Raw genomic sequence first — 144,179 nt, forward strand, 5'->3', positions numbered from 1 at the left:
CTGCTGCCGCACCCACCACCACACCCGCCGCCGTATCCGCTGCATCCGCCCCAGGTAAGTGCTGTCCCGGGGGGCTCTGCACGGAGGGCGGGGGGGTAGGAGGCCGTTCCGCCACGGATTCCGGGGGGCCGAATGTCAGTGCATTCAGCCTCACTGGAATCCGTGGCGGAATTCTCCACCATCACTAGCATTTTCATAATTGCATTTCCCCTAGAGATGTACGAAAGTCACTTACCTTTCGTGGATTATGTTGATGGGGGGGGAGGCGTTCCATCCCTCCCCCCAGAATCCTGGACGGGGGGGGAGGCAATCCGTTCCTCCCCCCTGGAATCCTCCAATGGCCGGCTGTCCTCCACAGCAGGTCCGCAGAGCAGCCGGCCAGGCTCGGTCAGGCCAGAGCTGTCCGCAACCGGATTTCCAGCCGTGGAGGGCTCTGGGGGAAAAAAAAAAGCACGTACGCAAATGGTGGTGGCTATGGCTGCTGCCATTTGCATTCCTTATTTTTGCCATCTTAATCTACGTAAATATTTACGTAGACTAAGACGGCGAAAATAAGGGGAACGCAAATAGCGTAGCGGATTCTATTTGCGTTCCCCTTATTTTCGCCGTCTTAGCCTACGTAATTATTTATGTAGACTAAGATGGCCCAAAATAAGGAACGCAAAAACTTATGTAGCCTACCACATCTCCGTTAAAAAAAAAACAAAAAAACTGCAAATGGTGGCGGCGGCAGGTGGTCGGAAGACCAGCCACTGCAGCCGCCGCTGCCGCCTCTGGAGCCGCTGCCGCCCGGAAGATCTGCCCCAGGTAAGTCTCGTCCTGGGGGGGATCCACGGAGAGGCGGGGGGGGTGGCAGGCCATTCCGCCACAGATTTTGGGGGGCTGAATGCACTGGCATTCGGCTTCACCGAGATCCGTGGCAGAATTCTCTGCCATCCCTGATTTCCCTCCAAAAAAAATGGCAATTGTGCAGCTCAAGAAAGGGGCCTGGGTGAGTGTGGGCGGCTTGCTAAGCAGTGTGTGGGGGTGTCAAGTGGGGGCAGGGGCTCAGGGGTGTGGGCAGGGGGGTTTCGCCAGATTCCCAGATAGAATCAGGGCCCCACACCTTCTCTAAGTCTCATGCACTGCCATATTTTGATGGGATGCCTGGCAACTCTGGGAACATATCCTTATAATCTTATAATCTTGCCCTGTCATGTTTTGCTTCCTTCTGCTTTGCTAATTTGCTCCTGCTTAATAAAACCTTTAGCCTTTGCCCATTAATGGGTTTATTACATTCTGTACCCTAAAAAGAACCATTACCACTTGGCAACCCCCCATCCCATTTCTCCCAAACACCAATCATTTGTGGTTTGCTGGCTATTGCGTAGTTTCTCCCCTGCCCCCATTCTGAAAGATGGAGTTGCCTCTTCTAATGCTTAGCTACCGGCAGTGAGAGCTTTCAGCTACACTATGCTGGAGGAGTTTTTTTGCATTTTTGACCCCACCCCTTTTGCCTTCAGCCACACCCACCACTGGAATGCAACCATGAGAGCAAGGCTGCAGGGAGAGGGGGATGGAAATGAAAGGGCCGATTGCCTGCAGGAAGGAAACCTTGCAGGCTATGTGACTCCGTTCGCCTATGTTCCTTAGACTAGGGATGCTGGAGAAATCCAACTCTGACTCAAATGAGGCCAGATTCCAAAGAATCTGACCTCCAGAGTCCACGGCGGACCAGCCCACTTACCTCTGGGTCTGGAGGAGTTCCCGCAGGGTGGCTCTCCAGCTTCCTAAAAAATGTGCTATGCGGGAAAGTTACAGCCATAAATGCCATATTGTATGCCATTTGCAGCTGGAAAGCACTTACTTTGACCTATTGCAAGAGCAAGTGCTTTACGGCTGCAAATGTTGTAAAATATGCCATTTACGGCTGTAATTTTCCTGTGATAGGCTAATGGCAGCTGCCATTGTTGTATCACATTTTATAGAAAGGCAGAGAGCCACCCTGCCAACTCCGGTGGATGTGGCAGGGCTCCAGAGGACTCCGTGGGGCCCCAAGCAGCCCAAATTGCCCTAGAGTGGACACACACACCCCAGACTGGACAGTGGGGGATTCGTACATCCCTACCTTGGAGCTGGGAACTTCTGCATGTAGAACAAATGCTCTGCTTCTGAACTCCTGCCCCAGAGGAGCTGAGGAGCTGCCCCATGTATACCAGTCAGAGGTACTTTGTGTCAGACCCCTGCTGCAGGACTCCTCAGAGGAGGAGGAGCTAGCGCTCCCAGAGATAAACAGCATTTATGAGCAGCCCATGTCCGAAAACCAGGATTAGCCTGTAACCTCAGGGAAGATGGACATGGGTCTATCCCCACAAGAGGTGGAGTGACCCCCTAGTCCTGCGAGTATTGGCATCACAAGAGGCAGGACAACAGGGGCCTGAAGAGAAGGAATACTTGGTTGCAAGGGAGGGCTACCCATGAGTAAATGGCTTCTCTTGAGTAGGGCTCTCCTCATGAGGCGGACTTCTTCCAGAAGCTTCTGCCTTGCTGCAGCTCAGTCTCAGTAGGGGCTGTTGAGTAGGGATGGATAGACTTACCCAAGTCTACCTCACATGTTGCTTGCCAGACCCTTGCCAGCTGCCCGCCCCTGCTCACTGCATGCAGCCAGCTGCGGAGCAGTCTGCAGGCGAGTGATGCCCAGCTGCCTGATCCCTCAGTGAGCCACCATTTCACATAAAAAATGGTGGTTTGTTCTTTTATGTAAAGGGCCTTTTATGCAAATGGAGGCCCTAAAGCGGCCATTTACTCACACTTACAGGCTGAAATGGTCCATTTATACCTGTAATCCTGCACAAATGACTGTTTTACATCTACGTGAAAGGCCCTTTATGTAAAAGAAAGAGCTGCCATTTTGACACAAAAAAGACTGACTGCTGCGGTTGCTCAACTCGGCGTTGGGCAAGTATGATGGTCTGTAGACTGAAGTCCAGGAGGGTGAGTGTGTGTGTGTGTAGGGTCCACTGGACTCCACCCCCTCTCAGATTCCCATGACATCCCTACTCTTGAGGGTCCAACTTATAAGCCTCCAGTTTAGGACTGCTACCTCAGCTCCAACTATCTTGTAACATGCTTCCCTTGACCCTGCTATTCCGAGGACTGATATCTCATGTGGCTTACTCCTGGACCCCTGGAAGTAACTAGGGATGTATGAATGTTCCGCCACGGATCTCGGGGAGGCCGAATGCCAGCACATTCGGCCCCCCAAAATTGGTGGCGGAACGGCCCGCCACCCCCCTGCCACCCCCCCAGGATGGGACTTACCTTGGGCAGATCTTCCTGGAGGCGGCGGCTCCGGCGGCGGTTTGGTAGGCGGTAGACGCTACGCTATTTGCGTTCCCCTTATTTTCGCCATCTTAGTCTACATAAATGTTTACGTAGACTAAGATGTGCCAAAATAAGGAACGCAAATGGTGGCGGCCATGGCCGCCGCCATTTGCGTACACGCATTTTTTGTTTTTTGTTTTAAATCAGCCGTGATAGGCTACGTAAACATTTACGTAGCCTATCACAGCTGACTGCAGGGACACAAACGGCGGCGGCTACGGCCGCAGCCATTTGCGTCCCTGCTAGCCAGCGGCCGGATGTCCGGCTGCTGGCGGAGCCGGCCGGCGGCTCCGCAGAATCACTGCGAAGCACAGCTGGCTGGCCAGGATTCCAGGGGGGGAGGAACGGAGTGCCTCCCCCCCCCGGCGAGGATTCCAGGGGGAGGAACGGAGCGCCTCCCCCCCCACCATCAGCATAATCCCCGAAAGGTAAGTGATTTTCGTACATCCCTAGAAGTAACCCTGGACTCCCTTTGACCACACTCATTGCTAAATCTTTATCTAACCCTGCCTTCTGTGAACTTACTGGCTGTGACCTTAGACTGACTTGACTTTGCTAATTGCTGGCTGCTACTGTGTAGCAGAACAGGACTGTGTGGGCTTTGGGGATTTCATCTTGGGACCTTTATTCCCTACCCAATTCCAAGCCCCTGTGAAACTGCTGGGTACAGATCTGAGATATATCATCATCATCAAATTTATATGCCGCTTTTCCATAAAAAGTGCCCAAAGCAGCTAACAAAACAGCAAGGCAACAACAAGAAAGCATACTAATACATCATTACAATAGGACCTCATTACAGTCATAAACTACTCATTTCACTGATACAAACATAATAACATTTCAGATTAATTACAAAACAGGCAGAATCAAACGTTGCAGCACAATAGCAAGTATTGTTTTCCAGTACTGTGTAAAACCAGAGCCCAGTAAACTAAATCTTTCCTATGCAGCAAGGCTTTAATAAACACTATGAACTGCAACAGCTACGCCAGAAAAACAAAGTTCAGAAAATAGCAGCCAGGTTTCTTAAAGCCTGCAGCAGATCTCTCCCATGCTTCACTCTCTCTTGCTGTCGAAGTTCTCAAGGGTCTGACAGAGACAAGGGTGGCGGTGTTCAGCCTCTTCCCCTGTGCTCTGGATATTTCTGCTGCTCCCAGAGGGCCTGCAGTCCTGCAGATATATGCCCAGCCACTCTAAATGAAGCTATAGTCCTACCTACTCCCTCAGCCATCGCTGATAGACACACGGATCCATTTCGCTGTCAACATTCCCTGCTTATTATACACCTGAGCACACACACCTATCACCTAGATCCTGTGCTACCGAGGACATTGCACCTTTCACTGTCCCCTTACCATGCTAGCTCAGCCCACTGGAGTATCTCAGAGTTAATGGATTAACAATGCCAAGCTGGTTTTGGTCAATGGCAATCTAATCCCATTAGACGACAGTTCTTTTGATCTAACTGCACTCTCCCCTTAGGACTGGGGTGTGAGCCGAGTTGCCATTAGACAATCTTAATTCCTTTCCACTCAAGTTTTTTAATGCCCTTACTATTAGCAAGCTGGAACGACACAGGAGTCAGATTTTTATAGCAACATTAAGCAGTTTGTGGCTATCCATCACTCCCAGGCCGAAGTGTGTATTCAGCACCATATACATAGTTAATTAGGAGACTTGAGTGCCAATTAATGGGATGCTGTGGTGTGAGGAAACAGGCATTGTTGGCAAGCATACATCCTGCGGGATGATTGGCAAGATGAGAATTCATCAGACCTGGCATGTATTACGGAGACCTGACTGGCTGAAGCCGCTGTTCCAACTCTTGCAGCCATGTGTGCAGCTGGATTTTCGTATGCACAGCAGCCGAGGGCTGGGGATTGGGGAGGGGGAGTGGCTGTTATCTACCGAGAGTCCTTGGTCTTCACCAGACCCCCTTTCCAGGAGACCAAGGTTGCTGAGTGCATGTACTGGAGGCTGGGCCCGAGGAGCAGTGTGGGGATTCTGCTCGTGTACCGTCCACCCCGCTGCACGACTGACTCCCCGGCCGAGGTGCTTGAGGTGGTCTCTGATGTGCTTGTACAGTCCCCTAACTTATTGGTGTTGGGGGACTTCAACGTACATTCAGAGGCCATCCTCACAGAAGCACCTCAGGATTTCATGGAGACCATGGCTTTCTGGGAGCTGCACCCTATTGCAACTGGCCCCACCCATGTAGCCGGGCATGCGCTAGACCTTGTGTTTGTTTCTGGAGAAGCAAGGAGTGATCTGGAAGTTGGGGTATATCCACCACCCCCTTGTCATGGTCAGATCACTATCTGGTGACGTTGGACTTCTTGGTTCCACAACCCCTCCGCAGGGGTGGAGGACCAATTAAAATGGTCCGCCCCAGGCGTCTTATGGATCCAAATGGATGCCTGAACATGCTTGGGGATTCTCTGGAGCATGCCAGAGGCCACTCGGTCGAGACCCTGGTGGGTGGCTGGAATGCCGCAATCACTGGGGCATTAGATCGGGTGGCTCCGAAACACCCTCTCCCCCTGAACAGGGCTTGGACTGCACCATGGTTCAATCCGCAGTTATGAGCTCTGAAACAGGAGGTGAGACGGCTAGAGCTCTGGTGGCAGACGTCTCGCTCCAAAGACCATCAGACACGGGCTAGAGCTCTATTTTCAGCCTATCACATGGTGGTGAAGGCAGCAAAAAAGGAATATTATGCTGCCTCCATCTAGGGATGGTGGACAAATCTGCCATGGACTCCAATGAGGCCGGATTCTTTAGAATCCGTCCCCCCAGATTCTGTAGCAGAATGGACTACTTCCCCACCCCCCCCCCCGCGAAGTTCTGTCAGGACGGACACTACCTGCCACCGGCCGGGTCCGGGTCCGTCCTCTTCAGTCTGCAGCCGCCCGCTGCCGGGCTGCGGATGCAAATGCAAAGTGGACTGCTTTTGCATCCCTGCTCTTTGCCATGATAGGCTACGTAAATACATAGCCTATCATGAAAAGAGCAGGGACACAAATGGCGTCCGCTATGCTGGATGCCATTTGCCTCCGCAGACTGGCAGCAGGCGGAAGTCCAGCTGCTGACGGGCCCAGCTGGCAGCTCCATGGACTTGCCATGGAGTGGAGCTAGCCAGGGAGGATTCTGGGGGGAGGGACGGATCACCTCCCCCCCCTGCGGACACCCCGAACCGGACTGGTGAGTGGGGTTCATACACCCCTACCTGTATCACATCTGCAGAGTGCTGTCCCAGGAGGCTGTTCCAAGTGGTCCAGAGCCCAGTCGGTCCAGTGGCTCCGGAACCACTGGAGCATTCTAAGGCCTCCTGTGAGGCCCTGGCAAGTCACTTTGCAGATAAAATTGATCAGGTTAGGAGTGTTATTCCATGCGCCATGGATGCAGTTAGTGAGCAAGAGATGGCCTGTGGCGAACCGGTTTTGTGGGATCGGTTCCAGCTTCTTCCTCCTGATGAAGTGGACAAGGTGCTTTCATCTGTAAGGCCGACCACCTGCTTACTTGATCCTTGCCCATCTTGGCTCATTATGGGCTGCAGAGAGAGACTGGGTGAGGGGATCAGGGTGGTGGTGAACGCCTCCCTTGAGGAGGGAGTGATGCCATCAGCCCTCAAGGAGGCAGTGATAAGACCGCTCTTAAAGAAGCACTCTTTGGATCCCCAAGTTCTGAACAGCTTTTGCCCAGTTTTGAATCTGCCATTTTGGGGCAAGGCGATTGAGCGGGTGGTGGCAATGCAGTTGAAGGTGCACTTGGAAGAAGCCGATTATCTAGATCCATTTCAGTCGGGCTTCAGGCTTGGGCATGGGACAGAAACGGCCGTGGTCACTTTGATGGATGATATGAGGGGGGCTCTGGATAGGGGCAAATGCTCCTTCCTTGTTCTCTTGACCTCTCAGCGGCTTTTATACCATTAACCATGGTATTCCCCTGGACTGCCTGGGGGTGTTGGGCATTGGAGACACCGTATTGTGGTGGTTCTGGTCCTTCCTCTCCACTGGGAGAGGAGGTTTCAGACCTATGGCCACTCACTTGTGGGGTGCCACAGCGTTCCATCCTCTCCCCAGTGCTATTTAACTTCTATGTGAAGCTGCTGGGGGCTATCATCAGGAGGTTTGGGGTGCAGTGTCATCAGTATGCTGATGACACGCAGCAGTACCTCTCGTTCAAATCTTCACCAGGGTTGGCCATAGAATCCCTGTCCAAATGTCTGGAGATGGTGAGTGGCTGGATGGGGAGGAATAAGCTGAAGCTGAACCCTGACAAGACCGAGGTACTTGTGGTGGGAGACAAGAGGAGGTTGGGGGATGCTGACCTGGTGTTGAATGGGGTACAGCTACCCTTGAAACACCAGGTTCGCAGTTTGGGGGTCATCTTAGACTCCCAGCTGACCATGGAGGCTCAGGTGTCAGCTGTGAGCCGGACAGCGCTGTACCAACTCCATCTGATACAGCCACTGTGCCCCTACCTTCCTGACCAACTGCTCCCATCGGTAGTACATGCCCTGGTCTCCTCTCGTCTAGACTACTGTAATGCGATCTACGTGGGGTTACCCTTGAAGATGATTCGGAAGCTGCAGCTGGTACAGTGCACGGCGGCTTGCCTGATTAAAGGCAACCGCCGGCGAGATCACATCACTCCAGTGCTGAAGGAGTTGCACTGGTTACCAGTTGTTTTCCAGGCCAAATTCAAGGTGTTGGTTTTGACCTTTAAAACCCTATATGGTTCTCAAGGAGCGCCTCCAGCAACACCAGACAGGCTGCTTAACAAGACCAGCCTTGGATGGCCTTTTCTCTGTCCCATCAGCCAGGACAGCTAGACTGGTGGGGTGAGGGAGAGGGCCTTCTCTGTGGTAGCCCCCACTCTGTGGAACTCCCTCCCTAGGGAACTCCGCCATGCCTCTCTTTAATGAGCTTCCGCCACGCATTAAAAACGTGGTTGTTCAGGCAGGCATTTGGGGTGGGTTAGGGTAATTTTAGAAATAAGATGTTTTTACTATAGAATTTTATTGTTTTAAACTGTTCTATTATACACTCTGTACATCTCCCAGAGTGATTGGATGACCAGCCAGATGGGTGATCAATAAATTTAATAAATACATAAATAAAATTCCTTGTTCAAAATGGTCAGGTGAAGCGATGAATGGTTCTAACATAAGAACATAAGTTAGGCCCTCCAAAGCCCAATCTAATTCAGCTTTATGTTTTACATAGCAGCCAGCCCAATGCTCCTGGGAAACCCTCAAGCAGGACATGACAGCAATAGCCTTTTCCCACTGTTTCCTCCCATGGTGCACCTGTCCTCTTTAGGAGGAACCAACTGGATGACCTTCTTATAATCCATATTAAATATAAATATATATGTATGTAAGCTGGAAGATGGTCCAGAAATGTCACTTACTGCAGAACAGAGCAGTGAGGCTACTTACTGGAACTAGCTATTTCTAACATATTACTCCAGCACTGTGTCAGATGCACTGGATGCCAGTCAGTTTCCAGGCCTGATTCAAAGTGTTGGTGCTGACCTTGAAAGCCCTAAATGGCTTAGGACCTGCCTACCTGGAGGCCTTCCCCCATATTTTCCTGCCCACTTGCTCAGATCAACTTCAGAGGCTCTTCAGTGATTGGCTACAAGAGAAAGAGCCTTCTCTGTGGTGGCCCCCAGTCCACAGAATGCACTTCCCAGGGAGATCAGTTTGATGTCTTCACCATATACATTTATACACCAGGTTAAGACCTTCCTCTTCCAGCAGACATTTAATCTTTAATCTGTCTCTCTGATTATTACTTTTACTCCTGAGTGCTTGATGGTTTAAATATTTGAAATGTTGGTAATGTTTAATATTGTTGGTTTCTATAGTTTTATTTTTAAAATAGTATTGTTGTTTCTGGTTTTTATTCTATGATTGTAAACTCCCTGAGGTCATTTGACAGTAGGGATGTACAGACTGTGTAAAATCCACTCCGTCTGTGTTTCACAGGTTGTCAGGTGCCTTTCGTTCCGTCATCCACCCACAGACGGGTGCAATTTTTTTTTTCATCATGAGGAAAAATACCTAAAGAATTACATAAGTCTTTATGTAAGTATTTACATAATTTACCTCAGTACGTAATATTTAGCGTATTGTCCCCCATTCCAGTCAACATTTCCTCAGCAGAAACTTAGGTATTTCTCTACGGATTTATATGCGTACGTTTCAGAAAGTAAAAACATCATCTGAAAGTCCACGGACTCTGCATGGCCCGAGGGGGGCACTCCGCAGTAGATTCTACAGGTCAGATTCTTAGAAATCTGAGCTCATTTTAATCTGTCTCGAATTTCTCCAACATCCCAATTTGACAGTTGAGAAGTGCATATATGTAACAAATAAATAGGGATGTACGAAAGTGACTTACCTGTTTGCGGATTATGTTTATGGGGGGGGGAGGCGTTCCGTCCCTCCCCCCAGAATCCTGGACAGGGGGGGAGGCGCTCCGTTCCTCCCCCCTGGAATCCTCGAATGGCTGGCTGTGCTCCGCGGCAGCTCCGCGGAGCAGCCGGCCAGGCCCAGCCAGGCCACAGCCATCCGCAGCTGGATTTCTGGCCGCGAAGGGCTCTGGGTAAAAAAAAAACAAATGTGTACGCAAATGGCGGCGGCTACGGCCGCCACCATTTGTGTTCCTTCTTTTTGGCCGTCTTAATCTACGTAAATTTATGTAGCCTATCACGTCTTTTTTTTTTTTACCAAGACTGGAAGTGGCGGCAGCGGCAGCCGGTCGGAAGACCAGCCGCCACAGCCTCCGCCACCGAAGCTGCCGCAGGAGCCGCCGCCGCCCGGAAGATCCGCCCCAGATAAGTCTTGTCCCGGGTGAGATCCGCGGGGGGGTGGCAGGTTGTTCCGCACAGATTTCGGGGGGCCGAATGCCAGTGCATTCGGCCTCACCGAGATCAGTGGCAGAATTCTCTGTCATCCCTACAAATAAATAAATAAACAAATAGGGCTGATTTTCCCATCCAAGTAGTTCATCCCACCTTCACAACCGTCTGGAACACTCTGGCACAGGGTGAGGAATTTGTATTTCTCCTGCTGATGTTGAACCTGATCTCTAATCAGTGCCAGCCAGCGAATGCAAGCAGGAAAACATTTCTCAGGACATTCCCGCAATTTCCCGAACTTGCGTTCCGAAGTGCACATTTGTGCATCTGCACTCTTCAGAAAATGTGCACTTGCTTTTGCATACATGTGCAAATGTGCATTTCCTCCCAAAGTACACATTTCCATGCTTTAGCCTATGGTATGAAATGCACATTTTTAATTGAGCGGGGAGAGATGCTTGCATTTGGGAATGTTAACAAGGTGAAATGAGCTTCCAGGAAGAATTCGGAGAACTTCAAGAAGCAGCAGCAGAAACAGCAACAGGACAAAAGTACAGTGAACAAAAGGCTGTGATTGTTTGCAAAGTGTCCCCCCACCACTGCCTCTGAAGAAAGTAGTTCACTTGTGTCAAATGCTAATTTCAAAGCAAATATAAGGATTATTAAAAACTAGGGGTGTATGGATTCCCCACCGTCTGTTCTGGTGGGGAATCCATGGGGGGGGAGGTGATCCATTCCTCCCCCTCCCGGAATCCTCCAGAGCAGTTCCGCTCCACTCGGATTCCGGGGGGGGACTGGCTTGGGGGCGCTTACCTTCCCTCCTGCCAGCCAGACCCGTTCGCCTCCTCCCTGTCCTTGCCGATCGCCATGTCTTTAAAAAAAAAAGGCGTTCGGGAGGATGTGCCCTTAGACTTAGACTGAAATAGAGTCATGAATCTTGCGTATAAGTCTATGTGTCCATAGGCTTATACATAAGATTCACAGCTTTATTTTGCGTATAAGTCTATGGGCACATCCTCCCAATGGCCATTTTTTTAAGACTTTTTTTTTTAAGGCAATCGGCAGGGACAGAGAGGAGGCAAATGGCTCTGGCTGGAAGAAGCAGCTGAGTGCCACTCTGCCTCTACTCCTCCTGGAGTGGAGGTAAGTGGTCCCAATCCACTGTGGATTCCTGAGGCTGGATTCCAAAGAATCCGGCCTCATTTGAATCCGCAGAGGATTTCTCTGACATCCCTATTAAAAACTGTAGTGAAAAGGCAGCTATTAAATGCTAATACCTTTAATATGTTGAGATAATAAATCATTTTGCCCTATTTACTTTCACTCCCAAAATCTAAAACAGGCTAAAACCTAAGCTATTTGAAATTATGAGGGTCATTAAACTGTTACCAAGGTGGCTTAGTTTTACCAACCTGTCATTAAAAATAATATGACAATTAGAGCAGATATGAAAGGTTGTTTAGGATGCTTGTCCTCATTCACTTCAGGTGAGTATTGTGGAATTAGGGGGGAATTCCTAGTCTATGCCTTCTGTAGTGACTAGTTTGGATGTGGGGAGAAGCCTTCATGAGATCATGTACCCTGATAAAGCAAGGTTCCCAGTCATGCGGCAACATCTACTGGTGTTCAAGTGAATGCAAAAGTGAATGCAAGGAGAAGACTCCTTCAGGAATTCCACCTCAATGTGGGAAGGTCAGAGAATGACCACATGTCCAGGCCAGCACCCCACTTTTAGTACTCACCCGAGCAGGCTGAATTGAGGCTGGCCCAAGATATTTTGCTGCCTGAGGCAAAGGACAAGATGGTGCCTGTCCCATTCCATGTACAAAAGCTGACTAGACCGGCAGATGTATCTGTGTTCAGCATTGTTGATGGGACAACATCCTCCTGAAAAGGATGTATGAGAATGTCATGCAAAGATGTGCCGTTCACAGCCCCAAGCATGGATGTCAGGAGGAATGCAATCCTCGGGAAACATTCACAATTTTCCAAACGTGTGTTCAGGTTTGAAAGTGTGCACCTATGCAAGTATGCTGAGTGCACTTCCCAAAATGTGCACTTGTGCACATCCACAATTGTGCATTTCCCCCCCCCCTAAATCTGCATCTGTGCACTTTAGCCTATGGAGGAAATGTGCATTTTCAATCAGGAAAATTCTTCCTTCTTTTTTTTCAATTGGGAAAAAATGCATACCTTAAAAAATGTGCATTTTTCCCAGTTGAAAATGTACATTTTTTCCCAATCGGAAAAAAAAAAGACACTTATTCTCAGGAAGGTGAATAAGGTGAATTGAGCTTGAAGGAGGGATCTGTAGCTCCTCAATGAGCTTGAACATCAGATATTGGCCCATCCCTAGCACTGGAAGGCAGCAGGCTATCCTAATTGGTGTAAAGCAGACTGCAGGGCACATTGGTCTCTCCGGCAGCATCTTGCTGCTGCATGTCAGCATCTGCCACCTAATGCAACTGCTCCACTCTGCCTAATGGTAGCGCCGGCCCTGGGCTGAATGTTTGCATAGAGCTTGCATATACTCCAAGGTTCCCAAGGTTGGCCAAAGACATTTTCCTGCCTGGGGAAGGACAAAGTACATTAACCAACTGGACTATTGGTTGAATCTGACTTTAAAACTGGTGATGGAAAAGCATCCCTCACCATATTTGAAGCAGTGGGTTAGTTTAGGGGCCCAGAACAGGCTAAGGCCCAGCCCCTTAATGCCTCCAAAGAGGCTGCAGGGGTGTATGCTATATCTTTGTCTAAAGCCAAAGGCCTAGGATGACACTCGCATCAAGCAATTAATCAGAAACAGGAACATCTCTTTTTTATTAAACTATAGGAGGCCTGCAGAGAATTCAGAAGCAACATGATCTGAATAGCTTCCCTAGTAATTTAAGTCATCCCTCCCCCACTACAACCACCACCTCAATTTTAAGGGAGTTTCCTTCCTGTAGTTGGTTTCCTGACTTACCATGCAATGCGAGGAATGATTAAACTTAATAAGGAGGAACAGCTCTCCAGTAACATGATGCTTAAGACAACAGTATTCGTAACCTGGTTGAATTCAAATTTAGCAGAAGTGGACGCAGAGAGAAATGGTTTCTTTCATTTGAGAGAAATAAGTCCTGTGAAAATTTACCTCCATAGTTTTCAAACTTCCCACGGTCAGTGAAGGGGCCTTTTCTGTATTGACTCACCAGCTAAGAGAACCCATATGTCATAGAATCCCAGCACACTGAAGAGCATTCAGAGCCATATTAAGGATGGAAGCTCAGTTCATGCATAGTTAGGGATAGTGCAGACACCCAGTTGGGGCTTGAAGCTGCCTCAGCCCCCAAATGCCAGTCCGTGGCCCCCAGAGGCTGCCCAGTTCGGCACACGCATGAACGCCTACTATGTTGCAGACATTGCTCCCTTAAGGCCCCCATTTGCATAGATGGGATAACTATGGAAAAGAACGAGCAGCCATTTGAGGCAAATGGCACTCGACAAGGGGACGGACACCTGCATGCCGCTGCCAAACACCCTGTGAACTGCCTAGGGATGTACGAAAGGTACTTACCTTTCACGGATTATGTTTATGGTTGGGGGGGAGGCGCTCCATCCCTCCCCCCGGAATCCTCGCTGGGGGGGAGGCGCTCCGTTCCTCCCCCCCCCCCGGAATCTTGGCCGGCCGGCTGTGCTCCGCAGGGATTCTGCGGAGCCGCCGGCCAGCTCCGCCAGCAGCCGGACATCCGGCCGCTGGCTAGCAGGGACACAAATGGCAGCAGCCGTAGCCGCCGACGTTTGCGTCCCTGCAGTCAGCCGTGATAGGCTACGTAAATGTTTACGTAGCCTATCACGGCTGACTAAAAAAAAACATGTGCATACGCAAATGGCGGCGGCCATGGCCGCCGCCATTTGCGTTCCTTATCTTGGCACGTCTTAGTCTACATAAACGTTTACGTAGACTAAGACAGCGAAAATAAGGGGAACACAAATAGCGTAGACGCTACGCTATTTGCGTTCCCCTTATTTTTGCCGTCTTAGTCTTCGTAAATGTTTACGTAGACTAAGACGTGCCAAGATAAGGAATGCAAATAGTGGTGGCCATGGCCGCCGCCATTTGCGTACGCACGTTTGTTTGTTTGTTTTTTAAAAAAGTCAGCCGTGATAGGCTACGTAAACATTTACATAGCCTATCACTTTTTTAAAAAAAAACCTAGCCATGATAGGCTACGTAAATCTTTACGTAGCCTGTCATGTTTTTTTTTTTTAACTGAAAATGGTGGCGGCGGCAGCCGGTCAGAAGACCAGCCGCCGCCACCGCCGAACCGCCACCGGAGCCGCCGCCGGAGCCGCCACCGGAGCCGCCACTGCCAGGAAGATCCACCCAAGGTAAGTCTTGTCCCGGTGGGGGCAGGGGGGCAGACCATTCCACCACCAATTTTGGGGGGCCGAATGCGCTGGGATTCGGCCTCCCTGAGATCCATGGCGGAATTTTCGTACATCCCTAGAACTGCCCAGCAGCTCGCCCCATGCCACTCGCCTGGGTCGGTTAAGTGCTGAGATTACGGCAAGCACTGCATGGGGCAGGCACAGAGTGATCCGTCCATCCCTGATCTCCAGTTTTCTCTCTCTCCCACATACATACACACTATCTTTTGGGTGTGCCTCTGATTATTAGTTCCAGGTCACCAACTGAGACATGTGCAATGGAGAGGAGGGAACAAGAAGCACCCTCAGCCACTTTTCAGTGATAATGTACGCTGAAAAAACACCCCCAAATGGGTCCTGAAAATGAGGCAGAAAAATGGAAGCCTCTCTTGAGGAGGAAGAAAACTTTGGGGAAATTGGAGGACCAATTTCAGCACATCAATAAGTAATGGCATTGCCTAGAATAAAGAGTTAATCTGGATCCTACTTCACCATCTTTTCAGAACCAAGTTATGATGTTTTTATTTACTCAGGCATTTTCATTTATATAGTCCCTCAGCCTGCCTCATAATTTCATTTGCTGCCCTTTATCATTGTGGTTACTGCTTTATTGGATTGTATCAGGGGTTTGTTTGTTTTTGTTTTTTACATCTTATTATATATAATTTGCACCACTGTGGGATGGGATTTGATGAAGGGTCGCTGTAGCATAGAGATGTCTTCAACCACAAAATAAAGCAAATGAAATTAAAAAAATGGTTAGGCATATAATATTCTGTATATTTTTTCTTAGCTCACCATACACTCAGTGAGCAGAGCATGCACAAAAAAGCGTGCTACAAAGGAGAGGCTGAGGAGAGATCAAAGGTGTATAAAATAATGTGTGTATGTGCTTTTAAAATGACTTATATTTTAGGGTGTTTTCCAGTAACTTTCACACTTTTGTATGACTAAATTTGTGTACAATTCTGGAAAGTTAAAAAAAAAAAAACAGGTCCACAAGTAGGGATGTGCGAACCCATCCCCATCCAGGTTCTCTGGGTCCCTGCCCAGCCCTTGCCCCCGCTTGCTGGTCCCTGGACCGCATTAGAGCCCCTCCCGTGCTTGGCGAGCAGCCTGCACTCACCCCAGCAGACTTGTCAAGCTCCACGATTGCCATTTTTTGAAAAATAAAATGGCAGTTGCAAAAATGTGCATAATTGTGTATGTGCGAAAATACACATTTTTGAAAAATGCATATTTTTGCGCATACACAAATATGTGCATGCATAAAAACACATGCACAAAAATGCATGTTGGCAAAATGTGCATTTTCGTGCATATGCAAAGAGGCACATCTTTGCGATCGCCATTTTATTTTTTAAAAAAATGGTGGCTGCAGAGCTTAAGGAGGCCACTGGGATAGCTCCTCGAGTGTGGGCAAGGGGCAAGCAGGGGCAGGGGCTTGGTGAGCAGGGCTTGGGGGTGTTGGCAGGGTGGTTCCTCTGGATTCCCAGATGGAATTGAGTGCCTGCACCATCCCTATCCACAAGTCCACAGAATCCATGTGACTTAGAAATTTCTGATCCGCTGTGGAATCTATGGGTCAGATTCATAGAAATCGGAAGTCAACTGAATCTGTTATGGATTTCTCTGGTGTCCCTATTTCTGTCTTTGCCTAGTCAACAGAGCAGAACCTCTGCTGGTGGTATTCTAGTTCTTCCACCATAAGACTTTTTTTCTGGCCAACTCATGCCTCCAGCTTCAGCAACTGAATTCAGGGATCTGACTTCATGTCTCCCCACATTTCATCTTTTCTCCAAAGCTTGGAAACTTGTTGGAGGTGCATCAGAAACGTCGAACCCTCCAGACGCAACCAGCAACACCAACAAATTCCAGACCAACATTTTTCATACTGTAAAGGTTACATCCTATTCAGTCCCTTGCCCTGTTACCAGCTTTAGAGCGTTAGCAAGAGGAGAAAAAGAGGAAAAATAAATCTTGTGAGTGAGCTGCAGCCTCATTATCTGTGTGGCATTTAAGGGTAATTTATACCCAGCATCTTACCACTTTGCTTAGTGGGAAATTGTGCCATAGGTTCTCCGACTCCCTGCCACTACGGCAACTGTGTCAAAAGTACTGAAATAAATTGATTTAACTTGAGTCCTCTGTGAATTTTTATAGCCCATTTATCAATGTGGGTGAGGCATAATACACACTAAATTACTTATCTATCAAGAAGAACAGGAAGGAGAGTAAAGATTCTAAAATATTTTTAAGGCACAAGCAGTTTGCGTGATGGAATGCTTATCAGATCTTCTCTCAGAATCTTGGGTAAAGATTATAGCCAAATGAATTCAGTCACAAAAAATTCTCCTCTGAATTTTGATGTAGAATATTCTCCAGATATTCACGGAATGCTGACTGAATATTCAACAAATATTCAATGTCTCTACTTACCGGTCAGGATTTTATTTCACTGTTTGACTGTCTACAACTGATACGTGATCAATGGCAAGCAATTGTGTACAGAATGTGATAGTGACATGCAATGGCAGCTAGGATTTGTTGGTAGTTTATGGGTCATATGCAAGGTAGTTAGCATATGATGGAAGACAGCTTTTGGCTTCATTTCTGAACCCTATCAATGAGACTCAAGCACTTGAGCATTGTGATAAGATTTCAGGCTAAAAATTCCAATGCAATTGTTGAATTGAACAATCCATTTAAAATGGGGGGGCAATGTGGACATTTATGATTCATTGTATCAGCAGTAGTACAGGCGCTGCTCAGAAATAGTAACCCTTGCACAGAAAATACTGTGTGAAGAGTCCCCTTCTATCCTTTTGCAGGGGATTGATTCCCACCCGCCGAGCTGCTGCTTCTGCCGAATCGTGGGCAAGTTCCTCACAAACGGTTGCCCACGGCTTGCATTCCAGTTAGTTCAGCTTCCCCACACTTTCTCTGAGAATGTGCAGAGCAGCTTTCCTGAGCTTTTGAAGAAAACAAGCCTGGGAGAACTTCATCCTAGCCCCACCAGCATTCAGGCCTGCAAAGGCAAGAGGTGGTGGTGGGAAACCACAGTCCCGAGGTCTAAATTCATCCCAACAGTGGACCTAATCTGGCCCTCTGGGGTCCACCAGATGGCCATGCCCCCTTCCTCTGGCCCCACCCCCTCCCCCAACTAGCAATTTTGGGGTGGTTTCCTGGCTTTGGTGCAGTTTATTTCCCATTCTAGAAGGTAGAAATGCCTCTCCCCAGGCAGTCATGGCAGTAAGACCTCTAATTAAGAAACAATATGCTCACATTTATTGTACGTTGGCCACACCCCTTTGGCTTTTGGCCCTGCCCACCACTGGAATGTGGCTCTTGATGACTTCCATGCAGCTGCATTCGGCTCTTGGGCTGAAAGAGGTTCCCCACCCCTGCACCCTAGGGTCACCCAGGCCTTCCGTTGCAAGATGGCTTCAGCCTCAGAGACTCCATGTGTCTATTCCAATGAACAGACAAATCCGGGACATACCTGGGACTGACAGCCATCTTGCTCCAAGGAAGTGATGAAACTGGAACTAAGCACCACAGAGGTTACCATACCACACCCATCTTGCGAAAAAAAATAGCATGCCTGCCAAGGGCATGGCCCTTAACAGCTCTAAACTCCTGGCCTTTTGGAGCTGCAAGGAAAGCTCTTAACAAACCATATTGAACTGAAAGGTTTTCTTGTTAATTGGGGAAAAAAATGCTTTCGGATATTGATTCTTTGGGTCAAAATACACGCTATGCAGGAGCTTGACCGCTGGAACCTCTGAAGGGTTTTTCCTTTACAGAAAGGAGCTCCTGGGGTGGGGGCATAGATTCAAAAGGTGGCTGTGGTGAAGGAAAGGAGGACAAACCCTTTGCTACTGACTGCATCCCCAATTCCCCCTCCAAAGCTGTGATTAGCTGCAGAGGGGCAAATAGATGGTCTTTTAAGCTTATACATTTTCCCTCTGTGGCTAATGGCAGATTTGGGGGGGGGGTGCATTGGGGCTTCAGCATGGGGGCAAACCATTACACTCCCATGCCACAGTCCTTATCTGGTCCCCACCCTCATGGTACAATTTGGAAACATCCAGACTTTGGGAAGTCTGGAAGTTTCCAGACTACATGCCAAATACCATATAGCTTGTCCCTTGGTAACAAAACAGTACACCATGCATTTCTTTTTCCTTACCCACAAATACTCCCCCCTCCTCCACCACCCTCTCTCTCTCTCTCTCTCTCTCTCCCCGATAATAAAAGGCCAGATAGATTTTTGGGGGAAAGTTAAAATATAGCATGTAAAGGGTGAATCTCTCCCTGGGCATGGGTGAGCAAGCCAACAGAGCAGCTGTGGACACCACTCCGTCTGACGTCTTGGACAACAGTGAAGTTGTGCCGCAGCCAAAGCGATGCTGGTGCTTTCCTTAATTTGTCCTTCTGTCACCCAATTTCTGGGCAAAGTGAACAATTGTCTTCAAATATTGTCACTACCTCCAACACTCAGGGGGTGTACTAGTTCACATGTCATTGAAGCTGATAGATAGATGATGATGAAAGATGATAGCTAGCTAGCTAGCTAGATACATGATAGATAGATAGATAGATAGATAGATAGATAGATAGATAGATTGATTTAGGGAGAGAGAGAGAGAGAGAGACAGACAGACAGACAGACATAACACTCCAATTCAGCTATGGGATTGTGTTGCAGGACATGGGCAAACAAACGTATTTATTTATTTTTGTTTCTATTCTGCTTTTCCACATAGAGGTGCCCAAAGAGACTCAGGACCCAAGAATAATGATACATACCAAAAGCATCATTATAATAAACAGCTTCTAGAACAGGGATGGGTGAACAAGCCATATTCAAGAATCTCTACTCGAGATTCTAGGGACGGCACGAGTGTTGGGGCTCAAAGCCCAGCAAGAAGGTGCCAGTTCGGATGCCATTTCATGGACCTGGGCTCTTGCCCAACTCATGTGCTGCGTTGGGCAAGAGTGCGGGCACCTGCTCCCTCAGTGTGCCAGCCGCCTATCACCGAGAGGGGAAGAAGGCAGAGCCTCTCCTCCTTCGCCCATCCTTGATACAGCGGCAGCGGCGTAGGACAGGCTGGTCATTTTCCTGAAGTCTCTCACATTAACATAAAATGACCAGCCTGTCCCTCACTGTTGCCTCTGTAGCAAGGATGGGCGAAGGAGGAGACCGAGACATTGCCTTTCCCCCCTCTTGTCCCCATGTTGGCAGGGATGAGGGAAAGGCTGGCCGTTCTCCTTAAGTGTAAGAACCTGATGGAAAACAACCGGCTTGTCCCTTGCTGCTGCTGCTGCAGCAGGTGGAGCAGAGGGAAAAAGGAGCACCTATCCTCTTCTCTCCCCACCACTTGCTGGAGGCCGGGGTGAGAGGCTGGGGGCTGGCTGCCCAGGCCCATCTTCCCCGTGCCAGCCCTTGACAGCCAGAGCGAGGAAGAAGGGTGACAGTGGCACCCCAGCGCTTTCGCCCTGGCCTCCTGTAGAGAAGGCCAAGCCAAGAGGCTGGGGGCTGGCTGCCCATGCCCATCTTCCCCGTGCCAGCCCTTGACAGCCAGAGCGAGGAAGAGGGGTGGCTCGTGCAGCTCATAGGCTGGCAGGGAAGCTCGCCAAGCAGGTCCAGGCCAAGCGAGCTGTGGGGGGCAGTTCATTGAGCTACCCCCAGCCCGGACAGAGATTGGCTCGTCCATCCCTATGAGATTCTCCAAACATCATCTTGCAACTCATCTCGTGCCTGATTCCCATTCACGTTTGTGATCACTGCTTGCTTTGCGCAAATGGGAAACTTGTACAAATCTAGCAGTGAACGAATGGGAGATTAGTGCAAATCTCTCCAAATTTCCTCAGTTTTTCTCCATAATGTGGGGGTGAGTCAGTCTACAGAGGAAATTTGCACAAATTGATCTGAGAACTGGGAATGAGATGTGTGTAAACACAAGTTCAACGATTTGTGAATCTTTTCAGCGGACACATGCTCGCAGTCATGGATTTGGAGCTTTGAATGGGGCACGTCCATATGTTTTGAGAGCAAAAACAACTTTCTCATACATCCCTGATCAATCTCAATACATAATACTGTAGTGATGAGGCAGGGTGAGGCAGCTTCCTCAGGCCTCTGGTTTTGGGTGTCGGGAAATGGCAGCACATTGGTAGTTATTTAAGTTAGTATTGTTGTATTTTGACTAATAGGAAGAAGCAGCGGTGAGTGTGGGATTTTCTGCCTCGAGTGCCAAAATAACTTGACTGGCCTTGGTTACTTTGCACCTTGAGCTTGGCTTCTGGGGGAGGGCATCATTTTGTGCCTCAGACAGCAAAATGTGTTCAGGCCAGCAATAAACCATTGTTCATTTCAATTATAATGACATTTATACTATTTTAGACTCACTAGCATTATAACAGTTTAAACACACTTACAAAATGGAAAACATCAATTATTAAAATGCAAAATCAATTGATATTATTTATCGGCTGCTTAAAAAAAAGCCAGAGTAAGATACGATAACATTCCCCCACCCCAAGGGAGTCTAATATTAATAACATAGTTTCACAAGCAGACAGTTCCTCAAAAGTGCCACATGCAGGAAATAGCAACATGATTTCTTACAACTGCCAGTATGAATCAAATGTATCTCACTTAAGGATAGCCACGCAGCCATATACATACAATCCAAGAGTTTCCAAACATTAAAGCACACTGGGGTGTGGCCTTACAAGACACCAGGCCTCCAATAGACCAAACTGCTTCTCCCACTCTTGCCAGGGGAATCCCAGGTAGCAGGGCCTCCTTCTCCCCTCCCTTTCATTTTCACCCATTTAATCAATGGGGGGAAAGCATGCACTTCTTTCCTTTTTCTAATACTTTTTATTCTACTTTTATCTTTATAAATGAACCAAAGAACACCAACAACATAAACATCATCTACAGTGTCAAACATTACAGTATTCTTAAGAAGACCCCTCAATAATGAAATAAGGGGGGGGGGAAGAGAGGGAGAAAGGAGATAATATAAAAAGGAGAGAGAAGAGCAAAGGGGAAGGAAGCAACAACAACAAAAGGAAGAAAAAATGCAAAACGAGAGGCAAACAAAGCAAAATATAAACAGAAGTTTTACATAACAAACTTAAATTTAAACTACATAAATTTCAAATATCACTTTGCTTAAGGATTATACCAGTCTTACAGGTCAATACAGCATAAATCATCAATTTCAATATCGTGGCTTCAGGCGTATAACAAAGAAGCAAGCTTAGAATTCCTTTCCATTGGCCATATCATGTCTTTTAGCTACTATATAATGATAAAGCTTAAGAACAACCAACGAAAAATATTTACTAATCCTAGTATCATAATATTGATAATATTGATAATAATAATTAAAAAGAAAAGAAATTATAAGGACTAAAAAATAAAAAATAAAACAATCACTAATATATTTTATACTATCTATATTTTAGATAGTACCATTTCTAAATATATAAATGAGTGTGCACATTTCTGTACATCCTCACACGGAAGATTTAAATACAGTATCATATCTATTTTAAGAGAAGAAGGGGGGGAAGGAAAAGGATGAAAGAAAAAGAATGGATATTCATAATCAGCTATCTCTGGCCTTACAGACTAAACATAGCCAAATGACAAAACATGATTGTAAATTCCAGTTCATGGAGCTGGAGCAGAAGTCTCGCATGTTGTTCCGATTAGCCACACCTCCACCATTTCATGATTTTGAAACTTCTTCATCTGACCTTCAGAGAAAATGCAAAACGTAGCAGGATATTTTAAATAATATTGTAGATTCATTTGTTTGGCCAGATTTCTTGCCTTGGTAAATAGCCTTTTTTTTATCTACTACTTCTTTGGTGTAATCTGGAAATAACATAACTCTATCTTGTTTTGATCCCCAAAAAAGATTTCTCCCCTGTCTTGCCAAATGCAGGATATTATTTTTAGTGGAGACTCTTGCAAATTGAACTATAATCGTATAGTCAGTCCCTTTAGCATTTGGCACATGGAATGTATGCTCAATATCAAGTACATAATCAGATGACAAAGGAAGTATCTCATGCAGGAGCTTATCTACAAAAATAAACAAATTTATATCAGTAGAGAAATCTTTGATACCAATAATACTCACATTTGCTCTGCATGTGAAGCCTCCAATTGCAAGATTCTTGCAGAAAAATTATTATGAAAAGCTTTCAAGACAATATCCTGTGCTGCCACTCGATCTTGCAGCTCATTAACCTTTGCCTCCATTTTTTGCCAAGAGTTGTTAATTAAATCCACAGCCCCTTGCAGTGTGGTGATGGAATTTTGGATTAAATCCAGTCTTTTAGCCTCTTAAGATAAATCCAGTCTCTTAGCAGATTGCAAAGACAAAGCTTTTATCAGAGCAAGTAACTCCTCTATATTTTCATCGCTTCTCAAAGCCTTTGCCAAGGGAGGTGTGGGAGGAGTTGATGGCACTTTTCTCCTCCTTGGTGTTGTCATCCTTCTTTTTAAACAAATCTTGTAGGTCCTCGAATATTGCTGGTATTCCTTAGTCCATAAACACTAAAAACTTCATTGGGGCATGTCAGCCCTGATTTACTTCCTAATTAGATAGGAGTTTTCAAAACAACTTTGAGTGGTGATTAAGCTCTGGCAGACTTGCCTCATAGTCCAGCCTCTCTGCTGCATTGCAAAAAGAGCTGTTTTTCCAAGGCTTCATCCAGAATGCTGCTCTTGCTTCTCCCTTTCATTCCAGGGGAAGATAAAAAGGTTTTTCAACCTTTTAAAAGCTGTTTGAGATAGCGTCCCGCAGAGACTCGGCAGAATGTCACCAGGGCGACATTGGCTCTGACCGGAAGTCCCGAAAGCATGCACTTCTGAAAAAAAATGCTCAGAAATGTGCACTTTCCCCAGTCAAAATGTGCCCTGTTTGAACAAGCTGAAATGGTTGGAAAACAAAAATGGGAGCAAGCTGAAATGAGCTTCAAAGAGATTTCCAGATGTGAAGGTTTGAGACCTACAGAGGCAAAGAGAAAAAAGGTCAGGCAGAAAGGGCTGGAATTTTTTGGTTGGGAGAGGGTATCCCTCAGAGGATATCCCTCATTCATTTCCCCAGTTAAGTTTCTGTTTCATTTCCCCAGTTAAGTTTCATTTATTTAAGTTTGAAGCAGTACATCTGGTTTTGAGGGAAGAGGATATATTACCTGTTTGCGGATTATGTTTATGGTGGGGGGGAGGCATTCCGTCCCTCCCCCCGGAATCCTGGACGGGGGGGAGGCGCTCCGTTCCTCCCCCCCAGAATCCTCCGTGGCCTGCTGTGCTCCGCGGCAGCTCCGTGGAGCAGCCAGCCAGACCCAGCCAGGCCAGAGCCGTCTGCAGCCGGATTTCCGGCCGCAGAGGGCTCTGGGGGGGGAACCGCGTATGCAAATGGCGGCGGCTACAGCCGCCGCCATTTGCATTCCTTATTTTTGACATCTTAATCTACGTAAATATTTACGTAGACTAAGACAGCGAAAATAAGGGGAACACAAATAGCATAGCGGACGCTATTTGCGTTCCCCTTATTTTTGCCGTCTTAGTCTACGTAATTATTTTAACAGCCCAAAATAAGGAACGCAAATGGTGGCAGCCATAGCTGCCGCCATTTGCGTACGCCTTTTTTTTTTTTACCCAGACGTTTTAGGCTATGTAAAAACTTACGTAGCCTATCACGTGTGTATATATATAAAAAAACAACCTGCAAATGGCGGCGGCGGCAGCCGGTCAGAAGACCAGCCGCCACAGCTGCCGCTGCCGAAGCCACCGCCGGAGCTGCCACCGCCCGGAAGATCCGCCCCAGGTAAGTCTCGTCCCGGGGGGATCCGCGGGGGGGGCAGGCCATTCCGCCACAGATTTCGGGGGGGCGAATGCACTGGCATTCGGCCTCCCCGAGATCCGTGGCGGAATTCTCTGCCATCCCTAGAGATAGCCAGAGCCTGAAGTGAGAGCAGAGTCTGAAGAGTGAGCAGGAAGAAGCAGCCTAGAAAAGTCTAAGTGCAGCTAGAGTAAAGGGACTTGCATTTTGAGACTTGTATTTGTTTTTAATGCCTTTTGTATAACTCAGCTCTATTGTGTAAATGCCTTTAATTGTGATTTGCTTGCTTTAATTTACCAGTAAACTGTTGTGGTTAAACTCTGTCTCTAGAGTATTAATCACCCTATGCCTACAGCCTAAACCCCATGTTATTGGAAAGGAGAACTTTAATAGAATGAAGGAAGGATTCTTGAGAAGGCAAGAAATCCTTAAGGGTTGCTCAGGGGGTTCAGGTCATAAGGGGAACCTGACACCAGAGAATTTAGGTGAGCTCAAACGTCAGTGGCTCTTCCATCCCTAATACCCACCCTGCCCTGCCAGCTGTGACCAGATATACCAAATTAATCTATAACATAGGCATCACCTCCACAGTTAACTATCTCACCCTCAGTTAGACAGTATAGGGAGAAAGAACATCCCAAGACATTCTGAAGTGAATCTGGGATGAAGGGGGAAATATCCTACTCAGCCCTGTTCAGACCAGCTGATCTTGCACTGCATTGAGGGTGGGATAAGGGCAGGATCCAAGGCAAAAATATTTTCAAGGATATCTATCAAAGCAAAGAGCTATAGCTTTTCACTCACTGCACAGAAGTGCATGAAAGTTGGGAAATGCACAGCCCGTCTGGAGGGAATACCACCTGCCAAATTTCAGATAGTTTGGCGTGCTGCTTTTTGTGCAAGGTGCAGGTGAATTTTTTTTTTTCAAGGAAATCTCTCAAAGCAAAGAGCTATAACTTTTCATAGATTTCACAGAAGTGCATGAAAGCTGGAGAATACACAGCCCCCCCCCCCCCGAGGGCATCCCACCTGCCAAATCTCAGACAGTTTGGCCAAGGGGATTTTGTGCTAGGCATAGATAAACTGTGCTCTTCTCAGAAACTCAAACCAAAGTTCATAAAGGGATGATCAAGTTAGGTGTTGAAACGGTGAGGAGGGGGATGTCTCCATGAGTGATTTACTCCAAGCTGGATGTGTTTGGAGGTCATTAGGGATGCATGACATCATGGCCATCGAGCAGCCACCCCAGAGCTTATTAGGGAAAAAACAGATTTCCTAAGACTGCTTAAAGGCCAATTCTTTTCCTGAAGTAGGGTTCTCCCCAGGATAGTTTCCATGTGCCCCAACTAGGGGTGCACAAAAGTCACTTGCCTGGTCTCGCAGCATGCTTCGCGGTGGGGGGGTGCTTCGCTGCTCCCCCCGAAGTTCAGGCCGAGGGGGGGAGGCTTCCTGCCTTGCCCGACCGAAATTCAGGCCAGGGAGAAGTGCCCCGTCTCCCCAGCCGCCAACTTCAAAAGAAAAAAAAAACAAAAATGCCCCTGTGATAGGCTACGTAACGATTAACATAACCTATCATGGCTAGATCTGCAAAGTCAGCCGTGATAGGCTACGTTAATCGTCACATAGCCTATCACGGGTGACTTTGAAAAAAAAAAAAGCGCGTACGCAAATGGCGGCCCCCATAGGGATCCGCCATTCGCGTTCCTTATTCGGTCCCTGTAGTCTACATAAAGATTTACGTAGACTACGGCGACCAAATAAGGAACGCGAATGGTGGCTCCCTATGGGGGCCGCCATTAGCGTACGCGCTTTTTTTTTTTTTTAAGTCACCCGTGATAGGCTACATGATGATTAACGTAGCCTATCACGGCTGACTTTGCAGATCTAGCCATGATAGGCTACGTTAATCGTCACGTAGCCTATCACGGGGGCGGTTTTTTAAAAAAAAAACTTTGGAGTTCGCGGCCAGGCGAGGCGGGAAGCCTCCTCCCTGGCCTGAATTTCGGCCGGGCGAGGCGGGAAGCCTCCCCCCTGGCCTGAACTTCGTGGGGGGAGCAGCGAAGCGCCTCCCCCCCACTGCGAACAAGCTTCGATGACAGGTAAGTGACTTTCGTCCACCCCTAACAGGGGCGTTTTGTTTTTTTTTACTTTTATTGGAATGGCGGCGGCGGCAGCCGGTCGAAAGACCGGCTGCCACCCCCGCCCCTGACGAAGACCTGACGAACCGCCGCCGGGACCCGCTGCCGGGAGGGACATTCGTGAAAGGTAAGTCCCATCCCGGGGGGGCGGGGGGGTGGATAATTTCTCCCCGAACAACCTTCAGAGGACCGAATGCGTTGACGCTCGCCCCCCCGAAGTTTCGGGGAGAAATTCTCCCCCATCCCTAGCCCCAACCCCGCATCGAGCTGGGGCATGCCAGCCTTGCCCAGGGGTGTGCCTTTGACCATGATCCTGGTCAAGGGGTGTTTCCTGTGTTTTTCTCATCCCTGCAGAAACTAATCAGTGTCTCCTCAGAAGTAACTCCCATTGTGCTCGACGAGGCTTGTCATCTGAATGCCCACATCGGAACGTGCAGAGATCCCCTTCAATTGAAATGGCACAGTTCAAAGCACAAATTCCCTAAATGCTCTGAAGTGAAATCCTTAGGCTCCAATTCTCCATTGTTTGGTTTATTGCCTTAGGAAGGAACTACTTCACACCATCCTTACAGAGATCCTGTGCAGCATTGGGTGAGCAACCAGGCTGGTTTCCCATCCCTGTGTCCCTCCCCAATTTCCCAGCATGAGCATATGAGTGTCTACTGGAAAGTAACTCCCATTGTTCTCAATGAGGCCCCCTCCTGAAATGCAGGTGCATCTGGAGCTTCAGGGGAAAGGAGAAGGGAGGGGCTCTCTTATTGGTTGAGATGATGTTCACTCCAACCCCCACCAGGATGTATGTTCTGTGAAGCAATTTTTACTGGCGTGGTGCACTTTCTAGCAGAGCCCTGCATGGATCCAAGGGCAGCAAAGCTGATTCCTTTTAAAAAAATCTGGTACTCCTCCATTTGCTTCTCCTCCCGTTGTCATGGAAACACCCCTGAGGTCATTATCCCTAAACTCTGCTGTAGGTTTCTTTGAAGTGCAAACAGCACTGCTTTCCTTTACACAGTCCATAACCTCAGGGTCTCTTCGGCTGAATTGCCTGGGAAAACACTGGCTGGTGGGCAGGAAGCAAGCAAAGATGGCAGGTGGGCACATTGACTTGAACAAAGAGCAACGGCAGATGTCTGCTGGACGGACAGAGGCAGGAAGCAGCACAGCAACCCTGCCAGGTGAGTACAACAGCACCTTATAGGGATGTACTGCGTAAAATCCGCTTCATCTGTGTTTCGCGGATTGTCAGGCACCTTTCATTCTGCCATCCGCCCACAGACAGATGCGAATATTTTATTTTTTTCATCAAAAATTAACAAATAATTACGTAAATATTTACGTATTTACATAATTTACCTAAGTACATAACATTTATTATCCCCCATTCCATTTAACGTTTCCTCAGCAGAAACGTACGTACTTTTCTACGGATTTATATGTGTAAGTTTGGGGGATGTAACAGACTCCGCACAGCCTGAGAGGGGGCGCTCTGTAGTAGATTCCACTGGTTGGATTCTTAGAAATCCAAGCTCATTTTAATCTGTCTCAAATTTCTCCAGCATCCCTAGAACCTTGTCAACCTCTGCCCCTGCCAAGACCCCGAAGATGCCTCATATTGAGCTTTCTTGCTTTGCAACACACAGTGTGGTATTATATTATTTCAAGAATAGCTGGTAATATATGACCTGCTTTGCCCACTATTTTTGGAAATGTGGACTGTGTGTAGTCGTTTGACATACACTGTTTGCTTGTCCACACAGCACAAGTGCACACACACACAAACACACACACAAGCAAAAGAAAAGCAAACACTAAACTACAAGCAAAGGTGGGGGTAGGAGTAACTATAATCCTGACAGAAAAGAAAGGGTTATTTATTTAGGGGAAAGAGATCAAAAATAGGAAGGGAAGGAATTAGGGATGTCAGAGAATTTTGCCACGAATCTCGGGGAGGCCGAATGCCAGTGCATTCGGCCCCCCGAAATTGGTGGCAAAATGGTCTGCCACCACCCCACCCTGCCGAAACGGTCTGCCACCCCCCCGACGGGACTTACCTTGGGCGAATCTCCCTGGTGGCAGCGGCTCCGGCGGCGGTTCGGCGGCGGTTCGGCGGAGGTTCAGCGGCAGCTGCGGTGGCTGCGGCGGTTGCTGCGGTGGCCGGTCTTCCGACCGGCTGCCGCCACTGCCATTTCCAAGATTTTTTTTTAAAAAAATGTGATAGGCTACGTAAAGATTTACGTAGCCTATCACGGCTAGATTTTTAAAAAATACCGTGATAGGCTACGTAAATGTTTACGTAGCCTATCACGGCTGAGTGGGGGGGAAAAAAAACCGCATGTACGCAAATGGCGGTGCCCATGGGCGCCGCCATTTGCGTTCCTTATTTTGGCACATCTAGTCTACGTAAACATTTACGTAGACTACGGCGAAAATAAGGGGAACGCAAATAGCATTCCCCTTATTTTCGCCGTAGTCTACGTAAATGTTTACGTAGACTAGACGTGCCAAAATAAGGAACGCAAATGGCGGTACCCATGGGCGCCGCCATTTGCGTACGTGCGGTTGTTGTTTTTTCACTCAGCCATGATAGGCTACGTAAACATTTACGTAGCCTATCGTGGCTGACTGCAGGGACGCAAACAGCGGCAGCTACGGCTGCCGCCATTTGCAGACCCGGCCAGCAGGATTCGCGGTAGGAGGGACAGGGCGCCTCCCCCTCAGCCAGAATTTCAGGGGGGAGGGACGGGATGCCTCCCCCCGGCCAGAATTTCAGGGGGAGGAATGGAGCACCTCCCCCCCACCGCGAATCAAATTTCGTAAAAGGTAAGTGACTTTCGTACATCCCTAGAAGGAATACAAGAATTGAGAATAGTGGATGGAGGGGAGCCATAGTCTACGTATAGTCTACGTACATCCATCTTTCTATGTAGTACATAGTCTACGTACATCCATCTTTCTACAAGGGGAGAAAGATGGATGGGTGGATGGATGGATGGACGGATGGATGGGCAGACAAACAGAGAGACAGACAGAATCAAAGTAAGGGCAAACTAATGGTTGAGAGAGAACTGAAAAGGGGGAGGAAGATAAGTAACTAGAGTGAAATTTTATTTATTTATATTTATTTACTTATTACATTTATATCCCACCTTTATTCCTCTTAAAGAACCCAAGGTGGTGTACATAATCCTCCTCTCAATTTTATCCTCACAACAACAACCCTGTGATGTGGGTTGGGCTGTGGGTCTGTGACTGGCCCAAAGTCACCCAGTGAGCTTCCATGGCCGAGTGGGGACTAGAACCCGGATCTCCTGACTCTCAGTCCAACACTCTAGCCACTACGCCACACTGGCTCTCTCTCAAATTTTCTGGAGTTTTAGATGAACACACAACAAGAATGAATGATAAACCTATTACAGAAGGGTGGGGTGGGGAGACACCAAGCTGTCATAGCACGCACTTTCTTTTGAGCTTTGTTCTACCAAGGGAGAGTGTGGAGGGTTAGTCTCCTCCCTGCTGTCCTTCGGCAGGATGCCAGCTTCTCTGTTCCCGCAGCTTCCTTTGCTGTGCTTGGCAGAGACTTGCACAGTTGCTCTCAGCAGCTGCAGCAGAGGCAGGATGGGACTGGAGCAGAGAGAGAAATGCCACAAAGCTTCTCTCTCATCTCCCACTGCCACTGCCGCCACCATCATCACACTCAATGGCAGCTCATCAGGGCAGTGGGGGGGAGGCTGCTCAATTATCAGGCAGCTTGTGCACCCCAATGGATGTTATTGTGCATCCCCTGGGATGTGTGCACCCCACTTTGGAGACCACAGCTCTAGCGTCTAGTCCTCTCTCTCCAGTAACACCACCTCTCTCACAATGAGCAAACAGAGGCTGACTCACAGAAAAGCTCACTCCCTCTTCCTCCTCCTCCTCCTCCTTCTCCTCCCCCTCCCTCCTTGTCTTCTGCCCCTCCCAGTGGCTGGACCTCTCTCAAATTGATACATTCAGTGCCTCCACCTCCTCTCCCCCTCGATGTGATCTTTCGATGTTGAAACATTTTGGAGACAGCCTGTCTGGGCTTCTCAGAAGGCATAATAAGAGCTCTGAATATATGAGGTAGACTGAGGTGCCTCGTAGGTGACTGCTTCTCTTTGGGGCTCCTTGGTGCTGTTCTAATCTGCCTCATATCATGCCAAAGCACCTCCAAACCAGCCCACTTCGCCTCGTTATTTGGGCTTTGTACCAAAGCAGTGCATAGCCCTAATTATCTATCTATCTATCTATCTATCTATCTATCTATCTATCTATCTATCTATCTATCAATAATATCAGGCCTAGCCAATCTGGATGCTTCATTCCCATTAATTTTTCCTGGTTCAAGCCAGGAATTCTTCTTTATAGATAACACACACAAACACACAGACACACACACAATGGAAGAGAGGATTGCTGACAGATACACAGCAGATTTTTTGAAAGAGTATTCAAGATGTGTCCCTTAACATGGACAGTTCTGGACCATTTGTTTGGTCGGTATTTTCTTGTGCCACAATTCTTTCTTCAGCACCAATGTTTGAACTTCAGAAAGGGGGCAGAATGGGCCCTCTCTCTTGCTCTCATTCTGTGCTGGCACATGAAGTGAAACATTTTTTGCACATCTGGAGTGCCACATCAAAGTTAAGTTTCAAGCTTTGCAGAAAAGTTTCACACTTAAGTGAATAATCGGAGTGTGTGACAATCCCAGCACCCTCCTGGGAGGCCTGCAGAGCTCATAATCTCTCTCTGCCAGCTGAATCAGAGTGCTGTGATTTGTTAGCAACCAGTGAATGCCCAGATATTCATTATGATTGAGGAACAAGCAGCTAATAATTTATACAAATTGTATGTATAGCTCAGTGGATTAGCCAGCATGCCATTAGCTCGGGATTATAAATACACATTCTCCCCTCTCCACAGTCAGTATTTCCTTCTTCTGCTAGCATTTTTTCTTCCTTTGCCTAGGCAAAATGAAATGCCAAGGACCAGAGAATAGTAGAATAGTAGGGTTGGAAGGGGCCCATAAGAGTCCAATCCCCAGAACTTCACATACCAAGAACTCAACCCATTTGCAATAGAGTTTGCAATCATTTGTAATACGCAAATCATTTTACCCCATTTCAATTTTTGGATGAAAAAGTGGGTTTTATTTGGGGTGGGTGGTGGTATTATTCCAAAAATGCTTTTCGAGTTAAAATATTCCCTTTTTTCCTGTCCAGTTATGTGGTATTACTTACTCTGGAGCTGCGGTGGCTTAGTGGTTAAGACGCTGAACTGCAGACCGGAAGGTCGGCAGGACAGCAGTACAAGACCCGAGTGCTGTGTGACGGAGTGAGCTCCCATCTTCAGTCCCAGCTCCTGCCAACCCAGCAGTTTGAAAGCAAGAAATTGCAAGTAGATAAATAGGTACCGCCTCGGCAGGAAAGGTAACAGCGTTCCGTGCACCTCGGTGTTCAGTCATGCCGGCCACATGACCACGGAAGCGTCTTTGGACAGCGCTGGCTCTTTGGCTTAGAAACGGGGATGGGCACCGCACCCTAGAGTCGGACACGACTGGTTGGGGACACCTTTACCTTAGCTGCCCCAGCCTTTATTAACCAAAGCATCACCCAGAGAGGAGGTTCTCTGCTGTGCCTGTGCAAGAGTAGCTGTCCTGGCCTTTATTAAGGCCAAAGCGCCACCCAGAGAGGAGGCTCCCCGCTGTGTCTCTGAGGGAGTGGCTGCCCTGGCCTTTATTAAGGCTGAAGCACCACCCAGAGAGGAGATTTGCAGCTGTGTCTGTGCAAGAGTGGGGCCGCAGTGGCTTAGTGGTTAAGACGCTGAACTGCAGACTGGAAGGTCGGCAGGACAGCAGTTCGAGACCCGAGTGCCGCGTGACGGAGTGAGCTCCTGTCTTCAGTCCCAGCTCCTGCCAACCTAGCAGTTCGAAAGCAAGAAATTGCAAGTAGATAAATAGGTACCGCCTCGGCGGGAAAGGTAACAGCGTTCCATGCACCTCGGTGTTCAGTCATGCCAGCCACATGACCGCAGAAGCGTCTTCGGACAGCGCTGGCTCTTCGGCTTAGAAACGGGGATGAGCGCCGCACCCTGGAGTCGGACACGACTGGCTGGGGACACCTTTACCTTTACCTTTACTTACTCCATCCACATCTGTTTCTGCTTCTTTTCTCAAGTTACTGCTTTTCCTTTTCCTGGATTACACACATGACTGATTCCAGCCAATCAGGGCTAGTGCTATCAGCATGCTATCATCATCATCATCATCATCTACATTTCTATACCACCCCATAGCCAAAGCTCTCTGGGCGGTTTACAAAGACTGAAAACATTAAAAACACAATATGCAAAATTTGAAAACAAAAAACCACGAACAGACAGTATGCACAAAGACAACATATATCTAAAAACAACTTTGAGCAATCAGCCAGACCATAACATAAATCCATGATCAACGTTGACATCATAACAATATGTAGTGAATGAGAATTGGCTTCATGATGATATCAATAAGGATAAACAAAGTCATTTGCGAGTGAGATCAAGCATAGAGAAGTCAAGAAAACATGTGGGTGTACCCTTGGCCACAAAAGACAGCTACATTTCAAGTCTTCTAGTTGTTCAGACCAGTGAGTAATCCTGGCCATGAAGCATTTATATGGATCACAATGAACCACCTAACCTGCTTTGGTCAATAGCTGTAAAAATATATCTTTGCTACTCCATGCCCAGCCTATATTCCCACCTGACATCCCCCAGTTTACCAGTTCCTGAGCCCACTATGTATTGATACCCCAGGAAATATCTGAAATCAAAACTTTCAGATGACAATTTGTGGCAGCAAAATTGTTTTTACTGTCCTCTGAAACTCCACAGATAGTTGCTGAAGTAACCTTACCTGCCACATTCTGTGAAGTGCATTTGGTGATCTGTCCTGCTTTCCATCACCCAACCTCCATCAAACATGTGCTGCTGCTGCTGCTGCTGTTGTTGTTTTAACATTTTAATGGTTAAAACGCACGCACATGCACACAAGCACACACACACACACCCCAAAACCATAACTGCAAAAGGGTAAGAATATAACCACGGTACACATATCCAGCTAAACCTAACTAGGCTGTGTCCCTGTTTTCCAAGTTTTCCCCAAGAGTATCTTACTGTCAGAGTTCTCAGCTTTTCCAAGCAGCGTTCTTTCATGAGCCCTTTTCTTCTTTCCTTCCAATCCATCCTTTCAACCTTCTTTTCCATTTCAGTCTTCTTCTACCAAAACTTTTTTATATGTTAAAGTTAGCCTGTTTTCTTATAACTTTGACTAATCAGGGGAGCTCACTTTTGCCCTAAATTTCCCTCTGCAGAGTCCATGTCTGTTTTCTCAAACCTCTTTCCTCACATTTTTGCAAAGCCTCTGTATCTTGCAAAACTGAACTGGTTTTTCTTTCAGAGCAGATATTTATTATATGTTTTATTATTAATTATTAACATTTATATACCACCTTATCAGCTAAAAAGCTATCTCAAGAGCTGAGAAAGGCTCCTGGCCTGTAGCTGAACCTCCTGTCCCCTCCCTTGCTCTGTAGACTTACTGGCACCTCCCTAAACCTTTGACCATTTGGTTTTAGCAATCACAGCCAAGGGATCAACCACATAATATCCAAAACAAAGTCTATACAAAATAAGAGAATTCTGTTCCTCACAACGTCATGTCCCATAAAAATCAATTACATACAGTTTCACTTTCTCTTTCAGCACTTTTTTAGGTTTCACCTGATGCTTTTCAAAGCTACCATGTCAAACAACTACCATGGTTTTAAAATTCTGAAGAAAAAAAAGTTGTGAGCTGCACAGAGAACTTCAGCTATCAGACATATAGAAATATTATACAAATTATGTGTGTGTGTGTGTGTGTGTGTGTGCGCGCGTGCGCACGCGCGTGCACATGCATTATATGGGGAAATTAAAATCAGCATGCTGTAGTCATTTCTTTCAATTGCCAGCTAGGGATGCTGGAGAAATTCAAGACAGACTAAAATGAGCTCAGATTTCTAAGAATCCAACCTGCAGAATCGGCTGCAGAATCTCCTCAGGCTGTGCAGAGTCCGTGGACTTGTGGATGATTTTTTTTTTTTACTTGCCCAAAATTTATGCATATATATTCGTAGGAAAATACGTAAGTTTATGCTGAGGAAATGTTGAATGGAAGGGAGGACAATACACAAAATGTTACATACTGGGGTAAATTGGGTAAATACTTATGTAATTATTTGCAGATTTTTCTGCATGATGGGGGAAAAAATCATCCACTTCCACCTGTGGGCAGACAACAGAACAAAAGGCAACTGGCAATCCGTGAAACACAGATGGAGCGGATTTTACACAGTCCATACATCCCTACTGCCAGCCCTAGAAATAGCGATGCTCAGCCTCTTCCTGGACTTAACAGTGACCAAAATTTCCCATAAGGGAAAAAATAACGCCACATGCCTCTTTTTCAGCAAACTATAAATCTGCCAGTTGTGGTGGATTTTTTTTTTCTGCTGTGCTGTCTGAAAACAAAACTGAATGGGAAGCAATTGCTGCCACTTATTGTCCAAATATTGTTTAAATATTTCATCTGGGAAATGCAGCACAGAAGGAGGAGGCAGACAATAGCCGCCCTGACACAAGATTTATTAGAGAGAGTTGGCATCGATAGATTTGTTAGGAATGAAAATATGTTTGTAGAGATTATAGCAGATTTACGGTGATTAATAATGGATTGGCCATGGCAGACATCAAAGGGGTTGGCTCTCTTGCAGTTTCCATAGCTGATTGAGGAGGAAAGGAAGATTAACTTCAGTGTGCTAAAATGCCTTCCTTAAAAAAAGAGGGGGAGCGAGAAAAATGAGTTTTTCTTCTAAACAAAGGCAAGGAAACAACATCTCACAACAGCTGTGTGCCAAGCTGTTCAGGCAAAGTTGTAGGATGGAAAATTTACTGACATTACAGTATTAAAATCCAGGGCAGAGCCAAAAGTACTCAATGTTTTTCTCAGGAACATTTTTTGCAGGGTTGATCAAAACCCTTCTTTTTTGCAGACAATCGTCCTGCAACTGTTTGCCTATTTGTTGCCCTCTCTTGTTCTCTCTCTGTTGGGTTCATTTGTCCTCAGTGCCTTTGTCAAGCAGCCAAATTGGAATGGGGGTGGGGGAGGATTCATGCAATTCAAATGTTAATGTGAACTTACCTAATTACACTCTTTTGAACCAATATGTGAGTTCAAACTCAGCTGTGTTGAGCAAATACTGAGACCTATTGCCCCATAATGCTGACTTTACACAGTCCAGAGAGCCATCATAGAGTTAGAAGTGACCTTAGAGGTCATCTACTCCAAAACCATGCTTAATGCAGAAGACAACTGCAGGCAGCATCCCAGAAAGATGGCTATCCAGCCTCTGCTGAAATATCTCCACTGAAGGAGAGTCCACTACCTCTCCAGGCAGTGGTGGTGGGAGCTCCCAGTGGTGGCCCTTCCCTCCCCTCCAACTTCCACCAGAAGGGGATCTGAGGAACTTGTCCTGTAGGGATGAGAGAAGAAATAGATTAAGCTTAAGCACCAAAGAGGAGAAACTGCAGGAGAGAAGACAGAGCAACAGGCCAGCAAAGAACAGGCCAGCCCAGAAGGACAGTAGATGCAGTGAACATCTGAGTTCACTTCACAGATTTCCATCCATCTGGGCAACTTCCTCCCAATCCCTTTCCTTGTTTCTCATGTCTTTTTAGATTGTGATCCTGAGGGCAGGGACTGTCTGATTGCTGATTCGTGGTAAGCCATCTGGGGGTCTTTTGACTGAAGAGTGGGATACATTTGATATTAGAGATATAGACAGATAGACAGATAGACAGACAGATAAATATTATAGTAAAAAAGATAAACGCATATAACAGGATTTACTCTGGGCTTACTTACCTGTGGATTTATTCCTGTGGGGCAAGATTCAAAAAATCCAATTTGTGTTAAGCATAGTTTTGGGGACCTTTGGGAGAACTGCTGTAAAAATACCAAGGTTTCCCCCCCCTCCTCCCACCAGCAGGAGGGGTAGCATGGAAGGCTGCAGAAAGCTGATGAGGAACTCTACTAATGCCACACTGCCCAACCAGCTACTCTCAAAAGTGGTTTTTCCTCTGCCATCTTGAAAACATGCCTAAATTATTCTGTCGTGAAAGAATGCCAAAATTACCCAATATATTTTAACAAGAGTCCCTGCATTACATAGTATTGGATGCCTCCTTTTGCTCACATGCTGTGTCAACTCGCCCTAGCTATGTCTCTGGTCATGCTCACCTTGAGTGGTTTGGATCTAGTCTAACAGTGCAATCTTCTTTGTGACTAAAGGTAAAGGTGTCCCCAACCATTCGTGTCCGACTCTAGGGTGCGGTGCTCATCCCTGTTTCTAAGCCGTAGAGCCAGCGCTGTCCGAAGACGTTTCCATGGTCATGTGGCCGGCATGACTGAACACCGAGGTGCATGGAACGCTGTTACCTTTCCCGCCTAGGCGGTACCTATTTATCTACTTGCAATTTCTTGCTTTCAAACTGCTAGGTTGGCAGGAGCTGGGACTGAAGACGGGAGCTCACTCCGTCACGCAGCACTCGGGTCTCGAACTGCTGACCTGCCGACCTTCCAGTCTGCAGCTCAGCATCTTAACCACTAAGCCACCGCGGCCCCTTCTACATGACTACCCCGAAGCAAATCCCACTGAGTTCAGGTGGGCTTGTTCCTAGGAAAGTCATGAATAACTTGCCACGTTGATCTCAGTCCTATACACTGCAATCCTATACACACTTATCTGGGAGTCCCATTGAACTCAATAGGGCTTTCTTCTGAGTAGCCATGCATAGAACTACACTTGAAGTCTGGATCCAAACCTACATCTTTTTTTTCTCTTTCCAAAAGGTACCATTCACTCCTTAACAGGGTTTTGGCTGATTTCACAAATGTTCATTGGCTCAGATCTCTTTCTCCCCCTCATGTTTGCAAAATCAAGATCATCCATCTCTTTATCCCAGCTGGCTAAACTATCCTCTAATCTAAATGGTATTTTTCTGGATGAAAATGCTTCTGAATTGGTGCCTGTCTGAGCTTTAAAGAAGAGGGTGGTGGGGATAAGACCTCAAACCTTCAATTAGGTATCATCAAGTGGCAAATTTGCCCTTCTCTGCAAAATTAAACACCCACTCAGCAAACTATAAAGAAAAGGAAGTGTGTAGCTAAGAGAGTGAAAAAAAAAATGCATTAAGTTCTCACCTAGGAGATGGTTAGCTTTGCTCTGGAGAGAAAAAAACAAAAAGGATTTGATGCTCCTACATTATGACAGACCAACTTTCATTGTTGCTTTGATGAAGATAAATGGTCAAGATTATCGCATGGGAGAGTAAAGCCAATGTGATACATTTCAGCTAAAGTGAGCTGTCTGACACAGCTCAACTTCCGCATAAACAACTTTACCACCTGCCATACCTACCTGAATGTTAAGATCTTCCTCAAAGTGCAATGGATGTTTATCTGGAACAGAGTCTTCTCAGCATTAATGCCAACACTGTGGAACACCCTCCTGAGAAACGTGTACCTTGCACACTCCCTGCTTTCTTTCCGGTGGCTGGCTAAGGAAGAGTAGTTCCATTGGGGTTTGGGGATTGTGTGATGGCTCACTGCCGATCCATATTTGTTTGCTGCCAGGAATGCTTCCTGGCATCAATGAACTGATGGTGATTTTTATCTTGTGGTATTAATTATGGTGTGGTTTTTAGTATTCTGCGTGTAGTTTACATGTTTGCTAGCCAGCCTGTGGGCTCCACAAGCTGGCTTACATTTTTGGCCATGAATCCGATCTATGGATTCCACAGCAAACTGGCTTTTTCTGAGTCATGCAGACCAGTTTTACATTTTTTTGGATGGGAGTTGGAGTAATTCACAGTTGTTCTAATGTGCATTAGCACAACTGTGCAGGGTGCCTTAGCACTAATGCACTAATTAGTGCTAATGTGAATTAGCATTGAGCAGGGGGTTGGACTCACTCAATGGCCTTGTAGGCCCCTTCCAACCCTACTATTCTATGATTCTGTGATTCTATGACTTAGCCCACCTGGAACAAAATTCTGGTTTAAAAGCTCATTCCATCAACGAGCAGATGACCGAATGTAGGATGCCTGACAATCCTTGAAACACAGATGGAAAAGATTTAACAAAATCCATACATCCCTACTGTGGAGTTTGTAAATGGGAAGTTGGGATATGGATGGTTTAATAAATAATATCTGTTGTAGATCACAAGCTGAATATGAGCCAACAATGTGATGTGGCTGCAAAAAAGGCCAATGCTCTTTTGGGCTGCATTAATAGAAGCATACAAATCCCGGGAAGTATGAGTTCCCCTCTACTCAGCACTGGTTAGACCTTATCTGGAGTGCTGTGTCCAGTTCTGGGCACCGCACTTTAAGAAGGATGCAGACAAGCTGGAGAGGGTTCAGAGGAAGGCAACGAAGATGATCAGGGGACTGGAAACAAAGCCCTGTGAGGAGAGACTGAAAGAACTGGGCATGTTTAGCCTTGAGAAGAGAAGACTGAGGGGGGATATGATAGTGCTCTTCAAGTACTTGAAAGGTTGTCACAGAGAGGAAGGCCAGGATCTCTTCTCAATCATCCCAGACTGTAGGACACGGAAGAATGGGCTCAAGTTACAGGAAGCCAGATTCCAGCTGAACATCAGGAAAAACGTCCTGACTCTTAGAGCAATACGGCAGTGGAACCCACGACCTAGGGAGGTTGTGGGCTCTCCCACACTGGAGGCATTCAAGGCAAGGCTGGACAGCCATCTGTCGGGGATGCTCTGACTTGCATTCCTGCATTGAGCAGGGGGTTGGACTCCATGGCCTTGTAGGCCCCTTCCAACCCTACTATTCTATGATTCTATGATTCTACTGTCTTAAGGAGGTGCATCAGACCATAAGTCTATCTAGTCCAGTATTCTCCACTCCAACTGGTGGGATTAGGGATGGGCAACTCTACCATTTATGCCTCCAATTTTGTGCAATTCACAATTTCTGTAAATGGGTACACTCATGATTTGGGGGAAAATGATGGCTTGCAAAAAAGCAGGAATCCACAAGCTTGCCTGATCTGGTGCATGCTCAGGGATCCATGAGCTGGCATCCTGGGGGCCAAGCTGGCTAAAACTCACCAAGCTTCACCCCAAATTGGATTCCTCTGACATCTCTAGGTGGCAGATGTCCAAGGCAACAGGCAGACAACTCTCCCAGTGAGGAATTACATTTGGTCCATTTCTGTATAAGAACTTAACAAAATTTGTCAGGGATGCTCTGACTTGGATTCCTGCATCGAGCAGGGGGTTGGACTCGATGGCCTTGTAGGCCCCTTCCAACCCTACTATTCTATGAGTCTATGATACTATGATTCACAAATTTCTCCATATTCAGATGGAAAGGATTTGAGTTCTTTTTCTTTTTTTTAATCTAATATGGGAGAAACCAAATTGACAGATTCATCCATCTAGGCCCAGGGTGTTGAGTGGATTCAATCATGTTTGTGGTCCTGAATTAGAGTCCCCCCACCCACCCCATCTCTCTTTTTTCCTGACAGGCTCCACACCTTCAACAGTTACGAGATGGTCCTCCCTATGCTTGCAATAGCTGTATCTATTCATGCCCAATGCAGATGGGTGAGAATTTTGGTTTGGTTTGTTTTCCATAAGAATTTGCCAAAATATGTAAATTTCCTCATATACAGTATGAAAAGAATTTGATTTTTTTTTTAAATGCAGTGTGGGAGAAAGCAGAACTTACAGATTCATCCATTCTTACTCCTAACACAGTCACTGCATCATAGTTGGAGGTGCACATGCCAGAGACATCTTGGGAGAACACCATGCACAGGTCTTCCTATACAAATTCTGGAAGCCTCCAAGCCAAAATGGGAGAGTTGGAGTGCTTGGGTTTAAGGGAGAATCTGGATATAGTGGACATTACAGAAACCTGGTGGAGTGGAGAGAACCAGTGGGATATGGTCATCTCTGGATATAAACTGTACAGGAAGGATGGGGAAGGGTGTACTGGGGGAGGTGTTCCCCTATACATCATAGTATTGTATAGACGGCATAAAGGGCATAGTGTTGAGCAGACTAGACCACCTGAAAGGGGTAGGTTCTTCCACAGAAGCTCTGTGGGTAAAAATACCAGGTTCAAAAACTAATTTAGTGCTAGGAATGTGCTATTGTCCCCCAAGGGAATGCTCAGAGTGACCTTGAGATGGAAAACAAACTCAGGGAGTCCTCCAGACAAGAAAGTGCTGTAATAACACACTTCAATTTCAATTGGTATTCAATTACCCCCTCATTGACTGGATAAACGCATGTTCCAGTCACAACAAAGACGTTAAATTTCTTGATGCCCTAAATGATTGTGCCCTAGAACAGCTGGTCATGGTATCAACCAGAGGGGAGGCGACCTTGGATTTAATCCTAAATGGTGTCGCCCAGGACCTACTAAGAGATGTAAATGTTGTTGAACCAGTTGGAAACAGTGACCACAGCACTATCAGATTTAATATATATTTAAGTGGAAAATTGCCTAGGAAGTCCAACACAGTCACATTTGACTTCAAAAAAGAGGAAACTTATCTAAAATGAGGGAACTGGTAAAAAAAAGAGGTTAAAAGTGGGAGTCAAGAGGATTGTTGTTCAGTCGTTCAGTCGTGTCCGACTCTTCGTGACCCCATGGACCATCGCACGCCAGGCCGTCCTGTCCTGCGCTCTCTCCCGGAGCGTGCTCAAGTCCATATTCATTGCATCAGTGATGCTATCTAGCCATCTCATCCTCTGCCGTCCCCTTCTCCTTTTGCCTTCAGTCTTTCCAAGCATCAGGGACTTTTCCAGAGAGTTTTCTCTTCGCATTAGGTGGCCAGAATATTTGAGCTTCAGCTTCGGTATCTGTCCTTTCTTCAAAATGTTTGGAGATTACTCAAACCACAATAATAGAAACGCAGCTAAAATGTATACCACAGCTTAGGAAAGGTAGCATCAAGTCAAGATGGTTAATAAGCAGTGTCAAGGAAGCTATTAGAGAAAAGAGAGCTTCATTCAGAAAATGGAAGTCTTGCCCATGTGAGGAAAACAAAGGGGAGCACACGCTTGCACAAAGGCAGCGCAAGCAGACAATAGGAGATGCAAAAAGCATTTCAAAGAGCATATCACTAACGATATCAAAGCCAACAATAAATAATTCTTTAAATATATCAGAAGCAGAAAACCAGCTAGGGAGGCAGTTGGGCCATTGGATGACAATGGAGTTAAAGAAATACTGAAGGAGAACAAGGAGATTGCAGAGAAGCTGAATGAATTATTTTCATCCGTCTTCACTGCAGAAGATATAGGACAGTTACCTGTGTCTGAACTGATGTTTTCCGGAAGGAAGTCTGAAGAACTGAGGCAAATAGTGGTGACAAAAGATGACATTCTCAACCTTATTGATAAATTGAAAGCAAATAAATCACCGGGCCCAGATGGTATCCATCCTAGAAGAACTCAAAATATGAAATTGCTGATCTTCCAACCAAAATATGCAACGTGTCCCTAAGATCAGCCTCTATAACAAAGGCTCTATAACTGGAAGATGGCCAGTGTAACACCATCTTTTTAAAAAGGGATCCATTGGGGATCCAGAAAATTACAGGCCAGTTAGCTTAATGTCTGTTCTGGGTAAATTGGTTGAAGGCATTATTAAAGATAAAATTAGTAACTTATTTTTTATTAAAGATAAAATTGGTGCCCTCCAGATGTTTTGGACTACAGCTCCCGTGATTCCTGACCATTTTTCATGCTTTCAGGGCTGATGGGAGTTGGAGTTTAAAACACCTGGAGGGCACCAGGTTGGGGAAGGCTGTTTTGGAGCTATGGCCCTTCCCTGACCAGGCCGCCCTTCAGAACCTCTGCACCTGACACCTTCTTGCTTCTCAGCCTTTACACTAGCAGAGGTGCATTTTATTTTGTCAAGCCCACATTGCCCTCTAAGTAATCTGTCCATGGCCAAAGCCCATCACTACCGTGAAGAAGGACTCCCTTTTATCTATCCTGAATCTCCCATCAAGCAGCTTCATGGGATGACCCATTTGGGTTCTAGTATTATGGGGGAGGGAGAAAAAAAGGTCTCCCTATCCACTTTCCATTCCCCCTATCCCCATCCACTTTGTCCACACCATGCATAACACCACACCGCGGACTTCAACTGGAGATGGCATCCAAGTCTGGAAGGTAAATCCTGATCAAAATGGAAGTAAAATTAATTTCTCATACATCCCTAGCTGAGGAAAGAATGAAATTAGTCCAAGGGTCTAAGGATACACACAACTCTCAGAATACAGGTTGGCCATCCCACCTTTACACTCATGTTCCTTAGATCTGAGGCTTCCTCCACCTCCTGCCATGACACTTCCTTCCTTCCTTTCTTTCTTTTCTTTCTTTCCTTTCAGTGAATCAAGAATTCTTAAAGCCGCCACCACATTATCTTGCCTAGAGTGCAATTTGGAGGCTCCTCCTTAGGAAAGCACCTGAGGAATTTGGTTTTGAGACTGGAAAACTTTGACTGACTTGGTGGATATGCCAGGAGCCAGACAGGCGGGTGGGGTGAGTTCAAAGGTGGAAGAGAGATGAAGCATCATGAAGGTGGAGTAAACAGACGGAGACTAGGCTTTCCTTTCAGCTACAAATACTTAGGCTGAAAACCTGCCCATTACTTGAAAACATGGCTTCCAGTGTTAAGGACACCCTGTGGGAGGATGCAGTCACTCTCTGCATATAAATATTGCTGGGATCCCTGATGGGTTGTAGAAATGTATTTCAACCCACCAGAGATTGCAACAATATAAATATATCCCACCTGTCATAATGCTCATGTTGCACTCAGGAATAATGCTAGCCAAATGCTGTTTATCAGGCTGTCAATGAATCTTATATGTTTCCTTATTTGTGCCTTCCTTGAAGCTCCCACATTTGTCAGTGTTTGTTAGAAAACCTATGAAGTGGATGAACTACCACCTAATTACTAACTGGGAGCTGACAGCTACAGAAATGTGTCTCATCAGTGACAGATCGCTCGATATTAATCAAACATTATTATATGTTATGGCTGGAAGGCATTTTGCAGCTAATGAAGATATGTATGTGTGTGTGTCCACACACACTTCTCTTGATACTTGGAAGGCTTCAGCAAAAGTCTTCATTTTGCTTCCAAGCAGAGGCTTATGGGAATTCCCAGAAGTTCCAGTTGCCATGGAGATCTTTTAATAAAGGTAAAGATAAAGATGTCCCCAGCCAGTCGTGTCCGACTCTAGGGTGTGGTGCTCATCTCCATTTCTAAGCCGAAGAGCCAGCGCTGTCCAAAGACGCTTCCGTGGTCATGTGGCCGGCATGACTGAACACCGAGGTGCACGGAACGCTGTTACCTTTCCCGCCAAAGCGGTGCCTATTTATCTACTTGCAATGTCTTGCTTTTAATACATCAGTGCACATTTCTCCCTGGAGTTTTCCCATGACAAGCTGGACTCGAAGTAGCTGTAATCTTCAACCATAAGTCAGCATAAGTGATTGACTGCAGAGTTGATGCAAGAACCATCTTGGAGCTCCTCACACACCATGTGGTAGCACTAAACAAGGCAACCAGAATGCAAGAAAGCTAGTGCTTTTCTACACAAGACACCCACGTAGACTGTTTCCTCCATGGTGGAACAGGAAAGAAGGTGTTGTGTTCTTCTCACGAGATTCACAGAGTCATCAATATCCCTCTTTTTGCCCAAGACATCCCTGTTTTTTGGTACTGATCCCAAGGCTGCTCCTCTACCCAAATAACCTTCTCACAGTTCTCCTATATGTAACCCCCCTCCCCCGTTGACAGGAAGGTTACAATCCAGGCAGAAAAGTAGGTTTCTTCTCAAAGGTGGCATCAGAAGGGGGATGGATATACAGCTAAGGAGGGAAGAACCAGGGATGCTTGAGCTAGCTGAAATTCCCCAAACTTCAAAGCTCTGCTCAGCTCACTCCCATTCTCAATTGCAACCAGCTTTTTGGTCCATTTGAGTAGGGAAAGTTGTGCATTCTGAGAAAGTTACACATTCTGAGAAAGTTACACATTCTGGGAAAGTTACACATTTTTCAAGTACACATTTTATAAATGCAGGTTCAGGAATTTTTGAACATTTTCAGAGAACATGCTCTCCCATTTGTGTTTGCATTTGGGATTGTGAATGGAGCATTTGAGTGATTTGCAAACTGAAATAAAATGTTTATACATCCCCTATATACAGCTCCATCCTGCTCCCTCTTTGACATCCACTGTTCTACAAAGAGAAAAGGGAGCATGTGAGTTGGCTACAATGCATTTTAGAACATTATTTCACATAATATATGCATCTCTGTACATTTTTTTTGATCGAATAACTCTGTTGCAAAATCCATAGAAGCGTGGACTGAAGGGTAACTGATGGTTATCCTTCAGATTGCATAGTGGTTCAAAAATGCAAAATTGGATAGGTTCACATTAAAATGTAAACTGAACAAATTTCTCCCCATCCCTAATTCTCTGGCTTCTACCAAATGTTCAGAGTGGAGCTTCAGTCATCCCTATAAAACCCTTCAGGGGATACCCCCTCAGCCACCTGTTCAAATAGTCTGTCAGACTTTTTACAGTTTGGATATCAGCTGCTAGATCTCATCTCAAGTCTAGTCAGGTCTCCAGATTATAGATGACTCTATAAATAAAGTGGGAATTCTCTTGCAATGATGTTCTCCCCAAATTAACATGCATCCGGCACAAATTAAATGGGATAAAATTAAACATGTATTTACCTTCTCATGAATGCATTTCATGGTGCTGGTGGAGCGGGGGGGGGGGTGGCCGGCAGGGCGGGGAGGGGGGAAGAAGATGCAAAAATCACAATGTTGACATTTGTGCAACAGCTTTTCAAGCTGATAAGAAAGTATGAATGATTCATTAAAAAAAGAACAAAGACATTCTAATTAACCATCCCAGAAAATGTGTAATTTTCTTATGCAAATTATATTATGAGTTTATCATAAGATTTTAAGGTTTGTCTCTCCCTCCCCCCACCCCTTCCTTTACAAGATTTATCTTGTATGACCAACCTTCGGGGCTGCACAGTTAAAGAGAACTATACACATGAACTAAACAGGGAGCGGATAAAATGCAACAAATACACAGTGGCTTGTACAAGATCGCTCCCTTTTCATCACTGAAAGCTGATGTAGACATCAGTTCTGCTGTTTAGAAGGCAACATGCATTATTTGAAACATTCAGCCACAGAAATACTGATCAGCAATTCCATAAAGTTAGAATTTTGCTCCTGGGCCTTCTCCTCAGCAACACCTTGCAATGTGTCTTCCCAGGGGGAGTCAGGGGCAGCCCTCAGAGGGGGCATTTCACATAATATAGAAAGGCAAACCTAAGTTTGACCCAAAGTGTCTGGGAACTATGAATGATCATGGCTTCCCAATGGATAGACCTGTATGAAACACCTGGCAACTTACAGCTGATCTTCCACAGCAGTTGGGAGGCGCAGGAGGAGGGAAGGTTAGTCACTGAGAGATGAATGACAGAAGGAGAAAGCTGACCGTCTCTAGCAGTATGCCTCTCCGGATTTCTTTATGTCTTCCAAGGGAGTATCCAAAGTCCTCTGCCCGTAACTGGAGCAAAATAGCTGTATTGCGCAGACGAGGTCTAGAGAGGACTGAGCGCTTATTTGCCAGCTGTCCCCGATTCACCAGTTGCTGGGTCTGGGTCTGCCTCACAAGTAGCCACAGCTGGGTGTTCTTCCTCATGAGTAAACCCTTGCTCCTGCATAGACCCTGGAGGAGAGGGAAAAGAGACTGGAATCACTGGGACTGGGTTGAAGGGGTTCTTGGGGACCTCAGATCAGGCATTCCTGCCACAGAACCCTTCAGGTTGCACTAGGTTTGATGTAGGACAGAGTTGAGCTGAAGGATCATCCTCCAAAGAGTTCTCCCCTGAGCTCAGGTAGTCAGGGCACATTTCACAGGGTAAGCATACTGTACCACCCAGCTTGGGGTGGGGGTGGGGGTGTTGGTTAGGAAGACCTGGAAGCCATTCTTGACTCTGCTGACTGTCCTGATCATGAGTGGAAATTAGCCTCCCCTTTCCACAGAATTCCAAAATGGAACGTTACCTTCTCCAATTAACTTCATCAACTTTGTCAGTGAGGGCTGGTTGTCCAGGGGCAAGAAACCATTAATGCACACTTGGAAATGAACAATGACACAGCGCTTAGGCTGAAGACCCAGGCCAGAGTCAGCAGTTGTACCAGGTGGAATCATAGAACAGGAGGGTTGGAAGGGAGCTACAAGACCCTCGAATCCAACACCCTGTGCAATGCAGGAATCCAAGTCAGTCCTATGGGTGCCTTGTGGCACCTGATCTCTACCGAGCTGGGAGCTGCAGGACCACCCTCTGGCCATCAGCAGTGGTGGTACTGAAGTGCAGCAAAAGTTAGACCAGCAGGTCTTCCCTCTAGCAAACCTCAGGAGGGTTGCAGTGCTTGCCCTAAAGGAACGTTGAGCATTATCAACTCCTGAAATCTTCTCCAGCTTGATTAAATTGGAGGAGTGGAAGAGTTCCCATTTCCATTTGAACACCTCACCCTCAAAAAACTGGGATCTGGGGGAAAGCCCACCGCTAGTGGGGCACCCTCTTACCCTAAAGGTTTCCAATGGAGGGTGGGCTTCTGCCACCAGCCCCAGTTTTCCTGGGGCCTGATTTCTTCTGATCAGCCCCCTAGCAAAGTAATGGACAAAAGTCTCTGTAGCTGTGCTAGGCAATTGCTCTGAGGAGCTTCCCCTGGGAAAACTGGGGGTGGCAGCCCAAAGCTCATCCATTGTTGGGGACCCTTCTTGCTTAGGGGCAAGGCCTTTGGTTTCCACTTCCAGTTCTTCCAGGGGCAGCTCTAAATTGCAGCTCATCTCAGCAAAGGAAGGGAGATGTTTCTCTTTTGATTTGGTAGAGGGCTGTATGTCGGAGCTGCCACAGGGCTGGAGGGGATCCCCATACCTCCACAGGGGACCCGTTTTCTCCAAGCATCCCCTCAGAGGCTAGGGTTTGTGGCTCAACCCCAAGTCCCCAAGAGAAGCTATAGAGAAGCATCTCCCTTCCTTTGCTGTGGGATGCTTTGTAGATCTGCCTGGATTAATTCAGCATCAAACTAAGCTATTTACTCATGTTCAAGCAAATAAAGAGAAGCACATGAACTAAACCTGGGGGGGGGGCATTGAGAAAAGCTCACAGCTCCCTATTATTAGGACATAATCCTCTATATTTAGACAGAAAAGAGTCTGACAAATATAGGACTTTTTCTGTCTAAACATGCATAGGATTTTGCCCTCACTGCTGTTGTTGTTACTATGTATGTATGTATGTATGTATTTTTATTTCTGTACCACCCAATAGCTGAAACTCTCTACCAAAGCTTGTTATTATTACTGTTATTGTTGTATTGTTATTCCTGCAAGGGCGGGGAAGAGATGCTTCTTGCATGTTCTGCCTCAGGTGGAGAAATAGCATGGCCAGCCTTGAGTACCATGTACCTTGACTTGGGAAGTGGGTGCATTTGCTGCTCCATCTCAGGCCCAAAAGGTCTTGTGCCAGCCCTCAGAGGTCACCCATCAATCAATTTGATGGCTTAAACAGATACTGCCACTTAGCTTCCTCAGCTCCCATACAGGGAATTGGGTGGGAGAAGCAGAGACAGAATCATAGAATCATAGAATAGTAGGGTTGGAAGGGGCCTACAAGGCCATCGAGTCCAACCCCCTGCTCAAGGCAGGAATCCAAGTGAGAGCATCCCTGACAGATGGCTGCCCAGCCTCGTCTTGAACGCCTGCAGTGTGGGAGAGCCCACCACCTCCCTATGTCATTGGTTCCATTGTCGTATTGCTCTAACACTCAGTCAGGAAGTTTTTCCTGATGTTCAGCCGGAATCGGGCTTCCTGTAACTTGAGCCCATTATTCCGTGTCCTGCACTCTGGGATGATCAAGAAGAGATCCTGGCTTTCTTCTCTGTGACAGCCTTTCAAGTACTTGAAAGAGTGCTATCATATCTCCCAGATCAGTGTGGTGCCTTATCTGAAGTTTGAAGCCATGGAAGGATGATCCATTGAGGATGACACTAAACTGCCTTGAGTGCCATTTTTGGTAGAAAGGTGTGGTACAAGTCAAATAAATAAATAAATAAATAATTCTATAGCAGCTTTCCCGCACCTGGTGCCTTTCAGATGTGGAAGGTTCCAGGCAGGGGAAGGCTGATGCTTGAGGAAGTACCTATTCTGTGTGGGGAAGCAGGACTACACTAGTTGATACCTGTTGCCAATTCAAGAGATATGATCAATCAAGTTGTGGTGAGGGATGGGTGAACAAGCGTTGTTCACAATTGCCAGGGTTTTCTGAACTCTTCTCGCTACTCGTCTTGTGCCCAGTTCCCATTTGCACTGGCAATCTGTGCTTGCTCTGTGAAAACAGGAACTGTGCGCAAATCGAGCTGTGATTGAAAGGGAGATCTGTGCAACTTTCTCCTAATTTGTGCAAATTTCCTCCATAGACTGAAGCAGGGCTGATTCAGTCTACTTAGGAAATTTGTGCCAAATTAGGAAAGTTGTGCAAGTTTGGGCAATCATGAAGGAGACGAATGTGAGCACTTGTTTGACAATTTACGAATATTTTCGGCAGACACATTCTTGTACTTGCCTCGCTTTTGGAGCTTCGAACAGGGCATGCTCGCATGTTTTGCATGCAAAAACAAAATTCTCATCCAACCCTAGTGACGGTCCTCTTTCGTCTTATACCTTGCCTCATGTTTTCATTGTGTTAGGGGCATAGGACCCTCCAGGAGGGAGTGAGGAGAAAATCATTAGCAAGAAGAAATCACAGTTGTGCACCCCACCCCTGAGACGCAATGTTAGGAATCATGACATTTTTAATTCCTTCCAAATCCCTACAAAGAAACAATGGACCACTCTAATCCCAGGGATTTTCTTCTGACAGAAATGCCATTGCTGGCTCACACAGAAGCTACAGAGTCAATTATTAACAAGTCCCCAAAAGTTTACCTCTGTATCTACTGACTGAACTACTGGGTTGTTCCATTTTTGTTTTGTTTTTTAAAGTCCACATTAAACATGATTATCCCATCAAGTCTAATCTGAAATATACTGAATGTAAATTCAGTGCTGGCAGGGTTAGGGTTAAGTATTATACCAAAAGAGTCAGATCTGCCCCCTTTCCCAGTACCTATAAGGCATTCTTCCCTAACCTGGTGCCTTTCAGATGTTTTAGACTACAACTCCCAAGATTCCTCACCATTGGTGATGCTGGCTGGGGGTGATGGGATTTGAAGTCCAAAACATCTGGAGGGCACCAGGTTGGAGAAAGCTCCCTTAAAGGAATTATTTCTCTGCTAAGAGGCCCCCTTCTTCAGTACACATCCTAGAGGCAGAAAGTGCCTAGCAAACAATATGTGCCTTTTCACTTACTTCAATATTCCACACTCCCTTTCTCTCCTTTTCATTAGATGCTGACCCCTTTGCCCATTCACACAGCCTATAATTCTACTTTAAAAGAGCTAGTTCGATACACTTTTGCTTCTTTTTTGATCTCCATCTGTCTTGCCTGAGAAAAACTTTGCTTCCGCCTCCATCCATCGATACACATGCTATAGGCATGAAGGAAGACGTTATACTTTCATGTGGAACTAGTTGGAAAATGTATTTTGCTTTTAGAAGTTTAAATGCATCCTCTTCGCTCTCTGACTTTATTTATCCTGTAGCTTCATAAAATACTGGGATTAGAAGCTGTAGTACCCCATCCCCAACCTGGTGCCCTCCAGATGTTTTGGACTACAACTCCCAGAATTGCTGACCATGGCTGTGCTGTCTGGGGGAGATGGGATTTGAAGTCCAAACATCTGGAGAGCACCAGGTTGGGGAAGGCTGATTTAAGGAAATCTTTCTCTGCTGATAGACATCCTTTGGAAATTAGTCCAATACACATCCTAGAGGCCAGAAGTGTCCAGCAACAATTTTGTGCCCTTCAGCTTCTCTGCAAACATTCAAACTCCCAGATTGAGGAAGGCTGCTGCAGTTGATTCCTACTGCTCACTTCCTACTTTGGCTCAGTCTTCTCCCAAAAGAGGGTCTATGACCCCCCTGGCAAAGGCGAAGTACAGGCTGAAGGGGCAGGATTGCAGCTTGAGATGGATAGGCATATGGTCAAGGAACAGCTAATGACTCTGAATGAGTTCAGATCTCCAGGGCCAGATGAAGTGCACCGTAGAGTAATAAAGGAACTGGCAGAAGAACTCTCAGAAGAACCACTGTCTTTTCTCTGAGAAATAATGGAGGACAGGTGAAGTGCCAGATGGTGAGAGGAGGGCTAATGTTGTCCCTGTCTTCAAAAAGGGCAAAAAGGAGTAACCTGGGAACTATGGAGCAGACAGTCTGACATGAATCCCTTGGAAAATTCTGGAGCAGATGATAAAACAATCCATCTGTAATAGGGATGTACGAAAGTCACTTACCTGTTCGCGGATTATGTTGATGGTGGGGGGGAGGCGTTCCATCCCTCCCCCCGGAATAGCGTTGCCCTTATTTTCACCGTAGTCTACGTAAACATTTACGTAGACTACAGCGACCAAATAAGGAACGGGAATGGCGGCTCCCTATGGGGGCTGCCATTATCCGTACGCATTTTTTTTTTACAGTCACCCGTGATAGGCTATAGAGAGCTTCGGCTATTGGGCAGTATAGAAATGAAATAAATAAATAAATAAATAAAAATAAATAGGCTATGTGACGATTTACGTAGCCTATCACGGCTGACTTTGCAAATCTAGCCGTGATAGGCTATGTTAATCGTCACGTAGCCTATCACGGGGGCGTTTTTGTTTTTTTTTCTTTTATTGCAATGGCGGCGGCGGCAGCCGGTTGAAAGATCGGCTGCCGCCCCCGCCCCGTGACGAAGACCCGATGAACCGCCGACCGGATCCGCCTCCGGGAGGGACATTCGGCAAAGGTAAGTCCCGTCCCGGGGGGGTGCGGGGGCAGGGGGGTGCGGAGAATTTCTCCCCGAAACTTGTTCGGGGGGCCGAACACATTGGCGCTCGGCCCCCTGAAGTTTCGGGGAGAAATTCTCCGCCATCCCTACGCAAATGACGACGGCTATGCCCGCCGCCATTTGCGTTCCTTATTTTTGCCCTCTTAATCTACGTAAATATTTACATAGACTATGACGGCGAAAATCAAGGGGAACGCAAATAGCGTAGCGGGCGCTATTTGCATCCCTTTTTGATTCCCCGTTTTAGCCTACGTAAATATATAAATATGTTTTCTACCCAACACTCCAGCCTATCAAGATCATAGTATCATAGAATCATAGAATAGTAGGGTTGGAAGGGGCCGACACGGCCATCGAGTCCAACCCCCTACTCAATGCAGGAATCCAAGTCAGAGCATCCCTGACAAGTGGCTGTCCAGCTTCATCTTGAATGCCTCCAGTGTGGGAGAGCCCACTACCACCCTAGGTAATTGGCTCCATTGTTGTATTGATCTAAGAGTCTGGAGGTTTTTCCTGATGTTTAGCCGGAATCTGGCTTCCTGTCACTGGAGCCCATTCTTCCGTGTCCTGCATTCTGGGATGATCGAGAAGAGATCCTGGCCTTCCTCTCTGTGACAACCTTTTCAAGGACTTGAAGAGTGCTATCATATCTCCCCTCAGTCTTCTCTTCTCAAGGCTAAACATGCCCGGTTCTTTCCATCTCTCCTCATAGGGCTTTGTTTCCAATCTGCTGATCATGTTCGTTGCCCTCCTCTGAACGCTCTCCAGTTTGTCTACGTTCTTCTTAAAGTGTGGTACCGAGAACTGGACACATTACTCCAGATGAGGCCTAAGCAGTGCTAAGTAGAGAGGAACTAGTATTTCATGTGATTTGGAAGCTATACTTGTATTAATGCAGCCCAAAAGAGCATTTACATTTTTGCAGCCACATCACATTGTTGGCTGATATTCAGCTTGTGGTCTACAACAGTTCCAAGATCCTTCTCGCTTGTAGTATTCTTGAGCCAAGTCTCCCCTATCTTGTAACTGTGCATTTGGTTTCTTTTTCCTAGGTGCAGAACTTGGCATTTATCCCTTTTAAATTTTATTCTGTTGTTTTCTACCCAACACTCCAGCCTATCAAGATCATAGTATCATAGAATCATAGAACAGTAGGGTTGGAAGGGGCCTACAAGGCCATCGAGTCCAACCCCCTGCTCAATGCAGGAATCCAAGTCAGAGCATCCCTGACAGATGGCTGTCCAGCCTTGTCTTGAACGCCTCCAGTGTGGGAGAGCCCACCACCTCCCCAGGTCATGGGTTCCACTGTCGTATTGCTCTAACAGTCAGGAAGTTTTTCCTGATGTTCACCCGCAATCTGGCTTCCTGTCACTTGAGCCCATTATTCCGTGTCCTGCACTCTGGGAGGATCGAGAAGAGATCCTGGCCTTCCTCTCTGTGACAACCTTTCAAGTACTTGAACAGCGCTATCATATCTCCCCTCAGTCTTCTCTTCTTAAGGCTAAACATGCCCAGTTCTTTCAGCCTCTCTTCATAGGTCAACATCAGGCACATCTGGATGATATTATCTGGACCCATTTCAGTAGAGGTTTTAGTGTGATTTCAGAGTAGACATTGCCTTGGTCATCCTGTGGGATTACCTTTTCTGGGAGAAAGACAGGTGGAGTTGGACTCGATGGCCTTGTAGGCCCCTTCCAACCCTAATATTCTATCATTCTATGGAGATCATCCCTGTTCTCCATGGCTTTCCATATCATCAACCATGATATCCTTCTGGGAGCAGTCTGAATTGGGACTTGCAGGAACCGTTTCACAGTTGTTCCACTCCTACTTTGATGGCCAGTTCCAGAAGGTGGTGCTGGGGGACTATAGTTCTGCCTCATGGGGACTCTGTTGTGGAGTTGCTCAGGCCCTGATGATGTCCTCCATGCTTTTTAACATCAACATGAAACTGCTGGGGGAGGTTGTCTGGGGGGGGGATAGAGTGAGGTCTTATCGATGTGTGCCTGATATGCAGATCTGTCTTTCCTTTTCATCAAACGCAAGTAAGGTGTTGACTACCCTGAATCTGTGCTTGGACTCAGTGATATGCTGGAAGAGGGCCAATAAATTCAGACCCAATCCAGACACTCACACAGATATACACACCAGATCACACTAGGGATGAGAAAAATTCATCTGGAGGGTGGAGTTCACTGAGTGTTCCTAGGCTTGCCTCCCCACCCAGACTTCATTTTGGTTCTCTCTGCAGTGCCCAACTCAATCTGCAGTGAGTTGAGCCAGTTTGTGGATTTTCCAGGATTTTTGAATTTTTTCAGGTTCTGCAATTTGTGCAAATTTCTGAGTAATTTGCACAACTTATGGTTGATTTTACACAATTTGCACAAATTTGGGGGTCATTTGTGTAAATTGCTCAGAAATTTGTGCAAATTAAAGAACTATTTAAAAAATGTGCAAAAAAGTTCCTGGAGTTCTAAGAGCAACCTGCAGCTCAGCTCACAGATGCAAAGCAAGCCATATACACCATGGAACTCTGTCAAGCCAATAAAAGGCCAGATTTCCCATCAACAGACATCCCTAGATCACACAAACCCCTTCCATTCATCTACTCACTCACACAGAGACATAGACCTCCCTATTTATCCACTCACTCACACTTAGGGCTGGGCGGACTCACCTGAGTCCACACTCAGTGGCTGCTCGAGGAGCCCCTGAAGGGCTCGGAAAGTGGTCTGGGAGCACCCCACAGCCACCCCTGTTCTATGTAAGCTGCCATTTTTGCAGATGATGGGGGCCCTAGATTTTTATATATCTAATGTTGCGCACAACACCAGCTGTAAAGGTCCATTTCCACAAAACGAGATATATGGAAAGGGCGGGAATGACCCTTTATGGCCACTGTTGTGTGCAACGTTAGATATTCAAAATCTGGAGCCCCCATCTTCCATAAAATAGTGGCTTGTATGGAGGACGGGTGGCCGCGGGTGCAAGCAGGCAGGTCCTGCACGTCCTGGATGCTTGTGCGGCTCAGTTGGGGAGCAGCCAGGATGTACAGGACCTGTCCACTTTCAGGGGGGTGAGCAGGGGGGAGTCCAATGGACTCCTTGAGCCAGTCTGGCACCAGTGATATCTCTATTCACACTCTGAGCTGCAGAGATGTGCCACCTTTATCTCCATCCAGGTGCACTGAAGCTGACCAGGTGGGTGTTTCTGAGGAACAAAAACAAATTTTGTTGTTCAGTCGTTCAGTCGTGTCCGACTCTTCGTGACCCCATGGACCATAGCACGCCAGGCCTTCCTGTCCTCCGCTCTCTCCCGGAGTGTGCTCAAGTTCATATTCATTGCATCGGTGATGCTATCTAGCCATCTCATCCTCTGCCGTCCCCTTCTCCTTTTGCCTTCAGTCTTTCCCAACATCAGGGTCTTTTCCAGGGAGTTTTCTCTTCGCATTAGGTGGCCAAAATATTTGAGCTTCAGCTTCAGTATCTGTCCTTCCAATGAGCAGTCAGGGTTGATTTCCTTTAGGACGGACTGATTTGACCTCCTTGCAGTCCAGGGGACTCATAAGAGTCTTCTCCAGCACCACAGTTCGAAAGCATCAATTCTTCGGCGCTCAGCCTTCCTTATAGTCCAGCTCTCACAGCCATACGTTGCTCCTGGGAAAACCATAGCTTTGATTAGACGGACCTTTGTCGGCAAGGTGATGTCTCTGCTTCTTACTATGCTGTCTAGGTTGGCCATAGATTTCCTCCCAAGGAGCAAGCATCTTTTAATTTCATGGCTACAGTCACCGTCTGCGGTGATCTTGGAGCCCTAGAAAGTAAAATCTGTCACTGCTGCCATTTCTTCCCCTTCTATATGCCAGGAAGTGATGGGGCTGGATGCCATGATCTTAGTTTTTTTAATGTGGAGTTTCAAACCAGCTTTTGCACTCTCCTCTTTCACCCTCAACAAGAGGCTCTTGAGATCCTCTTCGCTTTCTGCCATTAGGGTGGTAATGTCTGCATATCGGAGGTTGTTGATAATTCTCCTGGCAATCTTAATTCCGACCTGTGATTCATCCAACCCGGCGTTTCTCATGATGTACTCTGCATATAAGTTAAATAAGCAGGGCGACAATATGCAGCCTTGTCGTACTCCTTTCCCAATTTTGAACCACTCAGTTGTTCCATGTCTGGTTCTTACTGTTGCTTCTTGACCCTTGTACAGGTCTCTCAGGAGACAGGTAAGGTGGTCTGGTACTCCCATCTCTTTCAGAATTTGCCACAGTTTGTTGTGATCCACACCATCAAAGGCTTTAGCATAGTCAATGAAGCAGAAATAGACATTTTACAAAAAACAAATAATACCTCCAATAATCACCCCAAAATAACCCCCCAAATTAGAAATATTCCAGCTTGTTTGTCCTGCTGATTCCCTTGTTGTCTGGATTCTGACCTAGGCAGCTCACTGGCTTAATGCTGTGCTGTACTCACAGTCAATATTTTTTTCTAGTGTAGCATAAGCACGTGGGGGCCTGATACAGACTGTTGTATTTGTATACAGACCACCACATATTGTCAGGCAGGTTTATGGTCAGCCACTTGCCCCTGCATGGGAGCTGAACAAAGGAGGGGAAGCATGAGCATCAATGGAGTTTCCCCCTTTCTTTAGCCCCCAGGTGTGTGTGTGGGGGGGTGAACTTGGGGGGGGAGTGGCTGAGTGGGAATGTATAACACCTCCACCAGGCCCTTACTGGTGTGTGGTGGTCCCAACATGGATCAGGGGCCCATGCACTTACACTACAGTAAAAGAAAAAAAGTCACCTGCTCATCTACCACTCCTTGACATCCTCCTTAACGTTGTGAGATGGTCCAGAGCTCCTCTGTCTCCCTCAATATCTTCTTGCTTGTGGCTCACATACTTAGAAGCAGGCAGGCAGGCAAGGTGATGATCTGGCAACTGCTGTACTGTGTGCAGGCTTACACGCACTATGCTTTTTTCACAGGTTCCTTCCTTCACTTTGCAATTGGACTGGTAAGGCTGCATGGGGTCTACTGGCCACTTCCTGGGCACCTTCAATGCCGCCCACTGCAAAGCCTTGGTGGGGGATGCCTTTGATGGTGTGGGGGATCATAGAATCATAGAACAGATGGGTTGGAAGGGGCCTACAAGACCATCGAGTCCAACCCCCTGCTCAGTGCAGGAATCCCAGGCAGAGCATCCCCAACAGATGGCTGTCCAGCCTCGTCTTGAATGCCTCCAGTGTGGGAGAGCCCACCACCTCCCTAGGTCATGGGTTCCATTGTCATCGATCATTTTCCTGGATTGCCCTCTGGAGAATCAACCACATTTTTTCAGCACTTAGCGCTTCGTGCACACGCGCTCTTTGAAAATTGAAATCCTGGTGGCTGGTCCTTTGCCAGACAGACACAGTGGACTCAGACAAGGAGCAAACCCTGTGGTGGCAATAGCACCACACTAGAAAGATGAGGCAAGGGGAGTCATGGCCTGAGGGTAGCTGCGGGGGTTCTTGGGGACTGTGCAGATAGCGGGGTGCTGCCCTGAATGCTTGCAGCACCACCTCTCAATACCACCAGTCGATATTATTATCAACAACAGCAACATCTGGTCAAAGGCACCACTGCGGTTGTTCGCGTTGCCTATTATCAGACTGTGTATTTTGTTATTATTAATATCATGATTATTTTCTACAAAAGGGATGCTTAAAATATCTCTGACAGATGGGTGCTCAACCTTTTTCTGAAAGCCTTCAAGGAAGTGGAGGCAAGCATCTTTGTCCACATCTCCTTTCATTTCTGAAGTGTTTTGGGAATCAGACACCTCTGATCTACATTTTTTTAAAAACCCATTTTGCTCCTTCTCCTTCATTCTTTCACTTCAGTACCTTAGAGAAATGCTTCTCCATGTAGCAGGCATCAGTTCCACCCCATTGCTGCTACAAAACAAATACCCTGATCTTCCCAGGTGGAACCTGTAATTAATAGATAGCCTTTAAAGTTGCTCTTTGGTCTCCCGATCTGCACAACTAGTCATTTCTTGGGGATTTAATATTTCGTTGGTAACCTGGCCCCCAAAGTTGAGTTTTCTGCATTTAAACATGGGTGTGCCAAAATATAAGGAGTCCCAGCAGGACTGACATTCATGTAATAGGATTGGGATCAGGATTATAATGACTGTAGCAAATCTAGAAAGAGACCTCTTCCCTGTTAACACAATTACCTAATGGCCCAGAAAATGTAATTAATGAGATAACCTCAGTTTGCTTAGGAAAATTCTCTCAGGTGCAGAGTTGCAACGCTGCTAAGGCCTCTAAAGCTGCTTAGGCCTGCTAAGGCCTCGAAGAGGCAGTGGTTTTTGCATCACTGCTGGCACTGCACCTAGATTAGACTAGACTCAAATCTTCACCCAACCACAAAACTCACAGCCAGATCCCAAGGCTTCTTTTGAAAGCAAAATCTGGCCAAGCTACTGCATTATTTCAATACTTTTGCTCCAATTACTATATTAGCCCACTGGCAAAAGATTAACCCCTATGTTGACCCAATGAAAACAAGAGATGCTACAAACTCAAAGTATTGTTAAGCCTGTTGGTGTTCTTATGATGCCTGATCAGAGTTCTCAGTGCATATCTGGTCAGGTATACTGCCAGTTCATGTTTTAAAGCCGAGTAAGTCATTACACAGGGGAAACGGCCTATTCAGTTTCAGTTTCCAGCACCTTCTATGATATTTTTGATCCCCTGCCAAGAACAGCCTGTACACTCCAAATAACTCAGTGTCAATTCAGCTTTCCCAACTTAGATCCCCAGATATTGTTGGACTACAAACCCAACAGTCCCCAGCCAGTATGGCCAATGGTCAGGAATAGGGATGGACAGATGCCCCTCCATCCAGATTCTTGGGGCACCCACCCAGCCGCTGCCCCCACTTGTGTGCCCCCATACCAGCTCACACCCCCAACCCCCAAATGGCCATTTCCACAGTGGCCATTTTGCAAAAAAAAAAAAAACGGGGAGAAAGAGAAGGCAACTCTGGAACTTCCATAATTTAATATTAAGAACCTAAGTCCATAAGAAGAGGCCTGCTGGATCAGACCAAGGGTCCATCTAGTCCAGCTTTCTGTTCATACAGTGGCCAGCCAGCTGTCGACCAGGACACAAGTACAACACCACCCTCCCACCCATGTTCCCCAGCAACTGCTGTACATAGGCTCACTGCTTCTGGTACTACAGGTAGCACATAGCCATTGGGACTAGTAGCCATTAATAGCCTTCTCCTCCAGGAATCTGACCAACCTCCTTTTAAAATTTAAATCCATCCAAATTGGTGGCCATCACTACATCCTGTGGTAGCAAATTCCATAGTTTGAAGAAGTACTTCCTTTTATCTGTCCTGAATCTACACCTTTAGTATTGAGTAGATGGGAGCTTTATGGCCACTATGTGTGCAATATTAAATTTACAGAAGTTCCTGAATTGCCTTATTTATTTATGTTTGCAAAATGGCCTCCACAGGAATGGCGGGCACTCACAGATGGCTCAAGGTAGGTGTGGGCAGCTTGGCGAGTGCGGGGGGGGGGGCAAGCAGAGGCAGCAGCTCAGTGGAAACAGCCCAGAGGTGCAAGTGGGGGGGGAGTACGTCTGACTCCTAGACTCAGCCAAGCACCCACACCATCCCTAGTCAGGAATGATGGGTGTTGTAGGCTAACCACATCTGGTGACCCAAGGTTGGGAAAGGCTGTGGAAAGTAATCGTTTCATAACTAGGAAGAAACACAAAATGGCAGAACAGTCTCATCCATTCATTTTAGCTACTGAGATCAAGTCTCCTTTTTGCTTAGATCAGCAAGTAATCCTGACCCGGAATCCCTAATAAGGGGATCACAGAGCAACATCTGATACGATCTGTCCTATTAGAGCAAGAAGATTTACATGTCTGGTGAGGTGGGACTCCCTGAAGTTCCCACCTTTGGCTAGCACTGTATAAAGATGCAGTAGTTACCTTACATCCTTGAAGTTAGAAGTTCAAGAGTGGTGGACTTTACATAGTGTAAAGAGTGGTAAATCTTTACGTAGACTACAGGGACCAAATAAGGAACGCGAATGGCGGCTCCCTGTGGGGGCCGCCATTAGCGTACGCGCTTTTCTTTTTTTTTCCAAAGTCACCCGTGATAGGCTACGTGATGATTAACGTAGCCTATCACAGCTGACTTTGCAGATCTAGCCGTGATAGGCTACGTAAATCGTTACGTAGCCTATCACGGGGCTTTTTTTTAAAATTTCTTTTGAAGTTCGCGGCCGGGGAGACGGGGCGCTTCTCCCCGGCCTGAATTTCAGCCAGGCGAGGCAGGAAGCCTCCCCCCCTGGCCTGGACTTCGGGGGGAGAAGCGAAGCGCCTCCCCCCCACCGCGAAGCAAGCTGCGAGACCAGGTAAGTGACTTTCGTACATCCCTAGATCTAACTTGATTTTCAGAGCCCAGTCTTGGACCAATCAAATACTGGCTGGTGACCCTACCAGATCCATTATTTACCCTTATGCCCTCACCCCGGCGCCAGCTTGTCTGGCCGAAAGGGGGGGGGCATTGCGGGCGGGTGGGGTTACAAGACGTAGGAGCCTCTGATTGGTGCATCCCAGTGGCACCACCATGCAAGGAGGGGCAGGCTGTGTTGCCTTAAACTCAGCCCCCTTCCCAATCTCAGCTCTCTGGCTTGACGCAGCTTGAGAGAACTACAGCTCCACCGAGAAACAACGAAGGACACCTGCCTGCTGGAAACCGTCGTCGTCGTCATTCCAGCCACTTGAACTTCTCCTTCTCCTCGGTTCCTCCTTCGTGGTCCCGAGGGCTCAGCGTTCCTGCTGCGGTTCCGGCTTTGCCGGCAGCTGCGGCGGAGGCGCACGTGCTCGGACACCGCCGCCTTCATGGCCGGCGCTTGGTCGCGCCGGCAGGACTGGAGGCGGCTGCGCCAGCGCCACTCACCCGGGGGAGATGCCGGTTGCCCGCTCCTTGTGCGCGGCCCCACCTGGCCGAGGCTCCTCTGAGCACCTGCCCTCCCTTCATTGTCCCCCCTCGGGTGGTTGCCGCGTGCCTGCGCCGCCGCGGCTCCAGTGTTGCCGGCGCTCGCAGCGGGGGCACGTTAGTTGGGGTGCCGCCCCTGCAGCCAGCGCTTTTCACCCGACGGGGGCGCGGTTGGCTGGGACGGCGTGGGCCCAGGTGCACCGCCTCCGGTACGCTCCCCTGCTGTGGTGCCCACGCTCCCGGCGGCTGAGCGCCCGCCCCCCCCACTCGCCGCCTCCGGCGGATTGCCGTGCGCCTACACCGCCGCGGCCCCTGGGCTGCCGGGGCTCGCGGCGGGGGCACGTGTGCGGGGGTGCCGCCCCCTCAGCCGGCACTTGCCACCCATCGGGAGCGCAGGGGGGTGCGGGCGCGCGCCCGGGCGCGGCACCTCCTGGCACGCTCCCCTGCTGGGGCAACCGCGCTCCCCCCCAAAAAAATTAAATAAATATATAGATACATAAATAAATAAATAAACAAACAAACAAACAAACAAACAAATAACTGCAGCCAGGTGCCCACCGCCCCACACCGGGGGGGAGCGCCTGCTTGACAAACCAGGGGTCCCAGGTTTGATCGCTGGCACCTCCAGGCAGGGTGAGGAAAGAATCCTGCCGGAAATCCCTGGAGAGCCATTGTTGCTGAGCAATGTTGGCACTCTTTGGCTTGAGGGAGCAATCGTCTGGCCCAGTATAAGGCAGTTTCCAACGTTCAGCCAAAAAAAAACAAACACGCTTTTGTTCTCGCTGGCAGTTGCGCGGGCCTGGGTGCCAGCTCTTGCTGCCTCCTGCGAGCGTGGGGAGCTTACGGCGGCAGCACATGCATCCCCCCCTCAAAAATACACAAACAAACTCGAAAATACACACAACAAACAAAACAAAATAACCACCTGGGGGCGCCCGAGCTCAGGAGCGGCTCCCATGGCCGCAGGCCCTTGCTGCGCCTCTTTGGCGCTGGGATTAAAGCAGACAGCAACTGCGCCCCCCCCTTCAAAGCCACCGTGTTATAGTGGCTAGAGCGTTGGACTGGGACTTGTGAGTCCCAGGTTCTAGACTCCTTTCCAGGGGCATCGTTTAAGGATGAGCCCCTGCTGGGCATGCAGGAGGTCCCAGGTCCAGTCCCGGCATTTCCAGATAGGACTAGAAAAACTCTATCTGAACCCCTGCAGGGCCATTGAGTCAGCCACAGATTCTCCACCCGTGCCCTATAAGTTAATAATGTTAATGGCTAGACACACGGTGTCTTAACCGTGAATACATAGACACATACAGAGAGAGGGTCTATGTTTTTGAGCTCACCTCTCTAGCCGCTGCCAGACACTGAGGGTGTCCCCCCCGTCTGGCGGTAATGGCGGCACAGTCGCCTGTTGCCCGGGGTGCCCAGTGACTAGTCCACTGGAACCTCCTGCTATGTGCCTTGACCCTTGCCGCATTTACTTCTTGGGGTGGTGGTTGATGTGTTGGACTGGTCCAGGCACACAGGCCCTTGTTTCTTCTTGCCAATGTCATACCAAGCTTACCTCACTTTCTACATCATGCCCCCCCAAGAAGGTCTAAGGTTGAAAGATCGAGAAGGGTAGGGCCCCAGAAGAGTAAGGCCCTGCCTCCCATCCCCAACAGTCCGCTACCAAGACCCGATTCTGAGTTTTATGATGAAACAGACCCGGTTTGGGTGGCAATTCTTGCTCAGCATTCTTCAGGGATCCTGTTGGTCCAGCCTAAGTGAACGCGACAGCAGACCCAACGCGCGCTACTTATTTCTATTTCAGCTCGTCTCTGGGTTCAGTGCAACCGTACGCGATTGAGGTCTCCATCTCGCCTTCGCAGGTTCACCATGGCAGCATTCCACCACTGTAGGCAGTCCACCTTCCTGCGGCATCTCCATCAGCAGTGATCCAAGCAACATCCTCCTCCTTGGGGTTTCGCCCAGGCCAGGCGACACACCACAGTTGGAGGCGATCCGCCCTCATGGGGCATCTCCATTAGGAGCACTACAAGTGGCATCTCCTCCCTTGCTCCCAGGGACCCAAACACGGCTGCCCTGGATATGGGTGAGATGACGGCACCTCACCCCAGTTGTCCAGTCGGGTGACCTTCAGTGCCGTGGTGTTGCAGCCTTAGGTTACTTCCCTGGGGCGGCTGTCCCTCCCAATGTCATCTCCCTATATGACGCCCGAGCTGCTTGTAGCTCCTCCAGTCACACCCCAGTAACCCCAGCCGCTTAATGCAGCATCTTACTGGGTTTTGCTGGATTAATTCAGGATCCCTCGCCTGCCCCCGCCCGTTCAGGCATCCACGTAAGGGGCATATCAGATCCCTATGCTAATCTGGTGAGTTGTATTGTCACCAGGGCTACTCCTTCTCGTAATGTTGTAAACCTGAGGAGGTGTCTGAATGGCTTGTTGAGGCCTCTCTCAGGAGGGCCGCCATTGCCCCGCTCTGCATAAGGACCTGTTGGACCAGGACCTTTCGCTCCAATTGTTGACTCCTTCCCAGTTGGGATTGGCATCAGATCTGGCAGTGGCCACATTCACCAGGCGATCTCCCGCACTGGCCCTCGGCCTATGGCAGGTCCGCTGCTTCAGCACTGCTATCTGTGCAGGGAATAAAGCCCCAAGGGCACAGACTCCCAGGACACGTGCAGTTTCCGTCGTGAGTGCTCCCTTGTAGCAGTCAGCACTCATGCACCTCTTGTCCAATGCCCGGGGATGAGGAGGTCCCCCTTGGAAAAGCCGAGGCAGTAGGAAGCTCTGGATGGCCCATGCCTAGTTAGGTTGGCGCCATTACTCCGGCTTTAAGACACTACCCCAACTGGGGGAACGTGTCTTAACTTGGAACTCGGTTTATGCTAGGTTCTAAGGCAGTACTGGCAGAAGGGTTTTAGCCCCCCCCCTTTTTTCTCCACACCCCGTTAGCTACTCTAGGGATCTCCCTTCTCGAAATGGTACCCAGGAAATGCTCTAGGGAGTTATCCTGATTCATAACCTCTTTTCCCCTGAGGGCCAGTCAGTTAATCACAAGATCCCTGATCATCTCTGCTCAATGAGACACACCTCTTCATGAGGCAGCTGTCTTGGTCTGGGATCCTGTCCACGGGTCCCTGAGGGGCATGTGCTACATGGAGTCCAAAGACGGTGGTCAATGTTCTGACCTATTGCAAGTATTGCTCCCCTTTCCTGTTTCTTCGGTGCCCCTTACAAAGGCTGAGGGCCTGTCTCCCACAGCAACATTCGTTGAAGCCTATCCGATACCCTTAGGTGTTATTCTCACTTCCCTCAGGACAACTTTGAGGTCTTTTAGGCACAGCTCCAAGTAGGGATGCACGAAAGTCACTTACCTGGTCTTGCAGCTTGCTTCGCGGTGGGGGGGAGGCGCTTCGCTGCTCCCCCCGAAGTTCAGGCCGGGGGGGGGGGAGGCTTCCCTCCTCGCCCGGCCGAAATTCAGGCCGGGGGGGAGGCTTCCCGCCTCGCCCGGCTGAAATTCAGGCTGGGGAGAAGTGCCCCGTCTCCCCGGCTGCGAACTTCAAAAGAAACAAAAAACAAAAAACGCCCCTGTGATAGGCTACGTAACGATTAACGTAGCCTATCAGGCTAGATCTGCAAAGTCAGCCGTGATAGGCTACATTAATCGTCACGTAGCCTATCACGGGTGACTTTGAAAGAAAAAAAAAAGCGCGTACGCAAATGGCGGCCCCCATAGGGAGCCGCCATTCACGTTCCTTATTTGGTCCCTGTAGTCCACGTAAAGATTTACGTAGACTACGGCGAAAATAAGGGCAACGCTATTTGCGTTGTCCTTATTTTCGCCGTAGTCTACGTAAATCTTTACCTAGACTACAGGGACCAAATAAGGAATGCGAATGGCGGCTCCCTATGGGGGCCGCCATTAGCCGTACGCGCTTTTTTTTTTCTTTCAAAGTCACCCGTGATAGGCTACGTGACAATTAACATAGCCTATCACGGCTGACTTTGCAAATCTAGCCATGATAGGCTACGTTAATCTTTACGTAGCCTATCACAGGGGCGTTGTTGTATTTTTTTACTTTGCTTGTAATGGCGGTGGCGGCAGCCGGTCGAAAGACCGGCTGCCGCCCTCGCCCCTGACAAAGACCTGCCAAACCGCAGCCGGGACCCGCCGCCGGGACAGACATTCGTGAAAGGTAAGTCCCATCCCGGGGGGGGGGGGCGGGGGGCGGAGAATTTCTCCCCGAACAACCTTCGGAGGACCGAATGCGTTGGCACGTTAATCTTTACGTAGCCTATCACAGGGGCGTTGTTGTTGTTTTTTACTTTGCTTGTAATGGCGGTGGCGGCAGCCGGTCGAAAGATCAGCTGCCGCCCCCACCCCTGACGAAGACCCGACGAACCACCGCTGGGACCCGCCGCCGGGAGGGACATTCGGGAAAGGTAAGTCCCGTCCCGGGGGGGGGCAGGGGGGGCGGAGAATTTCTCCCCGAAACTTGTTCAGGGGGCCGAACACATTGGCGCTCGGCCCCCCGAAGTTTCGGGGAGAAATTCTCCACCAACCCTAATTCCATGGGTCTCCATACAGGAGCTGCCTGCGACAGAGCAGATGGGGTGTGCCGCGCATTAGGCAAAGCCTCAGTGATAGGATTCATGGCCATTATCTACAGATCATTGGCCACAATTTCACGTCTCCTTAAGGAACAACAGAATATTTGGGACCATAAGTCGCAAGCTGGCCATTTAGCCTTCGGCCCCCAAAGGTGGGTTTCACTGACTCCATGTCAGATTTTAGGTTTCGGCGTGCAAGATAGTGTTGGGCACAGATGTTGCCTGCATTAGTAAATTAATCACCCTCTCTCTCCGGATACCCCTTTCGGGCTCCGGGGGTAATGGCCCTCCATTTGAGCTTTCCAATAAGACTTTCCCTGTTCCACGTAGCAGCCTTAACAGAATGCAGGGTTGGTCTGGGCTCACAAGGCCGACTCGTCCCGGAGGGCCTTGATTTGCTTCAAGGTACAGGTCTGGCCCAATGTAACCCATTTACTTATTTGGTGATCAAACTGATCGGTATGGCAAGGGCACGGCAATGGCCCACGGCCAAAAGCAAGTCAACGGATTATGCTCTGGTGGCACCTTATGGGTTTTATGGAAAGCCACGGGTCTGAGGAGGGGTCTCCATTTTTATCAATTCAACGGTTTACTGTTGACTTAAGGGCAATTGTGCAGTTTCTGCATTAGCTTTACCCCACTAGGTCTAGGTAATTTGCAGTTCAGAACCCACTGTTGTTACATGGAAGCAGTCTCCATGGCAGCCTCTGGAGATTTCTCTCTCAGGCATGTTATGACATTTTAAATGGGGCTTCTCAGTGTTTCGGCCTCCATTTGCGAGTTGTCCGCTTCTTCCTGACGCAATTTTCGCTTTGCTTGCCCTAATGTGCTTATTCCTTAGACCAGCAGACTCATCATACGCCGGTACGGGTGCTCTTACATGGGCACGTAATGATGTCTGGAGCTGCATGAAGGGCGTGTATGTCGTCTTCAGACTTCAGCTTCTGTCACCCCGTCACATTAAGATCCAGTGGCTCCATAGACGTGGCATACGGTGGGAGTCCCCTCCTCACTCTGTCCCACCAAAGTTTGTCAGTCTTCCTCTGCAGGTACAGGTGCTGCACATTGGGGGGAATGACTTCGGCTGTAAGCCAGGCGAGGACCTGATGGAACAGGCCTTGGTTGAGATGCAGGTGGTCCGGCATACCTGGCCGGAAGTAGCCTATTGCAGCCCTCACTGCTCCCATGGATCAATGGGAAGGAATGGAATGACGTTGCCAGTGGCAGGGCATGTCTGAAAGTGCACAGAGAATTAGGTTATGACCATGTGAATGAGGTGTTGGATTCACCACCCACCAGGGAATTCTGTGGACATGGAGGGAGCGTTACAGGTGGGACGGTGTCAGCCTGTCTCATTTAGTGAATAACATATGTCTGTCTGATCTGCAAAGGGGCCTGCGGGAAGTTCTTCTGCGCAGGTGGGGGGAGTTTCACAAGCTCTAGGCTTGTGACTCCTGTGGCGGCTAGGATGGGCAAAAACAGGAAAGTAGGGATGGTGTGCATGCAGAGGCACCTTATGGTGACTTGTGACGCCTGAGGGCCCCCCGAATGGGTTGTGCGGCTCGGCGGGGGGATAAGGGTTGCCTGGGAGACCAACCCTACTCACTCACCCAGGTGTTGTGCGGCACCGGGTCGTGGGTGACACCAGAAGGTCTACCTCCCCCAGAAGGGGCAGTCTGGAGGGATGGCGAGATCACCGCCACCCCTCAGGCTGGGTATGTTTTCGCCCAAGAAGTGCCAGCTAGCCACTGACACAGTTAGATGCCCGTCCTAGTTACCCCTTTGCAAGTATTTAATAAATGTGGCCCAATTTTCAACCCAAGCTTGTTGTCTGCATCTTCTTTAACCCATCTCCGCTCGCACTTACCTCTCCACTTCTCCACAAAACCATTTAACCCACTGTCTTTCATACCCTCACCCTTCTGCATGGCACATTTCTTAACTGGCACAAGAAATCTTTGTTAATGGTGTAACGGATTTATTCTGCTACTGCTGTCCTGAATAACATATTCCTAAGCTAGAAGTATGACTAAGTAGCACACAGCCAATTGCATGTTTTATACTTCTCCAATTTCTCAGCTTGTCGAGCTAAGAACAGCAACAGGGTTTGTCAATTCATCCTGAAACGATTCAACATACAAATATGGTTTGTTCCTCTTGCCTCCCAGGAGTTGTCCTAATCCAGCCCATCCCAGTGCTGTTGACTGGCAGAAGTGTCCCAGGGGAAGAGATAGAGGATGCTCCCATTCCTGTTAGCTATATGGATTTGGGGTTGTCAGGGGTCCCCTTATGACCTGGATGCCCCAAGCAACTCCTTAAGGAACTCTTGCCTCCTTAAGAGTCCCAGCTTCCTTCTTTTACCTTCCCCTTCCCAATAACATGGGGTTTAGGCAGTAGGCGTGGGGTGACTGACACTACAGGGGTGACTGACACTTCATCCCTGCACTGTTCTTGTAAGAGAAGTGTGGAGTGAGGGAAAGGGGTGTGTTCCTGGAAGTAGGGAGGGGCGGAGACAGCAGAAGTGTTGCTACAATGCTTCCTATGAACCATCTGGCCTCCTCACCCCCCATCCCGCTCTGACCTGCTCTGGCTAGACAGCCAAAACCGACCATCTAGCAGCTAATGAAGGGTGGCCGGAGCACAGAGGAGATCTCCTCCACGCTCTACCCACCCTGCATTGGATAATTGGTTGCCCCCAAGTTTGGAGGCACCCAACTATCCCCACTGGATTGCACCCTTACCCTAGCTGTACTTAGTCTTCTTCAAGCTGCTTTTTTCCTGCTCCCTCTTCAGGCTCTGGTCTCCCCAACTCTGATTCTTACTGGCTCTCTCACTCTCTTTTTATACCCTCCTCCCTCAAAACCAAAAGTACTGCTTCAAACCTGAAGAAATGAAACTTAACTGGGGAAATGAAACTGAAATTTAACCTTGGAAATAGAACTACTCCTCTGAGGGATACCCCCTCCCAACAAAACCCCAGGACTCTTAAGCCTGACCTTCTTTCCCTTTGCCTCTGTAGGCCTCAGTCCTTCACAGGTGTCCATGAATATATATCCACAGAACAAATCTAGTGAGTCAATCAACAGCTTGTACAGCAATCTCAGGCTTTCCTCTGACAGGGCATGTCCACAAATTTCCAATTTCCAAGAAAGGGTTGACTAGTGCCCTCAAATAAGGGGCTGTCTCTAACTTCTAAACTATATATGCAATTTTTTTTAGCTGGTGATTCTAACCCAAACCTAAAACTATTAGGATGAAAAGTATGTGCTCTATCATGAGCTATCTCGAAGAAGAAGAAGAAGAAGAAGAAGAAGAAGAAGAAGAAGAAGAAGAAGAAGAAGAAGAAGAAGAAGAAGAAGACAAATTTCCCCTATACTGAGTCAGGCCAGTGTGCTAACTCAGTTATCCTTCACATTTTGCACTTCTCTGATTTTTTCATTGGAGCTCTTCAATTAAGCAAAAATGCACACACAAAAATGTGTATATTAGACATCAGGGTATCCCTGTTCTCCAGAGGAGTCTGAAGAACAGTCCCCAACTGACTCCCCCTTCCTAAATCCTTCAATCCCCAGGAAAAGTCAACACTATAGAAAAACACCTGCTGGCCCTCAATAGCTGGATACCACACCTGATGGGGTGGAGCTTCCAGAAAGGCTCTCCTGGCTGGACAGTAAACCCCTGTCAGCTGCTCCCAGTCAATGCTGGGGGGACTTGTTGGTACTGTAGCTCCAGGACTGCTCACTATGGTCCTGAAATCAATTTGAAGTCCTGGGCTGATCCTGTGATGCTGGCTGTAGTATTTAGACTGCTCCTGATGTAGTTCCTTGTCCCACCTCATGCGTCCTTGTCTGAGCCATCACCTAGAGCAAATGAAGGCATCCTAGATGGAGCAGGACAGTGCTGATTGAACTGGAGACAGCAGGAGGTTCTCCCAGCTCTCTTCTTCAGGAATAGAGTGCTTGAAAATGTTTGGTATTTTGATGCTCGCTTCAGGCCCTTATCACTCAACATTGTGGCCCATTTAGACTACTGTGATGTACTTTACATGGAGCTGCCTTTGAAAACTGTTCAAAAACTTCCGCTGGTCCAGAGTGCTGCAGCCAGGCTGTTGACTGGGGCAGGAACCTCATGACTCTAGGAATGTGAGAATCAGCAAAACTCCAGCTTGTCAAAGTTCTCTGCACTCCATCTCAAAGCTCATTCCAACGTCTGTTGTTGTTTTCTTTTCTCATGAAACTCCGTGCGTGTTTTAGTTTGCATTTTTTCCGAATGTACGCATCAATTGTGTGCATCTTCGAAATGTACACATTATTCTCCCATTGATTAAAGTGTATTTGTGCACATTTTTCAATAGTACACATTTTTTCATGCACATTTACACATGCTGTCAAATGCATTTGGGTGGGGGGGTCCGTGAATCACATTGCAAGCTCGGAAATGTACAGACTTGGAATGAACTGAAACAAATGTTGCATACATCCCTACATGACTCCTTTTGTTACATCAGGTTCAGTGGGTACTGGGCACAATCTGAAGTGCTGGTTATGACCTATAAAGCCCATTATGGTTTGGGACCAGGCTGCCTAAAAGTCTGCCTTCTTCCATAAGAGTCTGCCTGGGTGTTAAGAACTTTGGGCAAGACCCTTCATCCGGTACAATTGCCATTAGAGTCTGTTTTGTTTGGACACAAGAGAGGGTTTTCTCTGTGGCAGAACTCAGGCTTTGGAACTCTTTTCCCAGGGAGGCTTGGTTGGTGTGCATCCCCCATTGTCTTTACACCAGCAGGCACAGCTTTTTTTATTCAGGCAGGCCTTTGGCTTGTAAACCGTTCTGTTGGTTTGGGTGCTGTTTTTATTCTTTTATTGCTGTGTGGGTTTTAGTTGTATTTGAATGCAATATATATATGTGTGTGTGTGTGTGTGTGTGTGTGTGTGTGTGTGTGACCCTGATGCTGGGAAAGATCGAAGGCAAAAGCAGAAGGGGACGGCAGAGGATGAGATGGCTGGATAGCATCACCGATGCAATGAATATGAACTTGAGCACACTCCGGGAGAGAGCAGAGGACAGGAAGGCCTGGCGTGCTCTGGTCCACGGGGTCACGAAGAGTCGGACACGACTTAATGACTGAACAACACCATTTTTTTTTTTAACTCAGTGCCATTGTTGTTTAATCCTGGTTCATATTATTGTTAGCTGCCCTGAGCACCATTTCCTTGGCAGAAAGGTGGGCATAAATCAAATACATAAGAATTAAATCCCAATTATTGTCTTGCATCTTCATTCTAGTGTGGGCGGGCAAAGGTTTTTAACATACAAGTGGTACAATTTTAATAAGAATCTTGTTTGACTCATGAGAGCCATTCAGTATTTCTAAGGTTACACACACAAACCAACAACCTTAAACTTATTTGAATCTCTAAAAATACACGTATGATTCAGCAGCCTGTTGAAAAGTAGGGGCTAGAGCGCCACATCACTGATTCACAGTATTGTCCTCTTGTAGCTCATGCTTTTCTTTCTAGACTAGTGCTATTATTGCAGACATATCCTTTTGCATACATATCCTTTTATTATTATACTGTGGAAAACTGATGGTTCTTTGGGAGTTTTGGATCGAGGCAATAATTTGTCAGGACTGGTGATTGTTTTGAATAATGACTGATGTAACTAAGATGGAGCGTTTAAGGCACACACACACACACCCCGGTGTCACCCAGACAGGGGCACAAAGTGGGAATATTTGCATCAGGGGAGGGCTGTAGTTCAGTGGTTTAACTCCTGATTTTCATGCAGAAAGTCCCAGGTTCAATCCCCAGTAGCATCTCCAGATAGGGCTGAGGAAAAATCCTGCCTGAAACCTGGAGAGCCGTTGCCAGTTATTGTAGTCAATGCTGAGCTAAATGGACCAAGGGCAGAGATGGGTGAGGACTTCATTTCATTCATTTAAAAACATACAAACACAGAACCTTCCAAATTCATAAAATTCTTCATAAATGGGATGGATGGAACTTGAGATTTAAGAAAAGGAATGTGGGAAAAATTAAAGCTGACAGATTAGTCCTTCCTGGCCCAGGATTTGAGTACTTAGCTCTTAAAAGCTGGGCTCAGAAACCCTGTTTATCCAACCATGTTAGTGTTAGGGACGTGCAAATCAGCAAAACTCAAACTCACTGAAAGTCTCTGAATTCCATCTCGAAGCTCATTCCAACGCAAGTCCATATCAGATTCTGAGCTGTATTTTCTTTTTTTCACATGAAAATCCATGCATATATCCAGGCTTCCCCCCCGCTCCAATGCATGCATCAATTGTGCACATCTTTGAAATATAAACATTCTTCTCCCATGTAGGGATGTACAAAAGTTCCGCCACGGATCTCGGGGAGGCCGAATGCCAGCGCATTCGGCCCCCTGCCCCCCCCCGGGACAGGACTTACCTGAGGCGGATCTTCTTGGCGGCGGCAGCTCCGGCGAAACTAAGGGGAACGCAAATAGCGTAGCGTCTACGCTATTTGCATTCCCCTTATTTTCGCCATCTTAGTCTACGTAAATGTTTACGTAGACTACGACGTGCCAAAATAAGGAATGCAAATGGCGGTGCCCATGGGCGCTGCCATTTGCGTACGTGCGTTTTTGTTTTGTTTTTTAAAATCAGCCGTGATAGGCTATGTAAACATTTATGTAGCCTATCACGGCTGACTGCAGGGCACAAACAGCAGCGGCTACGGCCGCCGCCATTTGCCTCCCTCCTAGCCAGAGGCCGGATGTCCGGCTGGTGGCGGAGCCGGCCGGCGGCTCTGCAGAATACCTGCGGAGCGGAGCTGGCAGGCCAGGATTCCAGGGGGGAGGAACGGAGCACCTCCCCCCCCCGGCCAGGATTCCAGGAGGAGGGATGGAACACCTCCCCCCCAGCATCAGCATAATCCGCGGAAAGGTAAGTACCTTTCGTACATCCCTACTCCCATGGATTAAAGTATATTTCTGAACATGTTTCAAAAGTACACATTTTAATGTGCATATTTCAAATATCTGCATGCTGTCAAACACGTGTGTGTGTTTTTTCCGGTCCTTAAATCATATTGCAAGTTTGGAAATGTACAGACTTTGACTGCTAGGGAAGTCACGGGAATCCAAGAAGGGAGGAGAGTCCAGTGGACTCTCCCCATCCCCCACCCCGCTCAGCCCCCCCCACACCCCACTTGCTGAGCCACCCTGCACTTTCTGGGCCTGTTCACAGAGCGCCACATGGTCTGTGAGTGCCCAGAGACCACATGTCCCATTAGCGAGCCACCATTTTGAGTAAAAATGGCAACTTGGGGTTTTCCAGAAATGTATGTTGGGTAACTGGCATCTGTAAAGGGGCATTTATGCAACATTAGAGGTGTAAATGGACCATTTATGCCTGTAATGTTGTGTAAATGGCCCCTTTACAGACACTATTTATGCATTACATTTCTGGAAAACCCCGAACTGCCATTTTTACGCAAAATGGTGGCTTGCGGAGAGGATGGGCCACTGCCAGGCAATCACTGGGTGCTTGCCAGGCTGTCCAGTGCCTCACATGGCAAGCAGTAGTTCAGTGGGCACCCGATGAGGATGGAAGGAGGTAAGTCCATCCATCCCTATCAACTGCAGATTGTGTCTGAGTCCATGTTCAGTCCAGAAGGTGTGACCAGAGTAGTTTTCATTGAAAATTTTCATTTCACTACTTAGACTCTCTCCTTAAAAGCCTTTTCTTGGCTTTTCCCAAGAAACAGAGCTCGGAAGCTTGGAAGAAGCTTGGAAGTGAAAGCTTGGAAGATGTCCAACTAGAAATTCAACACACATAAAAAGTGTATGCTTTCATTTTGTCTTGGGATTTCCAAAATTAATGAACAACACAGACCACCCTACCACTGTACCTTGAAAGCAATGCCCAAGGCACATGACCAAAGAAGGCAACTGACATAAAAAGGGGGAGCGACTTGAAGATGGAGGAAGGAGTCATCGGTTTCTGTTGAACAAAGACGTGAAAGGTGATTCTCCAAAAATGCTATTAAGTGATGGAAAGGAAAATAATACATTCTCTCTCTCTCTGTCTCTCTCTCTCTCTCACTCACTCACACACCGCACACATCCTGAATGTATGAGAAATTTGTTTCAGTTTGTTTATGATCAGGATTTTACTCAGTTCACATCTTCCAGACCAAACACAGACTCAGGTGCAATCTGCAGTTGATCCATACATTTCCGATCTTGAAATATGATTTGTGGACCCCTCAAAATGCATTGAACAGCATGGGTACATTTGAAAAATGTGCATGGAAAAATGCATACTTTTGAAAAATGCACACACAAGTAAATGTTTAAATGGGAGATGAATGCGTACATTTCAAAGATGCACACAACTGATGCATACATTTGGGGGGGGAATATGCAGGAAAATATGCAAGGATTTTCATGAGAAAAGGAAGGGGAAAAAACACACCTCACAATCTGATATGGACTTGAGTCTGACTGAGCTTTCGGATGGAATTTGGAGAACTTATGGAAGCTCAGGTTTTGCTGATTTCCACGTCCCTACAGAACTACAATGCTTGTGCTCATTCTGTCCCCACTTGTGGTGTTTATACTAGGGATATTGGAGGTAGGGATGGGTGGATTCCCTACTTGCCGGTCTGTGAGGAATCCACCCATAGGGGGAGGTGATCCATTCCTCCCCCTGGAATCCTTGTGAGATGGTTCCTCTCCGTGGGGATTCCGCGGAGCCGCAGGCCAGCAGCCGGCTCCGTATCAGAGGCCTGGTGAATGGATACAGCCTCAAGTGGCATAATGGACACCACTCCGTAAAGACCCTTAGTGTAACCTAAACACAGGTGTAAATGGCTGCAGTTAGGTTAAACTAGGGGTGGACGAAAGTCCCTTACCTGTCGTCGAAGGACGTTCGCGGTGGGGGGGAGGCGCTTCGCTGCTCCCCCCGCAAAGTTCAGGCCAGGGGGTGGAGGCTTCCCGCCTCGCCCCGGCCGAAATTCAGGCCGGGAGGGAGGCTTCCCGCCTCGCCCCAGCCGAAATTCAGGCCGGGGAGGAGGCTTCCCGCCTCGCCCGGCCACGAACGCGAATGTTTTTTTAAAAAAACGCGTTGCCCTTATTTTCGCTGTAGTCTACGTAAACATTTACATAGACTACAGCGACCAAATAAGGAACGCGAATGGCGGCTCCCTATGGGGGCCGCCATTATCCGTACGCGCTTTTTTTTTTTTTTTTTTTAAAGTCACCCGTGATAGGCTACGTGACGATTGACGTAGCCTATCACGGCTGACTTTGCAGATCTAGCCGTGATAGGCTACGTGAATCGTCACGTAGCCTATCAGGGGGCGTTTTTTTTTTTTCTTTGATTGCAATGGCGGCGGCGGCAGCTGGTCGAAAGACCGGCTGCCGCTCCCGCCCCGCTCGAACACCCGCCGAACCGCCAGCCGGACCCGCCGCCGGGAGGGACATTCGGTGAAGGTAAGTCCCGTCCCGGGGGGGGGTGTGGGGGTCAGGGGGGGGTTGGAGGATTTCTCCCCGAAACTTGTTCGGGGGGCCGAACACGTTGGCGCTCGGCCCCCCGAAGTTTCGGGGAGAAATTCTCCGCCATCCCTAGGTTAAACTAAGGGCTTTACAGCTGTGAGTGGCATCCACTGCACCACTTGTGGCTGTATCCATTTGCCAGGCCAGCGATACGGAGCCAGCTTGAGACTCCGAGAAATTACTGCAGAGAGAGGCTGGCTCCGTAGGATTCTGGAGGTAGGCGGAGGTGAGTGGTACCACTCTGCCGCAGACTTGGAGGAATCCAGCCTCATTGGGGTCTGCAGCGGATTTCTCCGCCATCCGTAATTGGAGGAATGCATCAAATGAGTTCGGCTTTCTATTAATCCAACCTGCAGATTCTTCAGTGGACCAGCTTTTTTCTGTGCCATGTAGGTTCCATGGACTTGCAGACTATTTTCTGGGTGTTAAACACACACACACACACAAACTTGGGGGGAGTTGTGCAAATTCACACGTGCTAATGCTCTCAACAAGGAATACAACACATTATCGAAAGATGGGCATAATTCTCTAGTCCCCTTGTGCAAGCATTGGCGACTTGTGGCCCTCCAGATCAGTTCTAGCCAATGTTGAGGGATCATGGAACTTATAGACCAAAACATCTGGAGGGCCACAAGTTGCCCGCCCACCCCTCCCCTAGAGTAATTCCCAGGTAGGGATGTCACAGAATTTCTCCACGAATCTCAGGGAGGCCGAATGCCAGCGCATTTGGCCCCCCAAAATTGGTGGAGAAATGGTCTGCCACCCCCCCGCCCACCCCCCAGGACGGGACTTACCTTGCTCGAATGTCCCTGGCGGCGGCGGTGCGGCGGCGGTGCGGCGGCGCGGCGGCGCGGCGGCGGTGCTGCGGCGGCGCGGCAGTGATGCGGCGGCGGTGCGGCGGCGGTGCGGCGGCGGTGGCAGCCGGTCTTCCGACCGGCTGCCACCGCCACCATTTCCAAGTCAAAACAAACAAACAAACAAACATGATAGGCTACGTAAAGATTTACGTAGCCTATCATGGCTAGATTTTTAAAAAACACCGTGATAGGCTACGTAAATGTTTACGTAGCCTATCACGGCTGACTTTTTTTTTAAAAAAAAAAAGCGCATATGAAGACACGTGTATGAAGACACGCAAATGCTGCTGCCATTTGCGTCCCGGCAGGAGATGAGGTTTCACTGCCAGAGGGATGGGGCGCCTTCCCCCCAGCCAGAATTTCGGCAGGGAGGGACGGGGCGCCTCCCCCTCAGCCAGAATTTCGGGGGAAGGGATGGAGCGCCTCCCCCCCACCGCGAAGCAAGCTTCGGGATCAGGTAAGTGAATTTCGTCCATCCCTAGTCCCAGGGAGTAAAGGATCTAGTAGATCTCAGTTTCTGCTCTCAGATTCCTCAGCATAGCAACCACAGAAGGGACTGCTGTCTTCACACTTCTGCCATCAGTAGTGTAATGGAGGAGAAGGCAAAAGGAGATGGTTGGGGGGGGGAGTGGAGGAGGATTAGTGGAGGCTTTGCATCCACTAGGGGTGTACAGATTCCCCACTGTCCGTTCTGGTGGGGAATCCGTGGGGGGAGGAGGCAATCCATTCCTCCCCCCCCCGGCATCCTCCAGAGTGGCTCTGCTCCGTGAGGTTTCCGAGGGGGGGGAACTGGCTTGGGGTCTGCTTACCTTCCCCCCTGCCAGTCAGAGCCGTTCACCTCCTCCCTGTCCCTGCCAATCGCCATTTCTTTTCTTTTTTTAAAAAAAAGTGATCGGCAGGATGTGCCCATAGAGTTAGACACAAATAGAGTCATGAAACTTGCATCTAAGTCTATGTGTCCATAGGCTTATACACAAGATTCACAGCTCTATTTTGCATATAAGTCTACATGGGCACATCGGATTGCCGATTGCCTTTTCTTTTTTTTTTAAGAAAAGACATGGTGATCGGCAGGGGCAGGGAGGAGGCGAATGGCTCTGGCTGGCAAGAAGCAGCCAAGTGCTGTTCCGCCTCTAGTCCTCCTGGAGTGGAGGTAAGTGGTGCCGATCCGCTGCGGATTCCTGAGGCTGGATTCCTTGGAATCCAGCCTCATTTGAATCCACAGCAGATTTCTCTGACATCCCTAGCATCCACTAGAAGCAAAGCCCTTCCATTTCTCTGATGCCCCCTACCCCCAGAACTGGGGGGAAGTGTGCAACTCCAGAGCTGTTGTGCTCCTTTCCCCTGCCAGTAGGACTAGGGATGGCGGAGAATTTCTCCCCGAAACTTCGGGGGGCCGAGCGCCAACGTGTTCGGCCCCCCGAACAAGTTTCAGGGAGAAATCCTCCGCACCCCCCCTGCCCCCCGCACCCCCCCCCGGGACGGGACTTACCTTCGCCGAATGTCCCTCCTGGCCGTGGGTCCGGCCGGCCGTTCGGCGGGTGTTCGTGCGGGGCGGGAGCGGCAGCCAGTCTTTTGACCGGCTGCCGCCGCCGCCATTCCAATAAAAGAAAAAGAAAAACGCCCCCGTGATAGGCTACGTGACGATTAACGTAGCCTATCATGGCTAGATTTGCAAAGTCAGCCGTGATAGGCTACGTCAATCGTCACGTAGCCTATCACGGGTGACTTTAAAAAAAAAAAAGCGCGTACGGATAATGGCAGCCCCCATAGGGAGCCGCCATTCCCGTTCCTTATTTGGTTGCTGTAGTGTACGTAAAGATTTACGTAGACTACAGCGACCAAATAAGGAACGCGAATGGCGGTTCCCTATGGGGGCCGCCATTAGCGTACGTGCTTTTTTTTTTTTTTTTAAGTCACCCGTGATAGGCTATGTGACGATTTACGTAGCCTATCATGGCTGACTTAGCAGATCTAGCCGTGATAGGCTACGTTAATCGTCACGTAGCCTATCACGGGGGCGTGTTTTTTTTTAAAAAAAAACTTTCGAGTTCGCAGCCGGGCGAGGCGGGAAGCCTCCCCCCCAGCCTGAACTTCGTAGGGGGAGCAGCGAAGCGCCTCCCCCCCACCGCGAACAAGCTTCAACGAAAGGTAAGTGACTTTCGTCCACCCCTAAGTAGGACTAATGGGAGGAACTATATATTTAAGCAGGGAGGAGTGGGAATGGAAGGGGAAAATCCAGGCTATTCTCTTACCTTCTTCCCTGAGATTGTGAACCACTGGATTGCCTCTCCCTTTCCTTATTGGTTTGCTCTTCCCAACATACACATAGGCTGCTGAATCTCTGCCTCTCACAAGTCATTACTCAGCTGAAAACAGAACGCTGATCTGCAGGTCTCCAATACCTTACCTTTCACCCCAAGAGAGCCAGGAACTGTATGAATAGGGTTTATTATTATTATTATTATTATTATTATTATTATTATTATTATTATCCCTCTCCTTCTCCCCCTGCCTCAACCCTCCCACATGTCCTTGCTATTTCAGAGCTTCTAGAACAGAGTATCACTGGGAGGAAATATGGTGAACCTTGAGTAAAGATTAAAAGCTAACCCAAGGGCACTCTCTCTCTTAGAAAACTGATGAAACCTTGGTTTCTCTTCTGATTTAGCATGTTGGAAATGCGATCTCCTACAAAGGCCAAGCCATGATGACAGCAGAAAGATTCTCTCTCTTTCTGTGGCCAGTTAACTAACTGTGATGGATTTAGGAAAACGGCTGTCAAGCAAAAGATTAATTTCAACAGCAGGGCTACGGTTGTTGAGCTTGCCCCCCATTCCCACTCATGGTGGCAAAGGTGACGGGGGCAGAGGGACTCTGAGAATTGCAGGTGGGGTGATTTTGAATGGACAGTGGGTAGGGATGGACAGGCTCCCTCGAGGGATGGTGTGGGGTTCCCAGCTGAGGCTCAAAGCCTGGCGAGAAAACACTGGCTCCCCCCCCCCCGAACACCAGTCCGTAGACCCCAGCATATAAGAAATGCCTGTAATGTTGCCGACATTGCCCCTTTACAGCCCCCATTTGTGTGGATGGGATACTTACAGAAAAGAATGAGCAGCCATTTGAGTGGAAAATGGAACTCGACGAGGGAACAGACACCTGCACACTGCTGCCAAACACCCTGCAAACTGCCCAGCTCGCCCCATGCCACTCGCCGGGGTCAGGTAAGTGCTGGGGGCTTGGCGAGCGTTGCATGCGGTGGGCGCAGAGTGACCCTAGGTCCTCCTTGTTGCTCATCCCAGTTGAGAGTGATGGGGGCTGCTTTGCATTAAAAGAAGAAAAGAAATAATAAAATATCGAAGGGACAAATCACAGATTGGAGTATCACACTGTATTGGCCCCGGGAGTGTAACCAAGCCACCTGTAGTGTTAGAGGGGCCTAGAGGTCCATAATGCCTGTACGAAAGTCACTTACCGTTTCGCGGATTCATTCACGGCAGGGGGGAGGTGCTCAGTTCCTCCCCCCTGAATCCTCAGCTGGGGGGGAGGGGCTCCGGTCATCCCCCCCCCCCCCAGAATCCTGCCTGGCCGGCTCCACTCTGCTGCAATTCCGCAGAGCCGCCAGCCAGGTCTGCCTGCAACCGGACATCCAGCCGCTGGGCAGCAGGGATGCAAATGGCGGCGGCCATAGCCACCGCCACTTCAATCCCTGTAGTGCGCTGTGATAGGCTATGTAAGTATTTACGTAGCCTATCACAGCAGGCTTAAAAAAAAAATGCGTACGCAAATGGCGGCGGCCACGGAGGCCGCCATTTGCCTTCTGTATTTTTCGTCATTTTAGCCTATGTAAATATTTACATAGGCTATTACGGCGAAATAAAGGGGAATGCAAATGACGTAGTGGGCGCCATTTGCGTTCCCCTTTTTATGGCCGTAGTAGCCTACGTAAATATTTACGTAGGCTAAAACGGCGAAAAATACAGAACGCAAATGGTGGCCGCCGTAGGCACTGCCATTTGTGTATGCATTTTTTTTTTAAGCCTGCCGTGATAGGCTACGTAAATACTTACGTAGCCTATCATGGCCTCTGTGATATTAGCCGTGATATTAGCCATGATAGGCTACGTATGTATTTAAGTAGCCTATCACGGCCGTGAAGAAGAAGCGAATGAACTATATATATGAACTATTTGCGTTCCCCTTATTTTCGCTGTCTTAGTCTACGTAAATGTTTACGTAGACTAAGACATGCCAAAATAAGGAACGCAAATGGAGGCGGCCGTGGTCGCCGCCATTTGCGTACGTGCGTTGTTGTTGTTGTTTTTTAAGTCAGCCGTGATAGGCTACATAAACATTTAAGTAGCCTATCACGGCTGACTGCAGGGACTCAAATGGCGGCGGCTACGGCTGCCGCCATTTGCGTCCCTGCTATCCAGCAGCCGGATGTCCGGCTGGTGGCAGAGCCAGCCGGCGGCTCCGCAGAATCCCTGCGGAGCACAGCCGGCTGGCCAGGATTCCGGGGGGGGGGGAGGAACGGAGCACCTCCCCCCCCAGCGAGGATTCCTGGGGGAGAAGCAGAACGCCTCCCCCACCAACCATAAACATAATCCGCAAAAGTTAAGTGCCTTTCATACATCCCTACTGCATTGGGAAGTTGGGTTGGAATAACTAGATCAGTTACGATAGCTGTAGAAGCTGTTGAACAAGGCTTGCAGGGAATGATGGGCAGTTTCTGAAAGAGCTGCTTCCCTCTGGTTGCCAGTACACCTGGAGCCTTTTCTATGTATTTTCAGCTCAGCAGGGACCAAGGACATGGAAATGGGATTAGGGAAAATGGGATAATGATGATGGCAAGCGCCCCATTCCTTCTTGCAAAGCATGGTCAGCCTATGGACAGGGCCAGAACCCATGTACACTCAAAGGATTAGGCCTTGGGTCTGCACACACACCCCGAGTGGCATTCCTGAACCCTTGTAGTGACCATTATGACTTCAATCTGAGCCAAGTGTTGTGTGATGCATAGAGCATTGGAGCTAGACCAGGAAGAACTCGATTCAAATTCAAATCCTTTGCTGGGATGAACTTGGGCACGTCATGATCTCAGCCTAACCAACCTTATGGATAGAAGTGGGGGAGAACGTCATTCAGTTCATATTTTAACATGACCTAATTCACACTTAGAGCCTTGTGTGGCGCAGAGTGGGGGCCACGGTGGCTTAGTGGTTAAGACGCTGAACTGCAGACTGGAAGGTCGGCAGGGCAGCAGTTTGAGACCCGAGTGCTGCGTGATGGAGTGAGCTCCAGTATTCAGTCCCAGCTTCTGCCAACCTAGCAGTTCGAAAGCAAGAAATTGCAAGTAGATAAATAGGTGCCGCTTCAGCAGGAAAGGTAACAGCGTTCCGTGCACCTCGGTGTTCAGTCATGCTGGCCACATGACCTTGAAGCATCTTCGGACAGCGCTGGCTCTTCGGCTTAGAAATGGAGATGAGCACCACACCCTAGAGTCGGACACGACTGGTTGGGGACACCTTTACCTTTAGGGGTGCACGAAAGTCACTTACCTGGTCTCGCAGCTTGCTTGGCGGTGGGGGGGAGGTGCTTCGCTGCTCCCCCCGAAGTTCAGGCCGGGGGGGGAGGCTTCCCTCCTCGCCCGGCCGAAATTCAGGCTGGGGGGGAGGCTTCCCGCCTCGCCCGGCCGAAATTCAGGCCGGGGAGAAGTGCCCCGTCTCCCCGGCCGCGAACTTCAAAAGACAAAAAAAACGCCCCTGTGATAGGCTACGTAACGATTAACGTAGCCTATCACGGCTAGATCTGCAAAGTCAGCCGTGATAGGCTATGTAAATCGTCACGTAGACTATCACGGGTGACTTTAAAAAAAAAAAAGCACGTACGCAAATGGCGGCCCCCATAGGGAGCCGCCATTCGTGTTCCTTATTTGGTTGCTGTAGTCTACGTAAAGATTTACGTAGACTACGGCGAAAATAGGGGCAACACTATTTCTCCCCGAACAACCTTCGGAAGTTGGAGAATTTCTCCCCGAACAACCTTCGGAGGACCGAATGCGTTGGCACTCGGCCCCCCGAAGTTTCGGGGAGAATTTCTCCCCCATCCCTATTTACACTTCTGAAACAAACTGGAAAACAGGAGCTTCCATATAAGAACATAAGAAGAGCCCTGCTGGATCAGACCAAGGATCCAACATTCTGTTCATACAATGGCCAACCAACTGCCCAAGGGAAACGTGCAAGTAGGACATGAGTGCAGTATCACCCTTCCACTCAGATTCCCAAGCAACTGGTATCTGTAGACATACTTTCTCCGATACTGGTGGTAGCACAGAGCCATCATTCCATACCTGGTCCCTACAAAGGGCTGTATAAATATACCATGTCCCTATCCCTAATGTGTTTTGATCTGGGTGGTCTTCATCAGTGGGAAAAATATGTGAACTCTCTTACAGCCCTTATTGCAACTAATATTTCATTGTATTAAATGTCCTACATAGAACCAGTAAATATGTAACTATGCAGATTCTATGCTTCTCATCAAGCAGTTGGTATCAAGGTACTATAGAAGGTGTGTGGGAGGGGCAAGAACATTTCCTCCGGCACGCACCCAAGATGATAAGTTCCTTCTGTCTCCTCTAACCATCTACCATGCTACAGAAGCTGAGCAAGACTGTGCTGAACAGTTATATTCTGGCACCGCAGCCAACTCCCACATAAGGCTTGGACACTGACATGAGGACTAGTAGCCATTGATCCATGAATTTGTCTAATCCCCTTATAGAACTATCCAAATTGGTGGCCATCACTACATCCTGTACTAGCAAACTCCATCATTTAACGATCGGTTCCAGCTTCTTCCTCCTGATGAAGTGGACAAGGTGCTTTCATCTGTAAGACCAACCACCTGCTTACTTGATCCTTGCCCATCTCGGCTCATTATGGGCTGCAGAGAGAGAGACTGGGTGAGGGGATCAGGGCGGTGGTGAACGCCTCCCTTGAGGAGGGAGTGATGCCATCAGCCCTCAAGGAGGCAGTGATAAGACCGCTCTTAAAGAAGCCCTCCTTGGATCCTCAAGTTCTGAACAACTTTCGCCCAGTCTCAAATCTGCCATTTTTGGGCAAGGTGATTGAGCGGGTGGTGGCGGTGCAGTTGAAGGCACACTTGGAAGAAACTGATTATCTAGACCCATTTCAGTCGGGCTTCAGGCCTGGGCATGGGACAGAAACGGCCTTGGTCGCCTTGGTGGATGATATGAGGAGGGCTCTGGATAGGGGTGAATGCTCCTTCCTTGTTCTCCTCGACCTCTCAGCGGCTTTTGATACCGTTGACCACGGTATCCTCCTGGACCGCCTGGAGGGGTTGGGCATTGGAAACACTGTATTGCGGTGGTTCCAGTCCTTCCTCTCTGGCAGGTACCAGAGGGTAGCACTGGGAGAGGAGGTTTCGGACCCGTGGCCACTTACTTGTGGGGTGCCACAGGGTTCCATCCTCTCCCCGATGCTATTTAACATCTATGTGAAGCCGCTGGGGGCTATCATCAGGAGGTTTGGAGTGTGGTATCATCAATATGCGGATGACACGCAGCTCTACCTCTCATTCAAATCTTCACCAAGGTTGGCCACAGAATCCCTGTCCAAATGTCTGGAGATGGTGAGTGGCTGGATGGGGAGGAATAAGCTGAAGCTGAACCCTGACAAGACCGAGGTACTTTTGGTGGGACGTGGGAGACAAGAGGAGGCTAGGGGATGTTGACCTGGTGTTGAATGGGGTACGGCTACCCTTGAAAGACCAGGTCCGCAGCCTGGGGGTCATTTTGGACTCCCAGCTGTCCATGGAGGCTCAGGTGTCAGCTGTGAGCCAGACAGCGCTGTACCAACTCCATCTGATACGGCGGCTGCACCCCTTCCTTCCCGACCATCTGCTCCCATCGGTAGTACATGCCCTGGTCTCCTCTCCTTTAGACTACTGTAATGTGCTCTACGTGGGGTTACCCTTGAAGACCGTTCAGAAGGTGCAGCTGGTACAGAACACAGCGGCTCACCTGATTAAAGGCAGCCACCGGTGAGATCACATCATTCCAGTGCTGAAGGAGTTGCACTGGTTACCAGTTGTTTTCCAGGCCAAATTCAAGCTGTTGGTTTTGACCTTTAAAGCCCTATATGGTTCCGGCCCAGCCTATCTTAAGGAGCGCCTCCAGCAACACCAGACAGGCCGCTCAACAAGATCAGCCTCGGATGGCCTTCTCTCTGTCCCATCAGCCAGGACAGCTAGACTGGTGGGGACGAGGGAGAGGGCCTTTTCTGTGGTGGCCCCCACTCTGTGGAACTCCCTCCCTAGGGAACTCCGCCATGCCCCCTCTTTAATGAGCTTCCGCTGTGCATTAAAAACGTGGTTGTTCAGGCAGGCATTTGGGGTGGGTTAGGGTATTTTAGAAAACGTTTTTTATTGTAGAATTTTATTGTTTTAAACTGTTTCATTGTATGCTATACATCGCCCAGAGTGGCTGGGTGACCAGCCAGATGGGCGATTAATACATTTAATAATAAATAAATAAATAAATAAATAATGATGCACTGTGTGAATAACAACGTCCTTTTCTCTGCCCTGAATTGCCCATTGTTCAGCTTCATGGGATGACCCCTTTTGGTTCTAGTATTGGGTTTTCTAGAGAGGGAGAAAAATACATCCCTATCTACTTTCTCCACATCTTGTACACCTCTATCATGCCCCCCCCTTACTTGCCTTAACCTCAACAGTCCCGTATGTTGTAACCTTCCCCCATAGGGGAATTGCCCCGGCCCCTTCCTCATTTGAGTTGCCCTTTTCTGCACTTTTCCCAACTCTGCAATATCCTTTCACACTTCTCCAAATTTCGTGATGCAGTTCTCTGGATAAAAAATGCATTCAAAATCCATACATCAGGGAAAGTAATGTAGCAAAGGGCAGATATGTGAGAAAGTGTTTCCCCCAAAATTGCGTGTATTAGGTGAAATTGCATCCAAAAAACTACATATGCACTTTGGTGTCAGGAAAGTGACTTATTTGCCCATCCCTATGACTGGGGCAGCTCACAGCATATGGAGCAGCAAGGGAGAAAGGGGGGGTCATTTCAGGGGGTAGGAGACTTTCAAATGTGTGACTGTGGAGGAACAGGATGAGTGAAGGTCACAGGCAGTCCTGTATCAGAATATGAGGCTGGAGAGAAAAGGCCAGAAGATCACAAAAGGCTTTGAAAGTAAAGATGAGGAGTTTATGCTGGATCAGCAATATTTGCCACACAGGATCCTGAGAGGAAGCACTGGATAATACAAATTGATTGGAGGGGGGGGATGAATGCAATAAATTAAAGTAAATTATGTCATTGCACCAAGCTGAGCAAGAGAGATGCTACAAGCTCCATTCAATTTGCTATTTTGGCTCTCAAATCCTGTTCCAGAGTCATGCATCCTTATTAAAAGCATATTCCCATTAAGTGTGAGATAAATCAGGCAGCGTTTTGAAAGTGGCCGGTGCCTATGTGGACGCTGAACAATGTGTCTGCAGAAAAGGACCACAAAATGCAAGACAGGTAAGATGGTGGTGGTAATGATTAATATTTATGTTGGTGAAAGATAGTTCCCAATTCCCATGAAGACCACCCACCATGGATGTAATGCCAAGGCTTGGCTACTTGAGCCCAAATGGATCTTTTTCTCCCTCTCGCTAACTTGGAGATTTAACTTCCAGATCAGAGGTAGGCCACATGGTCCTCTCCAGATGTTTTGACTACAACTTCAGTCAGCCCCAGCCAGCATGGCCAATGATCAAGGATTATGGGAGCTGTAGTCCAAAACATCTGGAGGGCAGTGGGTTGCTTACCCCTGTGTTAGAGTGATCTAAAACTCAAAGAATCCAGATGCATTGGTGTGAATTATGTGTGAGCATTTGTGCACACCATCTTTACCCTCCAGATGACTTGGGCTGCAACTCCCATTATCCTCAACCATGGCTGGGGATGATGGGGGTTGTAACTCAGCATATCTGGTGGGTGCCAGGTTGGAGAAGGCTACTGTACACACTGACAACATCTCTGATATCTTGGGACAACATAGGGACAGCATTTTACCAAGACGGGTACCAAGAAATTGGGACTGTCCCTGGTAAATAGGAACCACATCGGAGACCATATGAATGGGCACAACCCCTAATTGCATTGTGTAGGAGTGTGTGTGTGTGGGGGGGAGTTCTGCTGTGTAGAATGGCAATATGAAGAAACAAGTCGTCCGTCCACCCACCCACCCACCCCTTTCTTCCAGTGGTATCCTTGAGGTACCTGAAGCTTGTTAATTATGCAAAAGCCATTTGGGGAAAAGCATTTTAAAAATTCAGGCCTCTCTCTGAGGTAAAGAGCCATTATCTAAGTCTTCTGAACCTTATGGCTCAGTTCCCAAAACCCCATTAAAGTGTTTCAATGCAGAACACCTAGGGTGAGAGCAGCCAATACATTGTATCTCCAGCATTAACAAATGGTTTGGGGTTTGGGGGTCTGGGTTTTTTTCTGGGTCAGGGTACCAAACGTGGCTCAGCTAAGGAGGATTCGAAAAATCGTGTCTCCCTGTGTAAGAAGTCACTCGCCACGGTAAGAGGGGGTGGCTTTTGATAAAGACACACAAGATAAATGGAGAAGAACGCGCGCGCACAAAGAGCAGTCTTTGGAGATCAGCCACATACTTGAAAGACAAGAAAACCTTTTCTCTCTTCCAAAAATGCCCTAAGCTGAATGGAGGAAAGCCGGGATGGGCGAACTCACTGAGACACCTCCCCACCCCAAAAACAAAATCTTGGAGATATTCTGAAAAAAACCCTGAGCCAAAGTGTATGCTTAGTTCACCCTGTGCCTATTCTCTGGATTAAAACATGAGGCAGTGCAGTGGATTCTGGGTGTTGTAGTTTGTTTAAAGTTCCGTGTCCTGTAGACAAATGACCCTTCCAGAGTCCACCAGGCCCATCTTTACTGATGCTCTTAAGTGAAGCATCTTTAGTGAAGCAGAGGGAGGGGAGAAATGCTCCTGTTTTTAAGACACAAGGAAGAGAAGGCTATGGGCGTTGGCCCTGGGGGCTGCCAGACATGCCTGAGAGGGAGGAGGCCATGGAGCCTCCTCTTCTGAGATTTTGAGCCCTCGGAAGGGGATGTGCAGGGGTTGGAGAGCTCACATCCATTGGGTCCTCCGAACTCAGATCCTCCAAACTCCTGGGCTTGATTCAGATCCAGGCTCATTTCTGAGTCTGGTGAAGACCTTTTTTTTATTCTCCCAGGCATTTTATCCCTTCAGGGTTGTTTGTTTGTAATGTGTTTGAAGTTATTTGCATTACTGCTGGCTTTTATCTGAGTTTTTATTCTAGTTTTATTCCATATATAATGTTGTGATTTAAAGTCTCATTTTGTGAACAACCCAGAGAGCTTCAGCTATTGGACAGTGGAGTGGATTTTCATGGAAGAGAGCGGCAAGAAGTTAAGTGTGAACTTTTCACAAAGCAACATACAGTGTCTAGTAGCATATGTATATCTATTTAGTTGAGTAGTTGGCAACTATTATGAAGTTAGAGATGGTTTGCATAGCTGTACACCAATATAGTGAAAGTCAGTGCTTCTTGCCGCTAACATCAAGCAGATAACGCTCAGCAGTTGTCCAGTATATTTTATACTTTCCTGATGATAGGGCTGTTGTTTTTGAGCTGTGAGGAACTCTCTTTTCTGCCAAGAAGTTAACCCCCCACTTTTCTCCTTGGTGAAGAGAGGGACGTGTGTATGTCTTCTGACAGTTTCTGGAACTTAGGAGGAGTGCCTTTAAAATCCAAACACACTGGCTTGCCCTTCATTCTCACTTTGGGCTCAAGTGACAGGAAGCCAGATTCCAGCATCAGGAGAAACTTCCTGCCTGTTAGAGCAATACGACAATGGAACCCATTCCCTAGGGAGGCAGTGGGCTCTCCCACACTGGAGGCATTCAAGACGAGGCTGGACAGCCATCTGTCAAGGATGCTCTGACTTGGTATCTTGCACTGAGCAGGAGGTTGGGCTCGATGGCCTTGTAGGCCCCTTCCAACCCTACTATTCTATGATTCTATGAGACCTGAGGCCCTGGGAACAACACACCCATTCCTGGGAACCAATGCAACACCAGTTGAGGGGATGGCAATCTAACCATTGAGGGGCGGTGAGAGCTTTCTGTTGCATTTACTCTTTATATCTGAATCCATTTTACAACTCTGCATTCAATAAACTGCATGTCATTCTTTTACAAAGTGGTCTGGTTTCATCTTGGTAACCAAAGAATTTGTTTTGACTGGGCCCTGAGTGGATCAGGTCTCCAGGCTGATACAGGCAGAATAGAAACACAATAAAGAAACAAAACTCTCATGCCATCTGCAGAAGAAATCTCTCTCTCTCTCTCTCTCTCTCTCTCTCTCTCTCTGTGGGGTGGGGGTGGGTGGCACACTCACAGCATAGATTTTGAACCAAAAGCAAACACCACCAACTGAGAGAAGGGGAAGGGACATAGGCAGAGAACTTTATTTGCATGCAGAAGATCCTGGATTCCCTACCTCTGGAATAGGTATGTATGTATGTATGTATGTATTTATTTATTTATTTATTTATTTATTGCATTTATACCCTGCCTTTTTTCCTCTTGCAAGGAACCCAAGGCAGCTTACATTCTCCTCCTCTTCCTCCTCTCCATTTTATCCTCACAACAACAACCCTGTGAGGGAGGCTAGGCTGAGAGTCTGTGACTGGCCCAAAGTCACCCAGTGAGCTTCCATGGCCAGTGGGGACTAGAACCCAGATCTCCCAGCTCCTAGTCCAACACTCTTGCCATTACACCACACTGGCTCTGGAAGAGACTGGAATAGGTAGACTAGACACCCACAGCTACATGAATGTACTGGGGGGGGGGGATCACCATACCTCTGCAGACCAAGGGACGAAGGCCATCACCTTGATGTCCTACTAGTGAGCATCCCAGAGCATTGAAACTGGTTGGAAACTGAAATAGATGTATCTTTGGCCTTATCCAACTGCACTCTTACCATGTTCAATGCTTGCCAGCTCTATGTATTGGTTTTATCCATAGGTGACCTATTTATTTTAATGTCTTTCACTGATTTTTCTCCTCTTTTATCCACCAGAGTGTTGGGTTGGGTTGGCATACAGAAGAAAATCAATCCTTTGAGAAACTGCTCCAGTCCTGGTGGAACACAGGAACATAGGAAATGTCCTTATACTGAGACAGACCACTGGTCCATCTAGCCCAATATTGTTGAAACCCATGGACTGAACCTGGCTGTTTAGGTTAGAAAAGATGTACAGTGGTGAGGGGGAAACGTTTGTGAACCCCTTAAGGATTGTCACATATCTCCAACCTAAAAAGTTATTAGATCTTAAACTAACCCCATAATCCTAGATAAAGAACAACAGATAACCTGAGTAAACAAATGACTCACCAACATGGTTCTTGTTCAACATTTATTTTTCCACGGCTGATCCAACATTCAATATCCATGTGTGAAAAAGTATGTGAGCCTTTAGATTCAGTTCCTGGTGGCACCCCCTTGAGAGGCAATGACTTCAAGTAGGGATGGACGGACTCACCTCCGTCCAGAGCGTGGGGGAGCTTGCCAAGCCACTCCCCCTGCTCGCATGGCCCAGACCTGCTCAGCGAGCCTCTCTGCTCACCCCGCCCCCTCCCGCCAAGCAGTGCAACCCCTCCCCCCTCTGTGCCTGGAGGACTCTGGCAGTCAAGCCTTTGTGCACATAAGGGCTTGACTGCCAGAGTCCTTGGTGCCACGCATGTGACCCCAAGCTCCCTAGCCATCTCCTCCTCGCAAGGACGAGATGGCTAGAGGGGTTGGGGGGCTGGGGCTTCCTCATGGCACTGCTGGCTGTTAAGGGCTTCCTTGACAGCCAACAGGGGCAGGATGAGGCCTCGGCAAGATGCAAACCCAAGCCGCTCTTGCCAATTCCTCCTTGCAAGGAGGAGATAGCGAGAGCAGTTGGGGTCCACGTGGTGACAACTCTGGGCTGCTCCCTGCTGCTTGCTGAGCTCCAGGGTGCTCAGTCACTGGGTTCATCAGTGCCCCAGAGCTTGGGGAGCAGGGGCCATGCATGTGGGAGCCCTCCGGCCTCCAAGATGAAGGAGGGCACTTGCGACATCACTAGTTCAAGTAAGTGTTTTCTGTGACTGTCGGTCAGTCTCTCACATCACTTCTGAGAAATTTCGGCTAGGGATGTACGAAAGTCACTTACCTTTCCACGGATTATGTTGATGGTGGGGGGGGAGGCGTTCCATCCCTCCCCCCGGAATCCTCAACAGGGGGGGAGGCGATATGTTCCTTCTCCCTGGAATCCTCCATGGAAAAAGTATGTGAGCCTTTAGATTCAGTTCCTGGTGGCACCCCTTGAGAGGCAATGACTTCAAGTAGGGATGGACGGACTCACCTCTGTCCAGAGTGTGGGGGAGCTTGCCAAGCCACTCCCCCTGCTCGCATGGCCCAGACCTGCTCAGCGAGCCTCTCTGCTCACCCTGCCCCCTCCTGCCAAGCAGTGTGACCCCCCCCACTCCTCTGTGCACAGAGGACTCCAGCAGTCAAGCCCTTGTGTCCACATGGGCTTGACTGCCTGAGTCCTTGGCACCACACATGGTACCAATCCTTTTATAAGGTGTGGCCTCCCAAACTCACCCCTGAAGATCTACGTAAGTATTTAAACACCTGATACTAATTATTACCTTTAATTGAGCTGATGCAACCAGGAGTTCACTTACTTTTACAGGGCACATACCCTGACTCTTAAGTCCTCACTATTTGCCTAATTTATACATTGTTTTATATCACAAGATACAGAATTGGCTAATATAAATCCCATTGGATATTTAGAAAGGGACTGCTTTTGAGTCACAAAGTCTTTCATGGTAAAACTATGGCATTTCTGTAACTATCATTATGACTTACAACCATTTTCTCACCACTGTAAGTAAGGATGGACATACATGATAGAGGTGTATATATTAAAAAAAACAAAAGAGCTTTGACAAGCAGCCGAGGCAGGAGTTGCCCACTAATTGCATATTCTCCATACCTTACAAGGAGTGGAAACCCAGCAGTTGGCGGGCAACCCCTCCCCTCACCGCCTGGTTCCTTACACCTCTAATGTTGTGGAGATGGCCCTGTATGGCCGCCATTTTGTGCAACATTAAAAATACAAAACTTATGGAGCTGCCATCTTGTGCAAAAATGGTGGCTCACATCAAGGACCCCGCAGCTGTGAAGTTCTCCCAGACCGCATGATGCTTGGCGAGCGCATTTGCGAGTGCCCTGCAGCTCAGCAAGCAGCGTCTGGGGGGCCAAGCAGAGGGGAGTGCATCAGATCCATCCTGCTGTCTCACACTCACAGCATCCCTAACCATGGATGCAGACTTGCAGCAACTGGACCTTGATGGGAAGGTAGCTTTTTATCCCAGCATTTCAGGTCATGTGTCATTGCTTGTGATGGGCAGCTCCCTGGCTGTTCACTGACAATCCTGCTTCAGCAAAGGCCATTCATTGAGCTGTTGAGGGGATTCACCTAGCCTGGCCCACCCTCCCAGCTGACTCTGGTGTTGGCTATCAGTGGCAGCTGCAGTGAAGTTTTAATTTGCTTGGCTTTGTTGTATCTTGATGTTCAGTCCACAACCAGTCTCCCAGGCTTGGGGTATTCCCTCAAGACCCCTCAAAACCCCAGTATGAGATTTTCTCTGGAAGATTGGTCAGATAGGTTGTAGGGATGTTGGATAAATCCTCCATGGACCCCAATGAGGCTGGATTCTATTGAATCCGCCCCTCCTCGAAGTCTGTGGAGGATCGGATCTCCTACCTCCACCTCCCCACGAAGTCCCTCACCAGCCAGGTCCTGCTTGCCACCAGACAGAAGCCCCAGCGATGCAAAGAGCAGGGACGCAAATGGCATCCACTACACCAGACTCCATTTGCATCTGCAGTAGGGATGGCGGAGAAATCCACCATGGACTCCAATGAGGCCAATTCTTTAGAATCTGCCCCCCCGCCAGAGTCTGTGGCGGAATGGACTACCCCCCACGCCACCCCCCGAAATCCCCCCGGGAAGGAACCTACCTGCCGCCGGCCAGTGGGATCCATCCACTGCCATCCGCTGCTTGGCTGCAAATGGTGTCCAACGTAGTGGACGCCATTTGCATCCCTGCTTTAGCCATGATAGGCTATGTAAACATTTACGTAGCCTGTCATGGCAAAGAGCAGGGATGCAAATAGCATAGCAGACACCATTTGCATCCCTGCTCTTTGCAGTAATAGGCTACATAAACATTTACATAGCCTATTGCTGCAAAGAGCAGGGACGCAAATGGCGTCCACTATGCTCGATGCCATTTGTGTCCCAGCGGCCAGAAGTCTGCCAGCGGCCAGAGCCGGCCAGCAGCTCTGTGGACTCGCCATGGAGCGGAGCCGGCCGGTGAGGATTCCGGGGGGAGGGATGGATCACCTCCCCCCACTGCGGACCCCCCACAGACTCCAGGTAAGGCTCTTTGGTACATCCCTAACCCTCAGTACATCAGACCAGCCAGCAATACAACAATGGCTGCTGTATCGCTAGGGCTTCGGAGCTGGAGTCAACATGGAGCTGAGCTGGCCGGCAAGGATTCCAGGGGGGAGGAACAGATCACCTCCCCCCCGGCGGACCCCCCATGGATGGCAAGGTAAGGGATTCATACATCACTAATGGGTTGGGATTTACCTTTGCCTCAGTACGACAGCACTGGGTTCAGAAATTACAAAAATAGAACAAAGCAAAACAAAGGACTATTTGAATGTATTGGTTCCACATCAGACACAAGATTGGGTGACTCAGAATTGTGGGGTGAGATTCAGAGAAGGAGAGTTTTGGATGCCATCTGACTCAGAGTAAGTCCCAGTTAACTTAGAGCAGGGGTGGACAAAAGCCCTCTGCAAGAGGTCAGACCTCTGGCAAGAGTGATTTCTGCCAGGGGTGAGTGAATAACCAATTCTTGCTATCACCAAGTTTTTCCAAACAGCACCTTGAAGCTGCGCTCACCTCACTTCCCATGTTTGATTGTGCACCATTTTCATTCTGTTCAAATGGGGAAAGTGTGCATTTTGAATGGTGAAAAAGCACATTAAAAAAAAAGAGCACAGCAAAATGCACATGTTATCGCCATAGAATAAAATGTGAAATGCACATCTGGGGGATTTTTTTTTTTAAGTGCACATTTTGGGAACGTTTGGGGGGAATGCGAGCTTCCCCCCCACCCCCCCAAAAGCTGCTCCTGCTCATGTTCATTGCAAACAGGACATGCTCACATGCTTTGTGAATGTGAACAAAATCCTCATAAATCCCCAATCTGTCCATCCCTTGGTCACCCTCCTTAGGGATGTCGGAGCATTTCTCCATGAATCTCCGGGAGGCCGAATGCCAACACATTCGGCCCCCCGAAATTGGTGAGGAAATTCTCCGACACCCCCCCGCCCCCCCGGGATGGGACTTACCTCGTGCGAATGCCCCTCTCGGCGGCGGGTTTCGGCGGTGGGTCCCGGCGGCGTTGCAGCGGCATTGCGGCGGCCGGTCTTCTGACAGGCTGCCACTGCCGCCATTTCCCAGTAAAGTAAAAACAAAAACAAAAACTTGATAGTCTATGTAACGATTTACGTAGCCTATCACGGCTAGATTTTCAAAGTCTAGACTTTGAAAATCTAGCCGTGATAGGCTACGTAAATCATTACATAGGCTATCATGTTGTTGTTTTTTTACGTAACTTTTTTTTTTTCATGGCCGGAGAGGCGGGGTGCGTCCCCCCGGCCAGAATTTTGGCGGGGAGGGATGGGGCGCCTCCCCCCCCGGCATGAATTTCGTCCGGGAGGGGCGGGGCACCTCCCCACCTGCCAAAAATTTTGGGGGGAGAAACGGAGCGCCTCCCCCCCCACCGAAAACAGCTGTGGGACCAGGTAAGGGACTTTCGTCCATCCTTACCTCCAGTAGGGATGTACAAAAATCTCTTACCTGTTCGCGGATTATGTTTATGAGGGGGAGGCATTCCATCCCTCCCCCCGGAATCCTGGACAGGGGGGAGGCGTTCCGTTCCTCCCCCTGGAATCCTGGATGGGGGGGAGGAGCTCCGTTCCTTCCCCCCGGAATCCTCCACGGCTGGTTGTGCTCCGCGGCAGCTCCGCAGAGCAGCCGGCCAGGCCCAGCCAGGCCAGAGCCATCCGCAGCCGGATTTCCGGCCACGGAGGGCTCTGGGGGGGGGGAAATACGCGTACACAAATGGCAGCGGCTACAGCCACCGCCATTTGCGTTCCTTATTTTTGACGTCTTAATCTACATAAATAATTACGTAGACTAAGACGGCGAAAATAAGGGGAACGCAAATAGCATAGTGGATGCTATTTGTGTTCCCCTTATTTTCGCCGTCTTAGTCTACGTAATTATTTACATAGACTAAGATGGCCCAAAATAAGGAACGCAAATGGCGGTGGCAATAGCCACCACTATTTGCGTACGCTTTTTTCTTTTTTTACCCAGACATTTTAGGCTACGTAAAAACTTATGTAGCCTATCACATGAGTGTAAAAAAAAAACTGCAAATGGCGGCGGTGGCAGCCGGTCGGAAGACCAGCCACCGCCATCGCCGCCCGGAAGATCCGCCCCAGGTAAGTCTCATCCTGGGGGGATCCACGGGGGGGCAGGGGGGCAGGCCGTTCTGCCACAGATTTCGGGGGGCTGAATGAACTGGTATGCGGCCTCCCCGAGATCCGTGGCGGAATTCTCTGCCATCCCTACCCTCCAGACAAGAAGGAATGGGGTGGTGAGGATGGGGTTTCAGAAAGACAGGGCAAGAGAGAAAAGAGGGCAGCAGAAAGAGAGAGAGAAAAAAGAGGCTCTAGCCCACTATTAGCTTTGGCCCCACTCACCACCAGCATGTCACCCCACACCCCACCCCTGCCCTCAACAGCTTACTCCTGAGGGGATGTGGCCCTTGACAGAACCGGAGTAAATCTGCATAGGTTCAAGTTGAAAAGGAGAGCGCATAGAATGGATTTGGTTCCGAGCCGTGTCTCCTGATGTGAAAGAGCAAGGAGACTTCATTAACCTGCAGTAATTAAGTAAGTGCTCACTTTCCCTCTGCTGTGATTAAAATGTTAACACTTGCTAAAATTAGACAGCCCAAGGGTTGCCACTTCTGACTTTGAACACCACGACGCTGCTACTGAAGGACAGATCTAGCCTGTGTGATACTCCCAGCTGAGGGATACCAAAGCTAACAATGCCCAGTTTAAATGGGTCCATCGTTTATCACCCCCCCCATCTACTTTCTGAAAGAGATGAGAAAGTGAAGGGCACACCAGCCACGGTCCCTGAAGAGTCTCAATTTAATCAGTTTATCAGCTTGGGCAGCAAGTGTGAGATGCGCAGAAGACTTCTCAATGCCTCCTTGATTAATAAGGAAGGCAATGAAGACCGACAGTTTGCTTTGACCGCCATAATAGAGTCCACAATTCCTCTCCATTGAGCACGCAGACGTTCTGGTGTCCCTGTGCTGTGTTGGGTGAAGCAGCATCTTGGCAAGAGAATTATAACTCTGACCATGGCAAGGGTACTCTTCTGAACTCGAAAGCTCATGTTTATTTAAATGGAAGAGCTCTGGTTGTCTCAACCAGGATGGCTTGGCTTATCTGTGTGGTGGAATGAGATGGATGAACCATTTAGCTTCAGGCTGAAGGTGGAGGGGAGGGTCAAGTTTTGAATGCTTGTCTAGATTAAAAACAAAACAACAACAACAACAACAACAACAACACCCTTCAAGTTGAAAATTAGCAAAATTATTCATCTGGACCAGAATAGCTGTTCTAGGCTGGCGTGCTCGGATGTATTTTACATAGGGCACTTTCACAAATGTAAGAGGTCAGCAAGTTGTGCTAAACTCCCACCCCCAAGTGTGGTTCTTGTGCATATTACTAGCAACACTTGCAAAACTTGTCATACATCAAGTTGAGGTGACCAGTGCCAGGTAGTACCCTGAAGGGAAGGGCAGAAGAAGGCAGGAACTGGTCTCTGGATGGTTCAGCAAGGCCTTTGATGGTGATGGCCCATTGCAGGGATGGGGGAACCCTTTCAGCCCAAGGGTTGGATTCAGTTTTGGAGAAATTCTCAGAGACCATGCCCAGTGGTGGGTGGGACTTCAGCAAAGAGGGTGGAGCAAAAGGGGCAGGGGAAAATAAATGGAAATCTGCCCACATATTATAGTATAGAGGTCTTACTACAGCCTTAGGAGAGCCATTTAAACCCCCTTTTTCCTGAATGGGGGGAAAACTGCAGAAAAGCCAGGAAGTCACCCAACAATTGGTGGTTAGAGAAACAGGGCCAGGGCCAGGGGAAGGGGGCAGGACCATTGGGGGAATCAGATTTTGGTCCATGGGCCTGAGGTTGGCCCTAATGCACCCCCTGAGGTTGTATTAGGTTGACCCAAATACACTCCCGGGCCCTAATGGCAGGAGGTGTATTTGGGCCCTCTTTCATGAAGTCTTCTTCTATCAGAGATTCTGGAGAGCCACTGCTGGTCAGAGGAGATGGACAAACAGGGATGGATGGACAACTCATTTGACCTGCTGTAAAACATCTTAGATTCAGCCCGGGCTGAGGCTGGCTATTTCCGTTGGACATAGACCTATATATGTATGGAAGGTGCACATTATTAGAAAAGGATCAGGCAGATGTGTTGGGGAAAAACCCCACTGGAGGGACCCTGAGAAGATCCTACCGGTCAAAGGAGAAAATACTGGGTTAGATGGACAGATAGGCCTAGCATAAGGCAGCTTCCCAGTAGAATGCAACTTCTGGCCAGTCTTTCATGGCAAGCAATCCTTTGGTTTCTCTTTTGCTTAAAACAAACAGAGATCAAAGGTATGATCTTTTGGCCCACCCAAAGGGCTCAGGACAAATACATGCTATCGTACAAAGAGCATAAAACAAATTAGAAGTTCCTTGAGCCTGCTGAACAGCTTATCGTTTAAATCAGATATCCCCCTCCCCCTCCTCCCCATCTCCTAATAACATCAGAAGAGCCTTGCTGGATAGGGATGGGGAAGCGATTCTTCAGTATCTTTTTGGGCAGAATTTATCTGACCTTCAACTCCTGGGACCAAATGAGGACTCAAACACAATTTCCAGTTGGAGGTCCATACATTTCGGAGCTTGCAATGGGATTCAGGCAACAGCAGGGAAAAGAACAGAGTCCTATGGCACCTTAAAGGCTAACACATTCATTCTGGCATAAGCTTTCATGGACTATAGTTCACTTCCCCCATATGTACTCTGCAAAGACTTGAAGCACTCGGTAATCATGCATCTGATGAAGTGGACTATAGTCCACAAAAGCACATGGCAGAAAAAAAAAATGTGCTTGTCAGGCAGGGGACATCTCCAAAGAACACTGCTGCTTGTCCATTTCCCTGGTCAGCTGCTGAACCCATAGAATCCAAGAGTAGGAAGGGGACTGAATTTGTGCAAATGCTCATTTGTGCAAATGCAGAAGTGTGCAATTGCACACATGGGAAAATGCACAAATTTCCCTGAAATGTGCATTTTCATGCTTTAGCCTTTGGTGGAAATGCACATTTTGGCAGGGTTGTTGTTGTTGTTGTTGTTTTAAAGTGCATATTTCTACAATGAAATTTGCGCAAAATTTGAGACAGTTAAAAAAATGGACTGTGAGAATGTGGAATCCGTCTGACTGGGGGAAAGCTGGTCCCTTGCAGAATCCACAGGTCGGATTCATAAAAATCCAAACTCATTTGGTTCTGTTGCAGATTTCTGTGGCATCCCTAGTTAAGAGTAGGATAATGCCCCCTCTCCCACAAATGGCCTCTCAAAATCCTGTATGTTATTTGTGAGCAGTGAAATTGGTGGGGATCATTTCACTGAGTTTCTCCAGGGGGAGGAGAAATTCTTGAACAGTTTCTCAGGAGTGGAGCTCAACATTAGCAGTGGCACAAATGGTACTGGCAGCCTGGCTGCCATTTTGCATCCTCCACAATGCCCCAGCTGTAGCGTCATTTCAGGGCATTGTGGGAGGGGGTGAGGGTGAGGTGAGGTATGGTGGACACCCCCAAAAAAATAAATGGTGGAGTGTATTTGGAGAACATTCTTCAAAGTGGGCATCTTGTTTTCTTAGGGGCAGGGGATGTCAAAAGAAAGATCTCAGAAGTTTTCTCTGGAAAAAAAATGTCTTCTGAGAAATTCCAGCTCAGCTCTAGTCAAAATTGGGGGACCAGGCCACATCTTCACTGCAAGTTGTGTGCGTTCCACAATGTCCTGCTCTGATGGAAAAACTGGGAAATTAAAACTCTGTCCAAGAAAGCTAGCACAGGAGAACTCAACTCTATCCCTTGGGGACAGAGCAGAACACAGTTTCCACTGCATCCTATGGAGCACATAATTGAATTAGAGCCTTTTCCGGAGACTTGCCAAACCTTTCCCATCTATGTTCAACCCCTTTCAGCCTATGTCTTTATTTACGATTCAGTAAATGCCAACTATGAATTGGAATTACAAGACAGGAGCCTCCATCCATATATATATAAAAAAAAAGAACAGGTGTGCTACTATATGATGAGAGAAAAGGGGGGGAAGATGCTTCGAAAAATTGCCTGGGGGAAACACAGTCCTTGTGATGTTCCTTCCCCAGGTTATAACCTCTTCAGCTTCCACTTGATAAAACTGAGAAGAAACCCCCCTCAGAACATCTGCCTCCGCTCTGTCTTCATCGGCACTCAAAGCTTCAGCCCCTTTACTCACTAGGTTAAAGAGACCCCCAATATGCCTAACTGGTTCCCTACCCAATACTAGGGGTGTACGAAACTCTCTTACCTGGAGTCCGTTGGGGGGGCTGTGAGGGGGGAGGCGATCTGGTTCTCCCTCCCCCCCCCCGGAATCCTCCCCGGAAGGCTCCGCTCCACAGCAAGTCTGCAGAGCCGCCAGCCAGGGCCAGCCGCAGCCGGACTTCAGTCCGCGGCCGGTTTTAGGACGCAAATGGCATCCGGCCTAGCAGACACCATTTATGTCCCTTCCCCTTACTGTGATAGGCTACGTAAAGATTTATGTAAGGGGAAGGGACACAAATGGCATCTGCTAGGCAGGACACCATTCGCGTCTGAAGACCGGCCATGGATGGACCCGGCTGGACCGGGACCCGGCGATGCCAGGTAGGAGCCAGCCGGGTCGGACTTCGCAGGGTGGTGGAGTGGGGTGGTCCATTCTGCAATGGACTCCAGGGGGGTGGATTCTAAGAATCTGCCTCCCTGGGAGTCCGTGGAGGAATTCTCCACCATCCCTACCCAATACTGAAGAACTAACGAGGAAAGAGATTTTCTAATGAGCCAAACCAAAACATGGGATGTTGTATTAAAAACTAGGGATGTGCGAATTGTGCACCTTCCATGCCACTTGACTTCTGCAGTTTGCGGCCAGCGCTCCGTGCCGTCATTCGCAAGCCCCCGGAATTCTCCTTGTTTTTTTTCCGCTCCAAGAATTGCGAAGATAAATCTGTACTGACAGCCGTAATTCTGCATAACTTCTGTAAGAAAGGCTATTTTTCATAGATATTTACGTATTTTTTCCCCTGCCCTGAGACGTGCAGTAATTACTTTCGGCCAAAATACTTCCTCCTCCTCAGGGCTTCCCAAAACAAGGCTGCCCTAGGTGTGCCTGAGCGATGCACACTTTGCTTAAAGCAACACTGTTTGAAAGAAAGAAAGAAAGAAAGAAAGAAAGAAAGAAAGAAAGAAAGAAAGAACCTTTTACAATGACCATGCCAGTCTGGAGCCCTGCACGAGTATTATTCCCCCTGCTAGGCTTTCTATTTCCACATCCAGCCTTGTTGGTGACGTTGTGAGGCTAATGGAGAGGAGAACCAACTCTGTGCATGTCTACTCAGAAGTAAGTCTTACTGAGTTCAATGCAACTTACACCTACACATATCAGCACCCCACTTGCCCCCAGCTCAGCTTTGTATTTCCACATCCAGCTCATTAGCAAACCTCCTGTTGTCTCAGAAGACCCTTGGGTGAATGGGGGGGGGGGTTCCAGGGAACAGCTGGATGGAGGGAGATTCCCCCACACACACACGCACACACAATGGAAGAATATAATTCTTCATATTCCCTGGTATGTTTATTCCTCATTTTGTCCATTCCCTGAGCATGTGCAGAGTGTGCCCTTTATTCAAAGAGAAGGTTGCTGATCTTTCCCTTCATGCTGCATTTGTACAAGTGAAGTGTGACTGCTTCAGAAAGAACTTTCCATTATACTGTCTCTTTTTCTTCATGAGTTTCATATAACAGAAGTGTGGTGTAGTGGTGAGAGTCCAGCCCAAAGTCACCCAGTGAGATAACTAACAGGAGGTTTGCTAATGAGCTGGATGTGGAAATACAGAGCTGAGCTGGGGGCAAGTGGGGCGCTGACATGTGTAGGAGTAAGTTGCATTGAACTCAGTAAGACTTACTTCTGAGTAGACATGCACAGAGTTGGTTCTCTCCATTTTAGCCTCACAATGTCACCAACAAGGCTGGATGTGGAAATAGAAAGCCTAGCAGGGGGAATAATACTCGTGCAGGGCTCCAGACCAGCATGGCCGTTTTAAAAGGTCTTTTCTTTCTTTCTTTCTTTCTTTCTTTCTTTCTTTCTTTCAAACAGCGTTGCTTTAAGCAAAGGGTGCATCGCTCAAGCACACCTGGGACAGCCTTGTTTTGGGAAGCCCTGAGGAGGAGGAAGTGTTTTGGCTGAAAGTAAACAGAGATGGAGGATTTCAATTGAAAAAAAACACCCACAAACAAGGTGGCGAGCACAATTCATTTAAAAAAAAAAATTGCGTATTTATTATCGGAATATACTACCTTGCGTTTTTATTTACGAAAATTTCACAACTCTGTGCGGATGACAGAAAAAAAGCCGCATGACTGCTGGCTCCGCAGGACCTTGTGGCTCTGTTCCGCAGAGGATTCCATGGCACAGACTGAAGGGAATTCGATCCCATTTCAGTCCGTGGCGGAATTCTCTGACATCCCTATTAAAAACTAAAACAATTTCTTAAACACAAAAGGAGTTACATATACTATTATTAATCAATCTATACATGGTCCTAACCTACTTTACTCCTTCCAAATCCTGGTTCCCAAACCCTGTAGATGTAGTTTCCTCAATCCCTAAGGCCCTATCTGACTTCTAATTGTCATTTCATTCCTTTTTATAACCTCAGAATCCTCTCACACACACACACACCTCTCCCACCTTTCTCCCACTCCCTATTAACTGCATCTTACCTGGGTCACATTTAGCAATGAAAACACATACTTTGATATACAGTAGCAGACATATGTTATAGTCCTCCAACCCCCCATTGTCTGCTCATGAGTTACTGCACACACACATGCACACACACACACAAACTATGAAAACTTACCTAATTTCGCAATTTTAAACCACTATGCAAGGTGAACCTCAGTTATCTTTCAAAATTGGCACTTCTCTGAATTTTGCAATGGAGTTCTCCATTAAAAAAAAACAATTAAAATGAATATAATAGGACAAATGCTCTTTAAAAGGCATTATATTAGAAGAATAGCTTGCAGTAATGTGAATATTAGGCAAAAATGCATGCATTAGGAGAAATGTACACGAAATGCTTATGAATTTTCATGCAAACTTAAAAAAAAATGGCGAAGTGTGTGATGAACCTAACTTCAGAATGGATAAATGATCAAAGTTCAAGATAAAGCAAACTTCAGACTGGAAAAAAAGAGAGAGAGAAACTGAGAGAAATGGGAATTGACAGATTCATCCATCCCTACCAGGAACTCAAGTGAGTCTTACCTAATACAACTGAGGGGGCACTTGGGGACAGAGTGAGGGATGTATGAGAACTTTTTTTTTTTACTGACAAAACTAGGGATGGTGGAGAATTCCGCCACGGATCTCGGTGAGGCCAAATGCCAGTGCATTTGGCCCCCTGAAACCCATGGCGGAACGAAGCCCCCGCCCTCCCAACCCACGAAAGGTGCGCAAAACGGAGCACTTACCTGCTGCCATCTGTGCTGACTTGCTAATGGTGGCCGCCCTGTGGCTGCCATTCACTTCCTGATCATAGCCATGACAGGCTACGTAAATACCTACGTCCCTGCTGAGGCCGTTATAGGCCACGTAAGTATTTACGTAGCCTATCATGGCAAGCAAAACAACAATGCGTACGCAAATGGCAGTGGCTACAGCGGCCACCATTTGTGTTCCCTATTTTTGTAGGGATGTCAGTGAATTTCACCACGAATCTCGGGGAGGCTGAATGCCAGCGCATTCGGCCCCCTGAAATCAGTGGCGAAACAGTCTGCCCCCCGCCCCCCCCCCGGGACGGGACTTACCTTGGGCAAATCCTCCTGGCGGTGGCGGCTCTGGCGGCAGTGCGGCGGAAGTGCGGCAGCGGCGGCGGCGGCTCCGGCGGCCGGTCTTCCGACCAGCTGCCGCCGCCGCCATTTCCAGTAAAAAAAAAAAAATGTGATAGGCTACATAAAGATTCATGTAGCCTATCATGGCTAGATTTTTAAAAAATACCGTGATAGGCTACGTAAATGCTTACGTAGCCTATCACGGCTGAGTAAAAAAAAAAAGTGCGTACGCAAATGGCAGCGTGCATGGGCACCACCATTTGCATTCCTTATTTTGGCACATCTAGTCTACGTTAACATTTACGTAGACTACGGCGAAAATAAGGGGAACGCAAATAGCGTAGCATCTACGCTATTTGCGTTCCCCTTATTTTCGCCGTAGTCTACGTAAATGTTTATGTAGACTAGATGTGCCAAAATATGGAACGCAAATGGCGGCACCCATGGGCACCGCCATTTGCGTATGCTCAGGGTTTTTTTTTTACTCAGCCATGATAGGCTACGTAAACATTTAAGTAGCCTATCACGGCTGACTGCATGGACGCAAACGGCCGGCCAGGATTCAGGGGGGGAGGGACGGAGTGCCTGCCCCCCCGGCCAGAATTTCAGGGGGAGGGATGGAGAACCTCCCCCCCCTCGAATCATATTTCATCAAAAGGTGAGTGACTTTCGTACATCCCTAATTTTTTGCCATTTTATCCTACATAAATATTTACGTAGGCTATTATGGCAAAAAAAAAAGGGGGGAACGCAAATAGCGTAGTGGGAGCTATTTGCGTTCCCCCTTTTTTTTTCTGCTGTAATAGCCTCCGTAAATATTTACGTAAGATAAAACGGCGAAAAATAGGGAATACAAATGGTGGCCGCCATAGCGGCCACCATTTGAGTACGCCGTTTTTTTTTGGGGGGGGGCCTGCCATGATAGGCTACGTAAATACTTACGTAGCCTATCATGGCAGCCTGGCTGGATGCAAATGGTGGCCGCTATGGCAGCCGCCATTTGTGTCCGCAGCAGCCCATCCACGGCCGGAACTCCAGCTGCGGAATGCCCTAGCTGTCTGCTCTGCGGAACTGATGTAGAGTGGAGCCGGCCGGGCAGGATTCCGGAGGGGAGGACGGGATCGCCTCCCCCCTGTCGAGGATTCTGGGTGGAGGGATCATAGAATCATAGAATCATAGAATAGCAGGGTTGGAAGGGGCCTACAAGGCCATCGAGTCCAACCCCCTGCTCAATGCAGGAATCCAAGTCAGAGCATCCTTGACAAATGGCTGTCCAGCCTCGTCTTGAAGGCCTCCAGTGTGGGAGAGCCCACCACCTCCCCAGGTAATTGGTTCCATTGCCGTATTGCTCTGACACTCAGGAAGTTTTTCCTGATGTTCAGTCGGAATCTGGCTTCCTGTAACTTGAGCCCATTATTCCGTGTCCTGCACTCTGGGATGATCAAGAAGAGATCCTGGCCTTCTTCTCTGTGACAACCTTTCAAGTACTTGAAGAGTACTTGAAAGGCCTCCCCCTCCACCACGAACCACATCCACCAAAAGGTAAGTGACTTTCATACATCCCTACACAAAACATGTGAGAATACCCTCTTCAAAGCCCTATATGTGATTGTGAGCGCAAATACATTAGCAAATTGCTGGACATGTACTTGCATTCGATTTGCACAACTTCCCCCAGTTCAATTTTGCTTGAGTTTCCTAATTTGTGCAAATTCCCCCTTCAGACTGAAAGTCCCTCTTTAGCCTATGGTGGAAAGTGGTGCATGTTAGGAAAGTGGTGCAAATTTGAGGACATTTTTGCAAATGTCACATTCGATTGTTGCTTTTTTGTGCAATGGTGCCATTCGCACAGAGCGAGCAACAATTTGGAAACGCTGCCGCCATTTGCGTATGCTTTTTTTTTAAGCCAGACGTGATAGGCCACGTAAGTCTTTACATAGCCTATCACGTCTTGTTAAAAAAAAAAAAAAAACCCTCGACAAGACTGCAAATGGCGGCGGTGGCAGCCGGTCGGCAGACCAGCCACCGCAGCCGCCGCAGCCGCTGCCACCCGGAAGATCTGCCCCAGGTAAGTCTCGTCCCAGGGGGGATCCGTGGGGGGACGGGGGGGCAGGCCGTTCCGCCACAGATTTCGGGGGGCCGAATGCACTGGCATTCGGCCTCACCGAGATCAGTGGCGGAATTCTCTGCCATCCCTAATCTGTGAATAGTTGATGGAACAAAAGGTGCCTGAGAATTTGCGAAACACAGACAGAGCATATTTCACACAGTCCATACATCCTAGACACTACCCCCCCTCCTTGCACCTACACATGCAGTGCCCCAGAATGACGCTAGATCTGGGGTGCAAAATGGTGGCCAGAATGCCAATGCAGCTGGTGCTGCCTGTTGAAGCAGCAGTAGAAAACCAAAACAGGAATAGGGAAGGGAGTGGTGGTGTTGCCACTGCTAATGGTGAGCCTCAACCCCTGAGAACCTATTGGAACATTTCTTCCACCCAGGTAAATTTGATAAAGTGCTCTCTCTGTATTCACTAACGTGTGCGTGTGCACCCTGCCTGCCTCCCTGCCTGCCTGCCTGCCCACATATGGTTTTCAGCAGCCTAATATATAACAGAAGTTGGAAGCATGGGAAAACACTAGTGAAAACACTGTCCAGGTGATGTAACAAGGTTGACATCGCCCACAAAACACGTTTTGACTCCTGTTACCCTATTGACGGGCCGCGGTGGCTTAGTGGTTAAGACGCTGAACTGCAGACTGGAAGGTCGGCAGGACAGCAGTTCGAGACCCGAGTGCTGCGTGATGGAGTGAGCTCCCGTCTTCAGTCCCAGCTCCTGCCAACCTAGCAGTTTGAAAGCAAGAAATTGCAAGTAGATAAATGGGTACCGCTTCGGCGGGAAAGGTAACAGCGTTCTATGCACCTTGGTGTTCAGTCATGCCGGCCACATGGCCACAGAAGCGTCTTCGGACAGCGCTGGCTCTTGGGCTTAGAAATGGAGATGAGCACCACACCCTAGAGTCGGACACGACTGGCTGGTGACACCTTTACCTTTTACACTTATTGAAAGATAGGCATCACAGATCATGATTGATTGATTTTTTTTTAAGCTAGCTAATCTTCAGTGCGATGTGGAGGAGAGATTCTGGAATGCAAATCTGTTGTGTCTGGTCTACTGCTTTACAAAGACTCTCCCAGGGACGTGACATGGTCAGCTTCAAGCAAATGCCCTGTGGAGTTGTGGAGGAGGTCTCTGGTTGTCATCTGGGTGTTGTGTTGGGTAGATATGTTGCTTCTAGAGCAGAAGGTGGTAGGTGGGATGGGAAGGAGGCTGCAGCACATGCACACCGAGCAATCACAAAGTTGCCTGTCCCTCTGCTTTACCACTGCTAACAGAGATCGGGTCAGGACCCATTGTTTATCTGTCTCTCCTTATGTCCATAAGCCAGAGCCCTGCATGCTTTACACTGAGGGGAAGTGAGGGCAATTTTAAGTGGAGGCAAGTGAGGAAGGAAATTGAATAAGCAGACAGGTTTTTTTGCAAAGACTGCTGACACATCAACAAAAAGGGAAAGGATGTTTTTGGCACAGCTGAAAGCATTTGGTGAAAAACAGTGATTTTGCCTCAGCTGTACTGATTTTACATTACTTAACAGTGTTTTATTGAGGACTTTATAGACTGAGCCACGAGTCAGTCTATTTTGTATAAAAATGGTTCTTACCTATCCTAAGCTCTTGGGGTGGAAGAGGCTCTATATCAAAATAAAACAAACAAACAAAAAAGAATAAAGGAGTTCTTTGGATGGCTTTGTCCTTTCCCAAGTTCTCAGTTTTTCAAAATAATCATTGAGGTATGCACTCACCAGCTTCCCTTTCATTATATTTACTGCAGCTTTAACCTCATCTTAAACCATCAGGCAAGCAGCAAATCCGGAGATGCTGACAACAGATGAACAGCAAGAGACTTTCTTCAAATGGCGATGAAGGAAGTGAATGTACTAAAAGCCTCCACGTAAATCCCAATCATAAATTTCCATAACTGCTGGAACAGGGAGCGGTCACATCACTACTACAGCACTGTCATCCGAACAATGACAACATAAGAATTAATTCATATGTGGAGTGCTACTGTCCATAGCCAATACTTGTGCTAAAGGGGACAAGGCTGGTGCTGAATCCAAAGTCCATGAAGGCGCCCATTAACCAAGCGGCAATGCTGCCATTTGGGCTCCTCGTGCTTATAGGCTGGCCAGGCCCTGCACCAAGAACATTTGGACGACAGATTGGTCTGTGGCTGTGCAGGGGACTCTGGAACACGTGTTGTCTATGTGCCCTGCCTCTGACCCTCGGCAGTTGCATCTTCACCAGGTCAATTAGCTTTGACTTGTCCCTGGTCCAAATTATTTGAGGGTCCCCTAAAAGCCAGAGTTGGCCCTAAGTGCTTTCAACAGTGAAATTATACTGGATTTCCTGTGTCCGTACATGTGTGAGACACACAAAATAGATCATTCCATAAAAGATCTTTCACGCAAATATTTGGGGACCTTGCCTACAGAGAACATCCCATTTGTTTGTGATGGCTGGGAAAAGAAACAATCCCGAATGGCTTGTTCCATTTTTTGTATTCTACTCACCCATTCCTTCTTTTTGGTGCACCTCCTTCAGTAAATTGATAGGGATGTTGCAGATGCCCGATATGGAAATGACAGATCCCCCCCCCTCAGCTCCATGGACACCTGATCACAGACCGCACGGCACTCACCGGAGCCATCCTGATTGCCATGTGGTCAGTGAGCATCCAGTAGCCCTCCTGCTCCTTCCCCGAGCCACCATTTTCCTAGAATCATAGAATAGTAGGGTCGGAAGGGGCCTACAAGACCATGGAGTCCAACCCCCTGCTCAATGCAGGAATCCAAGTCAGAGCATCCCTGACAGGTGGCTGTCCTGCCTCATCTTGAATGCGTCCAGTGTGAGACAGCCCACCACCTCCCTAGGTCATTGGTTCCATTGTCATATTGCTCTAACAGTCAGGAAGTTTCTCCTGATGTTCAGCCGGAACCTGGTTTCCTGTAACTTGAGCCCATAACTCCGTGTCCTGCACTCTGGGATGATTGAGAAGAGATCCTGGCCTTCCTCTCCGTGACAACCTTTCAAGTACTTGAAGAGCACTATCCTATCTCCCCTAAGTCTTCTCTTCTCAAGGCTAAACATGCCCAGTTCCTTCAGTCTTTCTTCGTAGGGCTTTGTTTCCAGTCCCCTGATCATCTTCGTTGCCCTCCTCTGAACCCTCTCCAGCTTGTCTGCATTTTGTGCAGCAATGGAGGCTCAGGCATTTCCGGGAAGGGATTGTTGCATAGATGGCAGCCATAGATGGAGACTGACAAATGGCAGGTGTGAATGGCCCATTGTTGTCCACCCATGGCAGCTCGCGACGGAGCAGGAGGGTCCGCAGTGCTTGTTGGTCTCTCACTGAGCCATTGAGGGGCTTGTGCAGTGCAGCAAGCAGGCAGCAGCAGCAGCAGCAGCTCTGCAGTTGACTGGCAGCCCTGGATGGAGATGAGTCCATCCATCCCTAGAAGACAGAGCATTACTGACAGTTTATGGATTGTTCAGTATGCAGAAGAGATGACACTCTGCCCAGTTACTGTAGAATAAACAGGCTTCACTGAAGAAGATGACAGTGATGGATGGCTAGCAGAAACCCGGTGTTGTCTCCAAGCTAAAAGGCCCACATCTGTTCGACAAAAGCTGGGGGCTCGTGGCTATGGGGCTGTGATATTGCTCAGGAGCAGTGGGGAAGGGAGGCATTTCCAAAACGGCAGCCAAGGAAGAACACAGGCAGGGATGGCCTCTCCTGTAGGGATGGATGAACCTGTGAATTTTGGTTTACAAGATAAAGAGATGAGACACAGATAGGGATGCTGGAGAAATTTGAGATGGATTAAAACGAGCTCAGATTTCTAAGAAGCCGACTTGTGGAATCCGCTGCAGAGTGCCCCCCTCAGGCCGTGCAGAGTCTGTGGACTTTCAGATGATTTTTTACTTTCCCCAAATTAACGTATATAAATCCGTAGAAAAAGACATATGTTTCTGCTGCGGAAATGTTGAATGGAATAGGGGACAATACACTAAATGTTACGTACTGATGTGAATTATGTAAATCCTTACATAAATATTTATGTAATTATTTGCGTATTTTTCCACATGATGAAAAAAGATATTCGTATCCACCTGTGGGCGGATGATGGAACTAAAGGCACCTGACACTCTGGAAAATGTGGACGGAGCGGATTTTACACAGTCTGTACATCCCTAGACACAGATATATGGTGTAAAGTTGGGCCACACATATTAAGCTGATCTGCAAAGGACGGAAAGTGTGGGCTTCTAATCTGTACAGGCAACTAACCTGTAAGTATATCAGGCGAGTTATCCTAGCCCAGTTAAGAAGCATCTATATGATTGCCACTCCTCAGGACCACACCCATGCAGAAATGGGGAAGCCTTGCAATGTCACCCCCTCCTGCAGCCACAAACCTCCAAGTGGGTCAGGTGAGTTAGGGCGCAATCCTATGCCCACTAGTCAGTGGCTAGATGGCCATAGAATCATAGAATAGTCGGGTTGGAAGGGGCCTACAAGGCCATCGAGTCCAACCCCCTGCTCGGTGCAGGAATCCAAGTCAGAGCATCCCTGACAGGTGGCTGTCCAGCCACGTCTTGAAGGCCTCCAGTGTGGGAGAGCCCACCACCTCCCTAGGTCATGGGTTCCATTGTCATACTGCTCTAACAGTCAGGACGTTTTTCCTGATGTTCAGCCAGAATCTGGCTTCCTGTCACTTGAGCCCATTATTCCATGTCCTGCACGTGTCCTGGAAACTGACCTCCACCCCCTCCATGCTCTGTGCTCAAAAGAGCAGCATGGAGCAGAGGAAACGCAGCATTCCTGGGGGCGGGGCGGGGTGGGGCGGGGCGAGGAGGGCAGAAGTGCCTTTCTGAGGCTTCCTACGTGTCCTCTGGTGTCCCTTCTCCTGCTCTGACTTCCCGCGGCTAGACAGCTGAAATTGGCTGTCTAGCTGTGGATGCAGGCAGCCGAAGCACGGAGGGGAAGATCCCCTCTGTGCTGCTCCTGCCCTGCATTGGATAGGTGGTCGCCTCTGAGTTCGTAGACGGCCACCTATCCCGATAGGATTGTGCCCTCCACCTGGAAGATGATCTGTGGGTTTCTCCACACAGAGTCTTCTTGTCCCATGATTTTATCAGGGCTTGGGCTTCCGGACTCTTTCTGGGATTAAGCCCTTTACATGCACGTCCTTTCCCCCCCCTTTATCCACAAGTTTGATATGTTTCATTTATACAGCCACAGTGTTCTAGTAACTAATGTTGCAGGATTTACTCTTTTTCACAGACAAATGGAAAACAGATCTTTTGTTACTAGGTTATTTCTGCTTCAAATTAAACCATGGAAATGCTTGGAAATTACAAGAGGTGCTGGAGGTTAACAACATCATGTAAAGGACCTGCAGACTTCTGTGAGTGACCGATTTCAATCGCAGGACAAAAGCCCTATGTGGAGAAGTCCTGTATCTCTCCACTGAGTCTCATAGTGCTAAGCAGGAAGCCTCTCAATGTGAAGGAATCTCAGCAACTAGTTATGTATGAGAAATTCATTTCAGTTTGGTTTTTATCAGGATATTACCCAGTTTGCACCTTCTGGAGCATGGACTTGCATGCAATCTGCGGTCTTTTCTGAGCTTATGATATGATTCATGGACACCCCCCAAAAAAAAACATGCATTTGACAGCATGCATACATCCCAAAAATGTATGAAAAAATGCATACTTTTGGAAAATGAGCACTAATATACTTTAAGCAATGGGAGAAGAATCTGTACATTTCAAAAATGTGCACAGTTGACCCATACTTTTTAAAAAATATATACACTAAAATAGGCATGGATTTTCATGCAAAAAGAAAATAAAACAAAGCTCGCAATGTGATATGGACTCAAGCCAAAAGGAGCTTGGAGATGGAATTTTTGACAAGCTCAATTTTTGATTATTCGCACATCCCTAATCCCAACTAACACTGCCCTCATGTGCCTGCCCAGTCACATGAGACCGAATTAAGCTACAGAACAGCAAATGTAAGCAAATTAACCTATGAACATTAAACAACTGATCAACCCTGTGTACAGCGTACAGTAGGTGAAAGGGCCTATTGCCAACAGCCAGTTAGACACCAGGCCAAAAATCCTACTCAGTCGGTCCCCAAAAGTGACCAGCAAAGCCTACAGTGGTTAAGGGGAGGGAGAAAGGGAAGCAACAATATCACCCCATAAGCTCTGCCCCCAGTTGGCACCAATTGCATGCAGCTGCATGCTGCATGCAGGATGCCTCAGCAATGTCCTCTCTGCTCCGACGTGGCCAGGCACGTGGGAAGGTCTCTCTCATTCTCCCATTTTTCTCATCTTAAATTTGGTTATCCCAAACTCTGAGAATATGTTTAAAGTAAAAGTTCACATCAAAAAAGTTGCATGCATTTTTTAGGTGCACCCCTCCTTAAGACATGCTATTTTTTTCTACGCACGTTTGCCTATTATATACATTTTCTGCAAGCCCTTTTTTCTAGATAGCATGCATGTTAATATTATTTTCATTAATACACATACTTCTGTGTGTACTTTTCCCTACTATGCACCTTTTTGCACACATTTCTGATGGGAAAACTCCATTGCAAAATTTGGAGAAGTGTGGATTTCATAGCTGAGTTTCATAAGTGGTTCAAAAGTGGGAAAATAGGTAAGTTGCATTAAAACATGAACCAAGCAAATTTATCTGCCATTCCTACTTTGACTCTTGGAAGGGAACACAAATCCACACAGATTCCTCTTGTTTTATTACTCTTGACACTTTCCTGTCTCTTACTGCAGGTGTTTGCCCCAGGTTTGACTCCTCATTGGCAAGGTATCTTCCTTTGAAAGATCTTATTATTTATTTTCAACATCCCAAGTATCAGGATAGATCAGGTTTATTCAAAGGACTTGGAATACAATTTAAAACTTTATTCATGCACATACTCTCAGAAGAGAAAATATCTTCCTTAGCCACTAAGCCAGCAAGCATTAATAGATAAACAAAGTGATGTTCTCTCACCAAGGGCCCCAATTCACTACTACTTGGCTGATTGGATGTAGTTGTGGATGTAGTGCTGCCTGGATGGAGGTGGAGATGAAGATCAACCTTGCATGTGGACTTCCCCTAACAGGAAGCATAACAATCTTGGGATTTTTATACCCTTATGCCCTTAGGGTGACCTCCTTCCAGTAAGTCAGGGGACATATGGTGTTTACTACTTGGGGTGTGGGGTGGATCCAGACCAAGCTGGATTACATTGGCTCAGACTGATGGGTAAATATCCCAGGAAGACCTTAGCTGGTGGGGAGTTAACTGGACAATACGTTCCCTGCCCATTGGGTGATGCATGTAACCCCCATGGGTCCACATTACCTAAGGGAGTGCCTTTCCCAACATGTGCGAATGAACAAAACTTGAGCTCACCCAAGTTCTCCACATTCCATCCTGAAGCTTGGTTCTAGGGATGTACAAAAATCACTTACCTTTCAGGGATTATGCTGATGGTGGGGGGGGGAGGCGCTCTGTCCCTCCCCCCGGAATCCCGGCCGGCCGGCTGTGCTCCGCAGCAATTCTGCGGAGCCGCCGGCCGGCTCCGCCAGCAGCCAGTCATCCGGCCGCTAGCTAGCAGGGCCGCATATGGCGGCGGCCATAGCCGCCACCGTTTGCGTCCCTGCAGTCCTCCGTGATAGGCTACGTAAATGTTTATGTAGCCTATCATGGCTAGGTTTTAAAAAAACACCGTGATAGGCTACGTAAATGTTTACGTAGCCTATCACGGCTGACTTAAAAAACAAACAAACGCGCGTATGCAAATGGCGGCGGCCATGGCCGCCGCCATTTGCATTCCTTATTTTGGCACGTCTTAGTCTACCTAAACATTTACGTAGACTAAGACGGCGAAAATAAGGGGAACACAAATAGCGTAGCGTCTATTATTTGTTTTCCCCTTATTTTCGCCGTCTTAGTCCATGTAAATGTTTACATAGACTAAGACGTGCCAAAATAAGGAATGCAAATGGCGGCGGCCATGGCCGCCGCCATTTGCATACGCGCGTTTGTTTGTTTTTTAAGTCAGCCGTGATAGGCTACGTAAACATTTACGTAGCCTATCACGGTGTTTTTTTAAAACCTAGCCATGATAGGCTACATAAATTTTTACGTAGCCTATCACATTTTTTTGTTTTTGTCTTTGTTTTAACCTGGAAATGGCGGCGGTGGCAGCCAGTCGGAAGACCGGACGCCACAGCCGCCACCGCCGAGCCGCCGCCGCAGCCGCCACCGCAGCCGCCGCTGCCGGAGCCACTGCCGCCAGGAAGATCCGCCCAAGGTAAGTCCCATCCCGGGGCGGGCAGGGGCGGGCCATTCCCCCACCAATTTCGGGGGGCCGAATACGCTGGCATTCGGCCTCCCCGAGATCCGTGGCGGAACTTTCGTACATCCCTACTTGGTCCTACTTGAAATGGCGAGCTTTGTTTTGTGTGTTCTTTCTCATTTCACAAAAATCTGTGCATATTTTTCCAAATGTACGCGTCAATTCTGCACATCTTTGAAACCTATGCATTCTTCTCCCATTGATTAAAGTGTATTTGCGCACATTTTTCAAATGTTTGCATGCTGTTGAATGCATTTTTTTAGGTCCATGAATGACATTGCATGCTGGGAAATGTATGGACTTAGACCACAGATTGCATCTGAGTCTGTGTTCAATCCAGAATGTGTGAACTAGGTAAATCCTGATCAAAAATAACCTGAAATGAATTTCTCATACATCCCTACCCATGGGTGGATACCAAGCCTGACATGTGGAGTGTTTATGTGTCTGCTGAGTGACAGTGGCCTTACCCATTATGCTTGAAAACAACTTTATCCTAACTTAACCATCTACCTGTATTACTGTATGTTTCCTATAATACTCTCAGTTATATGACCAATTCTGGCCTGCTTGCACTAGCTGTCTATATGCTTCCAAGGTCAATTCAACGTGCTGGTTTTAACCTATAAAGCCCTGCATGGCTGTCATGCCTCCCTCAGGCTCCTCTGAGGATGAAGGGGAAGGGCAGGCTCCAAAACCAGGGGAAGGGACTAGCGCAGAAGTACCCTGAGCTCTCTCACCCCCTGTGGAGGAGCCATGGCCGGCTGCAGCCTCTCCGGAGGATTTGGAGGACCAAGTTCCACGTAGGGATGTATGAAAGTCACTTACCTTTTCGAAGGGTGACATTCGCGGTGGGGGGGAGGCACTCCATCCCTCCCCCCAAAATTGTCTCTGGCCGGCTCCACTCCGCGGAGATTCCGCGGAGCCACCAGCCAGGGCTGCCCGCAGCCGGACATCCGGCCACTGGGCAGTCTGCAGGGACGCAAATGGCGGCTGCCATAGCTGCCGCCATTTGCGTCCCTGTATTTTGCCGTGATAGGCTACATAAATATTTACATAGCCTATCACGGCAAAAAAAAAACAGCGAACACAAATGGTGGCCACTACGCCATTTGCGCCCCTCTTTTGTCATAATAGACTACGTAAATATGTATGTAGCCTATCACACAGCAAAAAAAAAGGGAACGCAAATGGCAGCTGCCATAGCTGCCTCCATTTGCGTTCCCTTAGTTTTGCTGCGATAGGCTACGTAAATACTTACGTAGCCTATCACGGCTTCCGCAGGGACACAAGTGGCATCCCTGCGTTAGCCGTGATAGGTATTTACGTAGCCTATCACGGCTATATGGAAGAAGTGAATTCGCAATGCAGCACGGACAGCAGCAGGTAGGTGCTCCGTTCTGGGCCCATTTCGCGAGGTGGGGGAGTGGGGAGCTTCATTCTGCCATGGATTTTGGGGGGCCAAATGCACTGGCATTCGGCCTCACTGAGATCCGTGGCGGAATTCTCTGACATCCCTAGTTCCACAGACCCCAGCAGAGCAATGGCGGCTTCTTGTCAAAGAGCAACGAAGGCGAGCCTCTGTCCGTTTAAGACAGAGAGGCTCCCAGAGGACTGATGGCCAGCAGCTGCTCCAAGATGCTGTCATTAAAAGCAGGAAGCAGGCAGGGACAAAGCTGCTGGAGAACAACATCATTTCCATGTGCCGGATCTTGTTGGCCCCGCCTCGACCCTGAACCTGAACCTCAGCCTCGCTCCTGAATCCCCGTGTTTAGACCTTGGTCTGGAAAACAAACTTCTCTCTGCCATACCGTCTTGGATTTGTCAAACTGATAAAGCCCCTCCTCCTTTCCTAGCCTTGGACAGATGTATTACCTGGCTTATCATGCAGTGAGTTATTGCCACTGTTTGCCAGTCAGCTGCAGTCAGCCATCAAGGACTGACAATTGATTGGGACCGCAATACCCGAGGGAGTGCCTTCCCAACATGAACCTACCCATTGTCTATTCTCAGCATCTAAGGTCCTCCTCCAGGTGCCTCATCTGAGGGAGGATCAGAAGGGGGCAACAAGGGAGAGGGCCTTCTCAGTGGAGGCCCCCCAATTTTGGAACAATCTCCCCAATATGGCCCACCTGGCACCAACATTATTATATTTTCGGTGCCAGGTTAAGACCTCTCTCTTTTCTCAGCGTATGATGAGTTTTTCACCAGTCCTGGATTTGTCTTATGGCTATGGCTGATTGCGCAAAGTTGTTTTTAGTTATATGTTGTCTTTGTGTATACTATTTGTGTGTGGGGGGGGTTGATGTAAGTGGGTTTTAAAATGTTGTATACTGTATTTTAATGTTTTTAATCACTGTAAACTGCCCAGAGAGCTTTGGGTATGGGGCAGTATAGAAATGCAATGAATAATGATAATGATAATGATGATAATTCCCAGAGGAAATCCCCCAATGTGGTGTCAATGGAATTATTCCCATCATGGAGGAAGACAAAACTGGAAACATGCCACTCTAGCCAGCTGCTGCTGAACATTAGCAGGAACAGTTTATCCGAGAAGTAAGAATTTGCAATTTCAGTAGCAGTACACTTAAAAGACCCAAGCTTTACATGGCTTAGATTTTTGGAAGCACACCACGGGCAAATTTCATAATAACAACTACCGATGAATCTTTCTATACATTCTCACAAATTATCATTTGGGACTCATGTGATGCTGGCCCTGTGGGGCATAATGGTGGAGGACATGCACACAAATAATTTATGGCACTGCTAAAAGGAAACCACATAATGAGGGTTTGTACTCTCAAATATAAACAACAACACAACACTAAAAATAGTGATGTTTCTACACCAAAGTCAAACTTTTCTTTGCAAAACATGGCAGCTGCTGACAGAATTCTGCTTATATAGAGGAAGAGTGCAGTAGTACCATCTTTTTTCCAGAATGATGGATGGAAGGGTCAAAAAACCAAGCAAAAGACATGATGATACTGTTCTGGGTTGAACACACACATACGTATGTGTGGGTTGAACATATACATACACATGAAGGGCTGGTTCCACCTTTGATGGCTCCCTTTGGCATAGTGTCCTCTGGTGGACTCCTTCCAGTTGTCACTGGGCAGCCCACCACAGGGGAACACCATTAAAAAGGTCCTACAATCCCCTGGAGCAATTAGGCACTCTAGAGCATTGTGGGGATTTTTAAATGGCAGCTTGTAACTCCAGTCTGAGAGGTGGGCCTTGCCAAGGATCTGGAGCCCTAGCAGCTTCCCAAACAAGTGCTCATCCCAGCCCTGTGCTCAAGAATCCAACAGTGCGTTTTCTCACTTGGTTTGAATCCACCCCTTTCACCTGCCATAAAGTGATGGCCCAACCCTGGAGGTTAGGGAGCTGCCTTAAACCAATGCAGACCATTGGTCCATCTGGCCTAATAAAGGTACTGCTCTAATATGGATTTGGGGATCTTTCTAACAGCCAGCAGGCTATCATTGCTTTTTGACTGACTGGAAGCGTCTCTCCAGGGTTTCAGACAGGACAGGATTCTTTCTGAGCCTTACATGGAGACACTGCAGTTGAATCTGGAACCTTTTGCACACAAAGAATGTGTTCTACCCAGGAGCTTCTGTCCTTCCTCGACTTCAGCAAAGCTTTCGACAAAGTGCCCCATGATCTCCTGCTGACCAAACTAGCTCAAAGTGGGCTAGATGAAACAACGATCCGGTGGATCCACAGTCAGCTACAGGATCGGAATCAAAGAGTGCTTATCAATGGGACCTTCTCAACCCGGGGAGAGGTAATGACTGGGGTACCGCAGGGCTCAGTCCTGGGCCCAGTGCTCTTCAACATTGTTATGAATAACTTGGAGGAGGAGGTGCAGGGAATGCTGATCAAATCTGCAGATGACACAAAATTGGACGGGATAGCTAATACCCTGGAAGACAGAAACAAAATTCAAAGTGATCTGGATAGACTGGAGTGCTGGGCAGAATACAGAATGACATTTAATAGGGATAAATGCCAAGTTCTGCACTTAGGAAAAAGAAACCAAATGCACAGTTACAAGATGGGGGATATGTGGCTCAACAACACTACAAGCGAGAAAGATCTTGGAATTGTTGTCGATCACAAGCTGAATATGAGCCAAAAATGTGATGTGCCTACAAAAAAGGAAACTGCTATTTTGGGCTGTATTAATAGAAGCATAGCTTCCAAATCCCGGGAAGTACTAGTTTCCCTCTATTCACCACTTTAGGCCTCATCTGAAGTACTGTGTCCAGTTCTGGGCACCACACTTGAAGAAGGATACAGACAGACAGGAGAGGGTTCAGAGGAGGGCAACAAAGATGATCAGGGGACTGGAAACAAATAGGGATGGCGGAGAATTTCTCCCCGAAACTTCGGGGGGCCGAGCGCCAACGTGTTTGGCCCCCCGAACAAGTTTCAGGGAGAAATCCTCCGCACCCCCCCTGCACCCCACACCCCCCCCCGGGACAGGACTTACCTTCCCTGAATGTCCCTCCCGGCGGCGGGTCCGGCTGGCGGTTCGGCGGGTGTTCGAGCGGGGCGGGAGCGGCAGCCGGTCTTTCGACCGGCTGCCGCCGCCGCCATTGCAATAAAAGAAAAAAAAAAACGTCCCCTGATAGGCTACGTGACGATTCACGTAGCCTATCATGGCTAGATTTGCAAAGTCAGCCGTGATAGGCTACGTCAATCGTCACGTAGCCTATCACGGGTGACTTAAAAAAAAAAAAAGTGTGTATGGATAATGGCGGCCCCCATAGGGAGCCGCCATTCCCGTTCCTTATTTGGTCGCTGTAGTCTACGTAAATGTTTACGTAGACTACGGCGAAAATAAGGGCAACGCAAATAGCGTTGCCCTTATTTTCGCCGTAGTCTACGTAAACATTTACGTAGACTACAGCGACCAAATAAGGAACGGGAATGGCGGCTCCCTATGGGGGCCGCCATTCGTGTACGCGCTTTGTTTTTTTTTTTTTAAAGTCAGCCGTGATAGGCTACGTGACGATTGACGTAGCCTATCACGGCTGACTTTGCAGATCTAGCCGTGATAGGCTATGTGAATCGTCACGTAGCCTATCAGGGGGCTTTTTTTTTTTTTTTTAACTTTCGCGTTCGCGGCCGGGCGAGGAGGCAAGCCCCTCCCTGGTCTGAATTTCGGCCGGGCGAGGCGGGAAGCCTCCCCCCCGGCCTGAATTTTGGCCGGGCGAGGCGGGAAGCCTCCCCCCTCAGCCTGAACTTCGCAGGGGGAGCAGCGAAGCGCTCCCCCCCACCGCGAACAAGCTGCGAGAAAAGGTAAGTGACTTTCGTCCACCCCTAGAAACAAAGCCCTATGAAGAGAGACTGAAAGAACTGGGTATGTTTAGCCTTGAGAAGAGAAGACTGAGGGGAGATATGATAGCACTCTTCAAGTACTTGAAAGGCTGTCACAGAGAAGAAGGCCAGGATCTCTTCTCGATCATCTGAGAGCGCAGGACACGGAATCATGGGCTCAAGTGACAGGAAGCCAGATTCCAGCTGAACATCAGGAAAAACGTCCTGACTGTTAGAGCAATACGAGAATGGAGCCATTCCCTAGGGAGGCCATGGGCTCTCCCACCCTGGAGGCATTCTAGACAAGGCGGGACAGCCATCTGTCAGGGATGCTCTGACTTGGACTCCTGTCTTGAGCAGACGGGTGGACTCGATGTTCTTATAGGCCCCTTCCAGCCCTTCTATTCTATGATTCCACACTGGCTACAGTTGTATTTATTGCTGACTAGCTGTGACTCAGATGCATTGAGCAATATTGGCTGTCCACATAGACCAAGATTGAACCTAGGACCTTTTGCATAGGGATGACGCGGGTGCCTGGTTTGGTCTGGGAGTCCAGCAGACCGCCTATGCCCCCGAGCCGTTCCCATCAAGCCCCTGCAACTGCTCAACCCCCGCCCTGTGCTTGCCAAGCCACTCACCTGGGGCCCGTCCTCCTGTGATTCAATAGCCATGTTGCAAAAAAACATGGCGATCACAAAAATGTGCACATAGACTTATACACAAAATGGTGCCAGGAATCACCCATATACACAAGATTACAGGCGTAAATTGCCTATTTATACCTGTTATCTTGTGTCTATCGGTGATTCATGGTGTCATTTTGCATATCAGTCTATATGGACCTGAGTGTGGGTCTGGGGGCAGGGGCTGGGCAGGTGCCCAGAAAACCCGGACAGAGGGGGCACCCATCCATCCCTCCTTTTGCATGCAAAGCATATGTTTTCCCCCAAGCTATGGCCACAAGAGGGTGCCTTATACCACCTCCTAGTGTTGGTCCTCTTAGCACAGGGGTGGGTGACCTTGTTCAGTCTGAGGTCCACCTGCAATTCTGGAGAACCTCAAGGGGCCACATTTGAGTGGTGGGCAGGTCCGAAGGCAAAAAAGGCAGCACCCAAAATGTACCAGCATATTGCATCTTAAAGCCCTTAAGACTGCCAGCCTTGAGAGAGGCATTACAGCCTTTTAGAATGGGGGAATCCTGAAAAAAGGCTGGAAATTACCAAACCATTGGTGGTGAGGCAAAAGGGGATGGTGCCAGAGGAAAAGAGAGTGACCATCTGTGGAATCCCAGAGGAGCAGACTGGGATCCCAGGGGTCTGGATTTGGTCCCTGGGCCTGCAGCTCCCCACCCCCTATTGAGCTCAATATTATCTGAATGATATGCTGAATGGCAGCAACTCTCTCAGGTCTCAGACAAGGGTCTTTCCTGGACTTCTCTGAAGATGCTGATGGGGGCCATGCTTCTTTGCAGGCAAAGCATGGCCCCTGCTGCTGAACTATGGTCCTCTCTCTCTGAAGTGATGATGGAGCATGGGAGCAGAGCAGCAGGATTTCCTCAGCAATGTCATAGCCACAGGAATGGGCTTCAAGAACCCCAAAGTGTTTGTGCAGAGTCTGAAGCCAAAGCCCCACAACCACAGTTAAGACGTTAAAATCAAGATCCCTGCTCTAAAGGGATGTTGCCAGCTTAGATTTCTGCCACCCAAACCCTGAAGGATTGAGTCAGGACATGGGAAGCTTGCAAGGGAAATTGACTAGAAAGGGGACAGTCAACTCTCATTTGGGCGACAGCTTTGATTCTGTTGCCTCTGCTCCGTGTGAAGCCCCTCTTCGTGAAATGAAAGCAGCTTAACCTTGACATATTACTGGATGCTGTTGGAGGATCCGGTGACTCTACAGAAATAATTCCTGATTTGTACACTGGCATTCCACATTAGTATGCTGTGAGAAAGAGATTAAGGGCATAATCCTATGCATGTTTAGACCAAAAAAGGTCCTACACGTCACAGCAGAGGAGGCTGCCCACTGTGTCTCTGTATGAGTCTTTGCTACAGCCTTGCCTCCTCCTAATTAGCCTCCATTGGGGTTGAATAATTCTCCTGCACCTTTCCAGTAGAGGCGATCCAATAATTCAATTGCTCCTGTTGCAAATGTTTGGCAGAGTTAAAATTAAAGATGGGGGACAAATGTGTTGAGTTCACATTTTAATGTGAACTTGCCTGTTTTCACATTTTTAACTACTATGAAACACAGTTATTAAGAAGTTGCACACTTCTGAATTTTGCAGTGGAATTCTCCAATCAAAAGCTGCATTAATGTGCATATATTAGGGAAAATAATGTTCAAAATACATTATATTTGGAAAATTGCTTACAAGAATGTGTATGTTAGGCAAAATGCATACAAAAATGCATGTATTAGAAGTGTCCACAAAATTCCTTATGAATTTTCATGCAAGCTTTGGGGGGGGGGGATCTTGAATTTCAAGACAAATCAGATTGGAAAAATGAGAAAATGAGAGAAACCAAAATTGACAGATTCATTTATCCATCCTTAGTTAACAGCAACTGAATTATTGTCCTGCCTCACCTAAGTTCAACTCTTTGTTATGGAAACACAAAGCTAATTGCAATACAGAGGTCAAAGCAAGCCAATAGTCAAGCACAGTTTACCAGGAAAACATGGATTTTCCATAGAGAAGTCAGAGACATAGACAAGGTCAAATGCACGGGATATCAGTCATTTATAATCAGAGCTCCAAAAAGCAGCATCAGGCAGAAGTCCAAAGAACAATAACATGGAAGTCCAAATGCAAGTTGCGCTCACGAGCCAAGATACAGAAGCTACACAAACAACAGTGAATCCTGCAAAGGTTAGAGTGAGCACACAGGCTATGTTACCAGAGCTTCCTGAGCCTCACCCAAGGCTCAGCTGCAGTACATTACAAACCTTTCTCCTGGGGAGTTTCCTCCTCTTGAGGAGTCCTTCCTTGGACTCAGGAGCTTCTTCTTACAGGAGCTCTACTGATTTGCCTCTTAAGAAGAAGATGCTCTCTGGGACTGGGTATGTGACTCTGAAGGAGAACCCTTCTCCTCCTGCAGGGTTGGACTGGTGGTCCTCTCCCACAAGGACCCAGGCTCCCCCAGGTCTCCTGAGATGGCTGGTTCCTTGATATCATCTATCTTTGGGAGCCAAAGCTCCTTGGCTGAGGAAGATTCCTCTGGCAGGGGCATGGCAATTACCCACTCTCAAATGAGGCTCCTTGTTGTTGTATTTTTATATGAGTCACTGCTCTAACCTTTCCTCTTTAGAATCAGTCTCTGCTAGGGATTGGACAATGCTATATTTACTCTGTATCTGATGTGACTGGGGCTCAGTTCAGGCATTCTTAAATAGAAGAAATGGAGGGAATAGGAGTGGGATAAGCAGAGTGATTGAGCTTGCTTGAATTCTCCAAACTTTACTTCAAAGCTCAGTTTAGCTCATTACTGTTGTTTATTGTCGTCTGGAGTTTTTTTTGGGGTGGGGGTGATTTCAACAGAAAGACAGACATTTTTCAAGAGTGTGCTCTTTCCCCCCATTTACAAAAGTGTGAAAATGTGAATTTTAAAAAATGCACAACTTCAAAAATGCACAACTTTTAAGTATTTTAAGTTGTGCACATTTTGCAGCTGAAATGCAAGTTCAGGAATTCGCAAACATTTTTGGAGAACATGTACTCTCCTCCCCATCTGAGTTCATGTTCAGAGTTGCAAATGGGGCCTTTCTGAGTGATATGCAAACTGAAACAAAATTCTCATCTATCCCTAGAAGAGAAATGGAGACACTTACGTAGACCCCACCTGCTTCATCCTGAGCTCTCCACGTTGACAGAGTAGTTCTGTAGTGAGGCTGTGTTCTAGGGATGCCATGGCAGTCCAGGAAGGGGTAGAGTCTGGCAGACTTCCCCCGGCTCTGCCTCTTGGACCCCAGTCTGTGGACCGCTGCATTTGCCTGACTTGGCGTGCATTGAGCCAGGCAAGTGCAGTGGTCCCCGCTGATCTGCTGAGCCACCATTTTGCGTAAAAAGGGTGGCTTGGCCTTTTTCATAAATCCCCATTTATGCAAATGGTGGCTGTAAAGGGGCCTTTTACGCAAGGTTACAGGTGTAAATGGGCCATCCATATGCCTGTGATCTTGCAAAAATGGCTGCTTTACGGCCAATGTTTACATAAATGGGGATTGACAAAAATGGTCAAGTCAAGATTTTTATGCAAAATGGCAGCTTGGCGAGGGATCAGGCAGCCACATGCCACTCACTGGGCACCAGCAGAGTGCCTGGCAGCTCACCATGTGCAACAGGGTCAAGCAGCCAGCAAGTGTCTGACGAGTGATGAGCAGCATGGACGGGGGTGAGTTCAGCCATCACTACTGTGTTCAGCTGAATCCTCCACACAACCATTAACCGTGATTTGCACTTTCAGCCAATTTGTCATTGGGTTGGGAGAAACAGACATTTTTGAGCTTGCCTAAATTCCCTGAATATCACTTCAAAACTTGTTTTGGCTTGCTCCCATTTTTATTTTCAACCTGTTTTTAGGGATGTATGACTCAGCAAAACCCGTGCTCACAAAAGTTCTCTGAATTCCATCTTGAAGCTTGCTCCAACTCAGGTCTGTATCAGATTGCAAACTTTGGTGTTATTTTCTTCTTCTTTTAGCATCAAAATCCATGTGCATTTTCATGCATGTTTTTTAGTTAGCAAGGAATCCTTCATATTGGTATCATAGGCCATGGTCCATGACTCCACACCTTTCTTGATAACATCATCAGTATCCTTCTTTCTCCAGTAATGCCCTGACCTTCAATGAGAAGGATAGATGAAAACAACTCTTGTGCCCCCAACTCCTTCACTTTCCTACCAAGAGTTTCATAATCTTTGGAATTCCATTCAACTTTTACTCTGACTGTTTCATTGATACCCACATGGATCAGCAGGAGAGGATAGTTGTCAATTGGTTTGTTGAGTCTTGGTAGCATCTCAGTCACATCTTGAATACATGCTTCAGGAGGACAACAATGCAGCATACCTCTAGGGAAGTGCAAGAATTTCATTTCAGTTCACAAATCACCCCAACTCACCCCGCTCACAATCCCAAACATGAACCAGAGCATGTGTGTGGGGGGGGAGAATTTGTCACAAATTCCCAAACTTGTGATCAGATTTGAAGAATGCATATTTTGAAAAGTGTGCACTATAAAATGCACATTAAAACACACACACATTTTTTTTTTTACATGTTTGTCAATGGTGGGTGCATTTTTCAAAAATGCACACTTTTCCCTCTCAGACTATGCACTTTTCCCATTTGAACAAAAAGAAAAGGAAGGAAGGAAGGAAGGAAGGAAGGAAGGAAGGAAGGAAGGAAGGAAGGAGTTGCAAATGAGAATGGGAGTGAGACAAACTGAGCTACAAAGTGGAGTTTGCAGAATCTTAGCAAAGTTGAGCAACCCTGGTTTGCCCATGTTCACATACCTCCCAAGGTGACAAGGGCAGTGTGTGCACAGCTGCTTCTGTCCTTCTCAAGAGGGAGTCTCCAACCACCACCAGGCATCTATTCTTCCTTGGGTTGGAGGCTGAACTCCTCCCATCCACATGGGCCTGAGTATCTTCTTTAGTATTCTGTGGCACTCAGGGTGGTAGCTCATCTCCAGGTGGCTGAGAATGACCTTACATGGAAGGAATCTGGTATCTCCTTAGAAACCTCCTTCTTCTGGTGCTCTTTTAGGAGAAACCCTTGCCTTTTATCTAAAACACCTTTCCCCCTCTTTGTTAAATTGGAGTATACAGAGCTGTGAGCTCCTTCATCTTCTCTTCCAGCAGAGCTACTTGTTTGTGCTTCAGGTAGGGATGTATGAGAATTCCATTTTGGTGGGGCAATCTCAACAGTTTTTTTTGGTTTGGCCCAGGTGAATTTCATTCACCCCCACTGGCATCAATTCCATCCATAGCCAGTTGAGCCAATAAGGAGATTCTTTTTCTTTTCTTCTTTAATGGTGGCAATTTGCACAAATTGGGTTTCTTGGGGGGGATATTGAAATTTGTGCTAATGGGATCATCTTACGCAAGTGCACATGATTGCAAGTCCATCTGTCTGCTATGTAGACACACAGAGGCACACATTTCCCTCTTGTAAATATCCCTGTAATTTTCATCCTCTCCACACACTACTTGGTTTAGCCCAGCAGAGCCTAATTGTCAAAGAACTTGTCTACATCATCCTCCACTTCAATGCTTCCTATGGATGTCAGAGAATTTCTCCACGAATCTCGGGGAGGCCAAATGCCAGCGCATTCAGCCCCCCGAAATTGGTGGAGAAACGTTCTGCCCCCCCCCCCGGGATGGGACTTACCTTGTTCAAATGTCCCTGGCGGCAGCGGCAGTGCAGCGGCGGCAGCTGCAGCGGCCGGTCTTCCGACTGGCTGCCGCTGCCTCCATTTCCAAGTAAAAAACAAACAAATGTGATAGGCTACGTAAATATTTATGTAGCCTTTCATGGCTAGATTTTCAAAAAACACCGTGATAGGCTACGTAAATCTTTACGTAGCCTATCACGGCTGACTTTGAAAAAAAAAAAAAAAGCGCGTACGCAAATGGCGGCGCCCATGGGCGCCGCCATTTGCGTTCCTTATTTTGGCACGCAGTGGGTTAGTGGTTAAGACGCTGAACTGCAGACTGGAAGGTCGGCAGGTCAGCAGTTCGAGACCCGAGTGCCGCGTGACAGAGTGAGCTCCCGTCTTCAGTCCCAGCTTCTGCCAACCTAGCAGTTCGAAAGCAAGAAATTGCAAGTAGATAAATAGGTACGGCCTCGGCGGGAAAGGTAACAGCATTCCATGCACCTCGGTGTTCAGTCATGCCGGCCACATGACCATGGAAGCATCTTCGGACAGCGCTGGCTCTTCGGCTTAGAAACGGGGATGAGCACCGCACCCTAGAGTCTGACACGACTGGTTGGGGACACCTTTTTAGTCTACGTAAAGATTTACGTAGACTACGGCGAAAATAAGGGCACGCTATTTGCGTTGCCCTTATTTTCAGCGTAGTCTACGTAAATCTTTACATAGACTAGACATGCCAAAATAAGCAACGCAAATGGCGGCGCCCATGGGCCGCCGCCATTTGCGTACGTGCTTTTTTTTTTTCAAAGTCACCCATGATAGGCTACGTGACGATTTACGTAGCCTATCACGGCTGACTTTGGAAATCTAGCCGTGATAGGCTACGTAAATCGTTACGTAGCCTATCATGGGGTCTTTTTTTTTTTTTACTTTTTGTTTCGCGGCCGGGGAGACGGGGCGCTTCTCCCCGGCCTGAATTTTGGCTGGGCAAGGCGGGAAGCCTCCCCCCCTTCACCTGAACTTCGGGAGGAAAAGCGAAGCGCCTCCCCCCCACCGCGAAGCAAGCTGCGGGATCAGGTAAGGGACTTTCGTCCATCCCTAAATTGCTTCCCAAGCAAAGTGGGGGCAGGAATTGACAGTTATGACACCATTTGCACAGATTTCAAGATCCCCCCCAGTTGCAATTTGCACAAATTACCAGTTGCACAAATGATGGGATTCCCCACCTTCCCATGTGCAAAAGCTTTCTGGAATTATTTATTTATTATTTATTTCATTTCTATACCACCCAATAGCCGAAGCTCTCTGGGCGGTTCACAAAAATTAAAACCAAACAACACACAATAAAACAATTTAAAATATATAGAAATATCATGGCTGCCTGGGGAATCAGAAAACAAAACCCTCTGCTACAGTCCACTGCCACTTACTGAAATGGAAACACCATGGAATCCCTCTGGGCTTAAATGGACTGGAATTCCCAGCATCAAATATCCCTAGCTTCAGGTATAGCTGCTGTCTCTGGGGGCTGTTGGCTCTGATGTCTGTGGGATGGTGGATCCACTTCAGAGTTTCGGCCAGAACCAGTCAGAACTCTAAAGGAGGCATCCAAGGTGCGAAGCACTGGCTCCTGTTGACCTCAGGCAGGAAAATAAACATGGAACACGCCCTGCAGGTCACTGAAAGAGCTCCCTCGGTGTCCATGGTGACTCTGCAATTTCCCTGGACTGCCCCATCAGTCTTCCCCATAAAACTCCCAGTTGCTCTCTCCATTTGCTCATCCCCAGGAAACAGAGAGCTTTATGACAAAACTCACCCACTGTGATGACCCCCAGCTGTGGACTGGGGCCCCACTTATGAGCCACAGGCTTTTATAGCAGCAGATTGAGTCAGGTGCCCTGCCAGCGAAAGCTCCACCCCAAGTTAAAAACAAAATTGCAGTCTAGTTTCAATGGGGAGGGTATTCCACAGATGGAGTGCTACCACAGAGGATGCCCTCTGCCTAGTTCTTACTCAATGATGCCCCCCTGGCAAAGGCACCTGGAGAAGATGAGCCTCCTCTGAAGATCTTAAGGCAAGGGCAGGTTGGCTTAGCTAGGGATGATGTGGGTACCTGACTGGGTCTGGGAGTTCATCGGGCTCAGCCCCCACCTGTTCCCCCAGACCATGCCTGCTGAGCCTCTGGCCTTGCTTGCCCCTGCTTGTGCCCTCCCAGATGTTCCCTGCACTCACCCGGACCATTTTCCCAGGCTTGTTTTTAAAGGGTTTAAGGGAGGTCTTTAAAAATGCACATATTTAAATATGTGTAAATCTGGGCTGGGAAGGCTGATTTACACAATATTGAGGCATAAATGGCCAATTTATACCTCCAACATTGCATACATCAACTTCGGGAAAATGGCGGGCACTCACAGACAGAATCCAAGGTGAGTGCAGACAGCTTGGCGAGATTGTAGGGGCTCAAGCATGGGTCCGGGGGGCTAGAGCAGGGTCAGCATGTCAGCCGGCACCCACTGAAACTGGATGGGGTGGGTCTGTCCATCCCTAGGTTTAGCTGGAAGCACTCCTTCAAGTATTTGAATCCAAAAATCTTTGGGGCTTTAAAGGTAATCACCAGCAGCTTGAATTGGGCTAGGAAATGAATTCACAACCTATGTAACTCCTTAAGAATAACTGCAATATGTTCCCATCTGGCTATACCAGTTTAAATCCTGGCATCTTCCTCTTCAAGAGCAGCACCAGATACACCACAGTTGGTAGGTTGCCAGAGCATGGTTCACCTTAACCAAATTATCCCTGCTTGGCGATATGCCATTGTGGCCACCTGAGCTCAAGTGGCAGTACTGGATTGAGGAGTACCCCCCTCCCATCTCCATATCTGCTCTTTTAGCCCCATCTAGAACAGGATATACACCTAATTCCTAGAATCATAGAATCATAGAACAGTAAGGTTGGAAGGGGCCTACAAGACCATCAAGTCCAACCCCCTGCTCAATGCAAGAACCCAAATCAGAGCATCCCTGACAGATGGCTGTCCAGCCTCGTCTTGAGTGCCTCCAGTGTGGGAGAGCCCACCACCTCCCTAGGTAATTGGTTCCATTGTCGTATTGCTCTAGACGTGAGAACCATCTACCCACAGTGTCTCCATTAGGGATGGATGGGCTCACCCCTGTCCAAGCTCAGTGGGTGCTCGAGGAGGCACCGTTGCTGCCTTCCTGCGTGAGCCAGGGGGTACAAGCCCCTGGAAGGCTGGGCGAGGAGTCCTCTCATGCCACGCAGCCTCTGTCCTCCATGTGAGCCTCAATTTTAAAGCAAGATGGGGCTCTGATATTTTGTAGATCTAGTGTTGCACACAAAAGCAGCCATAATGGGCCATTTCCCCAACATTATGGCTGCCGTCATGCACACATTAGATCTACAAAAAAGAGAGAGTCCCATCTTGCTTTAAAATAAAGACTTGCAAGGAGGACTGGTGGATGCGGAGCATGAGTGGACATCCCAGGCAAGTCCCCGGTGCTCAGGCAGCTCGGCAGATGGGGGCTGTGGCTCACCAAGCCAAGTTCAGGGGCATGGGGGGGGGGATCTGATGGACTCCCTGACCCAATTGGGCACTCATGCCATCCCTAGTCTCCATCTTGTCAGGATTCAGCTCACATTTATTGGCCCTCATCCAGCCCATTATTGACCCCAGGTACCAGTCCAAGACCAGCACAGCCTCTCCTGACTCAGATAACATGATGAAGCTGAGCGTCATCAGCATACTGGTGGGATTTCACTCCACCCCCCCCCACCCTCCAGTGACCTCTCTACAGTAGCCACAAAGAGAGTTGGGCTCTCACTCTCTTGCACTTATCCCAGTTAAGCCATTGAACAAATTCACACCCATGTGCTGCAGGAAGAGAGTGAAGCCCTCTTCTTCAAAGACTACAAAAATAAACAAACATATGCACAATGACATCCAGATTTTGATTTTTATTTTTTGGTGGTGTTATACCTACACATAAATCACCACACAAAAAAGGATTGTGATACAGCTGTATGACCATTCATCTCAAGATGTGCATGCACGATCATTGCATATCTGTGCATCATTAACGAAAAGATACAAAGGAGTTGCAGGAACTCAAACCTGCAGAAAACTGTGCATGCACAGAAATAAAATTTTAAAAATGGAGGATTCTTTCCTAATGCATAATTAGTCCCACTTCAGAAAAAAAGACTGTGTGATTTGGAACTCTGAAATTTGGATGAGGAGAATTTCCAAAGCAACCCTGCCTTTAGTATTCTTCTCCTTCCTCCAGCACTCCATGCAATTGGAACGATTCATCTATAACATTTGTAGCCTATTAAGTGGGAAATACAATTTCATAGCTACAGATTAGACCGATCAATTTCCCTCTGCAAAACAAGCAGAGATTTTAAAAGCAAGCAACCAAACCAAAATTTCCGAATTATGATGTAACCCAACATGTAGTCATTTGCCGTATTGACATATCCTGTGGTAAGTAATCATTTACTCTAGAATATATTTATATTTTGCCATGGGACAGCAAGTGGAATATCACCCAAATCCACTTAGCTTTAGGGCAGAGGGGGGAGAAGATATATTGGGATCTAATGGTAGATCTTTGGGGGATTTGAAGTAGATGAATTAGGTTGCTGAAAAATAATGCTTGAGAGAAAACCAGGAGTGGATTTTGTGTGAAAAAGGGCTTGTGTAGTTGGTGCTAGTACTGATTCCTGGATTGTCATATGCTCAGATGCACCCTGTCCCATCATATATCTGCCCCACATAAACCACTATTTTGTACCTGGCTTGGAACTTCGCTCCATGGTACTAGAGGACCAAATAGATAGCCTTTGAAAAGAAAGACTCGGGGGGCAGAAACCCCATTACCTCTTTTGTATCCATCTCTAATTGTTAGGTATTTGTTTGCATGCATATGCTCCAACTGTTCCTGTTTACCAGAGACGGTCTCTATTTTCTGCTAGCTGTCTTTAGTAAATGGTTGTCCCTGTTTTATTCCCTTTTTTTTCTTTTTGCCTTTTGGGGATGCTTTATTAAAAAAAAAAGTTCATGCAAGTTGTTAGCATTGACTTCTTCAGGGTTCTTCTCCCTCCCACAGATTCTTGGGTTAAATCTCTAAGTGGGGAATAGAAGCGCATTTCAGAATGCTGGATAATAGATACAACTCTGCATGCATCCAGACAGTAGGGGGCAACAGAGAATGTCCTGTAGTTGATCAGTTCCTATTTCCTGTTCTCTCCCCTTCCTCCTTCCTCTTGCCTCTGCAACAAGCACCATGCAGTCTCTCCAGAGAGGAAGCAAGTAACCATATCTCATGCCTTTGCTCACTTGCGCTCCCATTCAGGAAGGATGCTTCATTTTGATTTTGATTTTGTTTGTTTCAGGTATGATGAACATGTCTAAAAGCTACATCCCCACAGGAAAGAAAGAAAGTTTAAAACTATGCAAAGAAAGTAGGGGAGGTTGAGGGGAAAGCAGTTGGTTTGGAAAATACCAGGCAATATCTGTACAGTCCACAATGATTAAATCACACAAAGAACCAGGTGAGACATTTTGATACTTATTCAGTGACGAAACAAGTTTTGGGGAGTTTTGCATAGGGATGGACGAGCACACCCCCCCCAGTCCACGTTCTCTGGGCACCCACCAAGCCCCTGCCCCTGCTCGCTCACCCCCGGAGCCATGCACGGCCTCCCTTTGGTTGCCAAGCTGCTCACACTCACCTGAGACTTGTTCATGAGCACCAAAAAAAATATGCACACATTTAGTCTTATGCAAAATGGTGCTATGAATAGCCCATACACACAAGATTACAGGCGTAAATGGCCCACTTACTCCTGTAATCTGGTGTATATGGGCTATTCACAGCACCATTTTGTGTAAGATTTAATGCGCGCATACTCGCTATCACCATTTTCTTCCACAAAATGGCTCTTGCTGCACTGGTGGATGCATCCCAGGGGAGTGCAGGCAGTTTGGCGAGCACATGGGGCGAGGGGTTGAGCAAGGACAGGGGCAGGGACTTGGCAGGCGTGGCTCAGGGATGGGGCATCCACCAGACTCCTGAACCCAATCAGGCACCTGTGCCATCTAGTTTTGCACATTGCACAGGGACTCTATGTAACATCTTCAGGGAGCACACTTCGCAAGCAATGTTTTCACCTGCTGAATAATTAGGAGGAATTTCCTGTAGACACTCGTGAGCTACTCTGCTGTGTTTTTAACCTGGATTTCCATGACTAGTCACAATTAAAAAGTGAAACCTTGCTCTCCAGTTCCTTACAGATGCCAGACAGCTTCTTCAAAAAAAGGATCTTTTCTGTGGCTTGCAGAGTCATAGGTGTGTGCACGCATGTGAACCAGGGCAGTGGGATCTCTATTAAAAATCAATCTTTCCTTCCCTGCTCTCCTTCTAATAATCTGTCATTGACAGGATTCTGGAGTTATAATGACCACAGAATCTTTTTCAAAGCCTAGGTCTCTCTGCTCCCATCAGTCATTTGCAAGCGCATTTACCTTTGAACCTGGCAGTTATCAAGAAACCTACAGAGAAAGAGTTGTGAAGCCTGGAGTGGGTGAAGATATACCGCTGGCTTTAAAGCACACACACTGGTCCAAGATGTGAATTTTCCACAATGGTTGCCTTAGCAGATATCAGTGTAATGGCTTCATTCCTATCTTTAGTGGCTATCACACACATGTAGGGATGTATGTAGGGATGGACAGACTGTGTAAAATCCGCTCTGTCTGCGTTTTATGGATTGCCAGGTTCCTTTTGTTCCATCGTTCGCCCACAGATGCTTTTTTCATCATGCAGAAAAATACGCAAATAATTATGTAAGTATTTATGTAAGTATTTACGTAATTTACCTTAGTACATAACACTTAGTGCATTGTCCCCCATTGCATTCAACGTTTCCTCAGCAGAAACTTATATATTTTCCTATGAATTTATATGTGTAAGTTTTGGGAAAGTTAAAAAAAAAAAAAATCATCTGGAAGTCCACGGACTCTCTGTGCTGCCTGAGCGGGTCGTTCCACAGCGGGTTCTGCAGGTCAGATTCTTAGAAATCCCAGCTCATTTTAGTACGTCTCACATTTCTCCATCATCCCTAGATGTATGAGAGATATTTTTCAGTTTATTTTTTTATCAGGATTTACCCAGTTCATATCTTCTGGACTGAACGCAGACTTCAGATGCAATCTGTGGTTGAAGTCCGTACATTTCTTATCTTACAATGTAATTCATGGACACCCCACCACCACCATCAACAGCATATGCACATTTGAGAAAAAATGGGCGTAAAATGTAGTTTTGAAAAATGCGCACAACTACACTTTAATGAATGGGAGAAGAATGCATACATTTCAAAGATGTGCACAGTTGATGTGGGCATTTGGAAAAATGTGCACGGAAATGCACACAGCTTTTCCTGTGAAAAGACAAACAACAACACACAGCTCACAATCTGATACAGACTTGAGTCAAAATGCGCTTCAAGGTGGCATTTAGAGAACTTCGTCAAGCTCAAGCTTTGCTGATTGGCACATCCTTACACACCTCAAAACATCACTGGGTTTCTCAGTGATTAACTGGGCTGGATCTAGGGTTAGCCATACTTAAAGTAGACGAATTGAAACCAAAGGGATGTAAGTTCATCTAGTTGCTTTCAGTGGGTCTACTGTACACATGACTAAGTGTGTGTGTAGGGATGGTGGAGAATTCCGTTACGGACCCCAATGAGGCTGGATTCCATGGTAGAACGGGGCACTCACCTGTGCCTCCCTCTGGAATCCGTCCAGGCCAGCTTCTCCATGCAGCGATCCTGTGGAGCCGGCCACCAGGTCCACATCACTGGAGATACAGCCGGCCGCCATTGCTGTGCTGTATCACTGGGCTAACTCCGGACACAAATGGAGTCCACTACACCATTTGTGGCCTTAAAGCTGTTAGGTTAACCTAAATGCAGCCCTTTATGTCTGCATTTAGGTTAATCTAACAGCTGTACGGCCTCAAATGGCATCCACTATGCCATTTGCATCCCTGTTTTTTCACATGATAGGCTGCGCAAATTATATTTACATAGATATTTGCATAGCCTATCACATGAAAAAACAGGGATGCAAATGGCATAGTGGATGACATTTGTGGCCGTAAAGCTGTTAGATTAACCTAAATGCAGCTGTAAATGGCTGCATTTAGGTTAACCTAACAGCTTTACAGCTGCAAATGGCGTAGTGGACGCCATTTGCGGCCGGAGTTAGCCCAGCAATATGGCATGGGAATGGCGGCCAGCCGTATTGCCAGTGATGCAGACCCAGCAGCCAGCTCCTCAGGATTTCTGTGGAGCAGAACCAGTCCAGACAGATTCTGGGGGAAGGGACAGATCGCCTCCCCCCAAGGGCGGATTCCCACCCAGACCAGCAAGTAGGGAATCCGCCCATCCCTATGTGTGTGTGCATGTCACCCACAGGTTCAAATGCATATTGTGGAGAGGGGGAAACTGCCTGTCCCTTTAAGGATCCAGTGCCCTAACACCCAAGAGTCTAGCTTCACCATTTTAGAGCAACTCACCTCCCATGGGTCAAGCATAAACAAGCTGAGAATTCTCCCATAGTTCCTTCCTATCAGGAATAAAGATGAAATCTCTCTCAGTTTACACTTCTCATATCTATCTACCAAGGCTTTTAGGAAGTGCTAATGGGCTTATTTCCCTCTGCCTTTGTGCTGAAATGCCCCAGGTTTACCTTAAGCTGCTAATGATCACTCTTTATTGATTAATTCTTTTCTCCCTGCCAACCAGCTGCCCTGAGTCTACAGAGTTAAAAAATAACATATATCCCTTATGTTACCTGTCATCACTTTTGTCATCATCATAACCTCATCTGAACATCCTGGTTGACACTTGCATCTTGCACATGAGTTTTGGAATCTGTCTTTAAAACTGGCTAGTATAGGCTATTTAAGAATAGGGTTGGGAGAAAAATAGGGATGACAGAGGAATGTGGGATTGAGCTTGATGAGCTTCCTTCAGCTTGGCCACCAGACTCTGTTCCAACTTCTGTCAGCTGGCCCAACACATAGGGATGTTGCGGAAGTCCAGGAAGGGGTAGAGTCTGGCCAACATCCTCCCCCCCAAATGCCACAATGTGGACCCCCATGTTTGCATGATTCGGTGCATGCTGAGTCAGGCAAGCTCAGGGATCCCTGCTTACCCAAGAGCTGCCATTTTGCGAAAAACCACAGATAAGCTTTTTACATGAATGACCATTTTGTGCAAAATGGCAGCTGTAAATATTGCCATTTATGCAAACCTGCAGGCATAAATGGTCTGATCAGACCATTTTTGTGTAATTGTATGTAAATGGTGTTAGCCAGGGGCTCTGAGGAAATCCAGCAAGACCAAAAAGGGCATTTTTTCCTGCAGTTTTGCATAAATGGTGCTTCTTACAGCTGCCATTTTGGACAAAATGGCCATTTACATAAAAAGCTTACCCGTGTAATGAACATTTTTTCCCAGTCCAGTGGGCGGGGGGTGGGGAGAGATAGTCATGTCTGGGAATTTAGAGAACCTGAACAAGTGCAAACATGACACGTTCGTCCATCCCTGCGTAGGGGAAACTGCACACAGATACAATGCATGTATTAGTGAAGATAGTAGTATTCAATTTGCATTATTTCAGGAAAAGTACTTGCAAAAATGTTTTTATTAGGCAAAGTGCATACAAAACTGACTAGGAATTTGCATGCATTTTTTTGTTTTGTTTTGAATCTCAACATTGCCATGTTTAAGATTGGAAAACTGAGAAACTAAAAGAACCCCAAGTTGCCATATTTGCCCTTCCCTAGTGGCCATACTGTTCTAGGATTCCCTGCTTATAGAAACAAAGATAGTTTCTTCAAGGCAGCAACAACTGAAAGAACTTTGGGCATCCTTGATCATAGAGTCATAGGATCCTAGAATAGTAGGGTTGGAAGGGGCCTACAAGGCCATCGAGTCCAACCCCCTGCTCAATGCAGGAGTCCAAGTCAGAGCATCCCTGACAGGTGGCTGTCCAGCCTCGTCTTGAACACCTCCAGTGTGGGAGAGCCCACCGCCTCCCTAGGTCATGGGTTCCGTTGTCGTATTGCTCTGACAGTCAGGAAGTTTTTTCCTGATGTTCAGCCGGAATCTGGCTTCCTGGAACTTGAGCCCATTTTTCCGTGTTCTGCACTCTGGGATGATCAAGAAGAGATCCTGGCCTTCTGCTCAGTGACAACCTTTCAAGTACTTGAAGAGCGCTATCATCTCTCCCCTCAGTCGTCTCTTCTCATGGCTAAACATGCCCAGTTCTGCATATCTTTCCTCATAGGGCTTTGTTTCCAGTCCCCTGATCATCTTCGTTGCCCTCCTCTCAAGGTAAACAAGAATCTAATAAACCACGGGTTTAAAAAAGACTGTGTAATTGTGAAGATGAGAACAGCGTAGGGCGTTCAAGCAACCTCTCCGGCAGAGGTTCTTGTTCATGCAGAAAGAGGGAGAGATGGGTCTTTTGCTAATCCTCACAAGCACTTCACTGACTTTGCTTCCCTGTTCCACCTTTCATCGGGATATTGCAAAGCACCAGTACAAAAAAAGACTTATATAAGTGGCATCCAGAGAGAGAGAGAGAGAGCAACCAGTGGCAGATGATAAAAACTATAGAAGGCAGGGAATATAGATGCACCTGTCTGTTCCACACCAGAGTTGCAGAAAATCAAAGGGAGAGACAGATAATAAAGAAAAGAAATGGAGAAGGAGAAATGGCAGGAAGAGTAAAGAGAAATTAAAAAATGGAGGGTGTTGGGGAAACAAGACTCTAAACATGATCAGTCATTACAGAAGGAGAGTCCATGGAGCTAATAAAGCAAAGAAAAGTAATTACCATTGACACCCTCTGAACCATTATTCCCTCTTGCAATATTTCCTGGATTGGTGATGCTATTTATATTGAGATTTATTTATTTTTTTGCTTTTTCTCTCCTTTAAACAACAGTTGTCAGAGTTCTATGCTGTTGTCTTTGGGTGGATGCAGAGCTTTTTATAAGACTACTTTTTCTTCCACTGCCCATTTGTTTCTTCTGTTTCTGTGTTCTTCTGAGTCTGTTCCTTCAATTTTTCTCACTGCCTCTCCTCCACTTCATCACCATCCCTTTTGCTCTCCCTCCAGGGAAGTTATGTTCAGGCCCACAACTTCTAAACTCAACAAACAAACAAACAAAGAAACAAAAAGACAGAATGTGGAAATACAAGAGGTGAGGCAATAGGGAAGATAGGATGGGGCAACAGGACACCTACTTAGGCAAAACTGCAAGAAGTGCACAAAACGAGCAGGAAATACCATGTAATATTTTGACAGTAAATCATGTTGGATGATGTAATGTTTCCTTTTCAGCATAGAGAATCAAGATGCCAGCCTGCTCTGAGGCTTGGTGAGGGCAACAGGCCAAGCAGAATGATACTGTTATTTCATCTTGAGATTGGTTCTGTGCCTAAAGCTTAACACAATAAAACATGTTCATGGGGGAAATCATAAGAGATGTGCTATTGAAGACTGCAGAAAAATAGTAGCACTGAGATTTCAGAAGTCTTGTCCTTATGTGACCATAAGTATACTTAACTTATTGTACCATTTCAGACCATGGGTCCTGTCAATGGGCTGCACTGTAGCATGGGTTGCAGGATTCTGCTATCGGTCAGAGCTTTAGCAGGGGCCAGGTTAGGTCAGATTTCTTAGAGGAGCAAGACAAGGCTCAGTCTTCTCCCAAAAGAGGTTCTATGACCCCCCTGACAAAGGCGAAGTACAGGCTGAAGGGGCAGGATCGCAGCTTGAGATTGATAGGCATATGGTCAAGGAACACCTAATGACTTTGAATGAGTTCAAATCTCCAGGGCCAGATGAACTGCGCCCTACAATAATAAAGGAACTGGCAGAAGAACTCTCAGAACTGCTGTCTATTCTCTTTGAGAAATCATGGAGGACGGGGGAAGTGCCAGATGACTGGAGGAGGGCTAATGTTGTCCCTGTCTTCAAAAAGGGTAAAAAGGAGGAACCTGGGAACTACAGACCAGCCAGTCTGACATCAATCCCTGGGAAAATTCTGGAGCAGATGATAAAGCAATCCATCTGGAAGCACCTTGAAAACAATGCAGTGATGACTCAAAGCCAACATGGATTTGTCAAAAACAAGTCCTGCCAGATGAATCTGATCTCATTTTTTGATCAAGTAACCTCCCTTGTGGACTGTGGGAATGCAGTGGACATCATATACCTCGACTTCAGCAAAGCTTTTGACAAAGTGCCCCATGATCTCCTGATGAGCAAACTAGCTCAAAGTGGGCTAGATGAAACAACGATCCAGTGGATCCACAGTTGGCTACAGAATTGGACTCAAAAAGTGCTGATCAATAGGACCTTCTCAAACTGGGGAGAGGTAACAAGTGGGGTACCGCAGAGCTCAGTCCTGGGCCCAGTGCTCTTCAACATTTTTATGAATGACTTGGAGGAGGAGGTGCAGGGAATGCTGATCACATTTGCAGATGACACCAAATTGGGCAGGATAGCTAATACTTTGGAAGACAGAAACAAAATTCAAAGTGATCTGGATAGACTGGAGCGCTGGGCAGAAAACAACAGAATGAGATTTAATAGGGATAAATGCCAAGTTCTGCACTTAGGAAAAAGAAACCAAATGCACAGTTACAAGATGGGGATACGTGGCTCAACGACATTACAAGAGAGAAGGATCTTGGAATTGTTGTTGATCACAAGCTGAATATGAGCCAACAATGTGATTTTGGATTTTCCCAAAATCCAGGAACTTTTTACATTTTTCCTCCCAATTTATGTAAATAGAAATGTGCCCAAATTGCAGGGTGCAATTTCCATGATTTACAGAAATTGAGAATGCAATCTGCACAAATGTTGCAAGTTATGGCTGGAATTTATGTAAATCATGCACACTGCACCCCGCAATTTGGGCACCTTTCTATTTATGTAAATTTTTAAACCCCAGAAAAATCCACGAGCTGGCTTGACTCAATGCAGATGGAGTTGGGGCAGCTTGTGGGGAAATGAGCCAAAGTCCAGGGGGCCGAGCTGACAAAAGCTCATCAAGCTCCTCCCCCCAGACAGATTCCTCCAACAGCCCTGTCCAGGAGACTTTTACTTCCTCAACTGCTGGCCACCCATTCCACCCATAGCCCAAACCATCAAGTACATAAGCATTTTGTTCCTAACCTCCAGGGAAACCTGTTAGTATGTGTTTGAGGGGGTCAAGCCAGAGTGGAAGATGGCAGCGATCCACACTACCCTGCAGACCTGACAATGTTTGTCACCAGTGATGGGTGAGAAATTCAGTTCATTTTTTAAAATCAGAATTGAGCAAAATTTGCAAATTTCTTCATATTCAGGATGGAAAGAAGATGACATTTTTAAAAGTGTGAATGTGGGAGAACATGCAACTGACTGATCTGTCTATCTAGAGTCTAGACCCATGGCTTTGAGTGCTGAGCTCTTGAGGTATGAGATTCATATTCAACCACATTAATGCTGAATGAGAGTTACCACCTGTTTCTTTTGACAGGATCCTCACTTTATTCATTTATTTATTTATTTATTTACATTTTTATATATACTACTCCATATCTAGAACAGATTTTGGAGTGGTGAACAAAAGAAATAAAACACAAAAGAATAAAAAGATTAAAACACCAGATTAAGGTTACACTTGTTTAAAAACACAATACCAACAAAAACTGTGGCTGCTCAGTTAAGGAATGCGTCCTGGAACAGTGCTGTTTTCAGGAGGCACCAGAAACAGCACAGTGTTGGCGCCTGCCTGACCTCCAGGGGCAGGAAGTTCCAAAGAAAGGGGGCCACCACACTGAAGGCTCTTCTCCTGGTGAGCTCCAATCAGGCCATGGGTCCATGTGGAACCACCCGGAGCAAGCCCTCCAATGACCTCAGTGACCAGGCAGGTTGGTAAAGGAGAAGACGCTCTCTCTGGTGTCCTGGTCCCAACTTGTTTAGGGTTTGTACACTAATGCTAAAACCTTAAACCAGGCCGGTAGCCAATAGGCAGCCAGTGCAGTTCCCTCAGTAAAGGAGCTGCTTGCTGGAAAGGGGCAGCTCCCAACAAGAGCCGAGCTGCTGCGCTCTGCATCAGCTCTGGCCTCTGGACCAGCCCCAAGGGCAGCCCCACATGGAGCACATTGCAGTGATCCAGTCTTGAGGTTATTAACACCTGTCCCACTGTGGCCAAGCTATCCTTGTCCAGGAGAGTCCATAGCTGGCGAACCAGCCGAAGCTGGGAAAAGGGACTCCAAGCTGCAGTGGCCACTTGGGCTTCCAGCAACAATGATGGATCTAGGAGCACTCCCAAACTATGGGCCAGGATGCAGCTGCCTTATTATGTGAGGCAGCTGCATCATGTTCCTCTCCAAGCTGGGAAAAGCTGTACCTACTTAATTTGTCCAGTTCTGCTGGGTGAGGATTTAGTTTCTGACCGTTTTTGTTAAGACTTTACTAAAATTCACACATCTCTTCCTTTCGGGATGGAAAGAACTTGAGATTTTAGCAATCTGGATGTGGGAGAAAGCAAAAGTGACATATTCACCCATCTCTGTTTCTGACATTCCTGAGCCAATTGCCTAGGAATAGGGATATCAGAGAAATCCATCCTGGGGATAAAGTTCACCAAACTTTCAGCAGCGTGGTCCCCAAGACTCTGGTTTGCTTATCTTGGAGCTGGACCCAACTTGATCTGTATTGATTCAGGCCAGTACACAGATTGGGGGGGCGGGGTCTTCCTAAAATGGCCATTTACCATAATATGTTTAATTTGCACCTGCAATTTGCACAAAATTAAGCATATTATGATCACAATTTGCGCAAATTACAGCTGAAATTGCAGTTACAATTTGTGTAAATGGTGATTTTAAGAAGAAGAAGAAAACCAAGGAAGTTCCCAGATTTTGGGGAAAAGCCTATGGCTCAGCTCACAAATGCAAGCTGCTAATGATCACACTTGATTGATGAATCCTCTTCTCCCTCAGAGAAATCTGGTTGTGGGGTGGAGCTTGATGAGCTTTTTTTTGGCTCGGTCACCAGACTCTGTTCCAGCTTCTCTGTTCGGCCAGCTCTCCCAACACATAGGGATGTCACGGAAGTCTGGGAAGGGGGTAGAGTCTGTCTGGCTCCTGCTCAGCCCCCCAGATGCCACTCTGGGAACCCCTGTGCTTGCCCAACTCCGTGTGCACTGAGTTGAGCTAGCTTGGGGGTCCCCGCTTACCTGCGAGCCACCATTTTGTGAAAAACCACAGGTAAACTTTTTACACAAATGGCCATTTTGTGCAAAATGGCAGCTGTAAATAGTGCCATTTATGCAAAATTGCAGGCGTAAATGGTCTAATTAGACCATTTGTGCGTAATCTTGTGTAAATGCTGCTAGCCAGGGGCTCTGAGGAAATCTAGCGAGCCCAAAGTGGGCTGGGTTTCCCTGCAACAGCCATTCCTACCCAGGAACCAAAATATTGTTGTGTAAATGCTTCCCCTTTTAATATTACCAGTTAATTTCAGCATTCAAGGACAGTTTTCTTCAACTGTAGGGAATGAAACTAATCAACTTCTGACCATGTGGTAACAGCAGTTACAGGCTTGGGATCCTAATCTTAATATATCTTAATTTTAGTTATGAACAGGGTAAGACTTTCAGGACTTGGGATCCTGACTCAGAATACAACTGAGCATTGTAAGCTGAGAAAATTCGTATTTTAAGACCATTCTTGCTTAAGTTCGGCAACATTCGTAGTTTCGGTTAGGGAGGGGGCAGGATTCACAGCAAGGTTGGATGTCTTTCTGTTGGTCACAATCAGTGCATTATAAGAATGTGTGTCTTTTTTTTTCTTTTTCTTAACCTGGCCATCTTATTTTTATTTAACGCATGGCACACATTGCCAGGGAATCTACAATGTTTTTACATGGTAGATGTTCTGGCACCAGTAGTTGCGAGTCTTTGTTGCAACCTGGCCATCATATTGCATGGATAGAGGGTGTACTTGCAAGTTGTGTAGATCTGCCATGTGTCTCGGAAAGAGATGGATTCAAAGGATAAGAGAATTCCAAGGACATTTCCATGGGTTGAGTTCAGGGTTCTTGGCTTACCTTACTTCTGAGGTGGCCGAGGGCTGTGCATCAGTCTCCTGTCTTTCATTGTACAATCATCTCTCCAGCAGCCTGCAGCATCCCCTGCTAACCACATTTTAGTTAAAGTCCAGGGAGAAGCATTGTGAAGTGATTCCTCCCATTGGGCTTTTTCAGATCACAAAATGAAGGCACCCTGGGAGGAAATATGTGTAAAAGGAAGAAGACACACAGACATACACACACAGCATCCTTGTTGTTGTTGTTCAGTCGTTAAGTCGTGTCCAGCTCTTCATGACCCCATTGCATACCTCATAATAAGGTAGGTCAAATGAATTCACCATAAGTTATCAAACTCCCTGAGAATGATGCAGAAAAAGACGCATAAAAACATGGAAGACTCTTTCACGGAGGAAGAATACTGTCAGGACACTGGAGGAGAGACTAGCACCATTACCGCTCCCTCACACCTGCCACGGGACTATCAGGAGAGTAGTGGTATTATAAACATTTGAGACAATCATCCCTCATATCTCTCAGAAATTTGACACTGGGAAGGCTCCAGGGAAGGTGCTGAACCCTGAAGAATCATGACAACTGAGGTGACCCAAAATTTCTCAGAATCTCAGAAAACTTCACATTTCTTATTTCTTTTCTCACTCCCTAGAAATGAAAGGCCACTTTTCAGAACTTCCTCCCAGTTCTCTTTGACATTTGTTGAACTTTCTTCAACCCACTCAGCGCCCTGGAGCGATGCTAAGTATGAGGCAAAATGATAGCCAGGCTGCCAACTAGGGATGTACGAAAGTCACTTACCTGTTCGCGGATTATGCTGATGCTGGGGGGGAGGCGCTCTGTCCCTCCCCCCCCCAAATCCCGGCTGGCCGGCTCTGCTCTGCAGGGATTCTGCGGAGCCGTCGGCCGGCTCCGCCAGCGGCCGGACATCTGGCCACTGGCTAGCAGGGACGCAAATGGCGGCAGCCGTAGCCACCGCTGTTTGCATCCCTGCAGTCAGCCGTGATAGGCTACGTAAATGTTTACGTAGCCTATCACGGCTGATTAAAAAAAAAACACCCGTACGCAAATGGCGGCGCCCATGGGCGCCTCCATTTGCGTTCCTTATTTTGGCACGTCTTAGTCTATGTAAACATTTACGTAGACTACGGCGAAAATAAGGGGAACGCAAATAGCGTAGATGCTATTGTATTTGCGTTCCCCTTATTTTCGCCGTCTTAGTCTTCGTAAATATTTACGTAGACTAAGACGTGCTGAAATAAGGAATGCAAATGGTGGTGCCCATGGGCGCCGCCATTTGCGTATGCACGTTTGTTTGGGGTTTTTTAGGGGTGCACGAAAGTCACTTACCTGGTCTCACAGCTTGCTTCATGGTGGGGGGGAGGCGCTTCGCTGCTCTCCCCGAAGTTCAGGCCAGGGCGGGAGGCTTCCCTCCTCGCCCGGCCGAAATTCAGGCCGGGGGGGAGGCTTCCCGCCTTGCCTGGCCGAAATTCAGGCCGGGGAGAAGCGCCCCATCTCCCCGGCCACGAACTTCAAAAGAAAAAAAAAACGCCCCTGTGATAGGCTACGTGACAATTAACGTAGCCTATCACGGCTAAATCTGCAAAGTCAGCCGTAATAGGCTATGTTAATCGTCACGTAGCCTATCACAGGTGACTTTGAAAGAAAAAAAAAGCGCGTACGCAAATGGCGGCCACCATAGAGAGCCGCCATTCGCATTCCTTATTTGGTCCCTGTAGTCTACGTAAAGATTTACGTAGACTACGGCAAAAATAAGGGCAACGCTATTTGCGTTGTCCTTATTTTCGCCATAGTCTACGTAAATCTTTACGTAGACTACAGGAACCAAATAAGGAACGCGAATGACGGCTCCCTATGGGGGCTGCCATTAGCCGTATGCGCTTTTTTTTTTTTAAGTCACCCGTGATAGGCTACGTGACGATTAACGTAGCCTATCATGGCTGACTTTGCAAATCTAGCCATGATAGGCTACGTTAATCGTTACGTAGCCTATCACAGGGGCGTTGTTGTTTTTTTTACTTTGCTTGTAATGGCGGCGGCGGCAGCTGGTCGAAAGACCGGCTGCCGCCCCCGCCCCTGATGAAGACCTGCCGAACCGCCGCCGGGACCCGCCGCCGGGAGGGACATTCGTGAAAGGTAAGCCCCATCCCAGGGGGGGGCGGGGGGTGGGGGGTGGAGAATTTCTCCCCGAACAACCTTCGGAGGACCGAATGCGTTGGCGCTCGGCCCCCCGAAGTTTCAGGGAGAAATTCTCCCCCATCCCTAGTTTTTTTACTCAGCCATGATAGGCTACGTAAAGATTTACGTAGCCTATCACAGTGTTTTTAAAAATTTAGCCGTGATAGGCTACGTAAATCTTTACGTAGCCTATCATGTTTTTTTGTTTTTGTTTTTGTTTTTAACTTGGAAATGGCGGCGGCAGCAGCCGGTCGGAAGACCGGCCGCCACAGTCGCCGCCGCCGAACCACCGCCGCCACCGCTGCCACCGCCGCCAGGAAGATCTGCCCCAGGTAAGTCCTGTCCCGGGTGGGGCGGGGGGCCATTCCGCCACCGATTTCAAGGGGCCGAATGTGCTGGCATTCGGCCTCCCCAAGATCCGTGGCGGAACTTTCGTACATTCCTACTGCCAACACAATGCCCAACTTTGCCACTTGCAAAAGGGAAAAGGAAAAACCCGATGCCTTAAGACAGAACAGAGAAGCTATGCGACAACCCCTGCCAACGCTGAGCCCCATGGTGAGCCCAACCTGCGAGAACTTCCCTCCTGCTGGATAAATTTGTTGAAATTACCCACCACCACCACCACCACCCCATTTTCTGGCCACGAATAGGTTGGAGAATTTCAAGAGGCCATTTGCATCCAGCTCCACTTTCCCTCCTGAGGTTTCATTTTGTTTTGCAGTTGGTGCAGCACTAGGGATGTACGGACGGTGTAAAATCCACCCCATCTGTGTTTCACAGATTGTCAGGCGCCTTTTGTTCCATCAAAACAAAATGATGTTTTGCCCACAGATGGTCATGCGGAAAAAAGTGGACATAATTACATAAATAACATAAATAAGTATTTAGGTAATTTATGTAAATTATGTAATTTATGTTTATGTAATAAATTATGTTATGTTATGCTACGTAATTTAAATTATGTAATTTATGTGAATTATTTACATAATTTACCTCAGTACGTAATGTTTAGTGTATTGTCCCCTATTCCATTCAACATTTCCTCAGCGGAACTTTACATGTTTTCCTTCAAATTTATATGTGTAAATTTTGGAAAAGTAAAAAAAAATCATCCGAAAGTCCATGGACTCCGCACGGCCTGAGGG

The sequence above is a fragment of the Heloderma suspectum genome, chromosome 15 (genome assembly GCF_057233095.1).
Source record: "Heloderma suspectum isolate Gila_16-S chromosome 15, 16-S_ref, whole genome shotgun sequence".
Lineage (NCBI taxonomy): Eukaryota > Metazoa > Chordata > Lepidosauria > Squamata > Helodermatidae > Heloderma > Heloderma suspectum.